The sequence below is a fragment of the Toxorhynchites rutilus genome, chromosome 3 (genome assembly GCF_029784135.1).
Source record: "Toxorhynchites rutilus septentrionalis strain SRP chromosome 3, ASM2978413v1, whole genome shotgun sequence".
Taxonomy (NCBI): domain Eukaryota; kingdom Metazoa; phylum Arthropoda; class Insecta; order Diptera; family Culicidae; genus Toxorhynchites; species Toxorhynchites rutilus.
In genome coordinates, this window is record NC_073746.1 from 305,147,043 (window position 1) to 305,291,221 (window position 144,179).

At 38.4% G+C, this 144,179-nt stretch overlaps 1 long non-coding RNA gene across 1 annotated transcript; it reads right to left on the bottom strand.

Moving 5' to 3' along the window:
- Positions 1 to 52,046: 52,046 nt before the first annotated feature.
- On the bottom strand, positions 52,047 to 114,662 carry LOC129779693 (uncharacterized). Its single transcript, XR_008743741.1, has 4 exons — positions 114,114 to 114,662; positions 76,970 to 77,075; positions 76,671 to 76,821; positions 52,047 to 52,800 (listed from the first exon to the last, which is right to left on the bottom strand). It is a non-coding gene; the product is annotated as an uncharacterized LOC129779693 (long non-coding RNA).
- Between the last annotated feature and the right edge of the window lie 29,517 nt (positions 114,663 to 144,179).

A 144,179-nucleotide genomic window follows, 5' to 3' on the forward strand; every position in this document is an offset into this window, starting at 1 on the left:
GCCCATTACTTATCCCAAGGCATGTCAAGAAAGTTTCCAACCCGAAAAAATCCTTGACCGATCAGGAATTGAACCCAATATCTATGTCAGCATTAGCCTTAAATTTACAAAGGAATTCCCGCTTTACTAGATACCCGACAACGACCTACTAATGCGATCATTTTCGAGACCAGACAGCTGAGCAAACCTAAGCCTAATTCCAGCCGATACTTCAGGCCCTACATCTAACCTAGGGTATAACGCGTCAACCTGAATCTGCAATGAGATCTGCCACAACACAGAAAAATCTTGTTATAATTATCTGTTGAGAAGATGAATTTACAAGTATTCCGGTTGAGCTATCCCTAGCTTCACTCCGGTTCCCACATCAAACACCTCGGAAAGTTTTTACTTTATTCGCGGAAAATTGTGTTTGCTTATGTTCAATCTCATGCTTTTCTATGTTTTTCAACGCGCGCGTACTCAAACTATTGTTTAAATTAAATTCAAGTCTACGACTAATGGAGAAAAAAAATGTCAAATTAAACAAACTTATAACGTACCATCATCATCATAGTCATAAGATAAGAACACAAATATCCGTTATAACTTCGTCATCTTACATACTAACAATGGTTAATATCGATTTTACGCCGGGTTAAAAATCTAAATCATATTTCAAAAACTCTTGACAAATACTACGAAACGTTCGAAGGCTAGTTGCTGTCTTTGCTTCATTGTGTAATGTGTTGTACAGTCGATATCCTTTGTAAAAAACAGGAAGTGGGTTATATCTATGGTATAACCGCAAGGGTGACGTAGGACTATCGTTGATTTAGAGATCATTTGTTTGAAGTTGAATCTAAATCCATCCTGAATGAATGAATAAATAAATATTTGGGTGACTTCAAAAACGAGAGTGTTACTTTGAAGACTCAAGGTTTTATGCATCCAATATTGGATACAAAAAACCTTGTTCTGAAGAATAATCTTCAGAAGCTTTCCTGTTAACTGCACTTGATTGACAAATCACAAAACCAAATGTATGTGGTCGCAGTATTATATGGATAGAAAACATTAAAATAAACTCGCTTGAATGTAATTTCCAATTCTAAGGGGAACTGGCAGATTATTTTTCAGCAACGATCATTTCTTTCCAGGTTTCCTCTCGATAACCAGCAAACGAAAAGAGTTGCGCGCGTGTATGTGTGTGTGTGTGTGGCGGCTGCTTCTATGTCTTCCCGAGGAACCGTATTTCGATGCTGATACTCTCTTGGTCACTTTCTCTTCTCCTTCTGATCGATCGGCTTTTCTGCGCTCCCTCACAGTTAAAACAAACTGATTGCATTTCAGGTCAGGTCAAGCCAGGTAATGAATACCTCGATCCCTCGCCGTTCAGCTCGTTCAGTAACGATGTTGTCTTGTCGATGTCCTCAGGCGTCATGCACAAATTACGTAACGCAAAAATCCGGATTTTGAACCTCCCCCCCCCCTTTCGTAACGCAATTTCCTATCTCTAATAAACAGCTAATTACACTTGATTGAAAAATTACGAAATCAAATGTATTTGGTCGCTGTGTTCGCCATATAATTAGAAAACATTAAAATAAACTCTTTCGCATGGATGTATTCTTCAATTCCCAGGGAACTGGCAGATTATTTTTCAGCAACGATAAGATCTTTCCGGAATTTTCTCGATGCTGTATGGCATCCAAACGAAAATTCTCGTTTCAGTTTGGCCTGCAAAAAACTTTTCTGAACTCTAATCCATCAAATTTGGAGCCCTGAAAAGGGCCGTTGATTATATGCTAAGCTAATATAGCACCCTCTCCTTGGATTCGACGGGCCAGCTGAATGTCCTTGGGCATGATGTGACGCGTTTTACGTGGATAGCACACAAATTTGTATCTTCGAATAAGCCTCCTGCAGCGTCATAACCGCGGAACTTTGGAAGCGCAAGTCGGTTTTGAAGTCCTGAGCAATTCCACGATCCAAAAGCTGCAAAGGTAGCTTGCGGATCAGCAATTCGGTCGACTTCCGATAGCGATGAATTTCACGCAAAGTTCCCGGTCGATAGCGATGTGGCTTCTTCACCTATCCTGCGGCTGGTGCGCTTATCCGAGCTGCTTTCGTGTGACTTACCACTGAAAGACTAACTAGCTATCTGCTTGGTCCCAAACAAACGAGTCGTCACGGTGCGAGAGTAGAGTAAGAAATGAACGAAAGCAAAGGAAGCGTCATTTTATAACCTGTTTTCGAAGCTATCATTAAGTTATTGAAACAATTTTCCGACTCAATAAATAGCAATCATATAACTCTTGGACATTTTATCTTTTGTATGAAATGATTATCACTGTTCCGTTGATCCAAAGCAGAATGAATCACGCTTGAAGAAGGAATGGATTTTATCTTGGAATTTACTCAGCAAAAATAATGCCCTTTCCCAACACTTAAAAACGACAAACGGTAAACAGTTTCATCAAAGTGATTTCTTCGATATGGGGATATATTCACTACATCATGTCATGTATTTCATATTCTTCATAATGAAATCCATATCCATGGCACCTATCGGTATTGAATTATCATCGACACCACGATTTTCGCTAAATGCTCCTTTCAGTTCGGCCTGTAAAAAACTTTTCTGAACTCTAATCCATCAAATTTGGAGCCCTGAAAAGGGCTGTTGATTATATGCTAAGCTAATATAGCACGCTATCCTCGGATACGATGGGCAAGCTGGATGTCCTTGGGCATGATGTGACGCGTTTTGCATGGATAGCACACAAATTGGTATCTTCGAATAAGCCTCCTGCAGCGTCATAACCGCGGAACTTTGGAAGCGCAAGTCGGTTTTGAAGTCCTGAGCAATTCCACGAACCAAATGCTGCAAAGGTAGCTTGCGGATCAGCAATTCGGTCGACTTCTGATAGCAACGAATTTCATGCGAAGTTCCCGGTCGATAGCGATGTGGCTTCTTCACGCTTCCTGCGGCTGGTGCGCTTATCCGAGCTGCTTTCGTGGTGCCTTACCGCCGAAGGACTAACGAGCTGTCTGCTTAGTCCCGATGAAACAAGTCCTCACGGTGCGAAAGTAGAGTAAGAAATGAACGAAAGCAAGGGAAGTGTCATTTTATAAAACATAAAAGAATCGAATGTAATGTAATGTAATGTAATGTAAACCCAACCCTCTTTATTATATAAGCTTACTGTATACTCACGAATATAATAAGGGTGGGATTTAGATTCTATACTTTTATGGTTTATAAAATGACGCTTCATTTGCTTTCGTTCATTTCTTACTCTACTCTCGCACCGTGACGACTCGTTTGTTTGGGACCAAGCAGATAGCTAGTTAGTCTTTCAGTGGTAAGGCACACGAAAGCAGCTCGGATAAGCGCACCAGCCGCAGGATAGGTGAAGAAGCCACATCGCTATCGACCGGGAACTTTGCGTGAAATTCATCGCTATCAGAAGTCGACCGAATTGCTGATCCGCAAGCTACCTTTGCAGCATTTGGTTCGTGGAATTGCTCAGGACTTCAAAACCGACTTGCGCTTCCAAAGTTCCGCGGTTATGACGCTGCAGGAGGCTTATTCGAAGATACCAATTTGTGTGCTATCCATGCAAAACGCGTCACATCATGCCCAAGGACATCCAGCTTGCCCATCGTATCCGAGGAGAGCGTGCTATATTAGCTTAGCATATAATCAACGGCCCTTTTCAGGGCTCCAAATTTGATGGATTAGAGTACAGAAAAGTTTTTTACAGGCCGAACTGAAAGGAGCATTTAGCGAAAATCGTGGTTTCGATAATAATTCGTTACCGATAGGTGCCATGGATATGGATTTCTTATTGAAGAATATGAAATACATGACATGATGTAGTGAATATATCCGAAGAAATCACTTTGGTGAAACTGCATTATAAAATTATTTGTGTACGAATGCCGCAATCGATAGTCGACTCTAATTTGCGCTGGGTAATTTCCTCGGAGGACTCGATTCCTCCTTTGAACATTAATAATCTCTTTCTGGCAAAACGATGTGGTATGAATCACATTATTTGAATGATAGAATGAAGAAGTTTTCTGCCACTTTCCTTCAACCTCCAAACGTATCTTTCTGCCGTTTGTCGTTTTCGCGTTCGCTAATCCTTTCTCACAACACCCATTTCTCGTTTGAGAAATTGTTGAGTAAACATTGTTTGCCAGTGCGCGTAGAGCGGGAATTCCTAAAGATTCATTGCACCTCTAATAAATTACCAAAAGACGTGGTCTTACGTTGATCACACTTGATTGAAAAAATCCAAAACGAAATGTATTTGGTCGCAGCATTATATGAGTAGAAAGCAAATAATCGCTCGAAAATGGCTTGATTTTCGCGATGTGAAACATTTTCCGTTTTTCATGTTATGCATCCAATATTGGATACGAAAATTTCCACTGATGGGGAAAAAAAATATTCAGAAGCTTTCCTGTTAATTGCGATTGATTGAAAAATAACAAAACCAAATGTATTTGGTTGCAGTGTTATATGGATAGAAAACATTAAAATAAACTCTTTCGCATGAATGTATTTTTCAATTCCCAGGGGAACAGATTATTTTTCAGCAACGATGATAGCAACGAGAATTCCGCGCGTGTATGTGTGTGTGTGGCGACTGCTCCGATGTTTCAAGCGGAACCGTGGCATCACTCTCCTCCTGATGGATTCCCTTTTGGCCTTAGGTGCACAAACAGGCTCTTGGTGACACCGTTCATCAGCGTTTTCATGATAAACGAAATTAGCTCCACAACAACAGCGACAACATGCTCCAATCGCTGTTCAATCATAACTGAGTGGGTTTACGAGCGGCGTTCGCTTATATACCGATTGGTGATTTCAATAGCCTGTTTTGAAAGCAATTTTAAGACTATTGAAACAAGTTTTTGGATGAAAAAATAACAAGTATATGACGCGTAGACATTTTATCTTTCAAATGAAGTATTTATCATACCATTTCGTTCAGTTGTTTAAGAGCTATTAACGCTCAAAATCTCGGTCTCCAGCGTAACGCTTTCGTTCTCGAAACTTTGGTTTTACACCCGGTATAGAAATGAGAGACGTAGTCCTACGTCAAAAGTGAGTTTTGGGTACACGACATTCGAAAGTTCATGGTTCTGAGGTCACTTGCTTGTCTTGTGTTATATCGATGCATATCTTTTCCATACGTTATCGCGTTTTGTAGATAATTCGGTGTCATGCCGTTAGTCATCTTATATATGAACGTAAGCGTACAATATTTAATACGCTGTCCCACTGACATCCATTGTAGGCATTCGAGCATAAATCTCCGTGGAGTTAGTTGATCACATCTCAATATCAGGCGCATCGCCTTGTTTTGCACAATTTGCATTCTTTGCATTTGCCTCTTATTTGCGAGAAAAAGCACTGAGGCGCCTTTTTCATTTCCCTCCACGAAACCTTGATCCTTCTTCATTTTTCCGTCTACTCTCCTCTCTCAATCCATCCTCTCCCAAATATTCCTCTATCGCATTACTTCGCCGCGTACTTAACAATGGACCGGTTTGAGTAGACGAGAGGCCGCGTCCATGAATGGGGCGACGTACCGTCGCTCAAAGGGACAGGGTACAATTGTATTCGGTCTGTCAACATTGTTCTCTTTTGTCCGTTGTATGTGGTCTTTCTTTCTGTTAGTGACCGTCTCCGGAAATAGAAGTGCGCGTCGTGTAAAGTAAATGTCTTTGATTTAAATATGTAGATAAATGTTGTTTAGTAATGTTAAGTGTTGTTTGTTTATTAGGTTTCGTTAAATGTTCAAGTTGCTGATAGCTGTGAACATTAAAAACAGGAAGTGGGTTATATCTATGGTATAACCGCAAAGGTGACGTAGGACTATCGTTGATTTAGAGATCATTTGTTTGAAGTTGAATCTGAATTCATTCTGAATGAATGAATATTTGGGGGACTTCGAAAACGAGAGCGTTACGTTGGAGGCACAAGATTTTATGCATCCAATATTGGATACGGAAATATCCTACTGATGGGGAAGAATAATCTTCAGAAGCTTTCCTGCTAATCGCACTTGATTGAAAAATCACAAAACCAAATGTATTTGGTCACAGTGTTACATGGATAGAAAACATTCAAATAAACTCTTTCACATGAATGTATTTTTAAATTCCCAGAGGAACTGGCAGATTATTTTCCGGATTTTTCTCGATGCTGAATGGCATCCAAACGGAAAGAATTCCGCGCGTGTATATGTGTGTGTGTGTGTGTGTGTAGCGGTTGCTTCGAGATCTTCCCGGGGAACCGTTTGTGGCATCACTCTCCTCCTGATGGATTCCCTTCTGGCCGAAGGTGCACAAACAGGCTCTTGGTGACACCGTTCATCCGCGCTTTCATGATAAACGAAGAGCTTCACCACAACAGCGACAACATGCTCCAATCGCTGTTCAATTAGAACTGAGTGGATTTCCGAGCGGCGCTCGCTTATATACCGATTGGTGATTTCAATACCCTGTTTTGAAAGCAATTTTAAGACTATTGAAACAAGTTTTTGGATCAGAAAGTAACTTTCATCCGCTAACTTCACACATAGAGGCGAATGAACTGCAAAGTTTAAAGCCTCATAAAAACTTGCAAGCAACGCAAGTAACTTCACACAAGTCAAAACGTGCGGTCCCGGGCGTAGATTTCTTCCCTTAAAGTGTTAAGTTTATTAGTTATAGCAGTTATAACATACCTTTAAGCGCTCCCGTGGACGAGTGTTTAGCGTCACACCGTCACACACAGATCACACCGGGAGTTCGGGTTCGACTTCTTCCGACTTGCACTGTGATCACGCGTATTCTAGAGCTTGCCAAATAGAATACATTCATGGCATATTATTTGGAACTGAATAACTCGAGAACCAATCAAGCAAATGGAATCAAACTTGGTATATAGAGCTTTTAAAGATCGATAATGTTTCTATGGTGGTTGGACACTCTTTCTCTCTCTCTCTCTAAGGGAGGCTTTGGGTACGAGAAATGTTTCTATGATGGTATGACACCCCTTCCAACAAAACATGACAATTGAAAATTTTGGGAAAACTCTGAAGGAAAATGGCAAAAATTCGAAAAATTCAGTTCGCATGAGTTCTACAATTACATATTGACAAGCGTTGTTAGTCAATTTGATGTTTGCGGTAACGAAATTGATCCTCGTTCGAAAGTGGGAATGGATTTTAATATGATAAAACGCACTCCTTTATCGTCTTCTACCTATATAAATAAAAATGGATCACCAAATGTGTTGATAAGAGCAAAACTCGTGAAAGGATTTGTCCGATTAAGGACTCTGTTGTAGCAGGTTCGGATTTCTTACAATTTTTTCACTAGGTTCGGATAATCGTCTCTTCTCTTTGGAATTAAAATCGACAAACAGGTAAAAAAACAAATAAGGATGTTTTTAATAAATCATTTTCATTTTTCAGGTATTCCGTGTCCGTGTTGAATTTATCTCTCGCCAATCCTTTGATTTCTTTGCGAAATATGGACAGTACATCGCTGGTATGCGTTCTGTTTTCCCGAATGGCACTACATCTTTCTTATTAAGGGTGCCAAATCAGTGAACAGGTCACGTTTTTATGAAATAAAGTTAACGTGAATAACTATTTTTGCCGCGAACGGATTTTGGCGATTTACATACCAAACGAATCGAAAGTTCCCTAAGATTTGTTTGATATGCTATACATTACAATCCCATAGTCTGTATATGGTTTAAATTGATGAAAATTGGAAGCATTCCCATTTCCTCATACTTTTGCTCTGTCCATTTGTGTGCTTTCCCGAACAGAGCTGTCTATAACGAGCAACTTATCGACGAGCAACGAAGGGGAAATCGTAAGATGTAAAGTCTCCGTGAACAAAGGAAAAGAAGAAGAACGAACAGAAATATTTGCCTAGAGTATAAACAGTATCCACAGTATCCACTCGCTGAGGCAAACTACTCATTCTTTGTGTAGACACCGACCGGACAACTAGTGATCCCCGATTTTTGAAATTAATCGTTCATCAGCTAATCGAATAGTTTTCAGCAGTTTGTTATTCGATACGATTAATCGCCCCAAATAATCGATTAATCGATTAATCGTCACACTGAGAGAAATAATTAGTTAGACTAATATTTCTCATTTGCTAGAAAACCATATGGAATCAAAAAACAGGAAGTGGGTTATATCTATGGTATAACCGCAAGGGTGACGTAGGACTATCGTTGATTTAGAGATCATTTGTTTGAAGTTGAATCTGAATTCATTTTGAATGAATGAATATTTGGAGAACTTCGAAAACGAGAGCGTTACGTTGGAGGCACAAGGTTTTATGGATCCAATATTGGATACGGAAATATCCTACTGATGGGAAAGAATAATCTTCAGAAGCTATCCTGTTGATTGCGATTGATTGAAAAATCACAAAACCAAATGTATTTGGTCACAGTGTTACATGGATAGAAAACATTAAAATAAACTCTTTCACATGAATGTAATTTTAAATTCCCAGAGGAACTGGCGGATTATTTTCAGTAACGATTAGATATTTCCACATTTTCCTCGATACTGGAAGCCCACCAGTGGTTAATGCTAACTCGATAACCATCTGTTAATAGCACTTGATTGAAACATATTTGGTCACAGTGTTACATGAATAGAAAACATTCAAATAAACTCTTTAACATGAAGGTATTTTTAAATTCCCGGAGGAACTGGCAGATTATTTTCCGGATCTTTCTCGATGCTGAATGGCATCCAAACGGAAAGAATTCCGCGCGTGTATGTGTGTGTGTGTGTGTGTGTAGCGGCTGCTTCGAGATCTTCCCGAGGAACCGTTTGTGGCATCACTCTCCTCCTGATGGATTCCCTTCTGGCCTAAGGTGCACAAACAGGCTCTTGGTGACACCGTTCATCCGCGCTTTCATGATAAATGATGAGCTTCACCACAACAGCGACAACATGCTCCAATCGCTGTTCAATTATAACTGAGTGGATTTCCGAGCGACGCTCGCTTATATACCGATTGGTGATTTCAATAGCCTGTTTTGAAAGCATATTTAAGACTATTAAAACAAGTTTTTGGATCAGAAAGTAACAAGTATAGAACGCGTAGACATTTTATCTTTCGAATGAAGTGTTTATCATACCATTTCGTTCAGTTGTTTAGGAGCTATTAACACTCAAAATCTCGGTCTCCGGCGTAACGCTTTCGTTTTCGAAACTTTGATTTTACACCCCGGTATAGAAATGAAAGACGTAGTCCTACGTCAAAAAAGTTAATAAGATAAGGTAAAGGGTGTGTCACATCAAATTGCATCACGGAAAAAACGCTGTAGAAATTCGCCCAGTAGACCGATCCTTTTGAAAATTTTAGACAGTAAAATAAAAACTATTAAACAACTTTTGGCATTTTCTTTTTATTCATACTTCGAGCCCAAGCCCGTATGCTCGCACCTTCCTCTTTACCCCGTCCATAAGGTTCTGTACAACGTCAGGTTGTAGTTTTTTTGAACAGAAATCCATTTTCTCTTGAAGTCCGCCTCCGATTTGACAACTTTTGGGTTCTTCCGGAGGGCCTGCTTTATAATCGCCCAATATTTCTCTATTGGGCGAAGCTCCGGCGCGTTGGGCGGGTTCATTTCCTTTGGCACGAAGGTGACCCCGTTGGCTTCGTACCACTCCAACACGTCCTTTGAATAGTGGCACGAAGCGAGATCCGGCCAGAAGATGGTCGGGCCCTCGTGCTGCTTCAATAGTGGTAGTAAGCGCTTCTGTAGGCACTCCTTAAGGTAAACCAGCCCGTTTACCGTGCCGGTCATCACGAAGGGGGCGCTCCGCTTTCCGCAAGAGCAGATCGCTTGCCACACCATGTACTTTTTGGCAAACTTGGATAGTTTCTGCTTGCGAATCTCCTCCGGAACGCTGAATTTGTCCTCTGCGGAGAAGAACAACAGGCCCGGCAGCTGACGAAAGTTCGCTTTGACGTAGGTTTCGTCGTCCATTACCAGGCAATGCGGCTTCGTCAGCATTTCGGTGTACAGCTTCCGGGCTCGCGTCTTCTCCACCATGTTTTGCCTTTCGTCGCGGTTAGGAGCTTTCTGAACCTTGTATGTACGCAGGCCCTCCCGCTGCTTGGTCCGCTGGACGAATTAACTTGACAAATTCAGCTTATTGGCGACATCCCGGACCGAACTTCTCGGATCACGTCTAAACTGCTTAACTACGCGCTTGTGATCGTTTTCACTGACGGAGCATCCATTTTTGCCGTTCTTCACCTTCCGGTCGATGGTTAGGTTCTCGTTCGACGACATTTTTCCAAATTTACGAAAAATTGCCAACGTGATCTATACACTCTTATCTGATTATAAGCGAAAGCTGAACATATACTTTCTAAAAATTAAATTTCTACAGCGTTTTTTCCGTGATGCAATTTGATGTGACACACCCTTTAATTGGAAAAATGAACTGAGGGGGGGGCGCCACGGTGTTAACGCCAGCTGGTCAGATCCGAGCCTCGGCCTTTTCTTTATTACATACAAACGAGGACGCCAGGAGATCGGAAAGGACACGGCAGAAAGAGGCCCTGCGGAAGGGACAACCAGAAACGTCCCTCTCCCCAGCAAGGGACGAAATACCAGGCGATTGGGAAACCTAGATTTCCTCCGACGCACGCAGACATCCGAAGCCCAGTGGAATCAGACGCAAGTACCGTGTGCTGTAACCCCCTCCGAAAAACAAAAATTCAATACCATTACCTTAAGTGTCATTCCCTTCTAACAAACAGCCCTGAATATGAAATTTATTGTCCGTTATTCCGGGCTCACAAAGGTAGCCGTCAGCCCTCGTCCGTTGTCGGTCAAATAGAAGGTTTCACCACAGGTGCTTTGGGAACAATAGTAAGAGAGGCTCCCCACGAGTGACGCGAGTGGCTCTATTTAGGGTAAACGAGAAAAAGTTGGCTCCTGGAAAATTGTGGGCGGCGTGGTTCTGACTGAGTGTTAACGAGCAGCTTATAACGACCCTGAGTAATCCCGAGCAGCGGAAAATTACACGTCCTCGAAGACAATTTGTTGAATAATAAAATTGAATCATGCAGAAAAAAAATTGTTTCACTGTGTTTCTTTATAAACTCCTCAGCCGAACTGTTACGCCTACAGTGATAATCTTATCCACTTGTTTCATTTTCAACGAATTCAAACAGAATTTTCTGTCGACGCTCTGAAATCGCGGGTTTGTTACATAAAAATGTCTCTCAAATGAATATAGTACGGTTTTGGCAGTCCAAAAAAATTGGAGTATTGCCAGTTACTTTTAGATGCTTTCGGTTAGGTAAAATATTGAAACAATATTCCAAGTACAGCGAAAAAAATATTTTTTGTTGATGGCAATATAGTTACCACGGGTGAAACCACTTGGAGCAGAATAGGTTTGTAATTTTACTCATCTATATACATAAAAATCTCGTGCCACGGCGTTTGTTACCGAACTTCTCCAAAACGGCTCGACCGATTTTGATGAGATTATGCACAAAAACAAATCGAAGGGTTGTATCCGATACACGACCGCTTAGGACGTAGGACTACGCAATCTTTTTTTTTTAATTTGTTGGTTTATCATTTCGAATAATATTTGCGAATACGTCGAAATTTCATAAATAACTCTTTAGTAACTAGTTTCGGGGACCCTGAAAAGATTTAATGGCTTGCGTGGTTATGTAGAAACATTTCGAGAAGCAACGATTCTTTCTTGTGTTTGTGAGAACAATACACTAATTGGTCATATGTCGCAATTCGTTTCTTTATATCAATGCACGTATTGCACTGAGTATTTAACGAGAGGCATCTTCAGTGCATCGCCATTCAACAGGCATCAAACACACGTCTAACAGATGCACACAGTTGCAGCGATCAAAATGAAACATCGAGAGAATGACCGTTTTTGAAAAATCGTTTCTCGACTCTCGGTCGAAACCACCAACAAAGCTAGGAGCTTGTTGCATCAGAACAGAGCCGATGCACACGAGAACAAATGCGAATGACAACTAAAAGTATCGAAGGTGTGCTATTCACATGTACAGGAAATAAATAAGAATTTTCCTCAGAGGAGATGCAATACTCATACGCTTGCGACAGCTTACTTACTATGCGAGGGTGAAATTTACTTCGCAAATATTCTCTTTTCGTTATCACCCTTCATTGTTTCTATTCTAGCGGCTGCATAAGTTGCCCGTTATTGACAGCCCTGTTCGAGAAAGCACACAAATGGACAGGACAAATGTATGCGGAAAAGGGAATGCTTCCAATTTTCATCAATTTAAACCATATACAGACTTTGGGATTGTAATGTATAGCACATCAAACAAATCTTCCGAAGTTTCCGATTCGATTGGTATGCAAATTGTTGAAATCCGTTCGCACCAAAAATAGTTATTAATGTTAACTTTATTTCATAAAAACGTGACCTGTTTTCTGATTAAGGGTGCCACTTAATGTAGGAAGTAGCCCTACGTCAAAAACTAGGTCGACATGAGAATAGGATGTAAACCCTATACGATACTGCTAGGGTACCAATTAACATATATTAATACCGATTGGGGCAAAAAACGCGATTTAAGTATTTTCATACACACCTTTCTAGTTTGGGTATCCACAAAATATTCGCCTAAGAAATCGATAGTTTAATTTCCTCAGAAATTCCAGATCTGTCAACCCGTACTCGAGAAAAATTTTGAACGAAAATTGTGTCTGATGATGATTTCATATTATGAATAAAGTTGCACCTAAATTTTGTTGCACCAAATACGAGGAAAGGGCCTGGCCGGGTAAGTGAGAAAAAAGTGCCCCCAAACCAAACCACCAGCTGTATGGCAAATATTGTATAGAATATTAAACATGAAATTTTGGCGGTTTTATCGAACCCATATTTTCTTTCCTGATTAAGGGAACAAAATATATTTTAGGAGCTATGCTCCTCTTTTATTTCGAGATCACTTAAGACTAAATACAAGTTCGTTCTTATGCTAAGGTGAAACCTCGCTCGCGGGGTGGCTGATGTTTATAAACCGCTATCTTCGCTGAGCGCGCATTCTCGGGAACGTATGATATTTATGCTGACCGATCGTCCGCTAGCAAAATCGTTGTTTAGATCGGCTCGCATAATTTTATCGCTACGTCTGGTGCTAACTTATGTGGTTTAACATAGGATCTATAGTGAAAAACGTACTTTTTCGTTTATTGCACGCCATCCTCATAAGCTTCGAGATAAAAATTTGAAAAAAATACTGAATGTGCATCTCACTACGGTGTACCAAGGAAAATTATCAAAAAAAAAAATTCATCAAAAATTTCAATACTCAAAAAAATATTGAAATTTTGAAAAGATTTTTGTTGGGATTTAGTGATTAAGTACTACTCTAATTCATATTTAAATGTATTCATACTGCTTTTCTAGATATGTGTGATTATTTTCACATTTTTTTCAGTGTTGCGCGGCACGAAATTTTTTTTTTGTATTTTCAAAGGGTCTGGCTGGGTAAGGGAGTAAAAAGTGCCTTCAAACCAAATCACCAGCTGTTTGGAAAATATTATATAGGGTACTAAACAAAACATTTTGGCAGTAGTACCATATATTTGAGTCCTAATTTAAATTTAATTTTTTTTTTATTTTGAGATTCAGTACTACTCTAGTTTGTATTCAAATTTTTATATATGTATATTAGGGTGCCAATGAAAATGGTCATCTCGAGTTTCAAAAAGTGGTGAACATTTTTTATAGGGTAATAAAAAATGTTCACCACCTCGAAAAAACCAAAGTATGGTTTAGGGTGATAATAAAAATAGTTATCTGGATTTTTCATTCGGAACTTGCTACGAAATGTTGATTTGAACAATAACATATCCCATTCAAAATATTAGCTTATTCGGACTTCATTTACTCTGGTATCACAAACGTTAAAGTTTGAGTTTTTTGAAAAACGGAAAATCACCGAAAATCGAGGTTTTGAAAAAAAAATTTTGGATGCCAAATGTCTTAAAATTGCATTATTCGTCGAGATTTACAGTTTTTTTTTATCAAAAAAAAAAAAAAGTTTTTTTTGCATTTGGTCGTTTTTTCGTTTTTTTTTAGAAAAAAAAAATTTTTTTGAAGATAACTGTAAATCTCAAACTTGTCATGCAATTTTAAGACTTTTGGCATCAATTTTTTAAAAACCCCGATTTCCGCTGATTTTTCGATTTTCAACAAAAAACAAATTTTAACGTCTACGACACCAGTAAATGAAGTTCGAATGAGCTAATATTTTGCATAGGGTATATTATTGTGCAAATCAACATTTCGTAGCAAGTTCCGAATGAAAAACCGAGATAACTATTTTTATTGGCACCCTAAACCATACTTTTCGTTTCGCTTGCCGAAAAAAAGTCCCAGAGTTTCGATTTTTGACAAAAATTTTTTTTTTCGAGAAGACCCAGATCTCGACGTTTCATGCAATTTTAAGACATTTGGCATCAAAATTTTTTTTTCGAAAACCCCAATTTCCTTTACTCCCCCCTTGGGTGATTTTTCGATTTTCAAAAAACTCAAACTTCGACCGCTTTGCGCCACTCTCCCTTAAGTCCGATTGAGCTGAAATTTGGCATAGGGTGTTTTTTCGAGGTGGTGAACATTTTGTATAGGGTAACTTTTTGAAATTTTAGGGTCGATTTTTTCCCATACATGCATTTGCACCCTAATGTACAGGGTTTTCCAACTTTAAATTCCGAAAGTAAATTGAAATAAAACACACTTAGAATTCGAATTTCGATGAAACTTTTATTTCAAACTATTATGTGTGAAATACAACATCATTCAAATGTCCACCTAGGGCTTCCTCGCACACTTTGATCCGGAACAGGTAATTTTCGATGACTTTTCGGCACTTATGGGGCGGTATCTCGGTCATAACTTCACGAATGTTATCTTTCAAATATTCAAGAGTTTGCGGAGAGTTGGCATAGACACGGTCTTTCGCATAACCCCACAAAAAAAAGTCTAGCGGGTTCAAATCGCATGATCTGGACGGCCAATTGGCATCACCAAAACGCGAAATTATGCGTCCTCATGCGTCCTGCGTTGTGTGGCACGTGGTGCCGTCCTGCTGAAACCACATGTCATCCGTATCCATATCTTCAATTTGTGGCAAAAAAAAATCGGTTAACATGCGGCCATAGCGCTCACCATTCACAGTTGCCGTCTCGCCGTCCTCATTTTCAAAGAAATACGGCCCGATGACTCCACCAGACCATAATGCGCACCAAACAATGACTTTTGGCGGATGCAATGGCCTCTCAACAATCACGTGCGAATTTTCTGAGCCCCATATACGGAAATTTTGGGTGTTCACATAGCCACCGAGCTCTAAATGTGCCTCATCGCTGAAGAAAATTTGATGCGAAAATTCAGCATTTTGCTGCTGTTGTTCGTTCACCCAATCGACGTATGCCCGACGCATTCCATGGTCACCACGCTCTAATGTTTGTACCAGTTGGACTTTATATGGATGTAGGTGCAAGTCCAAATGCAAAATTCGCCACAATGATGTGTTTGACAAGCCCAATTGCTGAGCACGCCGTGGAATCGAAACATTCGGGTCATCCTCCACACTGGCAGCAACAGCAGCAATATTTTCGGCCGAACGCACATAAGGATGATGCACAGGTTTCACAATATCCGCTACGGTTCCAGTTTGTTCGAATTTACGCACTACATTAGCGATTGTGTGCTCTGTAGGCCGTCCATGACGACCAAAATCCGTCCGTAATGCTCGAAAAACATTTGCTGGTTTTTCATCTTTTTTATAGTATAATTTAACAAAATTAACACGTTGTGCGATGCTAAAACGATCCATATTGTAAAATGGCAGACATTCAACTAACGATATGACGCTTTGGTTGACAGCTATGTCAAACGGTTGTCAGCGCAGGGCTGTATACTTTCGGAAGCCCGAAATGGAAAACCCTGTATATGTGTATATGTGATTTTTTTTCAGAATATTTAGAGTGTTTTTCGCGGTACAAAAAAAAATATATATATTTTTAAGCATTTCGAAATTTTGAATAAAAATATTACGCACGATAGAATTTGGATTTTACAAGATATCTTCTAAACTGCTAATCGTCTTTGCTGCAATGTTTCAGGTAAGGCGAATTCGTGCTACACATATCCATATCTTTAGAGATGTGAAGCTATGTATCGATAAACAAGTTTCACACGATACTGGAATTGATAAAAGAACGAAAAGCAATTTTCTTTTCACGCACCGACAGCCTGACACACTTTGCTTCCTTTCACGGGAAGCGTATTATTTTTGGTCCATTGATTACAATTCAATAGATACTCGTTTCGTAGGTGAGATAAACAGGAATAAACCTAATCTCCAGAAGATGGACAAACGATACTTTCGTTGATTCGATGAAAACGAGATACCTGGATAATCTGGTTCGAGAGCAGATGAAGGGAGAGATAACAGGAAATACCATCAGACCATCCATTCAGTGGCGTTCGTAGAAAATGAGCACTTTGCGAATCGATCAATTTCAGTGAAGTGAATTTACTTTGAACAATCGCATTCCACACACGAAATCTTTTCCTCAAAATTAGCATTCGAAAGAATAGTTTGAGTCTGAATGAACACTTTCGTGTAAGTTGTTGGATTTTTTTGACGTAGGACTACGTCTTACATTAAAAGTGCCAAATCAGAAAACAGGTCACGTTTTTATGACATGAAGTTAACATTAATAACTATTTTTGGTGCTCCGTTGCTCCGTTTTAACGATTTGCATACCAATCGAATCGGATTTTTTTAAAGATTTGTTTGATTTGCTATAGATTACAATCCCATAGTCTGTATATGGTTTAAATTGATGTAAATTAGAAGCATTCCCATTTTCCCATCATTTGTTCAGTCCATTTGTGTGCTTTCCCGAACAGTGCTGTCAATAACGGACAATTTATGCAGCCGCTGGAATAGAAACAACTAAGGGGGATAGCGAAAAGAGTATAATCAAAGTAAACTCCACCCTTGCATAGTAAGTAAACTGTGGCTAGCGTATAAGTATTGCATCTCCTCTGAGGAAAATTCTCAAAATCTTTCTGTGACCGAAACAACAAAGGTCGCTTATTCTGCTCGTTTTGTGTTTTATGTTTCCCTTCGAGCTGTGAACGCTAGAGAATATTTCACTTGACGTGCATCTGGCATTGTAATTAACACAACCATCCGAGCAATGGCAAAAAAGCAGGCAAAAAAGAGAAGAGTGTAGCCTATCCCTTCATTCTGACGGTTGTCTGCTTGATCCTTCAGAAATCGCTATTAATCCTTCTTCACTCGACAACATTCGTTCCCTCGATCTTAAACTAAGCCCGATCATAGCTGTGCTCCTATTTAACGTAACTAACATATCCAATTCAACAATAAGAACAAACTGTACTATGTTCCCATCGTTATCACAATTCAGTTTTCTCATGGCTGCATTATCGCGCGCGTGCTCAAACTTATGTAGACTACTTTCTATTTTTTTTTTTTCATTTCTATAAACGTACAAAAAATCCTTCATTATCATTGAAACGAAGGATTTTTTGTACGTTTATAGAAATTGAGACAAACACAATTCTTTAAAAAATAACTTCGTTATTCACAATTTAACCATTTAAATAACATTTTTGATATTTTTTTTACACTGTCGTTGAAAATTCACTTATGTGGTTGCTCTTTTAATGTGCCTAGGCATCGAATTGAAATAAGTTGCACCTTTAAAAAATAGGGAGTTCTGTGACACTCTACTTTAGAAGTTAGGTGTTCGTGCTTGGACTGCATTTCTGGTATTATATCTATGAATATCGTTTCCTCTTTCAATTCGATCACACATGTATCGAGGCAGCAATCCATTTATAATTTTGAAAACGAACACCATGGTTAAATATACAATCCTTTGCTTCACAGATAGCCATAGAAGCGTGTTTAGCATGAAAGCTGAGGAAGTGAATCTATTACAACGCAACATTAAGCGCATTACTTTATTTTGTAAACGTTGTAATCTCAGCATTTGTGTTTCGTTAGCAAGAAAAAGAATAGATGAACAGAAGTCAATGTGTGGCGATATTATTGATTTATATAAATGGATTTTACTCGAAATTGTCAACTCATTTCTTAAACGGCACATGATACCATATTTTTTTGCAATTTTTTTGATGACATTATCTATATGAGACTCAAAAAGCAGTTTGCCATCTATAGTAACACCAAGATACTTTATCTCTCTAACGCGATCAAGTGTCTCACCATTTATCTCTACCAAACACTCGGTGTTATAATATCTCGAAGAAAATACCATGTAATTAATTTTTCCAACATTTAATTTTAAATGCTCATAATTCAACCAAATACTAAGACAATGCAAATCTCCATTTAAGTGCAATGCTGCGGATTCCAATTTTCTAGCTGCTATGAACAGAACTTTATCGTCAGCAAATAAATTTATATCGCAAAAACGTAAGACTCGTTTCATGTCATTTATGTACATTATGAATAAAATAGGCCCCAACACGCTTCCTTGTGGAACACCGAACGTACTAGCTATTGGTTCAGAAATAGAATTAGCAAAAACAGTTTTCTGTAATCGATTACTCAAATAACTTTCAACCCATTTGAATGCCGAAACCTCTAAACCAAAGCGCCGTAGAATCTGTAACAACAAGGGCCTGGATATAGTTTCAAATGCGCGCGTCAGATCCAAAAACACTGCAATGACCGCTTCTTTGTTCTCGATATATTCCTTCCACTTAGCTAACACCAAATTCAAAGCGGTTTCACAGGAATGTGATTCCCGATATCCCGATTGCTCTGGTGCTAGTAATGTGTTATTATTCAAATAATTCACCAGGTGGCCTTTAACGACTAATTCTAGCAGTTTTTCTATAGTGTGCAACATATTGATAGGAAGAAACTCTTAGGATTTAATCGTCCCAGCAATTTTTTGTCTTGGAACCACTAACGATTCCTTCCAAACTTTGGGCACCTGCCCAGTTCTTGATGAATCATTTATCAGGTCCAGCAGGGAATGTCCAATAACATAAAAGCAATCTTGAACAACTTTTGCATTGACGTCACCAATACCAGCCGACTTTTCTAGTGCAAAACAAATTCTTTTAAGGTCCGCAAAAGTTATTGGGTGAAAAAAAATCCAGTTTACATCCACTGGCCGACGGTTGTACTATTTCGTCAGGTTCACTTACCAAATCGATACTTCCATTAATAAGTGAAACACTGTCAACGAAATATGAATTAAACTTATTGGCTATTAGGTTTTCTGATGTTATAACTGAATTCTCGAAAGTTATGGATCGCGGGCAACTGTTTTTAGATTTCATCAAGCTTTTTTAAATTTTCCACAATTGTTTGCTACTATTATTTTTCTGATCGATCTTTCTCTGGATATGATCTTTTCTGGCTTTTTTCAACTATCTCGAATAATTATTGCTAGCAACTGTATAATAACGCCAATCAATAGCACTAATAGTTCTACGAAACTTTTTGTAACGTTTCATTCGCACTAAGTCAAGACAATACCAAAAGCTCGTGTTTTCAGTCACGACCAACTTAAGTTTGACTAGTTTTTTAGTACATGTTCGCAGAGAATCTGTAAGAAAAGATGACCTGGTTTCTAAATCACCCGATCCCGGATAAGAATCCAAGCTTCTAGTTACAAGCGCACATAGAGCCTCCATCGAAGAATTCTTCCAGCACTTTGTCAAAACTCCATCGTTTGTTTCACAGTTAGTATCATGGAAAATCATAAATATTGTTTCGTGATCAGTTATTTTCCGTTCATCAGCGGTAAATGATTGAACTGTGTCGAAATTTGTATAAACATGAGTGTTTTTCTGTACTGGGTAATTAGTGTAGCTTCAAAAACCGTTTGTTTTAATCCGAAATAATTCATTGAGCACTTCAATTGGGAAGAGTTCAGTTCATCAACAAAATTAATATTGAAATCACCAGCGATAATATTAATTCCACTAAAATTTAAAAAATGCTCCAACCAGTTATCTAAAAGCTCAATAAAACGCTGGTCACTAGAACTGGGAGAGTGGTATAATAGTCCGTAATTTCCAATCTGAATGCCTCTCTCGATAACAATATCCAAAGACCAATTGTTATAAAACGCTTCGTTGAACCTAATGTTTAAACATATTGATTCCTGGATATACATGGCAACTCCAGTATGTTTGGAGTGCGACAAGCAAAAAGCAACTCTATAACCCAAAATATACTATTGGTCGAAAGCTTCCGCCTCTACTATATGAGTTTCTGTGAGAAATACCAACGATGGACGTTCGTTACCTACAATCACTTTCATTTCACTGAAGTGTGTAGGCAACCCAGCAATATTGAAATACAGAATATTTGAGTCTTTAATTCGAGCACTTGTCGTGTAGAATGTTGTTTACTACATTTAGAACATTTTTCTTCATTTGGACAATTTTTACTTGTGTGGCCGAGCTCTCCACATTTGAAGCACCTAATAACATTGAATGTTTCTACTACGGGACACCGATCCCTTCCTATGTTGACTTTTTCAGCGCTTATTAAATTTTTGAAAGACTTACTGTCAAATTCAAGCACTACGTTATATTTATTGTACTTGAAGCGTGGATTCTCATAGATAGTAATCACATTAACGTCACCTATCTCGATGTTTTCTTTTTGACTTTTGAACAAGTCTATAAAAACATCAGAGGAATACTGATCAGACATTCCCAAAATTTTCACCTTTTTTTTATCCCATTTATTTTTTGTTAAGGCTCATTAGCAATCTATCTGTAACAGAGCCGAATTTTAATCGTGTACATGTCACATGGTTATCATATCTATAATTAGTACATTACACAGTTGTCATTCGCCAGTATTCCTTCTATACCATTACATATGGTACATTCACACAGTAGCCATTTAGGCGTAAGAGTATTCTTTTTGTTCTTCCATTATCCAGTTGGACCACCGGACAGCGGAGACAGTTGATTGATCATTGTTGAGTTATTTATAGAACAGCAGCCCGATGTGTCTTGCAGAGCAGAGCAGTTGCATGGATTAATCGATCTTATTTCGACCGTGGATCGATCTCCATCGCTGATGATTGTTGCGGGGACGTAGTTATTCTGTAACAACACAAAGATGGTCAATGAGGGCCCTGAGTTTTGAACTCACGATCGATCGCTTACTAAGCGAACGCGCAACCAATGTGGCTACGAAGACCCCCAAAATTTTCACCTTTGGCTTTAATGGTTTCGGGACAACAGCTTTATATTTTTCACCTAATTTGCCGATATTGAATATCGGATTTTATCGAATCACATTTTCTACTGTTGCACACTCTATGATAATCGAGCCTTTTCACCCGTTTCGAAAACTGCGGACATTATGTATTTTTGGATCGAGTTTTTTCTTTATTTGATTTCGGGTACTATCGTTACTTTGAATCAACTCTACTGGTTTAACAACAATAACAGGACCAGCCTTACGTTTTTCTGATATCTTGGGATTTCTCGAAACAACGTTCGCGAAAGATAATGTGTCAGTATTATGAGTTATTTATGAAACTTCGACATATTCGCAGATAATATCCGAAATGATAAACCAACAAATTCAAAAAAAAAAGATTGCACAGTCCTACGTCCTAAGCGGTCGTGTGTCGGATACAACCCCTCGATTTTTTCCTTTTTATTTGAACCATTGAGAGTTCCATTACATGAACCCAGCTATAGGGCGACAACTCTCCAACAAAGAGTGACTCGAGGCAGGAAAACGATACAAATTCGTAATCATCGCTTTCCTTCATTGTAAATAGCTCGCTCATAAGAAACGTCAGATTCAAGAGGATAATGATAGAGGCGAATGAACTGCAAAGTTTAAAGCCTCTTAAAAACAAAGAAAGAAGAAGAAGAGGATAAGAGAGGAAAAATCGCAAATCTTTTTTTTTTTCATTGTGAAGACAAGAAGCCATAACTGAATCATTTGGCCATGACTGGTTACTCTTGGCTTCCCCCGTGTAAAACTACTCAGCTTTGGGAAGACAATTCGGGAAAAGTGTGTGAATTGTGAGGGGAGGAGACAGAAAAAGGGCGGCTTTTTGAACATATGTTCAACAAATTCTTCTGGAAGTGAAAAGATGTGGGAGAGACCTATCTTGAGAGTTTTTTTTATGTCCTCCAACAGTTTTCTTCCGTCAAAAACTTTCACGTTTGGCTCGCTGCGCAAGGCCAAGAGTGAACAAAGGTTAAAATCAATATTCAGTCGGAAACGAGTGCTGAAACCCGTTTGAAGACGCTGCGAGGAAGGCAACGCGGTTTTCCATTCATCGTTCCTTTTTTAAACTTTCCTCGTTCGGCACAATGGATCTGTCGCAATAGATTCTTCGATCAACAGTGCCAACTTCAAGTGGTGGTTTGACGGCAATTAAGCTCATTAGGATTCAGTTACTCATTTTCACAAAAGGCGACGAAATTGCTTCTCCATTGTTCGGCATAATTCGATTACTCCTGCGAAGAAGCCAACGATCCAATCAAGCGTAAAGGGGCTAATTAAGATTTCAATCACGTACATTTGCACGGTTGATTAAGTGCTAAGTGGATGGCCTACTTTTCATCCGATGTGCTTTGTTTCGGAATTATCGAACCGTAAAACTTATTGTATCACACTTAGTGTGGATCATTTCCACCATCTGCTCCGAAGAATCCAATTCTGGGATTCAAAATCACCGAGGTGTATAGAGTCTACATTCCGTCGAAAGGATTATTCGTTCCGTTCCGCTGGAGTATCATCATTCTTCTCGGTTTAAAGTTAATACCAATGCAAGTCAAAATTTATTTGTTGCTTCCTCGAGAGGGTGCAACTTTACGGCTTGCCGTTAAGTTATACTCTCCGAATTGTGGAAATCATTTTGCTCGTGATAGCAAAAATACATAAATTCTCCAGACCACCTGGGGTACAATGCTCGGCAACTATTGAAACAGTTGGAATGGGTTTTGAAGTACGAAAGATGAAAATGAAATACTTTGTTTTCAAATCCATGTTTTCTCGCAGTGTTTCAAAAAGGTGCATCTGTGATATCTTTAAGTGTGACAAGTTTCACAAGTGTTACATCGAAACCGCGCGATTGCACTCGGTTACACTGTTCGAGTTTGTACTCGATACCATCTACTGCTGCGAAGAAATTGCATTAACGCAAACTTTGTCTCCTAATAAAATATGGCGCAAAAGTTTCGCTCGAAGAGCACTAATAAAATGTTCACCACACCACACATAGTTATACATAGTTCAAACACTGCGCTCTCGTGTAACTTTACGATAGTGTCAAGCACTGGTGGCCATGTCCAACACTCCTTTCGAAGAACTTTCCCTACAGCAAGGTCCAACAGTATCAGACAAGTTTTGCTGGATTATGGCACTGTTTCAGGGGATGGTGATTTTAGAGGAAATAGTTTCCAACAACGTGAAGATTGAGCCAGCTGGTTGCCCACCAAAGGATCGGGTGACTTCATCAGGGGCGCCAGCAGCGCTGCTCGGTGAAGATTGAGCTGTCAAATATGCACTTCAGCAGCTGTTTGGTGAGCAAGTTTCACTGAATGTGATTAAGATGGGATTAAATGCATAGGATTCCTTCGGAAATGTGGGTAGCCACAAAATGGATTTGGTAGAATTAATTAACGAGATTGCCAGATTGATTCTACTTGCAGTTTTCGGTGAACGAAACCAGTTGCTTAACCAAAAAATATTCATAACTCATTCGAGTCTGCTGGATAATTAACTTAACATTAGACGATTTTCATGCCAACTCGACTGACGTTGGCAGCACCATCTCAGATAGCAGTGGAACGTTGTGGGTGTAAAGACATGGGTCATTTAAACAACTTTGCATACTTGAAATATTCGAAAAATAATTAGACAACTTTTTGGAAAAGCCAATTTTTTTTTCTTAAATTTTTACAAAAACTTATAACTCAAAAACTATGATACCTACAAAATTCATGTCAAAGGATGAATTGTATTCATTAAAATTCATTTTTCCCAAAAACGTTTTTTTTTAATTCCCAAAAATATATATGTGTATAGCCCTTACTATTTCCAACAAGTCGTCCATACATCGGAAGATGGGCACTTTTACAGGGAAAAAGTTTTTCTAACAACAGCTTTTTTATATTTTCTTTGAAAAAAATACAACTGATCCTAATTTTGTTTAAAGTCAAGATAGCGATATAGTGTATTCAACAAAGTTTTAGATCTTATTAAAATGTGAACTTTTGTCGAAGACGTCAACTTTCTATCTGTTATAGTTTTTGGAATATAAGTCCTTTTTGTATGAAGACTCCTGAAAAAAAATAATGTTTTGCTCGTCCGATGTATGGAAAACTTGTTGGAAATTCTAAGGGCTATTTACATCTATTTTTTTTCATAATTTTAAAAGCATATGCTATCGAGAAAAATGAATTTAAATTTTCAAAATATTTTTTTTTCAATGTATTTTTTTTCCAAAAAAATCTTTGATAATTGATAATCTTTGATAAATTAATGGAAACCTAAGTAATTTCGTACATTTCATTCTCTGATCATCTTTTTGCAGAAGTTATAATTTTTAAATCAAGATTTTTCAACAAAAAGTTGAAAAAATTCAAAATTTAAAAAATACCTACAAAAACAAAAATATCAGACCAACAAAATTTTAGTCAAAGAATGGAAAGTAGGAAATTATTTTGGTTTTCATTAAAAATTATCAAAAAATTTTTGGGAAAAAATTTTCATTGAAAAAAAATATTTCGAAAATTAAAATTCATTTTTCTCCAAAACATATGCTTTCAAAAATCTGAAAGAAATCGATATAAATAGCCCTTAAAATTTCCAACAAGTTTTCCATACATCGGACGATGGGCACATTTACATGGAAAAAGTTTTTCGAACAACAACTTTTTCATGTTTTTCTTTGAAAAAATGCTATTAATGTTCAATTCGTAACATTTTTTTGCATCAATTATCGTATCTTAAATGCTCTGCAAACTTTTCCCTATTTAGAAACATGTCAAACGTGAGAATTTACACACAAAAATGTTACGAGTAAAACATTTTTTTTTCAGGAATCTTCATACAAAAATGACTTATATTCCAAAAACTATAACAGATAGAAAGTTGATGTCTTCGACAAAAGTTTATATATTAACAAGATCTAAAACTTTGTCGAATACACTATATCGCTATCTTGACTTTGAACAAAATTAGGATAACTTACGACTTGTTGGAAACTGTAAGGGCTATTCATATAATATAATAATATTTTTGGAAATTTAAAAAAAAACGTTTTTGAGGAAAATGAATTTTTATTTTTAAAATAACTTTTTGTCAGCGAATTTTTTTCCAAAATTTTTTTGGTAATTTAATGTAAAAATTTAAACAATTTCCTACATTTCATCCTTCGACATAAATTTTGTAGGTATCATAGTTTTTAGGTTATAAATTTTTGTAAAAAATTAAGAACAAAAATTTGGCTTTTTCCAAAAAGCAGTCTAATTATTTTTCGAATATTTCAAGTATGCAAAGTTGCTTAAATGACCCATGTCTTTACACCCACAACGTTTCACTACTACCCGAGATGGTGCTGCCAACTCCTAAGACGAGTTGTCATGAAATTCGTCGTTATCTTAACGTTGTATGCATTTGTTCACGCCCAATTCGAATTTCCTTTCGCCGGAACACAGAAGAAACCCCGTGAAAGCTCATTCTGTTTCATGATTCATTTCCCTAATTACATAAGTAGCAGTAGCAAAAACCGAGAAATCGTATCCTTTCCGGCCGATGAGAGCCCACAATTCGTTCGCTTCGCTGTGCCTTTTTGGCGCGATAATGGAAAAGTTAGACGGAAGAAGTGGCTCACCACCACTAATCCTTTCTGTTTCCCGGTACTGATAAAAAGGTGAACGGAAAAATCTTTACGCCTAATGGAGCTTTGCCAAGAAAAGCCACTTTTTCCAAGGCACGCAGATTTCTACAAATTGTGGGCGGAAAATGGGGCTCACCGAGGCGAAATTGTGGTGGCGTTCGAACGAATGAAAATTAATTAAACAACATTTTTGGAATGGCGGCCACAACGCTGAAAAATGAACGTAATTGTTAGGGACCATTTTTCGCTGTTGAAACCAATTGTCTTGGTTGTTCATTGACTGCTACAAATTGGTAGTGTGGAAGTAATTTGCTAATTATACGCTCTGGTGAATGATTTGATGGACGGTGAATTTAACGCTGGGAGTCTTTCTGTAACAATTGCTTCAGACATCGTTATTTGTTGATCACAAAATGTAAGCTACTGTGCAAATTATTCACTAGTAGAGGGCCAACAAAAGCGAATGTAGCTTGCACTGATTGCGTGTTTATGTTTTATTGCAACATTCCCTCGATTTGGATCACTTTCTTCAGGACGGAAAGCTGTTATTACCTAGTTGATTGCCCGAATGTTTCCCCATAGTGTCATACTGTTTCTTTTGTATTTATTGTCACTCCTTTTATTTCATTGTCTGTGATGAGTCCTGTCACTCGTTGTGCCTGCGTTGTTAGTACTAATTCTCTGAGGAAATAAACATTCAGTTTCGCTTTAGTGATACAACCTTGTGCTAAAGATAGAGAGAAATGACTAATAGAACGACATGGAACATTGACTATCTAACTATAATTCTTTACGGCTTGATCCGTTTGGGATTCTATCACTAGAGAAGGGAACTATTATCTAGATGACTTCATGGGGGACAATGTAAATATTCCACCGTTCGAAATGTTGTGTTTCAATATTCTCCAGATTTTGTGATAGTCTCACCGCTGAATATTTCCGTCCAATGTTGTCTTTTATCTCTAATGGAAATGTAATATCTGAACAAAATACAGTATGGAAACCAATTATATAGCTTTTTGTTTATAGAAAAGTAATCTCTACCGAGAACAATAATGTCTAACAAGTGAAACCAAATTCATTTTTCCAAGGGCAGGATCTGGTGTAGGAGCTTCCGAAGAGACGTTTCTTAATATCTTTTTGGACACAACCGGAGAGCGCAGGACTACACCAAGGGCTGTTAATTTGAATATATTGTTTTATGTTCGAATTTTTCGAATACTAATGTGACTTGTGCGTAAAATAATCTACCCGGAAAATGAATTAATCAGTATCTTTCAGCAAAATTACATCTCCAATGCTCGAGAGCTTCATCCCCAAAAAAAATCCTCAAATTATACTATGAAGCACGTTCAGCAGAACGGCAACAGAAAATCCAAACCAAATCTATTGTGTGGTGGCGGAGGCGACAGCAATCGCAGCGAAATAAATTTTCACCTTCAGTTTTCAACCGCAGAACACTGCTCTCACCGTTGGAAAATATTTTCTTCCACTACGACTTGAAATGCGCTCCATGCGTTTCCATTTCATGCAAACATCTTTGTGATCTAGCAGGAAATAGTCGAGGTATAAGCGATCGAAATCTTCCATTATGTCTCATATGTTCAGTTTCTCGATTTTCATTTCACACCCCATACCCCTCTGTTGAACGTATTCCTACGTTAGGTATTGGTCGAGCTCTGCAAAATCGACAAAAAACTAAGAAAAAACAAAACGAAAAAATTGTAAGGGGTTGTATTTAGGACACGACCGCATTTTGACGTAGAACTACGCAGTTATAATATGCAATTCCATTATCTACCACTTAGAATATTATTTGAAAATGCATCGAAATTTTTTAAATATCTTTTTAGTTTTTTTTATTGTTACTACTTGAGTAGTTATAATTTTCATTTGAAATTCAAACAATTTCAAACTGGTGATATGGATATCGCTACCAGACTGAAGATTTACATATACAGGTCGGACTCGATTATATATAGTCGACCATTTTTTTTTCAACAATTGTTTTCAAATCGTATATATAATCGAATCTCAAGAAAACAATTTTTTCATTAATGTATGAATGTCAAACATTATTAGAGAAATAACTTTTTTGTGATTCGATTATGTATTGGATTTGAAAATTAACGTTGAAAGTGAAATTGCGATTATATATAATCGAGTCCGACCTGTATTAAATATATAATATATTATTATATTACATTTACTATTGAACAGCGCTACCAACACGTACCAGCATTTCTCATTCCCACTCAGATAACGATCACAAACTATAAAAACACTTTTGCTCCTATATTCCGCTTGAGGTGGAATCGAACCCCACAACATGCAACAGTAAGGTTTTCCTACGGGGATTTGAAACCATACTTCCATGAAATATACGTTGTATCGGTCTGCACAACGACAAGCGAGTACAAAAGTACTCAACACCGAAAAATACCCCCGACATGAGTGTATTTGCAAAGCAGATTCCCCCAGACACATTAATTTTGAAGTCCATGTTAGAGAAGCACAGCTCGGTGGGAACAAAAATACCCCCGACTTGCATGTATATTTTCAATGTGGATTTCCACAGGTACATTGATTTTAAAGTCTGTGTTGGGGAAACTGTAAATCGAGCCAATCAAAACTTGGCAGTTAGGGCGTTTAGATAACGTTTAACATTTTACAGTATTTCAATTGTTCATCTCATGAAAAATAACATTTTATTAATTGTGATAGATGGGTAGAAAGATTTCCTATCAATTGATGCAAACATCTTTCCGATCTATCAAGAAATGTTCGAGTTATAAGCATTCGAAATACGGGAAGCGTTAGCACACAAATCGGCAGAACAAATGTATGGGGAAAAAAATTATTCCAGTATTCATGAATTTAAACCGTTTAGAGACCAGCGAATTGTAATGGATGTCATATCAGAATTTCCTATTCGATTGGTATGCAAATCATGAAAATTCATTCAAAGTGAAATTAGTTATTAACGTTAACTTTATTTCATAAAAAAGGTGACCTGTTTTTTGATTTGGCACCCTTTTTATAGTTCGAATCCTACATCCAAATTGTCTACGAACGACTTTTAGAGCTTACTAGGACAAACATTTTGCGATGCAGAATATGTCAGTATCTTAATCCTACTCAAAGTTACTGATGGCTTTTCACCAAAAAACTCATGATTCCATTTTTAGTTCATATAACCGCAAGGTTTACGTAGGACTATCGTTGAATTAGTGATCATTTGTTTGAAGTTGAATCTGAATCCATTCTGAATGAATGAATAAATGAATATTTGGAGGACTTCGAAAACGAGAGTGTTACGTTGAAGGCACATGGTTTTATGCATCTTATATTGGATACGAAAATATTCTACTGATGGGGAAGAATAATCTTCAGAAGCTTTCCTGTTAATTGCACTTGATTGAATAATCACAAAACGGAATGCATTTGATCGCAGTATTATATGAATAGAAAACATTAAAATAAAATCTTTCGCTTGAATGTAATTTTCAATTCCAAGGGGAACTGGCAGATTAAAGGGTGTGTCACATCAAATTGCATCACGGAAAAAACGCTGTAGAAATTCGCCCAGTAGGCCGATCCTTTTGAAAATTTGAGACAATAAAATAAAAACTATAAAACAACTTTTGGCATTTTCTTTTTATTCATGCTTCGAGCCCAAGCCCGTATGCTCGCACCTTCCTCTTTACCCCGTCCATAAGGTTCTGTACAACGTCAGGTTGTAGTTTTTTTTGAACAGAAATCCATTTTCTCTTGAAGTCCGCCTCCGATTTGACAACTTTTGGGTTCTTCCGGAGGGCCTGCTTCATAAACGCCCAATATTTCTCTATTGGGCGAATCTCCGGCGCGTTGGACGGGTTCATTTCCTTTGGCACGAAGGTGACCCCGTTGGCTTCGTACCACTCCAACACGTCCTTTGAATAGTGGCACGAAGCGAGATCCGGCCAGAAGATGGTCGGGCCCTCGTGCTGCTTCAATAGTGGTAGTAAGCGCTTCTGTAGGCACTCCTTAAGGTAAACCAGCCCGTTTACCGTGCCGGTCATCACGAAGGGGGCGCTCCGCTTTCCGCAAGAGCAGATCGTTTGCCACACCATGTACTTTTTGGCAAACTTGGATAGTTTCTGCTTGCGAATCTCCTCCGGAACGCTGAATTTGTCCTCTGCGGAGAAGAACAACAGGCCCGGCAGCTGACGAAAGTCCGCTTTGACGTAGGTTTCGTCGTCCATTACCAGGCAATGCGGCTTCGTCAGCATTTCGGTGCACAGCTTCCGGGCTCGCGTCTTCTCCACCATGTTTTGCCTTTCGTCGCGGTTAGAAGCCTTCTGAACCTTATATGTACGCAGGCCCTCCCGCTGCTTGGTCCGCTGGACGAATGAACTTGACAAATTCAGCTTATTGGCGACATCCCGGACCGAACTTCTCGGATCACGTCTAAACTGCTTAACAACGCGCTTGTGATCTTTTTCACTGACGGAGCATCCATTTTTGCCGTTCTTCACCTTCCGGTCGATGGTTAGGTTCTCGAAGTATCGTTTTAGTACTCTGCTGACCGTGGATTGGACGATTCCCAGCATCTTACCGATGTCCCGATGTGACAACTCCGGATTCTCGAAATGAGTGCACAGGATTAATTCACGACGCTCTTTTTCGTTCGACGACATTTTTCCAAATTTACGAAAAATTGACAGTGAAGCATGGCCAACGTGATCTATACACTCTTATCTGATTATCTGATTATAAGCTGAAGATATAATTCCTGAAAATTAAATTTCTACAGCGTTTTTTCCGTGATGCAATTTGATGTGACACACCCTTTATTTTACAGCAACGAAAACATCTTTCCAGATTCTTCTCGATGCAGGATAACAACCAAACGAAAAGAGTTGCGCGCGTGTATGTGTGTGTTTGGTGGCTGCTCCGATGCCTCAAGCGGAACCGTTTTTCGATGCTGATACTTTCTTGGTCGCATTTTCAGTGGCATCACTCTCTACCCGATGGATTCCCTTCTGGCCTAAGTTGCACAAACAGGCTCTTGGTGACACCGTTCATCAGCGCTTTCATAATGAACGAAGTTAGCTTCACCACAACAGCGACAACATGCTCCAATCACTGTTCAATTATAACTGAGTGGATTTCCGAGCGGCGCTCGCTCATATACCGATTGGTGATTTCAATAGTCTGTTTTGAAAGCAATTTTAAGGCTATTGAAACAAGTTTTTGGATCAAAAAGTAACAAGTATTCAGGACATTCTATCTTTCGAATGAAGTGTTTATCATACCATTCCGTTCAAATGTTTAGAATCTATTAACGCTTAAAGTCTCGGTCTCCGGCGTAACGCTTTTGCTTTCGAAACTTTGATTTTACATCCCGGTATAGAAATGAAAGACGTAGTCCTACGTCAAAAATAATACAGATTTCAAAATCTCACATTATGTAGAGTCAAATATGCTCTTTCAGATGCCATAAACATTATATATGTTTGCCTCAGGAAGGACGACAAACAAATAAAGAGAATATATTTTGGGGAAAGAAATATCTATAATATCTATGAATATCTATAATGTTCGTCTAAGAAAGCTAATAAAGTCTTCTGAAAACAGTTTGCATGTTAAACTTGAAATATGGAAGTATAAAAATGAAAATGAGCGCTCTGTCATGTGTAACAACTTTGTCGAAGACAGTTTTTGTCTAGAAAATAACTGTCGAGCTCTAGATGCTTATTTTCACTTAAATGCGCTTCCTGAACTATTATGCAATGGCGTAGAAGAAACAGCTCGCAAAACAACAGTAACAAATTTAGATAATGATTTCTATGTAACCAAACGTACCGTTTTGTTTTATCGACCAGTTTGGATTGTCCCGTCTTTTTATTAATTTGTAGCGTATTTTGAGAGTGAAGAAAAAAATATTTGTAATAATGCACTGTACTACGATTTATTTAGAAACCAATGCCTTAAATTGCTTCTTACTAGAGATTAGTTAGTGACATTCCGAACATTTGTTCGCATTGTTAAAAAATATTATGTATCTGTCATTAAAGTTTTTGTTAATTTTGATGATTTTATTAAAATACCTCAACATAATAGGAAAGAAGTATCTTTGAATAGTGAGGTGCAAAGTTTTTGACGTAGGATTACGTCTTTCGGGAACATATTGGGGTACAAATTGAAAATCGGAAATCGAGTGCATCGTGAAAATTGCCCAATTTCAAACGCTTATTGCTCAATCATTTCATGATGGATTGATGAACAATTTTTTATATTGGAGAAAATAATATATGTCATGAAACTAACTATCGAACAATTAAAAAATCTCAACCACTATCCGAACGTAAATACCCACTTCTGATTGGTCGAAATGAACGATACATGCGGCGGGTCCCTAACAGAGACATCGAAACCAAGCTGCCTTGGGGAAATTGGCATTGCAAATATTAGGCTGTCAAAAAAGTCCTGCGGTTTTTTTTTTAATTTTCATTTGTTCATAAAATTAGTTACAATCATCTATTTTAAGTCCATACACACACTCTTTACAGATGCACGGGCCGAAGGTTGTGCAGTCCACTGATCATTCAACAAGAGCCAAAGGTTGTACTGCTCATGACAACTCTACATGAACTGATGATTGCGCCGGTTAGTGACCATTCTATCCTGGATTCCTCGAGTCGAGAAAGACGCACCACGCTAGATATGGGGTACAGACTAGGGGGGCGTTGCTGATTAATGGTCAGCTGCATCCCAATAGGAAGTATCCCGTGTCGGGCACATGTACAGAGCATTGGAGACAGCAACATCACAATTACGAAAACACTTGTAATACTAACCTCGAGCCAACCGCGAGTAATCGGTTACATATTACTAACATAGTTATAAGGCAAACATTGTCGAAATATTGAACTCCCGGCCCCGTCAGGTTGACGCCATATGAGCCTTAATAAAAATATATATTTTGGAAAAAAAAAAATCTATTTTAAGTCAAATATGCGCCGTTTTGTTCGATGACTTGTTCCCAACGAGATGTCAACTTCATAATACCCCTGTTATAGAAGCTCGCTTCCTTATTGGCAAAAAACTCGGATAGCCAATTTTCACAGGCCTCTTTTGTGGCTAACTTCTGACTACCTAGCTCGTTCGCCATGGACAAAAACAGGTGGTAGTCACTTGGTGCAAGGTCCGGACTATATGGCGGATGCAAAAGAACCTCCCATCCGAGCTCCCGGAGCTTCTGGCGCGTCACCAAAGAAGTGTGTGGCCTGGCGTTGTCCTGATGGAAGACAATGCGGCCTCTGTTTATCAAAGATGGCCTCTTCCTCATGAGTGCTACCTTCAAGCGGTCCAGTTGTTGGCAGTACAGGTCCGAATTGAGCGTTTGGCCATAGGGAAGCAGCTCATAATAGATTATTCCTTGACAATCCCACCAAACACACAACAGAACCTTCCTGGCCGTTAATGAGGGCTTGGCCACTGTCTGAGCCGCTTCAGCGGGCTTCGACCACGACAGTTTGCGCTTCACGTTGTCGTAAGTGACCCACTTTTCATCGCCAGTCACCATCCGCTTCAAAAACGGGTCGATTTTGTTGCGATTCAGCAGTCATTCACATGCGTCGATACGGTCAAAGATGTTTTTTTGCGTCAACGTGTGTGGCACCCATACATCGAGCTTCTTTGTGAGTCCAAGCTTCTTCAAATGGTTAATAACGGTTTGATGACTTATCCCCAGCTCTTGGGCGATGCTACGGCTGCTACTATGCCGGTCTTTCTCGGCAATTTCAGCGATTTTGTCGCAATTTTCGACGACAGGCCTTCCGGAGCATGGCGCATCTTCGACGACCTCTACACCAGAACGAAAACGTTGGAACCATCCGTTTTGCGGTGGAAATGGAAACTGTATCGGGTCCATAAACTGCACAAATTTTATTGGCAGCTTGAGATGCATTTTTGCCTTTGTCATAGTAGTACTGTAAAATATGTAGGATTTTCTCTTTATTTTGCTCCATATTTGCGACACTATAACTCACGAACAACTTAACCAAACAAAACACTGTCAAGGACTATATTATAGCGCGATAACAAGCTATAGTATGACTCGATACAATGAATACAACTAGAACTACGCGCTTACAATGACACCTCGCGGTAATACCGCAGGACTTTTTTGACAGCCTAATATATACAAGTCGGGGGCATTTTTGTATTGCAAGTAAGGTGACTGATACGATTAATTCTAACAAATATAATTTAAATTTGGAACATTAATGTTGGTTGCTTCGTAAAATTTCATATCAGTGATCGACCGTGTATTGTGAAAAATTTAGCACAAGTGTATGTGTAAAATTGTATATGGTAGCAGTTATGTTAAAAATGACTTGATATATGAAACTATTTATTTCAATTTTCATAAATAAAAACCAAGGTGTGTTCCCGCTCGAGAACGGGTGGTTTGGTTTAAGCTGTCTGTTTGGTTGCGTTCATTTTCTCCCAAGGAAAGTTTATATGGCGAGAAAAGTGAAGAAATATTAGAAAAAGTGATTTCCCATATGCTCTCAATATCGTATTAGGTGTTGTTAGTCCAATTAAAATTCGCATTGGGTTGAATAAACACTCAGAAAGTAACGGACGTTTTCAGGGCCACCAAATCATTATCAAAGAGTTTAACGATGTAATTCTTCAAACATATACAAAATCAACAGATAGCCTAACGGAATCCTACGTGAACTATGCGTTCGTGTCTCGGACACAAGCCTCCTATGACTTTTTGACGTGGGACTACGTCTAACCGGAATATATGGGGGGTAAAATGTAAACCTAAACACAGAACATGTAGGGAAAAATGAAAGATTCCGAATGTTTATAACTCGAACATTTCTCAATCGATCGGAAAGATGTGTGCATCAATTGATAGGAAATATTTCTACGCGCCAATCACAATTAATAAAATATTATTTTTCATTAGATAAACAATTGAATATCTGTAAAATGTCAAGCGCTATCTAAACGCCATAACTGCCAAGTTTTAATTGGCCCGATTTACGATTTCCCCAACACAGGCTTCAAAATCAATGTGGGGATCCGCTTTGCAAACATGCATGCAAGTAGGGGGTATTTTTGTTCCCATCGAACTGTGTTTCCCTAACACGAACTTCGAAATCAATCTGCCTGGAGAATCCTTTTTGCAAATATATGCAAGCTGCAAGTACTTCTGTTCTCGCTTGTTTTCGTGCAGATCGGAATATGTTTCCCCAAAACGTATTTCTAAGCTGAGAAGACTGGGAAAATCGTCATTGCAGATACTAAAGGTGGATGAACTTACAATAATTTCAGAGGGAAATAATCGTTTGACAATTTTTCCGTTCACACATGATATTGAACGTAAAAGGATGGTCATCAAATTAACTTGTAACGAAGAACATATTCTATTAAAATGCATGAATTGATTTTACATCACAACTGTTCAAACTTTTTACTTACAAAGAAAATATCTTGGATTCAATTGAATTCGAAAATTGTTTCATAAAAACGATAATTTAATCAATACAATACAAATGCTTACTAAGACAACGGTAGTCCCACGTTAACCTTGCGATTATATCATAGATATAACCCGCCCATTTTGACGTAGGACTACGTCTAACCGTTCAATATAGGGGCCCATTTCAATAATTCGATGTGAAAAAGTGTTCAGTTTTTGAACGTTAATACCTTTTCAATTAATGAATGGATTTTAATTCAAAATACACACATTAATAGGAAATATCCTCAGCAATTGTTTATATGCTATATATTACGGTTTTTCAGCTCATATAAAGTTGAAATTGATGAAAAATTGGAAGATCGGGAGGAACAGCTATTCATACAAGCAACCACGGGTACGGGAGAAACGTATGGACAAGGGAAAGGTGGAGGACGAGAAAGAGATTATAAATAAATATAGGCGGTCGCTACAACGTCAACTATATGGCTATATAAAGAGAGCGATGGTGGTGCTTTGCCACATCCCTGATCAATAGATACTCTCGATTATTTCTAACGAATAAGCTTGCAGTATACAAACAAATAATATTTCCAGTTATCACATATGCGATGCCCGTTTGGGAGTGCTGTGCTCCAACACACAAATTAAAACTTCAACGCATACAAAACAAAATTCTTCGTATGATTCTAAACTCTCCACCCAGAACGCGAAATTCGGAGATACATCAGCTGGCCGGGATTAAAACCTTGGATGAAATTATCAATAGTAATTGTATGAAATTTGAACAGAGCTGCGCTCTCTCAATACACCGAATAATACAAAATCTGTGTGATTATGCTACCTGACTTTCTACCTGACTTTCTAGACTTTCTAGGGATTAGGGTAGATATATTTATTTCCAGTTAGATAAGTAGTTTAAGTTATATAAGTCTTATAAGTTAGATTTAGATTTTGTTAGATTTTGTTGAATGTTGAAGTTGGGACAATGTAAATAATTTGGGGAGGGTATCTTATAAGTTTGATTTAGGTATAAAAAAAACAAAAAACTAGAAAAGTTTAGGCATGATTTTACAATAGGGATATGAAACAAACGGATAATGTGTATGATGAAAATCTTTACAGAACTTGACATTGCAATTCAAAGATGTAGAACCCTAGGTTGATCACTTGAAATGTAGTATTATATTATAATGTAAACCAAATTAAGAAATAAAAAGAATTCAAGTGAAATAAATAAAAAGTGCTTTGCCACATTCTATCATCGGACGCCAAGCAGGAAAGACACTGAGGAGCGATTGTGAACGCAAAAACGTTAGTGCTTTGTTTTTTTTTATTATGTGTTCAATTTGAGCGACATATGATGGTTTTGCATAACGCCGATACCGCAAGAGGAATAGACAGGAGTTTCTATCGGATGTGGAGCAGGAGAGCCTAATCGCTTATCGAAGTATGTTAAAAGCGCTGGAAGCGTCGTGCCGGGTGAAGGAGAGGCTAATTGCCCTCGATTTGGTGGATTGCTGAAGTTTTTTTTTTGTTTATTTAGCTGTAACATGTTTGTATGTTTGTATGTAACCTGTTTGTCTATAGCGCTGTACCACATTCATAGAAATTTGACCCCCTTCCTGTTGACCGATCTATCTGAAATTTGAAACACACTTTTGTCTCTGCAGTCATAAAACTGCGTATTTCATGATCTTGAACATCCGAGATGGCGGATATACATATTTTCTCAAAACCGCACCAATATGGGTATTAAGTGAAAGACTTAACTAGTCGAACACAGTTATTCATGAGGAATGCAAATCTAAAATGGCTGCCACACCAAAATGGCGATATATATATTTTTTTCCGAATCCCTCATCAATATTGGTATCAAATGAAGGGGTTGACCAGTAGAACACAGTTATTTATGGAAAATGCAAACCCAAAATGGCCGCCATCAGAAATGGGCGTCCGCAGTGACCAAATAACCAACTACTTTTTTAAACGGTTTCATTCAAGTTGACCTGTTTGTATGCCTGTAGGGTTGTCCCACATTAATAGAAATTTTTCACCGTTCCTTGTTACTAATTGATCTGAAATTTGGAACACACCTTTATCTCTGCTTTCAATATAATACCGCGTATTCCATTATCTATAAAATGGCCTTGGTTTAGTCCTACGTCTCTCCGGTTATGTCACCGACATCACCCTCCTGTCTTTTTTTAAAATACGGTTGATATACGAAATACTACGGAATTATTTAATTCAATTCGCTTGTTTACCACCTCGGCTGGAGATGGGGTAGAAAGACCGGTGTCATGACGTCTTGAGATGCTATAATAGATAGCCGGGCGATCATCAGGGCTTCGTAATACCTGCCTTTTATGAAATAAATCAGTGGTTGTGAAACAAAGTGGCTTCAATCGACATTGTGACATTCTTCGCTTAGAACCGGTTCCCGATTCTTAAGCCAATCCGAATGGCACCATCGAAAGGCATAGGAGTTGAGTAACACCTTAGAATGAGAAACGAGTAGTCGTCATTCAGGTGGTCTATGTGCAAATATTTTGTGCTACACTTTGAGTTCCATCTCTACCAAATCATATACATAACTAATAAAATTAAAAGAACTTGATCATACTAGTCGCAAAAAGCATCAAACAACGCGTTTCTTTCGTTTCTCGCGTTTTCATAAATAACTATGAAGATCGCTTCCACCTGAAAAGGTTTTGAACAAGAAGAGCTTTCTGTATTAGGTGGCTGCCAATCCAGGGGAATGCAAGGTACTATATTTACACTCCTCAATAGTTACAGTATACAGATTTTGTACCGTTTAAGCATCTGAAACTAATTCAGTGCATGAAACGATTTGGCCTTTGAAGTTTGTATCGACCAAAAACGTTGTGTGTGACATCAGTAATAGGTGAGACTGCTGACTGCTCGCTAGTTGGAGTGAGACTGAAAATGCGAAATCGCGGATGGCTTATTCATACCCAATAAGTTATAAACGGACTGGGTTAACTTGCAATATCTCCTCTCTCCACAATGTCCGTATGAACGAACACTGCATTTACATTTCTAACGAGCGGTTTTTGCACGCCTGATTTGCAGTAGTACAGAATGAATGTGTGGAAAAATGCGTGAGCTTCCTGTTTTTGTTAATTTTATCCGTTTTCTAGTTGAACTAGTTGATTCAGGTAAAATACAGGACGTACAATGTCTTAAAACTATTTTTTTTAAAACTATATATTACGATACTGCGATGGAGTACATTTAAAAATGGAGGGTAGGTTAAAGAGTTAAAGTACTTTCCTGAATGGCCAGAGATTCAAAGTAGCATTAGTGAAAAAACTTCCTTTTCATATAGTTTACAGGAGTTAAAGTTAATGAGATAAACAAAGTTTAGCAAGTAATCCTTACCAGTTGCAAATCGTTATATGTAAACCATTCCAACATGGAAAACAAATGTTTCGAATATATATAATTCGTGATAGGACACCGATCATATTTTGTGTTTACTAAACGCAATATTTGGACCTACTATTGTCGCGTTCAAACCAAAAACACTGTTATAAATGCCAAACAGAACTCCGATTTGTAATGTGACAAATTTTATACAAAAATTACCAAAAATCATAACCTCCTCTGCAATGTCTCTTCGGCATCTAAAAACTCCTTCGTTGTGGAGAACAAAGCAGGTCGCATGTTCAGTAAATACTTATCTGAGATTCACAAAAAATGTGTTATACCCACCCATGTCCAATTTTAATACGACCGCAAAGGGTTATGTTACAAAGCTATCATTGCAAATGAATCTCTGGAAAATCCGACTAATATCATCATTTATATTTACCAGATCTGGTTGAAGAACTAGATCTGGTAAGTATAAAGAACTGAAATCCCCACCTCGAGACATCCGGTTTCAGCCGAAAGAAGGAATTCGTTGGTGTATTTGTATTAACAAAAATAAGTTTGAATGAGTTAAAAATTATACAATAAACTTGAATGAATGAAAATGAACGAATAGATGTATAACATAAGTACTGACCGTGTGCACCGTGACCTTGTCTTATACTAATTATAAATCCAGGCAGCTTCTTTTTCATGGATATATTATCTTGAGAACACTGAGGGAACACTATTCCTAGCGAAAGTTTTAATAGTTTGCATCGGTTGGAAGTGGATTTGGGAGCTGAAAACGTGATTAATGGCTCTTCCCAATTTGCCCCGAAATCACGTACTGTAGTGGTAATCTTCCAAACTTGGAATATTCTGTGCGGAAGAAAATAGTCGAGTCGAATAGAGAAATCAGGATCCAACGACGATTGTCTACGGTATTGAAAAAGCTGTCAAACACTCCCTCCACAAGTCAGCATCTGATATATTGGCATCATAAATTCATACTGTGGGATTAATATTTGAAAGCATGTCGCCGGTTGTTGGTGATAGTAAACTCGTGAAGGCTCCCCTTATGTGAGGACATGGATTAATTTAGTTTGTGTCAATTTGTGACATTCGTGACAGTTTAGTCGTATAGGCAACTGAGAGCGCTTGGGAAATATAACTGGAATATTTATAATCCATGAATATCAAATTTTGATTTGTTACACCATTGTGTTGGAGGCTAGCCGTGATGATCGAGCTCGATTGGTAAACAAAATTCAATAGTTCATGGGCAGAAAAGGTTGAGATTTACAAGCAAGGAATTCAAAAATATTTTTTGAAGGTACAATTTAAAAATGAAGAAGAGATTAAAACAGCAACGAACTTACAATCAAATATACACTCGACGAAAAAAAAAAGAGAATCAGTGCGCTAAATCGAAATTTCGAAGTGATTCTTGGAACGCTGTACCTTCGTGAAAAATTAACGTATGGGATGTTCATAATTTTGCAGCAATTATGGACTCCGTTCTCTTTTTCGTGCCTACAAGAACAAGGATTCACTGAGCCCAAAGTGATTTGACATATACTACTGGTGAGGTATATTTTTCGTCTCGTACACGAAAATTACTCACACAGATAAAATAGCGTGCAGAATCACGACATTTTGTTCATAAAATCTAACAAATTAATCAATTTTGTTGATCCAAACCCGTTTTCCCGGCTATTTTTTCTCACAAAATTGGACTCCAAGTGTTACCAGGTCAGGATACCTCGGGGTCTTTTTGGAGGTTGAAAAAAAAAAACAAATCAAATCCATCAATGTTTCAATGACGGAGCTATTGTTTATGGGCACTGTCAATAAGGCATACGATGCTGGGTTTTAAGTCAGCCGTATCAGACTGCAGTAAAGAAACGTTGGTAAATCATATTTTCTATTGTGAATATAAAAATAATATATGAAATCGTGTAGAACACATATTTCTACATCAAGTTTAGGGCAGGTGATCGACATATCAAATTCAAGTCAATCACCTTTTTTGAAAAAACACTACACCTGCTGAGAATTCGAATTCTGTTCTCGTTATTATTAATTGTACTAGCTGACCCGGCAAACGTCGTCCCGCTCAAAATTTGTTTTTTGTTATCAATACCTTCAAACATTCACGTTTTCTTACTATGAGCAAGTTCATGGGTCCAATCGCAGAACTGTTCATTAATTGATCTTCTAATCGACCCCGTTGAATTTACCTTTTACTATAAAATTCCTAGTATTTCTACCAAAACTCATCATTATAATATCAGATTATTTCCAGATACAATTCTCGTTCAAGATTTTTCAACCACTTGCAAATAACATGTTTCTCCGTTACATGGGATAAATTTTTTATACAGAAAATATGATAGAATAAAGACAGCCCTAAATCGGACAATTCCTTCATCGAGTTCTGCTCTTATTAACACATTCAGAGATACTTTTTTATTGGTATAGATAGAAGAAGATATAGGAGTGCGTTTCATCACATTAAAATCCATCTCCAGTTTCGAACAAAGATCAATTTCGCTAGTGCAAACATCAAATGGACTTACAGCATTTGTCACTATCAGAGATCGAAATATTCACGATCATATTCAGTCAATCAATCTAGTTTTCGATGAACCGTTTATTGTTGATATTTTCGTCTCTTCCTTTTCACCGAAAACTCTTTTTCAGAGAGAAAGAGATGTGGAAAATCTCTATCTCGGAAGTTCAACGAGAATGCTTTTTCGTCTCTCATTTGGTACTGAAAATATGAAGCGAAAAATCATAGCTAACTTTACGAACGTTAGCCTATTTGGACAGCGTCCAAACGATCTGCATTTGTACAGCGTCTAAATTGTACAAATATTAATCCTTCTCATGTTCACTTCAAGATGAAACCCAATATGGCCGCATATTTTCATGCAATGTTTTCAGCTGTACTGAAGAAGTGAAAAACCAATATCGGCATCAAGGAGTCACTGAAAACGAAACCATTTTTCGGCAATCATAACTCGATGAAAAATAAAAATCGGCATTGAATTTCTCGCGAGAATCGAAGTGAGCGTATAACATTCTCTCGCCTCCTATATTCTCAGCTATTTTTCCCTGTGGGTGAAAACGGATGTTTTTCGTCTCAAATCGGTGAGCATTTCGATCTCTGGTCACTATGTAATTGTAGAACATATGAGAATTTAGTTCTCCGAATTTTCCCTTTTTTCAAAGGATTTTTCCGAAAATTTTCAATTGTCATGTTTGGTTGGAATATTTTTGGTTGAAATATGTGTATTTTGTATTTTTATGGGATCCCCTCTCCATTCCAGAGAAGGAAGGGGTGTCATACCATCATAAAAACTTTTCTCATACCCAAAAATCCTTACATCCCAAATTTGGTTCCATTCGCTTGATTAGTTCTCGAGTTATGCAGAAGTTTGTGTTTGTGTGTCCCCTATAATTTGTGTTTCACCCTAAAACCTTCACATTCCAAATTTGGTATCATTTGCTTGATTAATTTTCGAGTAATGCAGAAATTTGTGTTTCATTCGTATGGAACCAACAAACCACCCCCCCCCATCATAACAAAATCAAAATCAAAGTCTAATATTTTTCAAAAAAAGTCTATCTAATTTGCTTTAATTTTATGTGTCGATCATCTGAATCGGTCCAGTAGAGCAAAAGCTACGAATTTTTGTGTTGGAAAAAAGAGGAAAAAATGATTTTTCGAACCATCGGTTAACGTTGATAAATCATAACTCAAAAACGAAAAAAAAACGCCTCTCTGGTTTCGACATATGTTTTGTGAAAAAACCTCAGCTTTCCAGAAAAAAAATATAAGAAAGCGCCCAGGACGTTTGTCATTTACAATTTTCTTTTCGATACGACATAATAATAATTGGTTTTAATGAAAATTCACCGAGAGATTATGAATGGAGTTTGAAACAATACATCCATTGGATTAAATGTGGATAATCGAATAATTTGTTGAAGTGGTGATGAATCGAAACGACTGATCTAAATGACGATTTCATGATACAACATTCTGTCCAACAGAATGCTGAATTAAGATCAAATCGGTTTCGATTGGTATGTTGAGCTTGCTCTACAAATTCATGCTGTTTACTATAAACATAATTTTTGGTTTGCTATCTGAGCTCCTCATGAAACAGACAAATTAAATCATTTGCTTCATTTTATTGAAAAGGTACGGTAGTTTATCAAACGTTACTTTCTTCATGTGTCCTATCATAAGATGGATATTCTGGTCGCAGGAAATGTTTCCTAGATTTTTTTTCTCTACATCAAAGTTGAATACTAAGAAGTGTTAATTTATCCTGGGAATTTCGGAATGAATATAAACATTCCTGGAACAAGAATTTTATACGTAGTCGAAGTCAGTCTGCAATTTTATACCCACTCTCTTTGGAAGTATAATCTTGTTAAACATCATTATGAAAACTAAGTCGCAAAACGATCAACATCATTCTCTGATTCATCCACGATTTTCCATATTTCTCTTATCATGTGTAGCTTCACTTTTCTCCAACGACCAGTGAGACAGGAGAATCAACCAATTTGGATGCCCATGTTTACCCGTTGTATTCCCTGTGCGGCCAATCTCAGTGAATGGTGTATGTAATTCATATAGCATTTTGATGCTCCATCTCAGCCTTTTGCCTCTTTTCATTCCGTCCCACGCAAAAGTGAACTCCAATTCCAGCAGCTGCTGGCAGCTGAATGAAGGCCAATTGATGCAGCCATAAAGTGAATCTCCCCATTTTTCATGCGTCCTGTATGGATTGCATCGCATCTGAATGGCAATTGCTGTAAACATGATGAATATGTAGCCCACAATTCCTCTCCGAAATGGTTCAGTATAATTTTTCTCGCATTTCATTCTCAAAAGGGCATCTGTTGAGGAGTAAGTTCCATTCCCATTCCCTATATCACCATCCACGAATATATCCATAATATTCACGCATTATTTAACGCCATAAACGGAATGGGAAAAATGTTTCATTTTATCAACAAATTGCGCTGGTTTCCTCCGGACCGAAGAAAAACGACAAAGCAAGACGGATTGTAACATCGCGAATAGGGGTGTTTCTCATGGGGAATACCCTTTCCAACCTGTTGAATATTCGCAACGTATTTGCTGGAATTCCTTACAATGCTTAAGGTTAACGTTAACGCCACAGTTGTTTGTGATTGTTCAATAAAATGGGCGAAATTTTAGAATTACATTTAATTGGTATTTTAAAACTAAACAAATAATAGCACATAACAGGGGGTCTCCGTAGCCACTTGGTTACGCGTTCGCTTACCAAGCGATCGATCGTGAGTTCAAACTCAGGGCCCTCAATTGACCATCTTTGTGTTGTTATAGAATAACAACGTCCACGCAACCATCATCAGCGATGGAAATCGATCCACGGTGGAACAAAGATCGACTCATCCATACCACTGCTCTTTTCTGCAAGAAACATTAACTTAATTTATAGAAACATTAACATATGTACCTAACTCTGGCTAAGCTATCTTTCCAAACAATATTGTGTTTAGAAAAAATAAGTTGAAGTTTATTTTCAATATGAGTATTAACACCACATTCACCCTCAACCGCAGGGAAGATAACCAGACATCGGAACACAAATTGAAGCTACAAACTTCCACAACAAACTTTTCTGTCTCGCTCACGACTAGTCCATCCATTATTTCGTGTACGACTCTCCGTTAAAGTGGATAACACTCAACTGCGTAAAAGTTTTAAACTTTACCTTCACAACGATGCCTTGATGTGAAAGAGCTTATATCATGAGCAATCGAACAAAAAAAATCTACAAAAAAACACTACAAAATGTTATACATGTTTGAGATTAAATATCATTGATGCCAGTTAACCCTTTCGCCGCCCCGTCACCCAGATATGGGTGACACTTTCCTCGTTCAAATTGAATAGGATTTTTAAAAGGAATTTGATAGTATAGGCACCTAAGTGTAACTATAGGATATGTAGAAAAATAATAAAATTATAACCATATCATTATAATGTTTATACTAAAGGGTGTGTCACATCAAATTGCATCACGGAAAAAACGCTGTAGAAATTTAATTTCTAGGAATTATATCTTCAGCTTTCGCTTATAATCAGATAAGAGTGTGTAGATCACGTTGGCCATGCTTCACTGTCAATTTTTCGTAAATTTGGAAAAATGTCGTCGAACGAAAAAGAGCGTCGTGAATTAATCCTGCGCACTCATTTCGAGAATCCGGAGTTGTCACATCGGGACATCGGTAAGATGCTGGGAATCGTCCAATCCACGGTCAGCAGAGTACTAAAACGATACTTCGAGAACCTAACCATCGACCGGAAGGTGAAGAACGGCAAAAATGGATGCTCCGTCAGTGAAAAAGATCACAAGCGCGTAGTTAAGCAGTTTAGACGTGATCCGAGAAGTTCGGTCCGGGATGTCGCCAATAAGCTGAATTTGTCAAGTTCATTCGTCCAGCGGACCAAGCAGCGAGAGGGCCTGCGTACATACAAGGTTCAGAAGGCTCCTAACCGCGACGAAAGGCAAAACTTGGTGGGGAAGACGCGAGCCCGGAAGCTGTACACCGAAATGCTGACGAAGCCGCATTGCCTGGTAATGGAAGACGAAACCTACGTCAAAGCGGACTTTCGTCAGCTGCCGGGCCTGTTGTTCTTCTCCGCAGAGGACAAATTCAGCGTTCCGGAGGAGATTCGCAAGCAGAAACTATCCAAGTTTGCCAAAAAGTACATGGTGTGGCAAGCGATCTGCTCTTGCGGAAAGCGGAGCGCTCCCTTCGTGATGACCGGCACGGTAAACGGGCAGGTTTACCTTAAGAAGTGTCTACAGAAGCGCTTACTACCACTATTGAAGCAGCACGAGGGTCCGACCATCTTCTGGCCGGATCTCGCTTCGTGCCACTATTCAAAGGACGTGTTGGAGTGGTACGAAGCCAACGGGGTCACCTTCGTGCCAAAGGAAATGAACCCGCCCAACGCGCCGGAGCTTCGCCCAATAGAGAAATATTGGGCGATTATGAAGCAGGCCCTCCGGAAGAACCCAAAAGTTGTCAAATCGGAGGCGGACTTCAAGAGAAAATGGATTTCTGTTCAAAAAAAAACTACAACCTGACGTTGTACAGAACCTTATGGACGGGGTAAAGAGGAAGGTGCGAGCATACGGGCTTGGGCTCGAAGTATGAATAAAAAGAAAATGCCAAAAGTTGTTTAATAGTTTTTATTTTACTGTCTAAAATTTTCAAAATAATCGGTCTACTAGGCGAATTTCTACAGCGTTTTTTTCGTGATGCAATTTGATGTACTTTTTATTAATTTATAGCGGGGATGGTATGTACTGCAGCACAACTGAACGAAATGGTATAATAAACATTTCATTCGAAAGATAAAATGTCTACGCGTTCTATACTTGTTACTTTTTGATCCAAAAACTAGTTTCAATAGTCTTAAAATTGCTTTCAAAAATCTATTGAAATCACCAATCGGTATATAAGCGAGGGCCGCCCGGAAATCCACTCAGTTCTAATTGAACAGCGATTGGAGCATGTTGTCGCTGTTGTGGTGAAGCTCTTCGTTTATCATGAAAGCGCGGATGAACGGTGTCACCTGTTTGTGCACCCTAGGCCAGAAGGGAATCCATCAGGAGGAGAGTGATGCCACAAACGGTTCCTCGGGAAGACATCGCTACACACACATACACGCGCGGAATTCTTTCCGTTTAGCTTTCCATTCAGCATCGAGAAAGTTCCGGAAAGATCTAATCATTTCTGGAAAATAATCTGCCAATTCCTCTGGGAATTTAAAAATACATTCATGTGAAAGAGTTTATTTGAATGTTTTCTAACCATATAACACAGCGATCAAATACATTTGATCTTGTAATTTTTCAACCAAGTGTAATTAGCAGGAAAGCTTCTGAAGGTTATTCTTCCTCATCAGTAGGATGTTTCCGTATCCAATATTGTATGCGCCCGCAATCGATTATTGCTCAGTCGCCGAAAGTTCCGAGCTCAGAGAGTTCATTCCCCTCTAGTTTGCCTTCCAAATTGCCATCGTAAACCACGCCTTCTCTCGATTCAATAACTCACAAATAGCATACTTAAGCGATATTCTGGTGGTGAGACGCATTCATTTTTCGTGAGGACATCGACAAGACAACATCGTTGCTGAGGGTGCTGGACGGCGAAGGATCGAGATCTGCCCTGAAACGCAGGCAGTTTGTTTGAACCTGTGAGGGAGCACAGAGAAGCCGATCCTTCAGGAGAAGAGAAGGTGACCATCGAAGCAGCCGCTACACACACACATACACGCACGGAATTCTTTCCGTTTGGATGCCATTCAGCATCGAGAAAGATCCGGAAAATAATCTGCCAGTTCCTCTGGGAATTTAAAAATACATTCATGTGAAAGAGTTTATTTGAATGTTTTCTATCCATGTAACACTGTGACCAAATATGTTTCAATCAAGTGCTATTAACAGATGGTTATCGAATTAGCATTAACCACTGGTGGGCTACCAGTATCGAGGAAAATGTGGAAATATCTAATCGTTACTGAAAATAATCTGCCAGTTCCCCTTGGAATTGAAAATTACATTCAAGCGAAAGAGTTTATTTTAATGTTTTCTATCCATAAAATATCCATATAATACATTTGGGTTTGTGATTCGTCAATCAAGTACAGTTAGCAGGAAAGCTTCTGAAGATTATTCTTCAGAACAAGTTTTTTCGTATCCTATATTGGATGCATAAAACCTTGTGCCTTCAACGTAACGCTCTTGTTTACGAAGTCCCCCAAATATTCATTTATTCATTCATTCAGAATGGATTTAGATTCAACTTCAAACAAATGATCTCTAAATCAACGATAGTTCTACGTCACCCTTGCGGTTATACCATAGATATAACCCACTTCCTGTTTTATTTCATGAATACCAGGTTTTCATTACATAACGGCTGAACACAATAAGCACGATTCTAATCTTAAATAATTTTCGTGCCTGAATTTTTACAGCAGACGGATTTCATGCCAACTCGCCTTAGGAGTTGGCAGAACCATCTCAGATAGCAGTGAAACGTTGTGGAAATTTGTATTAAAAATACCAAATTTTTTATAAAGAAAAAAATCACTTTTCTTGAAAAAGTTTTTTTAAGGGGGTATTCTAGTGTAGAGACACGAATTTCGGACGTTTTTTCGAACTCCGTAAAAATAAAACAAAGAATATTTTTACTATCCATTATATCATTATTCGTTTATCTATCTTTCAACAATAAAACAAAAATAGGACGGAAAAAAAATATTCATAATTAGAATAGTTACATGCTGGTGAAGTGAGGGTGTTCAAAAAAAAGTTGTGCCATGGCGTACACGATTCCAGTCCTTCTGGTTATCTGAAACAAAAAAATCGAACAGATTCTGAATCAGTAAAGATGTCGCTATGGCATGAACCTCGGACAAGTCAAAAACATGGGTTTTAACAAAATGGCGGCCGTTTGAAAACAAAAATGCTGTTTAAAACGTTTTTTTTGCGTTTACCGATTTTTTAAAAATAGTGAAATTAAAAAGTTATAATTTTTTATTGGTTCATGCGATAGAGAGATGTATGCAGATTATTTTCATATAAATTTGACATAAATCGGTTCAGTAGAACTTGAGATATCGTGTACGCCAGTTTGAAAAAACTAGTTTCGAGAAAAACGCGTATGAAGTTCATTGTTATGGCCGTAGCAGGTTAGATACCGCATCACTAACATGGCTCTAGCTCGGTAAATAATGAGAATTTCGAAAAATCCTGTACAGGGTATATTCTTAGATACTTAAACTACAGAAATATGGTAAAAAAAAATTTCGATTTTTTCAGATTTCTAGACTAGAATACCCCCTTAATTCTAAAAAAAATATGTGAATAGTACCTACAATTTCCAACAAGTCATCCATTCATCGGACGATGGGCACTTTTACACAGAAAGCATTTTTCATGTTACTTTGGAAAAAATCATAATCTTAATTTTGTTTAAAGTCAAGATAGCGATATAGTCTATTGGACAATGTTTTAGATCTTATTAAAATATGAACTTTTGTCGAAGACATAAACTTTCTATCTTTTATATTTTCTGGAATACATGGAATTTTGGTATGGAGACTCCCGACATGTTTCTTAATAGAAAAAAAGTTTGCTACATGTTCTGTTCTGCGCCATAATTCATACATATAAAAGTTGCGAACTAAACATTAATACATTTTTTTTTATTTCCTACATTTAATTCTCTAACATTTTGTAGGTCTTATTTTTTTTGTGGCTATTTTCAAAAAGTAGTCCAATTTTTTTTCGAAGATTTCAAGTATGCAAAGTTGCTTAAATGATCAATGCCTTTATACCCAATGGCTAGTCGACTTGGCACAAAATTCGTCAGTAATTCATAGAAAAAACATGATATACCAAACAAAAAAAAAAGCCCTGATTCTACTCATACCTTGCATGCTTCTATTTTATCAAAATAATCTCAGTCATGTATTTTTATTTCGACCTTAGGATGCATAATGGATGGTCTTTTCTAAATTTGGCCAACAATATTTATTCATAACAATGTTTAGTTGAATATATTCTACAAATGAGCCTATATTTTTTCATCTTCTTCGTTTGTTATAAATATTGAGATGTTGATATGAAGAGACCACGGTAGAATCAATTTTCCGGAAAGTAAAAACTTTTTTGTTATAAAAATACATCTCAAAAATCAACAATTGAATCTTTCTGCATTCATAATGCCGAATGTATTAAGCATTGACTTCTGTGTTCAATAAATTAAGTAATTAAATATTTTAAAGGGTGCTACGATCAAAATTTGGTAGACTTAAACTTGACTTGAGGTATGCGTGCTGAATAAAGCCTTCATTTAGATTTTCATATTTGCTCTTCAGTTATGAAAATAGAGTCCAACGAACCGACATTTTGCTCGCATATATATCGGGAAAACCGAACTATCAAAGACACGTCGAGTCAGCGTAATTGTTAAAAACTAGAAGTGGGTTATATCTTCGATATAACCGCAAGGTGAACGTAGAACTAACGTTGACTAAGCAATCAATAAGTAACAAGCATATAAATCTTAGACGTTTCATCTTTCGAATAAAGTGATTATCATTCCACTTCGTTTAGCATCCGTTTAGAATTATTAACGTTCAAAGAGGGAATCGATTACTCCTCGGAAATACCCAGCGCAAATAGTACTCACTCTCCAAGCCCCGATAATTGGAATCATCGTTGATCCGGAGCAGGATTATTAACGCTTGAGAAGGAATGGATTCCTCCTCGGAATTACACAGCGAAAATAAATCCACTTTGATAATTACTAATATCCACTTTGATCATATCAAATACACCGTATAATACCATATCAAATCCATAGTCAATCCGAGTACAATAGTACTCGCTGCTTGCATCTAATTTTCTATGCCAATTTCCGCTGGCTCCATGGTTTTGAAATCTGTGTTAGGGAAACATTCCGATTTGCAGAAACGCATGCGAGTACAAAAGTACCCGCAGCTCACATCTATTATGCAATGCCGCGAACTAAACAAACGAGTACAAAAGTACCCGCTGCTCACACAATGTCGATTTCCTCAGGCTTCATGATTTTGAAGTCTGTGTAAGGGAAACATTCCAATTTGCAGAAACGCAAGCGAGAACAAAAGTAGCCGCAGCTGGAATCTGTTTTGCAATGTTGATTTCCCCCAGGCTCCATTGTTTCCATGTCTGTGTTAGGGAAACATTCCAATTTCCAGATACGCAAGCGAGTACAAAAGTACCCACTGCTTACATCTATTTTGCAATGCCGATTTCCCCTGGCTCCATGGTTTTGAAGTCTGTGTTAGGGAAACATCCATCCATTCCAGCGATCGTAACTCAATCGTTGCGCAATTAGTGGATTTCCGAGCGACACTCGCTTATATACCGATTGGTGTGATTTCAATAGCCTGTTTTGAAAGCACTTTTAAGGCTATTGAAACAAATGTTTGGATCACAATGTAACAAGCATATAACGTGTAGACATTTTATGTTTCGAATAAATTGTTTATCATACTATTTCGTTCAGTTGTTTAGGAGCTATTAACGCTCGAAATCTCGTTATCCGGCGTAACGCTTTCGTTTTCGAAAGTTTGAACTTATACCCCAGTATAGAAATGAAAGACGTAGCCCTACGTCAAAAGTAGCCAAATCCAATGTCAGTAACGTAATAATAGTGCATGATGATGAACGACGAAACCTATGTCTAGACAGATTTCAAACTGTCCAAAAAGGGCAGAAATTTTATACGACAACCGAAAGAGAAAAGGTAGGGAAAGATGTTGTATCTATTGTTGAAACGAAGTTTTTGAAAAAAAATTGACAGTAGAAAAATTGAATGGTATGCTGCTGCATGTGAGTACACTGCGGAGAGAGGGAATATAGCAATCTAAGCTCCGTTAGATGAACAATTTTTCACATGTTCAGAGCGTAAAAACAGAATAGTTGTAATTTTTGCTGACCAGTCTTGCTTCTGCCAGCGTTTGATCAACATTACTTTGGAGGTTCGATAGTGTGTCATGTTGTGAATGAAATCGTGGTACAGTTTTGCTCGCTACTTCAAATCCACGGTTGATTTGCATGCCACCTGGTGAAAAGTGCTTGCGTATTTTTGCATCACAAGCATCTTGAAATAGTAGTAGATTGGAATGGTTACCATGAATGATGACTCAACCATCTTCAACTGTTTCTACAAAACCACTCAAACCATCGATAAATTTTAAGACTACCGAAATTTTTTACTTAATAGTTATTTCTACACAACACAACCTCAAACTAGTTTTTCATAGAACAAATTAATCAATTTACAGTAAAGGGTGTTACGGTCAAACTATTGTTTGACTATATTTTGATCGCAACACTCTTTAGTTTGAAAATAAAATTGTATATTTTCGATAGTTTAGGAATTTACTCACCTTGCATTCAATTTATATTTTCAGTTTTTAGTCAACATCAATCGGTTTTTGAGTTTTTGAGAAAACCCAACGAGATGCTTCAGAGTGGTGGATGAGAAACAGTGTAGAGATAACTTTGACTTTTTTGCGCTTCATGCTTTCTTTCAAGTTTAATCAAATGTATACGAGAATTAATTTTATTCACATGTTTATTTGTTCATCGGTTATATCCTTTCTTGCTTCCGTCCCAAACCTCATTCTATCGCCATTCCTTAGCTTGTGCGGAGGGAAGAAATTACAGCGTTTCATATCAGGCGAATACGGTGGATACGGTTCCATAAAGGTGTTTTTTTTTAAATTTCAGAATCATCATGAAGGCTGTTTATTCGATAGTTCGAGAGCGGAGGCTCTGGTTGGATGGTGCACCGTTTCACTGGGAGAAACGAGCCTTGGACGCTATAACTTGCAAATTTCTCAGCGGAAACACTCTTGAGAATCAGCTTGAGCACAAAGAATAACACTATGCGACAGGTTTACAGCATAAAAACATCCGATGTTCTTTATTTCACGTTGCGACCGGATTCTAAATCGTTTACTTACATATTATGGAGGAAAAACACGTTTGAACACGTTTGGTTTGTATCTTGCATCTGCGTTTGTAAGTCTCTTGCATCTGCTGCGGTTTTGCTTCTCTCTTAGCTCTATTTGTTGCACACTCTTTGACGGATGGAAAAATACTGCCCTGCTTCTCGCTGCTGGTCCACTATGCTCGCTGACAGGAAATCACAAAGGGTGGAGGGGATGAATTTGCGACGCAATATTCCTCTCTTCTCTTCAGGGACTGAACAAAGGCATTACCGTCTTTTGTTTCTTTGCAATTCACTTTCCCTCGATGCAAACATCACATGGCTTTAGACCATAACCTATGGCCATATGGTGTTAGTTCTGCAAAGAAATAAAAAAGAAACATTGAAAAACATCTTCGCATTAGATTTTCTTGAATCTTGACTGCTCATACAACTTCAACTGTAGCGATAGAATTGGTTTTTATAAATCCATTTCATCATTTCGTTTTGTTTCCATTCATTATATTTTTGATGCATTCAGGTTTGTTGAAGGCAATTTTTGAATTTTGTAATGATGAATGAATGATGTGAACAAATAAAGGGTGTGTCACATCAAATTGCATCACGGAAAAAACGCTGTAGAAATTTAATTTTTAGGAATTATATCTTCAGCTTTCGCTTATAATCAGATAAGAGTGTATAGATCACGTTGGCCATGCTTCACTGTCAATTTTTCGTAAATTTGGAAAAAGAGCGTCGTGAATTAATCCTGCGCACTCATTTCGAGAATCCGGAGTTGTCACATCGGGACATCGGTAAGATGCTGGGAATCGTCCAATCCACGGTCAGCAGAGTACTAAAACGATACTTCGAGAACCTAACCATCGACCGGAAGGTGTAGAACGGCAAAAATGGATGCTCCGTCAGTGAAAAAGATCACAAGCGCGTAGTTAGGCAGTTTAGACGTGATCCGAGAAGTTCGGTCCGGGATGTCGCCAATAAGCTGAATTTGTCAAGTTCATTCGTCCAGCGGACCAAGCAGCGGGAGGGCCTGCGTACATACAAGGTTCAGAAGGCTCCTAACCGCGACGAAAGGCAAAACATGGTGGGGAAGACGCGAGCCCGGAAGCTGTACACCGAAATGCTGACGAAGCCGCATTGCTTGGTAATGGACGACGACACCTACGTTAAAGCGGACTTTCGTCAGCTGCCGGGCCTGTTGTTCTTCTCCGCAGAGGACAAATTCAGCGTTCCGGAGGAGATTCGCAAGCAGAAACTATACAAGTTTGCCAAAAAGTACATGGTGTGGCAAACGATCTGCTCTTGCGGAAAGCGGAGCGCCCCCTTCGTGATGACCGGCACGGTAAACGGGCAGGTTTACCTTAAGGAGTGCCTACAGAAGCGCTTACTACCACTATTGAAGCAGCACGAGGGCCCGACCATCTTCTGGCCGGATCTCGCTTCGTGCCACTATTCAAAGGACGTGTTGGAGTGGTACGAAGCCAACGGGGTCACCTTCGTGCCAAAGGAAATGAACCCGCCCAACGCGCCGGAGCTTCGCCCAGTAGAAAAATATTGGGCGATTATGAAGCAGGCCCTCCGGAAGAACCCAAAAGTTGTCAAATCGGAGGCGGACTTCAAGAGAAAATGGATTTCTGTTCAAAAAAAACTACAACCTGACGTTGTACAGAACCTTATGGACGGGGTAAAGAGGAAGGTGCGAGCATACGGGCTTGGGCTCGAAGTATTAATAAAAAGAAAATGCCAAAGGTTGTTTAATAGTTTTTATTTTACTGTCTAAAATTTTCAAAAGGATCGGTCTACTGGGCCAATTTCTACAGAATTTCTGACACACCCTTTATGCCAAAACCATATCAATGGCAGACTAATGTGCACAAACATGGGCACAGCTTTTTGAATATCTAGGAGAACCTGTTACAACATCAGTCTTGCTATTTTGTTTTGTCCCTTTCGCTTTGTCTCGTATTCAATATCAGCCGAAATGAGAGTAAAAAAAGGTTAGTTATTTTAGTCAAAGTTTAATGTATGAAGATTTTAAACAGGTTAGTAAATTTTTGAGTATGAACACTTTTCATTACGAAACATTGATGACGTTTCTTGAAGTGGCTATTGCATTTTTCCGTCAACAGAAGAACATAAGGAAAGACCCAATTTTATTGAATCGAGTATTTCGGAATAACGTGTCCCGGTTTCATCCTCTTTTTTCTTCATCCAATGAATCTTTTTTTTTTTGAGAACAACAACTCGTTAAATGAGTTTTCATCATTCGGAAGGGAAGCATGAGTGGCGCCAGAGCTACCCACTATCAAGATGAAACAAAACAAACGATTTTATAATATTACGTTGCAATACGCAAACGAATAAGAATTGAAATCAGACGTATTGAACGTAGGTGGAAATTCTGTATCCATCCGCCAATAACATTTTTGTTTATTCGAACAGTGGAATGCCACAAGCCAGCATTATCCCTGAATCCTGAATTGCTCCCCAATCTACTGATTCGCTTACCTCCTACAAAGTTACGTTCACCAGCAATACAATCACGGAATAACTCGATGCAATGAAGTCTAAAGGTGATCACAGTTCTTTGGTATCCAGACAAATAGTTTCGATTCCGATACAATAATGGGCTATGAACAAAATGTTTGTTTAGAATGCATTTTGTTGTAGCTATTTTTCAACAGTTTACTTTTTTTAGCCAGTGAAACTCTGTGTTATGTATAGAGAGATGAATAGAATAGCAATGGATGAAAAATTCCGAAATACAGAATACAGCTTGCCCAGAACTTTTAATTTGGAACAATTTTGACATAGGACTATGCCTTTGATTTCAATAAAAGGGGATAACTCTACGAAAAATTTAACGACTCATTAACACACATTACTCAAAATCTTAATTGCGACATATGTTGTGTTGTATACCATTAGACAGGAAATTTATCCAGCAATTTTTTTTGCTTAAGACATGAACAGTGAATGTAGTAAAAAAAGTTAACAATATGACGATTAAATTGGGTATGTTATTTCGATTTTACTAACCACCCGTTTTCCCCCACAACGCAGCGAGCAATCTTTTTGCCGACAATTCGGTGTTAGCTAGTAATGTGATTAGATGCGTATTATGAATTATTCTCGATTTGCCGCTAATAGGCATTTATCAGTTGGCAGAATCAATGGAGGGATGATCTAGGAATGATCTTGAAGATGATATTGGATGGTTTCACTCTATTCTCCCCAAAGATTCGACGAGAGCCTGGCCCAAAAAAGTGAAACATTGATAGAGATTTTATTAGATTGAAGTTTAGGTTGTTGTCCAATCAATTCGTGCCCAATTCACGTTTTATCATGTAGGTCTTGCGACTAACAATTTATGTAATTGTGGATCAGGATGTCATTATATCGAGCTTGTTGTTTGGTTATGTAAAAAATGCAAATAATGAATTTAACTGGCTGCTGATTTAGAAGTTCCAAAAGGTATACTCCGCATATCAGATTATGATAGCTTGAGTAGTCGCGATCTTAATATTATGCTCCCCATACATGTCTTCCTTAACAGTTCGCTTCCTATCCTCGAATACACTTGCCCATCCTCCTTTCCCTTCCCTATACATAAGCAGAACTTAACTACACGAACTTCCCAAGAGAGCACTCATGAGCATAGAATACTCAATATACGTAACCTGGCTATAAAGTTAGTACAACCCCCTACGAACAATGTTCCGTATTACGTGGCAACGAAGGAGAAAATGCTATTTTTATCTATAATGTATTTCTGTAGTCATGGATTTATTCGACTTAGGCCAGTTATGTAGATCTTAACAATTTAGGATTGTATTTAGAAATGATAAATGATGACTCCTTGTCTTCTTTTGCATAATTGAAAAAACAGAAGAAAATGGTAATGGTGTATATTTTTGAACTGAATGTTGTTTCGGATTCTACCACGTTGTCTTATCTAATCCGTATATAGGATACAAGTTCATATAGGAAACGTTTTTTTTTTCAGGGCCTCCATTTGATGTATCAAAAGAGAAAAAATACACATTTTGAATAATAAAAAAAACTCAATTCAAATTTAATTACAACACACAATCACAGTCCTATGTCAAGATCCCGTCCGTGCCCCATCAAGGGTCCCATTTAGCGTGCCTTTGCCGTTGAGGTTTACTTTTCAAGCGGATGTTCGGTTATTGCGATGAAGCCCATTTTCATTTGTGTGGGTCGGTTAACAAACAAAACATGCGCTACTGGGCTGACACCAACCCTCGAGAATTGCATCAAAAGCCTTTGCATTCACCCAAAGTCACAGTGTGGTGTGCAATTTCCTCAGCTGGAATTATTGGGCCCTGGTTTTTTGAGGAAAATGAGGTTACAGTGACTGTGAATTCGGACCGGTATGTAAACATACTACAATTTTTTTTCCCACCTGTCCCCTTGTGATTTTTGACGTAGGACTACGTCTTTCATTTCTATACCGGGGTGTAAAATCAAAGTTTCGAAAACGAAAGCGTTACGCCGGAGACCGAGATTTTAAGCGTTAATAGCTCCTAAACAACTAAACGAAATGGTATGATAAACACTTTATTCGATAGATAAAATGTCTACGCGTTCTATACTTGTTACTTTCTGATCCAAAAACTTGTTTCAATAGTCTTACAATTGCTTTCAAAACAGGCTATTGAAATCACCAATCGGTATATAAGCGAGCGCCGCTCGGAAATCCACTCAGTTCAAATTGAACAGCGATTGGAGCATGTTGTCGCTGTTGTGGTGAAGCTCTTCGTTTATCATGAAAGCGCGGATGAACGGTGTCACCAAGATCCTGTTTGTGCACCTTAGGCCAGAAGGGAATCCATCAGGAGGAGAGTTATGCCACAAACTGTTCCCCGGGAAGATCTCGAAGCAGCCGCTACACACACACACACATACACGCGCGGAATTCTTTCCGTTTGGATGCCATTCAGCATCGAGAAAGATCCGGAAAATAATCTGCCAGTTCCTCTGGGAATTTAAAAATACATTTATGTGAAAGAGTTTATTGGAATGTTTTCTATCCATGTAACACTGACCAAATACATTTGGTTTTGTGATTTTTCAATCAATCGCAATTAACAGAATAGCTTCTGAAGATTATTCTTCCCCATCAGTAGGATATTTCCGTATCCAATATTGTATGCGCCCGCAATCGATTATTGCTCAGTCGCCGAAAGTTCCGAGCTCAGAGAGTTCATTCCCCTCTAGTTTGCCTTCCAAATTGCCATCGTAAACCACGCCTTCTCTCGATTCAATCACGCACAAAAAGCATACTTAAGCGATATTCTGGTGGTGAGACGCATTCATTTTTCGTGAGGACAAGACAACATCGTTGCTGAGGGTGCTGGACGGCGAAGGATCGAGATCTGCCCTGAAACGCAGGCAGTTTGTTTGAACCTGTGAGGGAGCACAGAGAAGCCGATCCTTCAGGAGAAGAGAAGGTGACCATCGAAGCAGCCGCTACACACACACATACACGCACGGAATTCTTTCCGTTTGGATGCCATTCAGCATCGAGAAAGATCCGGAAAATAATCTGCCAGTTCCTCTGGGAATTTAAAAATACATTCATGTGAAAGAGTTTATTTGAATGTTTTCTATCCATGTAACACTGTGACCAAATATGTTTCAATCAAGTGCTATTAACAGATGGTTATCGAATTAGCATTAACCACTGGTGGGCTTCCAGTATCGAGGAAAATGTGGAAATATCTAATCCTTACTGAAAATAATCTGCCAGTTCCTCTGGGAATCTAAAATTACATTCATGTGAAAGAGTTTATTTTAATGTTTTCTATCCATGTAACACTGACCAAATACATTTGGTTTTGTGATTTTTCAATCAATCGCAATTAACAGAATAGCTTCTGAAGATTATTCTTCCCCATCAGTAGAATATTTCCGTATCCAATATTGGATGCATAAAACCTTGTGCATCCAACGTAACACTCTCGTTTTCGAAGTCCCCCAAATATTCATTCATTCAGAATGAATTCAGATTCAACTTCAAACAAATGATCTCTAAATTAACGATAGTCCTACGTCACCCTTGCGGTTCTACCATAGATATAACACACTTCCTGTTTTTTCTATGGGGTTTTTTGAAATCCCGTGTCTATGTGAACCGTCTAAGAACCCTACAAGATTTGAAGACCAACATCCAAGAAGAAATTGCCAACATAACACCTGCTATGCTAACAAGAGATCTAACGCAAAACGTAAACGATCGGTGAGACATCTGGATTTCGTTTTTGAACTAAGAAAATGATGCTAATGTAACCTAAAACTCAAAAAACAAATTACGTATATTTTACTTCCGGACATTCCAAGGTAGTTCTCACATGCAGGAATCGTGCATTTTTCTACTTGTGTTTAATTGTGGTCTCGAATTTTTATGAAATAATGTTAACGTTAATAACTATTTTTGCCGCGAACGGATTTTGGCGATTTACATACTAAACGAATCGGAAATTCCGTAGGATTTGTTTAATATGCCATACATTAGAATCCCCTGGTTAGTAAATGGTTAAAATTCATGAAAACTTTAAGTGTTTCTATTTTTCCCATACATTTGTTCTGTCCATTTGTCCATTTCCCGAACAGAGCTATCAATAACGAGCAACTTATCGACGACCAACGGAGGGGAAATCGTAGGATTTAAAGTCTCCGTGAACAAAGGAAAAGAAGAAGAATGAAGGGGAATACTTGCCTAGAGTATAAACAGTGGATCTCGCTGAGGCAAACTTTCATTCGGCATCGGACTGTTGAGTAATCCAGTTCACTTTGCTTTCGCTGCGCTTCGATCTAAGATTGGACCCCACCAGTGGTAATCCAACTTGGAAATCGTCGTTTGATTTTTCTGTTCGTTCTTCGCGTTATTCGTATCGTGTGTTCTTCTTTCCGCGTCATAAATTGGACGCTTCGCGTAGTGTGCGATGAGCAAGAAGAAAAGGAAGGCAGGCTCGAGCCTTGCAAAAACGAACGCATTGCCAGGGGCAATAACATTACGAGGTAAGCGTCATCTAATGATGCACGCGGTGTTGGTGCAGTGAATAGCGCTCGCACTGAACCGAGCCTTCGCGAATGTGACACCGCACCGAACAACAGCGAAGTAGGCGATTTCGGCGCGTCAGTCGAAAATGTAAACACCCAGGCAGCAACCAAAATCAAGCTCCCCCGCTGCTGGTGAAGGCGGTCACTCTTGGCAAACTCATCAGCGAATTCGCATCGATGGGTGTTACAGCAGAGTACAAGCTGTGTGACATAATTCAGTCTTTTTCCAAGCAGTTAACATTGTTTATTTTCCGTCTTCATAAGGGCTTCGTTGGTGCCTTTGAGAATGCATCAATGCATTAAACTGACGTTATGGCGAAGCAGACGTTAAGGTTGTGCACCAAAAAAATTATTTGGGAATACCAAGCATCTTGAATGTCTTACTAGAATGTTATAAGTTATTTGGGTTCGCGTGCCAGTCGCAAAACTGCCTTCAACTAGGATTGCATTTGCGCTAATGAAGCATTGCTACTGTTTTCGAGTTATTAACAAAAAGAGTTTATTTCTCTTGTTTAGTCATCAAGAAAGTAAATGTTCTGGAATTTTGTATTTGATTAGATTTTGCTTGCCAGTAGCAAAACTTCCTCTGCTGCGCTTCTCTCGAGCATGAGAAAGTAGTGCAACTCTTTTCGAGGCCAGTAATATTAACAGAAGCGTTTCTTTTTAGAATAGCGCAAAATGATGAGAAATGTTTATATTGCTAGTAGTTTCAAGCCACCAATGTATGGCTCTGTATGCATGCTATGGTGAACGCTTGTTTGGCGCTTGGTTTACGCTTAGTTTGTACGAACGATATCTAGAGGTGCGATTCCTTTGAGGTAATACTAAATAACATGTAGCATGATATTTGATACTTGCAAGTGTTGTCATTGTTGTTGTTTCCATGCGGTGGCAAAGATATATTGATGTAGTTATGAGATATGGAATAATGGTGATGCTGCAACATGTATATAATCGACTGTAGCCGAGTCTATGTCAATTTCGAAAAAGACCACCGGAATAGCCTTCGAGGTAAATTTTCAATGCATTGACATGAAATAAATTGCGACATACGATTGTTTTGCGAGGGCAAGAATGAATCATCAATCAATTATCGTCAACTGATTCTACAATGAAAAAATCATTTCAGAGATTATTCTACTAAGCAGTTGTTTCTAAAATTTCACAGCATTATAGAATAATATCCGAAGGTATAAACAAGCGACTTATATAAAATAACAGCGTAGTTCTACGTCAACAATGCGGTCGTATCTTGGACACAACCTCCTATAATTTTTGTTGAACGTATGCTGACGGGTCGTTACGTTGCCGGTGTATGTGAATGTTTTCATATGAATTGCATGGTAGAATAACTGACGTAACGGAACGTGACGGGACGTGAACGTGGATGTTGTATGTGAATCGCACTTAAATCCTACTATTTCCCCTTCGTTGGTCGTCGATAAGTTGCTCGTCATTGACAGCTCTGTTCGATATAAAACAGGAAGTGGGTTACATCTATGGTATTACCGCAAGGGTGACGTAGGACTATCGTTGATTTAGAGATCATTTGTTCGAAGTTGAATCTAAATCCATTCTGAATGAATGAATAAATGAATATTTGGGGGACTTCGAAAACGAGAGCGTTACGTTGGAGGCACAAGGTTTTATGCATCCAATATAGGATACGAAAAACCTTGTTCTGAAGAATAATCTTCAGAAGCTAACCTGCTAACTGTACTTGATTGACAAATCACAAACCCAAATGTAATATATGGATATTTTATGGATAGAAAACATTAAAATAAACTCTTTCGCTTGAATGTAATTTTCAATTCCAAGGGGAACTGGCAGATTATTTTCCAGCAACGATTAGATATTTCCACATTTTCCTCGATACTGGAAGCCCACCAGTGGTTAATACTAACTCGATAACCACCTTTTAATAGTACTTGATTGATAAATATTTGGTCACAGTGTTACATGGATAGAAAACATTCAAATAAACTCTTTCACATGAATATATTTTGAAAATTCCCAAAGGAACTGGCAGATTATTTTCCAGCAATGATTAGATCTTTCCGGAACTTTCTCGATGCTGAATGGCATCCTAACGGAAAGAGTTCTGCGCGTGTATGTGTCGATCCTTCGCCGTCCACCTCCTCCAGCACGTTAGGCAACGATGTTGTCTTGTCGATGTCCTCACGAAAAATGAATGTGTCTCACCACCAGAATATCGCTTAAGTATGCTTTTTGTGTGTGATTGAATCGAGAGAAGGTGTGGTTTACGATGGCAATTTGGAAGGCAAACTAGAGGGGAATGAACTCTCTGAGCTCGGAACTTTCGGCGACTGAGCAATAATCGATTGCGGGCGCATACAATATTGGATATGGAAATATCCTACTGATGGGGAAGAATAATCTTCTGAAGCTATCCTGTTAATTGCGATTGATTGAAAAACCACAAAACCAAATGTATTTGGTCACAGTGTTACATGGATAGAAAACATTCAATTAAACTCTTTCACATGAATATATTTTGAAAATTCCCAAAGGAACTGGCAGATTATTTTCAGTAACGATTAGATATTTCCACATTTTCCTCGATACTGGAAGCCCACCAATGGTTAATGCCAACTCGATAACCACCTGTTAATAACCGCGCGTGTATGTGTGTGTAGCGATGTCTTCCCAGGGAACCGTTTGTGGCATCACTCTCCTCCTGATAGATTCCCTTCTGGCCTAGGGTGCACAAACAGGCTCTTGGTGACACCGTTCATCCGCGCTTTCATGATAAATAAAGAGCTTCACCGCAACAGCGACAACATGCTCCAATCGCTGTTCAATTAGAACTGAGTGGATTTCCGAGCGCCGCTCGCTTATATACCGATTGGTGATTTCAATAGCCTGTTTTGAAAGCAATTTTAAGACTATTGAAACAAGTTTTTGGATCAAAAAGTAACAACTATATAACGCGTAGACATTTTATCTTTCGAATGAAGTGTTTATCATACCATTTCGTTCAGTTGTTTAGGAGCTATTAACGCTCAAAATCTCGGTCTCCGGCGTAACGCTTTCGTTTCCGAAACTTTGATTTTACACCCCGGTATAGAAATGAAAGACGTAGTCCTACGTCAAAAAATAGTTAATGCGGTGACTTTATTTCATAAAAACGTGACCTGTTTTCTGATTTGGCACCCTTAATGAAAGACGTAGTTCTAGGTCAAAAAACAGTTTAAAGTAACAAGTCTGTCAAAAAAAAAAAAAAGTTGTAAATACTACGTATTTCGTATTTTCGCATATAATACAGATATTCCTTTTTATCGTCTGCTCTAATCATATGGCAATCCTAGGCGGATCGGTTGTTAATTGAAAGATCTTCATACATCCATAACCTCTCGTTGAAACACCCTGTATAATTCGTTGAATTCTACCGTACAAGGAATGCTGGAGTGTAGAATGGTAGATCGTAGAGCTTTCTCCTTCATTAGTTGTTGAGTCCGGTGCTCTTTGCTAGTTGAAGCAGACCGAGCACAAACAAAGAATAACTCATTTCATATGCAAACGCGAGGGAGGCATCCCGCTTTTCTCGTTTAACCAGAGCAAAAGGTGAAGGGTTCTGGGCGTAAGCCACAACCACACACATAGAAAAAGTTCGTATCATATCTTTATGGCTTTCATTTGAGCATTACATCGTTTTGACTCCTTCTCAAACGGCCAGATGGATGCGACCGGTAACGAAATCCGGTGACCATCATCATCTTCAGCAATCATTCGCATCTGGCGACAGCAGATAAATACGTGGCAGAAGTTTCTCGGTTGTAACCGACAGTGGTGTCGTTATACTGAACTTTGCATTCTTTTTGGAGCAATCCGATGAACGATAACTTTTTCAAAATTGAATTATTTTCATTCGCTCAATTCAAAATAAACAGAAATTAATTTCCACCGAGCGAAAGCCACATCGACAGGATCCAATTAACAGATTCAATTATCTTTTGGTGATTGGTCACCGGCAGCAGTCCTGTCGGCATCAATGCGGTCAACTGGTGAAGTTTGCTTCTGCATGCTAATTAAGAGGGGACGGGAAAGATTTTGATTGGGTTGGTAAAAACAATCGAAAGGTTTCATTTACCCCCTCAACGGGTAGTTTAATTTGGAAGCTGAGCGGAATCATCATCATGTCGATCGATAGATAAAATAATGCAAGGATTCTGCTGTGTTTGGAAGCGGTCTAATAGAAAAAAACTAGTTGTTTTTGGAAATGAAGCGTGAAATGAGTGCTATGAATTGGAGGGTTACCGAAATGACACACAGATGACGCCACGTACTGACTGTGTTTTCGATAGCTGTTTTAGTCGTTCTATCCATAAACTTCATGTAATGATTGTTGGAATGGTTATTTATTAATTTCAAGGAATGTCGACCTAACATCCAGATATTCATTTCTTCACGACATGGCACGATCTGAAAAAAAAATTCCTCAAAGAAGTGAATAGCTCTAAATTTCTAAAATTTAATTCGATCTAAAATTTCACTCTTCCTAATCGCATCTTTCAAATTTCCACCGAAGCAATCAAAATTATGGCTCTTTGTTTGGTGTTCCATCAATTCCTATCAGCTCATTTAACAACTCTGTTTGTCACCGAAATTCGCCGATTAACTTTCCCAATTTCCCCAACCGGAGAACCTCCGTCCCATCGGAGTAACTGTCATCCTAAAGTTGTATTTGGAACATAATCTTTTCCCCCATTCCTCCGTTTGTAGGACCTAAACCTCAAATTGATTCCATCTTGCAGAACCGTCCAAAACACACCGCTTTGACCTGAGAGTCTTGAACTTATAATCTCCATCCCCTCGGCTGCTGTTTCCGGATCGTAAACGGTAACAGCCTGTATTGAGGGAATGGATTTCGGAGGTTTTCTTCCTGGTGACATTTGCGACTACCATTGGTAAAGCAGTGTGGAGGGAGAATAGATTTGAAAAGTTTGTCAGCCCCCCCCCCCACGAATTTATAAAATCACAGCGGCGAAGAAAATAAGCTATCAATGTTCTTTTGGTTTTTAATCGCCTCTGGGCATGAGATGATTATTACTTTTCCAACTTATCACGCAGGAGGAAGGTCTTGGAAATTTGAAATGACTTTCCCAACATTGGATTTCAATTTACTCGCAGTCTGATTTGATTCACAGTAATTTTCTCCACCCTCAAAAATGAAACATCTTCCGCCTCCATCACTCGACATTGCCGCAAAAACCTGGACCTCTGGCCTTCCGATGAGACGAACCTTGTTTGTTAAATTTTCCCAGAAGATATGACAGTTACAAAAAAATGGATATCATCCGTTCGGATCTGGGTTAGGAACAGCAGGTGGTCAAGCATCTAGAACACAATTTTACACCTGAGTGGGTTCATTCGCAGAACCAGCCTTCGGGTGAAAATTCGTTCTGTTCTGTTCTTGTTTTGGAAGCACCTTAACCCGAGGGTGGAATTCGTTTCTCGGACGGATGGGTTCACTTGCATGAGTGGAACTTTTTCCAGTTTACGGTGATAGAGTCCATGTTTCCGCTTCGTCTCTCGTTATCTTCTTTTCACTCTGGTTACGAAGCAGAGAGAAATGAAGATGAAGAGGGCACACACTGCTTTACCAATATCCTAAAATATCCTATATTCATATGTGAAAGTAAAGTAGAACCGATTTACGACCGAGCGATTGGAAACTTTATCGAGTGGTTGTGGGAATGCTTCGCGCACATGCTGGATTATCTAAAGAAAATTGGGTTTCAATCGGATCACTCGCTAGGTTCGTATGCCACAAACCCATACAATGCTCTTAAGGGGGTATTCTAGTGTAAAGACACGAATTTCGGACGTTTTTTCGAGCTTCGAAAAAAATAAACAAAGAACATTTTTACTATCCATAATATCATTATTTGTTTTCTATTTTTTAACAATAAAACTAAAATTAGACGGAGAAAAACATTCATAATAATAATAGTTACAAGCTGATAAAGTGAGAGGGTTAAAAAAAATTTGGCATGGCGTACAAGATTCCAGCCCTTCTGGTTATCTAAAACAAAAAAAAAAGTCACAGGAGGGTTGTGTCCGAGACAAGACCGCATAATTGACGTAGGATTCCATTAGGTTATCTGTTGATTTTAGATGATTACATCTCTTTGATAATGATTAGGTGGACCTGAAAAGGGCCGTTTTGTTTGGTTGTAGGGTATTGTTTGTTCATTCCACCTTCAATTTGTGGCAAAAAAAAAATCGGTCAACATACGGCCATAGCGCTCACCATTCACAGTTACCGTCTCGCCGTCCTCATTTTCAAATAAATACGGCCCAATGACTCCACCAGACCATAATGCGCACCAAACAGTGACTTTTGGCGGATGCAATGGCCTCTCAACAATCACGTGTGGATTTTCTGAGCCCCATATACGGAAACTTTGGGTGTTCACATAGCCACCGAGCTCGAAATATGCCTCATCGCTGAAGAAAATTTGATGCGAAAATTCAGCATTTTGCTGCTGTTGTTCGTTCACCCAATCGACGTATGCCCGACGCATTCCATGGTCACCACGCTCTAATTTTTGTACCAGTTGGACTTTATATGGATATAGGTGCAATTCCAAATGCAAAATTCGCCACAATGATGTGTTTGACAAGCCCAATTGCTGAGCACGCCGTGGAATCGAAACATTCGGGTCATCCTCCACACTGACAGCAACAGCAGCAATATTTTCGGCCGAACGCACATTACGATGATGCACAGGTTTCACAATATCCGCTACGGATCTAGTTTGTTCGAATTTACGCACAACCTTAGGTATTGTGTGCTCTGTAGGCCGTCCATGACGACCAAAATCCGTCCGTAATGCTCGAAAAACATTTGCCGGTTTTGCATAATTTTTATAGTATAATTTAACAAAATTAACACGTTGTGCGATGCTAAAACGATCCATATTGTAAAATGGCATTCAACTATCGATATGATGCTTTGGTTGACAGCTATGTCAAACGGTTGTCAGCGCAGGGCTGTATACTTTCGGAAGCCCGAAATTGAAAACCATGTATATGTACACCTTATACTATATGTACTATATGTAGTGAGACTCTATGTTGTACGGGAAAGGGTTAACACAACGGCTATCGTATACAATTTTACACCTACCCTTGTGCAAATTTTTTCACAATACACGATCGGACATTGATAGTTTCACGAAGCAACTAACATTAAAGTTCCAAATTCAAATTTTATTTGCTAGAATTATTCGTATCACTCTTCTTACTTGCAATATAAAAATGCCCCCGACTTTCATGTATTTGCAATGCCGATTTCCATCAGGCAGCTTGGTTTTGATGTCTCTGTTTGGGAACACATCTCGGCGGGAGCAAAAGCTCTCCCTACTTTAATGTATTTGCAATGCCGATTTCCCCTAGGCAGCTTGGTTTTGATGTCTCTATTGGGGAACCGCCGCATGTGTCGACCAATCAGATGTGGGTATTTCCGTTAGGATAGGGGTTGAGATTTTTCAATTGTTTGATAGTTAGTTTAATGATATATATTATTTTATTCAATATAAAAAATTGTTATGGAGTGCCGAAATCGATTGACGCAAAAATTTCATCAATCCATCTTGAAATGACTGAGCAATAAGCGTTTAAAATTGGACAATTTTCGCGATGTGCTCGATTCTCGATTTTCAATTTGTACCCCAATATGTTCCCGAAAGACGTAATCCTACGTCAAAACTGCACAGAAGAAGAAGAAGAAAGCTGTCGAGTTTTGAAGAACGATTGGACAACAGTAATACCGGAAATACGTGCATATATTGGGGTTTTATATGTTCGTGGAACTTACAAGGCAAAATAAAAAATAAAACTGGTTTATTTATACTCACAAAAGTAGTTCCATTTTTTAAGATAAATTATGGGACATGTTCATTGAAAATAGTCAGGCTTGTTATCAACCAAAATATAACAGGTTGATGAACAATTATTTCCGTCAGAAGCCATATGTAGGTTTACAAAGTATATGTCTAATCAACGGAAAGAGTTCCTGTGCCAATTAGCAGAAACGCTTTCCGCCGAATACAGAGCTGCAAGACAGAATAATTGCAACCCATTCTAATAAACGAAAAATTTGTGTAATCCAACTTTGCTGCAACAATAAAAATAATAATATATGTGAAAGATGTCAAAAGTATGTTTGCGAAAGATGAACACATAACAAGATTTCCACTTTCCTTTGTAAAAAATGTACAAACAATAATGTTTAATTTCATTCTCAAGTGAATTTTTTTACTTATCTTTACTTAGAACTTATCTTATAACTGTAAATAATATGAAACAATATAGAAAATTTATTTAAAACGAATTTATATTTTTGGCTGCTATTGGGCAATCTAGGTATATACAAAATTTCAGTCTTTCTAGTGTTAATAAGTGTTTCGAGTGGTTTAAGAAGTTTCGCTATTTCCAGGTCCTTCATTTCAAGCTTTTCCAGAATGTCAGACGTAGCTGGTTGTGTGTCCTTTTTCAACTGTTGTGTGCTGTCTTTCCGTGCTTCAAACCTTCTCCTGGCTTCTACATATGATACGTTTTCGTTAACTTTGATTTTGATAATCTGAGATTCTTGATTTATGCGCGGCATTCTCTCATCCTGGTGCTGTGAGATCCGCAGAAATTCACACAGTAAGGGCCAGATGGGTAAGGTTCAGCTTAGCATGATCCATGGAGCAATCTTCACATTAAATTTTACTGTCACAAGAGCGTTCAGTGTGGTTCAGCTTGTGGCACTTGGTACATTGAAGAGGATTGGGGTAGTATGTACGTGTCTCTACTCGAACGTAACCGAATTAAAGATACTCCGGAATGCTGGTACATTGTAGTGTGACCACCATCGTTGTTGTTGGAAGATTATTTTTTTCTGTCCTTCTTACCTTTAAAGGTAAAACGCTTGACCTCAATAGCCCGTTGAGATTTCAGGTCATCACAAGTGGACAAGCAATTTACACTTTCGAACACTGAGAGTTCCATGGAATCCAATTTTGACAGAAGTTCCATCAATTAGATGATGCAACTTATTGATCATATCTATCTGTTTGATCTGCCTCACTTTCAAAATGTATCAAGCTCCTCTCGTCTCTGGACGTGCGTCCTCGATTTCATCAACAGCTTCTGCTATGAATTTTCTAATGATAAATGTATTGTCCGGATGTTTACTCTTCTCATCGGTATGTTTTATCACAAGCACTGACAACTCGCCATTGATAGGATTCATCCATTCATGCTTCGGAGGACCCGCTATCGTGCCATCAACCGTTCTTGCTGGTGTATCATTCCGATGTGTCTAAGTTGTACCGGGATCTGGAGGAAATGGGTGTCCCCCTGATCTGACGTATGCAGGTTTGCCAATAATATTTTTCAAAAAACTGGAAGATTGTTTTTAAAAAACTGGAAGAAAACGGGATCCTGTAAAACCGTTTTATTTTAAGAAGATCTTTGATTTATCTAAAATGATTCTTTCTACCCATTTCAATGCTTGAGAAATAGAATTTCCTTGAATGCCTCGAGTAGTATTTATATGTAGTTCATAAAATAGCGAAATAAATCATTCATTAATCATATCATTCGAGCAAATTAAAATGACGTTTCCCGCCACTCGATCATTACTGTGAAACAATATTTGTGGATCTTTTTTTCTAGAACGAAATACGTTTTAATTAAGATAAAACTTGAAAAATATCTAAATTTTTTCTCTAGGTCCATAAAATCGTTGATTGTAGATCGTTAAAAAAATGACCGCCAATGTAAATTCACAGTTCGAAAAGTTATGAATTTTTGAAAAAAGTCATTTTTGGGATAACGGTAAATTCGAAAAATCATAACTTAAAAACGAAAAAGAACACATCTCTGGTTTTGAGATATTTGATGTAAATGGCTGACTTAAAACATTTATTTCATTCGAGTTCATTCAAAAGATAGAAAATCAGGATCAATGCCTAATACTTGAATGAACATATTTTGGCTGCCGTGCTTCGTTTTTCTCACTTTTCAAAGTTTGTCCATGTTCAATCTGTGCTGTATCAACGATTTGATGAAAACTATTCAAATCGTGCCAATTAGGTATAACTATTGAAACCGGCAATCAATTTTAATATTTCGAAAGAACGTTTCCTGAATTTCCGATACTTTCGTCTTTCAGCTGCGTAGCAAAGATTTCTGCAGAAACATAATCTTTCGTGGGCAAAATAAGGGTTCGGCTAAAAAGGTAAACAAACAAAACCCGAGTCACGATTTTTTTTTATCTGAGAAACATTTGACAGAAATTGCCTGGGGAAAATGGTGCCAGTATTTTTTTCAAGCAAAATGCACTTGGAAAACATATCTGATTGACTCCGTATGACCTAGATTAATACCAATTCTTTGATAAAATATCTATTGTAACAAATACAAACTTCACATTTATTCTTGTTTTCTTCATTTATTCTGTTCGTATATTGTATTTCTACTTTATACTCTCGTTTATTTTTATCTCTCCGGATTGCTCCCTGCGAAACAAGTAGTTTTCATCATAATGTTTCATCAACTTGTTCCTGTTCTTCGTTTCGTTGAGGTTATATTCAGAAAAAGTTCTTTTCTCAGTTTCCACAGGGATAACAAGGGTGAGGGAGGGATAGTATTTATACATTGTTAATTTATTTTATACAAAATGGGTAAAACTGAAGCACACATATAAAAAACTGGAAAATATTTGAAAAAACTGGAAGATTTAAGTATTGAACTGTTTGACTGGATCGAGAGAAAAAAAAAACTGGAAGAATCCAGTTTTAACTGGAAAATTGGCAACGCTGGATGTATGTATGCCAATGTGCAACTATAGAATGAACGTTTCGCTGTTGTTTGGCATCAGTGAGTAATGTTTCGCAATCAATTCGTGATTGACTCAATTTTATTTTTCAGTATTTTTGGTAAATGACCGAGTTGGTGGAAGCAAACAATTTAAATTTCACCTCGATAGCATGCAATGGTTTGACGTGTATTGAACCGAGACCGAGACTAATGCGAGCTCGATTAACACTGAAACTCACGCGGTTCGGTGATTAATGATTAAATGTGACGAACATTGAGCATCACCTTGACAAATCGATTTTGTTTATCTGCCACAGCTTTAGTGCTTCTCTCTGGTACGCACCTCCAGGAAGCCCCGGGAAAATTCGACGAATTATTTTCAATTACCATCGGTAGAGCCAATAAAGGGTGTGTCACATCAAATTTCATCACGGAAAAAACGCTGTAGAAATTCGCCCAGTAGACCGATCCTTTTGAAAATTTTAGACAGTAAAATAAAAATTATTATTAAACAACTTTTGGCATTTTCTTTTTATTCATACTTCGAGCCCAAGCCCGTATGCTCGCACCTTCCTCTTTACCCCGTCCATAAGGTTCTGTACAACGTCAGGTTGTAGTTTTTTTTAACAGAAATCCATTTTCTCTTGAAGTCCGCCTCCGATTTGACAACATTTAGGTTCTTCCGGAGGGCCTGCTTCATAATCGCCCAATATTTCTCTATTGGGCGAAGTTCCGGCGCGTTGGGCGGGTTCATTTCCTTTGGCACGAAGGTGACCCCGTTGGCTTCGTACCACTCCAACACGTCCTTTGAATAGTGGCACGAAGCGAGATCCGGCCAGAAGATGGTCGGGCCCTCGTGCTGCTTCAATAGTGGTAGTAAGCGCTTCTGTAGGCACTCCTTAAGGTAAACCTGCCCGTTTACCGTGCCGGTCATCACGAAGGGGGCGCTCCGCTTTCCGCAAGAGCAGATCGCTTGCCACACCATGTACTTTTTGGCAAACTTGAATAGTTTCTGCTTGCGAATCTCCTCCGGAACGCTGAATTTGTCCTCTGCGGAGAAGAACAACAGGCCCGGCAGCTGACGAAAGTCCGCTTTGACGTAGGTTTCGTCGTCCATTACCAGGCAATGCGGCTTCGTCAGCATTTCGGTGTACAGCTTCCGGGCTCGCGTCTTCCCCACCATGTTTTGCCTTTCGTCGCGGTTAGGAGCCTTCTGAACCTTGTATGTACGCAGGCCCTCCCGCTGCTTGGTCCGCTGGACGAATGAACTTGACAAATTCAGCTTATTGGCGACATCCCGGACCAAACTTCTCGGATCACGTCTAAACTGCTTAACTACGCGCTTGTGATCTTTTTCACTGACGGAGCATCCATTTTTGCCGTTCTTCACCTTCCGGTCGATGGTTAGGTTCTCGAAGTATCGTTTTAGTACTCTGCTGACCGTGGATTGGACGATTCCCAGCATCTTACCGATGTCCCGATGTGACAACTCCGGATTCTCGAAATGAGTGCACAGGATTAATTCACGACGCTCTTTTTCGTTCGACGACATTTTTCCAAATTTACGAAAAATTTACAGTGAAGCATGGCCAACGGGATCTATACACTCTTATCTGATTATAAGCGAAAGCTGAAGATATAATTCCTAAAAATTAAATTGCTACAGCGTTTTTTCCGTGATGCAATTTGATGTGACACACCCTTTACCAGTATTACCGTGTCGAAATGGGAAATGGCTTCCATAATTTATTCTTCCTTCAATTATCGTCGCATAATGGATATCGCCACAAAAAGCGCCATTGTTTATTGGGCGTCTAAAGAAATCGTCGTCGTCAGGCTCTCCATTCACAGCTTGTCAGCTTGTTCCTTCGAAGCGGGGAGCATTCGTTTGTTTGTGACCCACGGAGCGAGTTGTATGGTTGGCACTTTTCCAGCGCACTCTGTTGTGTTGTTTCCCTTCAAATGGAAGATGATTTGCATAATGGTGGTAGTATTATGGCTGCCGAAGGTTCTCTTATTATAATATCCCTCTTGAATAAAGCAATGGTTTAATTGCGTTTGAGAATTTTGCTTGAATATATTTTGGAACGGTCCAATGGGAACTAATACCACATTGACGTGGAACAGCTGCTACTTGTTCCACCGATAAATAAAGAACGCTGTGTTCCCGGCGGGGCGACTGCTACAACCAGGCAAGCTTTAATCGTGGCACAAGATGCTGCCAAATAGATAATAATCATCCAGATCAACTTTTCCACAGCCACCAGCGTTCATTTCAATTTAGTGGCACACGATTCCCGGGGGCTGTTGAGTGTCAGAAAGCAAGAAACAAGGCCGATGAACGAGCGAACGATTATGTTCGGATGGCTCCCTTTCATAGCCCCTGACAGTTCGGATAAAACATGATGAGAAATGATGGATTCTGCTCTAGCGGAGGCGATGGAAAGTGGCAACAATAGAGCCTCTGATCGTTCGAAACGTCGGAGTTTAATGTCTCGATAGGAACAATCTTCCGTTGTTATACCCAAAGTTTTGATTACTTTGAAATGTTCATATTTGTTTTTTGGAAGGAGAAGACAACGCCAACGATTGAAGGCAGTATGTATGAAATAATTCGTTCCATACCATTCCGTACAGCGACGCGTTTGGAGTTAGAGAAAAAAGTGCACATACAAATACACACGCAAACGTCAACGGTCAACGTGGTCGTAAAAGTCATCTTCAACACGCGAACATAAACACCCTTGCACAGGTACGCGCACATGCACACGGATGCATACATAGAGTTAATTTAAAATTCCTGATAGCACAATCGACGCATTCGATTGGTGATGAGCGTCGCTCGATGAGTCAGACTTGTGCGAGCCATTGATGGCAAGCACCAGAGTGAACGTGTTAAATAATCATGACGTGAAAACTGGGTTTATGATCATCCCGATGCTGTTCCAAATAACGGAATGCCGTGTACTGCAGGTAACAGGTAGATTCAATTTTTATAGCTTATGTTGATGAACATACCATAATCAATTAAAATTGACTTCGTAATGTTCCGCAATCTAAAAGAACATTTAAATTATCTTCCATTTAGGTTGAAATATTTTTATTCTGTTTTTGAAGCAATGAAAACGCAAAATGGTGTAAAACGTTAGAATTGAAAGAGTCAGAAAAAAGTCACCACATTATCATATTGTCAGCGTTGCAACACCTTTCATTTGACACTACTGAAAGTTCGGTGGAAAGCCATATTCCTAATAAACAAAGGGGGGTAGGTTCAGGACAAACGATTGCGTTAGGTCCACCATCCCCTCTAAGATGGACTTTTGGAAGAGGAAGGCGGGATCTCAGAGGAAAGTGAGAAGTATTCAGAGCAATAAAAAACATGAAAATATTTTATAACTTGCTAGAATACGCCGAAATTCTCATTTAATACAACTTATTGATTATGTGACGTGACAAAGCTTTGTGGAGACTGTTTTTCGTACATAGCATTTAGTTATGGCACAAAATGCATGCCTAGGTCATGTGGACACGATCGTGGACACGAGTGACTTGACACTGTGACTCGACACTATTTTCACACTATTTCGACACTATTTTATATCGTTGTTCAAAAATGTGCACAAAATACATTAAAGTCATTACCTGAGATGCCAACCTTCCTGATTTTTCAGGATTTCCCAGACTTTTTGGCACGTTCCCTGATATCCTGACAAACACTCAATTTTGCCTGATTTATCGGTTCACTTTTGTAAAAGTTATTAAAATTTGTTGCGTGAGCGTTAAATCTGAAAGACCCTGTATTTTAATTGTTAAACATATGATTTTTTGAAAGAAATCTCCCCCCCCCCCTCTTATAGGGGGGCTGCCAAACAAATGAAACACAAATTTCTGCATTACTCGAGAATTAATCAAGCAAATGAAACCAAATTTGGCAAGTGAAGGTTTTAGGGTGCAATACATGTTCCTACGGTGGTTAGATACTCCTCCCCCCTCTCTTAGGGGAGGCTGCCATACAAATGAAACACAAATTTCTGCATTACTCGAGAATTAATCAAGTGTATGAAACCAAATTTGGCATGTGGAGGTTTTACGATACAATAAATGATTCTATGGTGGTCAGATATTCCTCCCCCTTCTCTTAGGGGGGCTGCCATACAAATGAAACACAAATTTCTGCATTACTCGGTAATTAATCGAGCAAATGAAACCAAATTAGGCATATGGAGGTTTTAGGGTGCAATAAATGTTTGTATGGTGGTTAGACTCTCCATCCCCCCTCTCTAATTTTTAAAATAAAATTCGTTTCACTTTTGTAGAAGTTATTAAAATTGGTTGCGTGAGCGTTTCATCAGAAAGAATCTGCACATCGGATGTATTTTGACGAGGAAAAATATGTGAGAATAGACCTTTAACAAATCTGGGGATTCTCCGGGTGAGTCTGTGTCTTCGCAGATAAATTCGCTCGCTTATGATTTCGCGAGTCATATGTAGTTGTGTAGATGAAGAAAGTTTGCATTCATGGAGCAACCATGAATGGAAAACTTCACAAGGAAATGTATTCCTTGTGAAAATCCAAAAAGTCCAAAAATTTGAAAAATTCATGAATATATTTTTGACGTTGAAGTACAAGTATAAAGTACTTTTCGAAAATATCATTACTTATCGAGTTATAGCCGTTTTAGTGATACGGTATCTAACCTAGTATGGCCTTGACACAAAACTCCTGCTGAACCGATTTATTCCAAATTTCATGTGAATAAATTTTTATGCATCTGCATCTATCGCATGATGCAATAAAAAATATTATCTTTTAATTTTATCCTTTTTGAAAAAAAAAATGTCATAAAAATCGTGCAAAAAAGCTATTTATATTTTCAAATGGCCGCCATTCTGTCATCTTTGTGCGAGGTTTATACGATAGCGAAATATTTAACGATTCAGAATCTATTCGATTTTATTGTTTAGGATATGGAAAATGGAATAACGGGTGTTAAATAAAAAATGAGAATTTTTTCAATACCTTTCAGTAACTCGGATAAAGAGCGTAAAATTTTCTTTTTCGAAGAAAATTGCTCTTTGGGCTCCCTAGAAACAGTAGGCGTGTTTGGTTTTGCTAGTTTGAATTTAGTCAAAGCAAAGATGGCGTCGAAACAGCACGTGCTCCGCGAACGCATTGTACGGTTCTACGAAACACATTTCCAGCAAGGAAAAAAGTTCACGGTAGCACATTTTAAGGAAGAAAATGTACCTCTCACTACGGTATATCGTATCCTGGGTTCCCTGAACGTAGAGCGGAAGGTCGGAAGTGGTCGTCCGGTGACGATAATGACAAAGCAGAGGAAGACATCGTTAAAGAAGCTGTTTGACAACAAGGACGCAACCAGCCTGCGTGACACCGGTCGGAAATATGGCTGCTCCCACGTATTGATCCATCGGACCCTCAAGATGGAAGGAATCGTCTGCAGGAAGAATACGAGGTCGCCGGAGTACACGGAGGAGCAGATTGAGACGGTTAAATCACAGTGTCGGTGGATGACCAAAAAATACCGCGGGACGTCTTTCGTTCTGGACGACGAAAGCTAATTTCCGCTGTCCAAAACGCATATTCCAGGAAATGATAATTACTACTCCAGCGACAAGTCATCCACACCGCCTGAAGTGAAATACAAGTTCAAGCACAAGTTTGAAAAAACGGTTATGTTGTATATCACCAATTCCGACCGGGGCATTTCAAAGCCTTGGTTTAAGCCGAGCGGTCTGGCAATCAACCAACAAATCTATCGAGAAGAGTGCCTCGAGTGCCTGCTGCCGTTCTTGAACGAGCATCACGCGGATGGGAAGTACGTCTTCTGGCCGGACAAGGCGTCTTCCCATTACGCCAAGAAGACGCTGGCGTATCTTGAGAAGAAAAAGGTACCGTTCGTGCCGAAAGATCGTAACCCAACAAACTTGCCCCAGTGCCGCCCAATAGAGGATTCCTTTGGCTCACTCAGTGTATAAAAACAATTGGAGGGCCAAGGACACGAAGCAACTGACTACAAGAACACCCTTTAGGATGTTTAGGAATCCTGTACGCCATGACACAACTTTTTTTTCAACTCTCTCACTTCATCAGCTTGTAACTATTCTAATTTTTTTAATATTTTTTCCACTTTAGTTCTTGTTGCATTGTTAAAATATCAAAACAAATAATGGAATGATGGATGGTAAAAATATTCTTTGTTTTAATAGTTCATAATTCGCAAAAACGCTTAAAAATTGTGCTCCTGCACTAGAATACCCCCTCACGGCAGCACTACTCACCGGCACCAGGAATCGGCGAACCTTGGCCGGGGTGAGCGCTTCGGCCGAGGTCGTGTAGGTGGCAATTTCAACGTGCAGATCTTCGGATAGATGTGCGTTTCGTGCGTCGCCACCGAGTCGTAGTTTCTCTTCCTGCTTTGGTTGTTGTCATCTGTTGTTGCCACGCTCGTGTGGGAGGTGAAAGTAAAGAAAGGACATAAATAACGTGAATCTTGTATAAGATGAGAGGAGACAGACGAAAAACAAGACGGACAATCAAAGGCTGCGAAAACGTCTGTTGCAGGCAGAGGGATACAAACCTTCTTACGCTCCCACATTGAACCCCTGCCAAGAGCTGTCATTTTGAACATCGTTTCCTCCTGGAACCGCCCTTGGGGTCGGGCAGTTAGCCGCGACAAAGCTGAACTGTGGAGTAGAGAAGCGGAAAAAAAGGGCGTAATGGTGGAACGTGATTTGCGTCAGTTTCTAGGTGAGTGGAATGACAATAGGGATATAAACGTCTCCGCGGAATTTATTCTTGGTGGTTTAATATCAGCTCATTTTGCCATATGCACGAATAAAACGCAAACTGACTCATCCTGTTGGATGCGCTCGCTTCAGAGAGCAAATCCGATACTTACACGCTTGTTAAGAGTTTTCGTAAATTGAAGCTAGATGTTGTGATTCATGTGTAGAAGCATCGTTTTTATCCAAATGACTATTTCTTTCGATGCGATATCATGTTAATTTTTAGTTCATTTCTGTTATTGGCTAAAATGAAAATTACTCATAAAATAGGTTTTTGACGTCAGGTCATATTCAACGCAAACAGAAGTGAAACAGCGGTATGCACTGTCAGAATTGTTCTGAATAAGCTTCAAAGAATCATAGTGGAACAATAGGATGCTTCTTCATTCATCGAGCTTGATGACAATTTTCTGCTAATTAAAAAGAAGGACTTTGTTATTGCTGGTACAATATGACGGCATCTCACAGAGGTATTCCGTAAGCGTAAAGTTTGCTACTACTGCGGAAGCAACTGGTGAAACTAGTACAGTGCCGTCTCGGTTTTATCACTGGGCGTTTTTTTTATTCCTCTGATTCTGAGCAACTGTCTCTTTGATTTTTTGGAATGAGATGTACAGCCTGTTTCACAAGTTTGATCCGTGTTATAATCAGTAGTACAGTAATTTATTTCGTCGATTGCTGAAGGTAGCCGGTAATACATTCCTTTGTAACGGAAAATAGGCAAAATAAAAAATTCTCCGGGACATGAATCGAATCGGTGGTGTATTCAAATAAATGTGTGCTTTGACTAATTTTTGACGATATCCAACTTGAATGTTATAGGCCACTTCCATATCAAGAAATTCTTGATCAGAGAACCAGAAATTCGGACATCAAAGATAACATTCTAAAGAAACTAAAAAGTGATTCCCTTGCAAAAAACCGCAAAATTTGTACGTAATTTTGGAGCACTTACGTCGTTCTAGCATAATAGTGCCTCAATTTCAAAATGAGTTTCGGCAATCGTAAGCTTCGAATATTGTTTGTGGCGGAAAGTTTTCAACCAATTATCGGGTAATGGATAGTGCCAAGCAGGTATATAATCTCGATAATCGCAACGATTCTAGTTTACTTTTCAAAATATTTAAAACATTACATTAACTCATTCGGAGAAAAAATGTTGAAGAAATCATTATTGACAAAACCAAAAAAACTTTCATATCGTATTCCTATTCTACTGATACTCTTAAACTGCCATCGATAACAGTTGGAAGAACGTATAATCTTCGATGTTACAAAGATTTATCACATCCGATGTACTACCGAGGTTCTGCTGTTACTGGGTGAATCGGCAACTATTTTGTGAATGGTTCCAAAATCAGTTTGTATCGAAAGCTTGTCAGTTTTTAACGAAAAAAAAAAAAAATAAAATAGGTGGGTTATATCTATGATATAACCGCAAGGTTGACGTGGGACTACCTTAGCTTAGCAATCATTTGTTTGTATTGATTAAATTTTTGATTGAATGAAATTATTTCCGAATTCAATTCAACATTATTGCTTTGTGAGTAAAAAGATTGTGTAATGCCAGTTGAGGTCAATTCATGCATTGTGATAGATTATGTTCTTCGTTGCAAGTAAATTCAATGACAGTCTTTTCACGTTTGGTATGATGACATCTTGGTCTGTCTTAGACATACACATTTCAATCGGAATAAAAATGCCCCCGATTTGCATGTATTTGCAATTCCGAGTTCTCAGACTTGCAATGCCAATTCTCCCACGCTCGATGGGTATGAAGTCTGTGATGGGAAACACATTTGAGTCTGAACAAAAATGCTCCCGACTTACATGTATTTGCAATGCCAATTTCCCCACGCTCCTTGGATTTGAAGTCTGTGTTAGGGAAACAAATTTCAGTCGGAAGAAAAATACACCCGACTTTCATGTGCTTGCAAAGCGGATTCTCACAGGTACATTGATTCGAAGTCCGTGTAAGGGAAACAGGTCGGTTGGAAACAAAAATACCCCCTACTTGCATGTATGTTTGTTAAGCGAATTCCCGCAGGTACGCTGATTTTGAAGTCTGTGTTCGGAAAACCGTAAATTGGGCCAATCAAAACTAGGCAGTTAGAGCGTTTGGATAACGCTTGAAATTTCACAGTTATTCAATTGTTTATCTAATGAAAAATATCATTTTATTAATTGCGATAGAAGCGTGGAAATATTCCGTATCAATTGATGCAAACATCTTTCCGATTCAGTAAGAAATGTTCGAGTTATAAGCATTTGGAATCTTTCATTTTTTCCTGTATGTTCTGTGTTTGGGTTTTCATTTTACCCCCCATATACTCCGGTTAGACGTAGTCCCACGTCAAAAAAAAAAACTACAACCTGAAACCGTTTTTAATATGATGAATAACATTGAGGAGATTAAATTTTCTCTGATATCAGAATAATATACGCTTTTTCTACAAATGATGAATGCAGTATTTATTGCTCAACCAGTGGATCAGGGAATAATCCGAAATATAAAACTAATCTACCGAGAAAAATTAGAATCGTCAGTGTTAAATTCAGAAATACTGAACAAGGCACTAAAGAACGTTTAAAGATGTATTATTTTGGATTTTTTGACTATTCGAGTCTTGGTACCATGTTTATAATTCTATGTCAAACTTGTTTATGATTCTTGCTCCTGAAACTCAAATAAAGGGTGTGTCACATCAAATTGCATCACAGAAAAAACGCTGTAGAAATTTAATTTTTAGGAATTATATCTTCAGTTTTCGCTTAAAATCAGATAAGAATGAATAGATTACGTTGGCCATGCTTCACTGTCAATTTTTCGTAAATTTGGAAAAATTTCGTCGAACGAAAAGAGCGTCGTGAATTAATCCTGCGCACTCATTTCGAGAATCCGGAGTTGTCACATCGGGACATCGGTAAGATGCTGGGAATCGTCCAATCCACGGTCAGCAGAGTACTAAAACGATACTTCGAGAACCTAACCATCGACCGGAAGGTGAAGAACGGCAAAAATGGATGCTCCGTCAGTGAAAAAGATCACAAGCGCGTAGTTAAGCAGTTTAGACGTGATCCGAGAAGTTCGGTCCGATATGTCGCCAATAAGCTGAATTTGTCAAGTTCATTCGTCCAGCGGACCAAGCAGCGGGAGGGCCTGCGTACATACAAGGTTCAGAAGGCTCCTAACCGCGACGAAAGGCAAAACATGGTGGGTAAGACGCGAGCCCGGAAGCTGTACACCGAAATGCTGACGAAGCCGCATTGCCTGGTAATGGACGACGAAACCTACGTCAAAGCGGACTTTCGTCAGCTGCCGGGCCTGTTGTTCTTCTCCGCAGAGGACAAATTCAGCGTTCCGGAGGAGATTCGCAAGCAGAAACTATCCAAGTTTGCCAAAAAGTACATGGTGTGGCAAGCGATCTGCTCTTGCGGAAAGCGGAGCGCCCCCTTCATGATGACCGGCACGGTAAACGGGTAGGTTTACCTTAAGGTGAAGGTGGAAGCTAGCCATTGTAGTAGTATAGGTAAACCCTCGTGTAAAAATGGGGTAATAGTGTTTGTGAGAGAAGAGCAAAGCACACGTAAATAGATCAATTCACTTATCAGACTGTGTGGCGCTTCATTGACACGAGTCTTTGAATACATTTGAAAAAAAAAAAACAAATAACAATTCAATACTAAAGTAAAATGTATGAACGATATGTTCCGATGAACAATTGCTAATATAAATATATATAGAAGGTGCATTTGCATATGATTCTGATAATACGCGAGCGTAACATGAGCAAATTTATAACATATGCGAATTGGGGCTCTTTTGGTATTAACAAGTTCTTCCGCATAGTAACTCGATGTTGATAATTCCTTAATATTTTCCTTCGTTGATCGTATTGTTTTCACATATTCACGTTAGAAAGCCTTAACCCTTCTCTTCGTTGGTCGAGGCATTTAGATTGAATTTAATACTTTTCCGTGTACTGTTTTTGAAAGCATAGGCAGCCTTGGCAGTGTTCCGAGCTCTGCAATACAATTTTCTTACCCAATGTTAAAGTTGCTAAAACTTACATTATAGACCCATTCAACGTAAAAATAATAATTGTATTGATATCAACACAATTTTATTCTATTGATTTTCATGACATGGGACGCTATGACTCCGGAATAACATTTTATTGAGTGGTTTTTATAGCTGTTTCGATGATGTTGTTTGGCATCAGTGTCGAAAAAATAACGATGCTTCCACCAATACAAACAAAACCATCGCAGAAGATTGAAAAACGAAAATTTAACTTTCAGAGCACTTGCTCGAGTTTTCCGACGTTGTTCACTATACAGTGCGACAGCAGATGAAAATTTAATATCTTGTGAGTAATCGATTAGAGTTTGGTTGATATTACTTGATGGGAAGTGTGCGAAAACGATCATTTTCTTCACACTGTTTCGCAAAATTATTGATTTTCGGGCGAGAGGTGAGGGAGGGAGATGAAAGAAATGAGCGCCATTGTGGCAGCCATTTGTGGCTAGCTTCCACCTTCACCTTAAGGAGTGCCTACAGAAGCGCTTACTACCACTATTGAAGCAGCACGAGGGCCCGACCATCTTCTGGCCGGATCTCGCTTCGTGCCACTATTCAAAGGACGTGTTGGAGTGGTACGAAGCCAACGGTGTCACCTTCGTGCCAAAGGAAATGAACCCGCCCAACGCGCCGGAGCTTCACCCAATAGAGAAATATTGGGCGATTATGAAGCAGGCCCTCCGGAAGAACCCAAAAGTAGTCAAATCGGAGGCGGACTTCAAGAGAAAATGGATTTCTGTTCCAAAAAAAACTACAACCTGACGTTGTACAGAACCTTATGGACGAGGTAAAGAGGAAGGTGCGAGCATACGGGCTTGGGCTCGAAGTATGAATAAAAAGAAAATGCCAAAAGTTGTTTAATAGTTTTTATTTTACTGTCTAAAATTTTCAAAAGGATCGGTCTACTGGGCGAATTTCTACAGCGTTTTTTCCGTGATGCAATTTGATGTTACACACCCTTTAGTTGTACAGAAACTAGAAAAAGAAAGAATGTGTCACAGTGTTACATGTTATCATTATTGAGAATGGCCAATCAGAAAGGATTGAAGATATTCATTTTGAGCAAGATGAAGAAGTAGGGGAACCGCGGGTAGGATGGATAGTGGGGGTATGATGGACAGGTGGTTGATTTGTACAGTTGCATTATAAATTTCAAATTTCTGTTGATGGGAACCCCTTCCACTTGCTATTCTACAATATTTAAACCATCCTATTACAATGAATACTAATCAAAAGTGGAATAGGGAAACAAAAACCGAAAATCAAACATGATTCCGCGTGTGAATGTAATTTTTGCGGCTTCGATATTAAGCATTTCGAGTGATTTAATTGCAAAATTGAATTCGCTGATGGTTATATTTCGGTTTGTGAGTTGATAGAGAAGCGATATTAGGTATGTACGGAGAAGTAAATTCATTCGTAAGTGGTAAATTTGAAGTATTGAATGATTGCACTGGAATGTAAAGGGAAGAATACCCCTCAAAGCAATATAAAAACTGCTTTTATACCCACATCGATAAAAAAGTTCTACTTTTCGGCTTGTTTTAATTTCAGTAAAAAACATGAAAATCCACATTTATATAAAACATTTGACAAATTATTTCGAAAACCAGTATATTGAACTGCAAGAAACTGCTTCTAAGTTTTGGAAAACATGAGTTTCAAAGATACAATTGAAGTTTTCCTTAACATGTTCGACTTACCCCCATCTCCCCTAAGAGAATGCATACAGATATCAACTGGAAATAACAAATCTGAAAAAAGGGGAGGTTTATATCTATGATATAACCGCAAAGTTGACGTGCGACCACCGTTGGCTTAAAAATCATTTGTTCTCATTGATTAAATTATTGATTGAATGAAACAATTTTTCAAATTCAATTGAATTCAACATATTTGCTGTGTAAGTAAAGAATTTGAATAAACGCCATGTAATGTAAGGCACTTTGGTTATGATGGATGTGTTAGGGAACATACTTTGATGGAAACAAAAATTCCCCCAACTCGCATGTAGAGGAGATCTGTTTAAAACGCGCCTGCCGGGCAATTTGATCCGCCTGGTTCTCTCGTGAACCAGCAAGAATAGAAATACAATGGTTACAGGCAATCGTGCTAATCAATGATAGAATCATACCATGATGCAAGTTTTACATTTGTAACATGCTTTAAAAAAATAAGAAAAATAATTTTCTTTGGAAGCGACACCATTTCTATAAGGTTTTTGTTGCTTGCTACCGATTCAGATGCGATAACTGTTAGTCATATTTATTTAGTCAAGTTCCCAGTGGATATCTCAGATTGAGAAAACGATAAGATTCATTTCGTTCTCAATTTGATATTTTTCGCATCAGCTTACCATCGGGCAGTACGGCATACCCTCGATAGGGAAAATTTGCTCGCTTTCGGCCGGATAACATTCTCACGAGTGAAATTGCTTGTATGTGCCAGATGATTTTTTCAAATATCTCTGCATGGCACGAATAAATGTCTTCAAATATAATCATAATGAACAAAAATGAGCAAACCATCACGATATTTCTAAATCATGTTCGATAAATCACACAAACAATTGTTTTCACATACTTTGAAATGACCTCAGCATGTTTTCACTAAATTAAATGTCTTCAAAACGAAAACATGTCTTTACATCTGGCATCTATATCATGTGCTCAGAGAATGTAGGAAAAAAAGAGCGCGGACTGGAGAATTAATGCACGAATATTGTGAGAACACGCTCACCGGAGAAACGGTTTCTCCGCTTCGATGGTGGGCATGAAGTGAATAGATTGATGAAATCTCTCATTCATACAAGCTGTTTCTCTGAACTTTATGAATAGTCTCTGAGAGGAACAGCTTATGAGCATATTATACTTCTGTTGGGCCATTTAACACCGTGTGAATGGAAAATATAAAATTTTGGCGCCTTACTTGAGCTTGAGCTTGAGCTTGGATAGACTGTACACTTCGTTGTTGCTCTCCGTGATTGACCTGAATCAACCAAATTGCACAAAGAACACACAGAATGACGCTTGGTACTAGCAAATCATTCTCGTTGTGCAATTTTCGGTGATTCGAGCATTAAATGGTCAATAACGACGCCGGACACGTCCTTACAGTCACCTGGGGAAGGGAAGGAATGTTAGTATGATAATCGCCGCCCGAAGACCAGAAGGGTCGCCTCTATAACATGGTTCCCTAGCGATTGTCATGGGAGGGATAAATGTGAAAGTTCGAGAATCAGGATTCACTGCGGTAAGCGATGTGATTCTATAAACACGAACTCTGGACTAATTGTCGATTGGACGTCCCCAAATTGATATGCTATATTTCTGATTTATCGCGAATAACACTCTGTTATCTCAAAACGCAACGTCGAAGATATCGAAGGGCAGCCTGAAAAGGCAAACCGAGAGAACTCCTCATCAATAATAACAATTATTGATAGTTACAGATCAAATCAAACCGTCTCTATGCGACCCATCCCTGTGTGAATCCCACCCTGTGCGACCCTGGCTATTCGACTTTATTCGCGATGACGGCGGAATAGTGTCGAAATCTGGATACGACATTAGTTTGCATGAGGCCGGCTATTCTCCATCACATTAGTGGGCCCTAAAGTAGTTTTAAATTGCTAAAATTTGCATGAATTTTTTTTCTTGGCGTTATTTACCTACTAGAAGTACGTTATTGTGACTCTAATTTAAGCTATTTTCTATGAATTTTCAGATATTTTTGCCAAAACTTACCATTATAATATAAAATTATAATTAGATACAATTTATGTATGATACTTTTCACTACTTGCAAGAAAAAGTGATTTTCATTTACATAGAGTACTAATCTGTTTGGGATAAATAATTTGCATTCATAATTTTAGTTTCATTTCTTCTGCAACCCCATATTGTCATGCCTACTCCCCCATTCCGTAATACGGAGCTCAATACCGTCAACGCGGATTATTGGTACGTTTAGTTCGTGCAATGTAAGATCAGATTTACCTAAAAAAAATCGCACAAAAAGTGTCACACATATAGGGAACCACACAAAAAAAAATCGCACAAAAACGGATCTACCCGCAAACAGGGCCCATCTAGTGGTAGTGCAACCAGGCCAACGGAATGAGGCAAACAAAATCCACGGTGAATACATATTAAGGCGATATACTCCAGAATAATTTTGTCGATCGTTAACAAACATTGTAAAATATTTATTTGAATACAGTGGATGGAGCGTTATAGGAACATAATAAATTATGTAACTCAACGTATTATGTTTCATTCTACGCACGAAATCAGTTTATTCTAGAAAACAAAATGATTTTTATTTGGTGTGCTCAAATATATGCACCAAGATAGTAATGACGTCATTTATTTTTTCATTCGACCCAGTTGTTTAGTACTGGCAATATATTACCTTATTCTATATACCGTGCCAAAAACTAACCCTTCACCGCGCCACGTAACACGCAGGAAACGACAGAATGAAGAGAAACACACCTGAGGCGCTCAGAAGGGATGGCGTGTGAGTGACTCTGTCGATTCTCTCTCCACCAACTCTCTCCACCACCAAAAACTCAGCTGCAAATACAATCCATTTTGAATCCTATAGAAACCGATAAATGAGGCTCTTTCCTATCGTCCACATTGCCAAAACTAGCTGGGAATGCGTTTGCAGCTAAGTCACTACCAGAAGAGAGAGCCGGCGGAGAGAAAATCGACCACGTCACCCACACTTCCATCCATCTGAAGGCGTCGCATAATAATATGTTAAAAAAATCGTTGAGCAACTTTTATTTTCTCCTTGCAGTGCACAGAGCGAATGTAAAACGAATTACAGAAACCTATACTACTTATACCACTTAGGGGCTGTCCATATACCACGTGGACAACTTTAGGGGGGGTAGGAGTTACGAAAATGTCCACGTTTGTCCACGATGAGGGGGGAGGGGCTTTTGATAATGTCCACGTGGACACGTTAACTATTTTTTAAAGTAAAACATTCAAGTTAATAGTCAAAATTGAATGAGATTTGTTTTGTATTTACACGATTTTTTGAAACTCTTTCCTGAAATGTGTAAAGGGTGTGTCACATCAAATTGCATCACTTTTGAAAATTTTAGACAGTAAAATAAAAACTATTAAACAACTTTTGGCATTTTCTTTTTATTCATACTTCGAGCCCAAGCCCGTATGCTCGCACCTTCCTCTTTACCCCGTCCATAAGGTTCTGTACAACGTCAGGTTGTAGTTTTTTTTGAACAGAAATCCATTTTCTCTTGAAGTCGCCGCCGTCTTGAAGTTCGCCGCCGATTTGACAACTTTTGGGTTCTTCCGGAGGGCCTGCTTCATAATCGCCCAATATTTCTCTATTGGGCGAAGCTTCAGCGCGTTGGGCGGGTTCATTTCCTTTGGCACGAAGGTGACCCCGTTTATGCGGCCAGAAGATGGTCGGGCCCTCGTGCTGCTTCAATAGTGGTAGTAAGCGCTTCTGTAGGCACTCCTTAAGGTAAACCTGCCCGTTTACCGTGCCGGTCATCACGAAGGGGGCGCTCCGCTTTCCGCAAGAGCAGTTCGCTTGCCACACCATGTACTTTTTGGCAAACTTGGATAGTTTCTGCTTGCGAATCTCCTCCGGAACGCTGAATTTGTCCTCTGCGGAGAAGAACAACAGGCCCGGCAGCTGACGAAAGTCCGCTTTGACGTAGGTTTCGTCGTCCATTACCAGGCAATGCGGCTTCGTCAGCATTTCAGTGTACAGCTTCCGGGCTCGCGTCTTCCCCACCATGTTTTGCCTTCCGTCGCGGTTAGGAGCCTTCTGAACCTTGTATGTACGCAGGCCTTCCCGCTGCTTGGTCCGCTGGACGAATGAACTTGACGAATTCAGCTTATTGGCGACATCCCGGACCGAACTTCTCGGATCACTTCTAAACTGCTTAACTACGCGCTTGTGATCTTTTTCACTGACGGAGCATCCATTTTTGCCGTTCTTCACCTTCCGGTCGATGGTTAGGTTCTCGAAGTATCGTTTTAGTACTCTGCTGACCGTGGATTGGACGATTCCCAGCATCTTACCGATGTCCCGATGTGACAACTCCGGACTCTCGAAATGAGTGCGCAGGATTAATTCACGACGCTTTTTTTCGTTCGACGACATTTTTCCAAATTTACGAAAAATTGACAGTGAAGCATGGCCAACGTGATCTGTACACTCTTATCTGAATATAAGCGGAAGCTGAAGATAAGATAATTCCTAAAAATTAAATTTCTACAGCGTTTTTTCCGTGATGCAATTTGATGTGACACACCCTTTATTCTGAAGGTAACGCACATGAACTAGGATCCAGCAATTTATTCCAATCGGTTATAGAGGGCCATTAAATCCGTCAGGATAAAGACACCTAATAACACAAAGAATGTTGTAGTATTAAAAATCACGACTTAAGTGCGGGTTGAATTCAGCTTTTGCTCTTGATGACAAAACTGTTTGGTTTTTTTTTCGAGAACTCTCAAGGATTTCTGAGCGAACGAACAACAAATTCTTCCATGAGTGTACGGGCCGTATCTCTGGAAATCTATTTCTTGCAATGATGTTGCTCTTCATTGATGTCTGGTAATTTTGACGTGGGACTACGTCTAACCGGAATATATGGAGGGTAAAATGAAAACCTAAACACAGAACATGCAGGAAAAAATGAAAGATTTCGAATGCTTATAGCTCGAACATTTCGTACTGGATAGGAGAGATGTTTGTATCACTTGATAGGGAATATTTCTACGCATCTATCGCAACTAACAAAATGTTGTTTTTCATTAGATAAACAATTGAATAACTGTAAAATATTAGGCGTTATCTAAACGCCCTAACTGCCTCGTTTTGATTGGCCCGATTTACGGTTTCCCTAACACAGCCATCAAAACCAAGCAGCCTTGGGGAAATCGGCATTGCAAATACATGAAAGTAGGGGGACTTTTGTTCTCATCGAAAAATGTTCCCTAACACAGACTTTAAAACCAAGCAGCGAAATCGGCATTGCAAATACCCGAAAGAGCCTAGAGGCGAGTGAACTGAAAAGTTTAAACTCTCTTAAAGCCAAAAATAAGAAGAAGAACACACGAAAGTAGGGGGAGCTTTTGTTCCCACCGAAATGTGTTCCCTAATAGAGATTTCTAAACCAAGGTGCCTGGAGAAATCGGTATTTCAAATTCATGCAAGTCGGGGGTATTTTTGTTCCGACTGGAATGTGTTTCCCTAACACAGACTTCAAATCCATGAAGCGTGGGGAAATCGGCATTGCGAATTCATACAAATCGGGGGTATTTTTGTTCCGATTGAAATGTGTTTCCCTAACACAGACTTCAAAACCGAGGTTTCTGGGGAAATCGGCTCTGCAAATAAATGCAAACTGCGAGTACTTTTGTCCTCGCTTGCCTTTGTGCAGAGTGGAATATGTCTGTCCTAACATGATCTTCTAAACTTAGGAACCTGGGAAAATCGTGCAGACACTAGAAGCGAATGAACTTCCCAGTTTCAAGCAAATTCGAGATTCGAGAGGTATGTACACTTTTGGGATGTAAACTTCAGAGGGAAATGTAAAATAGAATAATCGTTTGATAATTTTTTTGTTGTCTTTATTGGAAAGATTTTCAGCCTTAGGCTGGTTCATCAAACGTTTGATAATTCTTCCGTACATATATTTTGTTCTAGTCATCATACCAAACGTAAAAGGTCCGTCAATAAATTTACTTGTAACGAAGAACAATCAATCACAATAAATGAATTGACTTTACACGGCATTTGTTCATATTTTTCACTCACAGAGCAAATATATTGAACTCAATTGAATTTGGAAACTGTTTCATTCAATCAAGAATTTAATCAATACAAACGAATGATTGCTAAGCTAAGGTAGTTCCACGTGAACCTTGCGGTTATATCATAGATATAACCCACTCATTTTTTGTAATAAACTTCTTTTGAGTTGTCTGGAAAGTTCATGCTGCTACTGCTGATTAATTAAAAGAAAAAATTAATCCTTGATGCACATGAATTAGTAGATTCGCTACAGATGTCGAAAATCACCATTCATGAGAAACGAAACATCACGAAAAACATGCATGCAACAATGCATGCACTACATATTAACCCATATTACGGAACCCGATCGGATTTGACATATCGCAATCCGAACGAAATAAACTTTGGCATTCTGCATTTCAAGGTTGCAACATTTGTACAATCCGATAGGATTTGACTCGATCAGATTAACGGGGATAGATACACGAATTTCGGACGTTTCTTCGAACTCCGAAAAAGTAATACAAAGAATATTTTTACCATCCATTATATCACTATTTGTTTATCTATCTTTCAACATTAAAACAAAAATTGAACGGAAAAAATATAAGGTAAGGCTATAATTTTTATCAATAAACATATGGAATAGAAAATGAAAACAAGCTTGAAATGAAATTTAAACGAAAAAAATAGTATTTCTTGATTTTTTCCTCAAAACCGGTGGAATGTCCACGTGGACAACAGGGGGAGGGGTATAAGGAATGTCCACGCTTGTCCACGGAGGGGAAGGGGGGTGTCTAAAATCATGCTTTTTCTGTCCACGTGGTATGTGGACAGCCCCTTATCTTGCAGAACTTATCTCATTCTCTCATTTGCAAACCGATGCGAAATCACGTCGGCGATGAATATGGTACGATGTCGATGGCCCACTGTGCACTGTATATACACATGACTCGAGTGAGAGTACCATGTATAAGGAAGAAAAAACAAACACATTGAAAGCGAGCACTTAATTTAAAATAAATTTTCCATGTAGCTCGGATCATATATTTATATTAGAAACTATATGCAGGTTCGAAAACATAATTGCTTGATTCCACTGAACAGAACCGTTAGTTCACTCGAAAATGCTCTCTTTCTAGCGCAAAAGTACATCAAAAATCCACACAGACCGAAGAAAAGTTAGACAGAGCAACTACACTTTTATCCTGAACCGATGCACAATCCGAAGCAATTTTTCTTTTTGCACGCGTTATATAACCATAAAACTTATATAAAAACGTATATAGCCGACATAATCACAAAATTTCAGCAAAAACAGGAAGTGGGTTATATCTATTGTATAACCGCAAGGGTGACGTAGGACTATCGTTGATTTAGAGATCATTTGTTTGAAGTTGAATCTAAATCCATTCTGAATGAATGAATAAATTAATATTTTGGGGACTTCGAAAACGAGAGCGTTACGTTGGAGGCACAAGGTTTTATGCATCCAATATAGGATACGAAAAACCTTGCTCTGAAGAATAATCTTCAAAAGCTTTCCTGCTAACTGTACTTGATTGACAAATCACAAACCCAAATGTATTATATGGATATTTTATGGATAGAAAACATTAAAATAAACTCTATCGCTTGAATGTAATTTTCAATTCCAAGGGGAACTGGCACATTATTTTCCAGCAACGATTAGATATTTCCACATTTTCCTCGATACTGGAAGCCCACCAGTGGTTAATGCTAATTCGATAACCATCTGTTAATAGCACTTGATTGACACATATTTGGTCACAGTGTTACATGGATAGAAAACATTCAAATAAACTCTTTCACATGAATGTATTTTTAAATTCCCAGAGGAACTGGCAGATTATTTTCCAGCAATGATTAGATCTTTCCGGAACTTTCTCGATGCTGAATGGCATCCAAACGGAAAGAATTCTGCGCGTGTATGTGTCGATCCTTCGCCGTCCACCTCCTCCAGCACGTTTGGCAACGATGTTGTCTTGTCGATGTCCTCACGAAAAATGAATGTGTCTCACCACCAGAATATCGCTTAAGTATGCTTTTTGTGTGTGATTGAATCGAGAGAAGGTGTGGTTTACGATGGCAATTTGGAAGGCAAACTAGAGGGGAATGAACTCTCTGAGCTCGAAACTTTCGGCGACTGAGCAATAATAGATTGCGTACGCATACAATATTGGATACGGAAATATCCTACTGATGGGGAAGAATAATGTTCAGAAGCATTTCTGCTAATTACACTTGGTTGAAAAATTACAAAATCAAATGTATTTGATCGCTGTGTTATATGGTTAGAAAACATTAAAATAAACTCTTTCACATGAATGTATTTTTAAATTCCCAGAGGAACTGGCAGATTATTTTCCAGAAATGATTAGATCTTTCCGGAACATTCTCGATGCTGAATGGCATCCAAACGGAAAGAATTCCGCGCGTGTATATGTGTGTATTGATGTCTTCCCGGGGAACCGTTTGTGGCATCACTCTCCTCCTGATGGATTCCCTTCTGGCCTAGGGTGCACAAACAGGCTCTTGGTGACACCGTTCATCCGCGCTTTCATGATAAACGAAGAGCTTCACCACAACAGCGACAACATGCTCCAATCGCTGTTCAATTAGAATTGAGTGGATTTCCGAGTGGCGCTCGCTTATATACCGATTGGTGATTTCAATAGCCTGTTTTGAAAGCAATTTTAAGACTATTGAAACAAGTTTTTGGATGAAAAAGTAACAAGTATAGAACGCGTAGACATTTTATCTTTCGAATGAAGTGTTTATCATACCATTTCGTTTAGTTGTTTAGGAGCTATTAACGCTCAAAATCTCGGTCTCCGGCGTAACGCTTTCGTTTTCGAAACTTTGATTTTACACCCCGGTATAGAAATGAAAGACGTAGCCCTACGTCAAAACTATTTCGGAATGTTTTAGAAATAGAAGTTCTTCACAGCACCGACGGTCGCTATCACAGTTAAGACCTGAGCAATATAAAATTTGGGTGCCTTACAAAATAAAATTCGTAGCACTTTTGTTATTCAGTATCTAAAATACAGATCGATTACAGATGACTGAGAGTTAACTAATCTACGTACTGACGTAGTTATCTTAAATTTTAAGAGAACGGTCAAGATAAATCCTTTCTCGCTTAGGGGGTGCGTATTACACTATTTCGTGGATTCCCCCTGACACGTTGATTTGGATGGCTGTGTTAGGGGAGACACTTCAATGGGAACAAAAATCCCCTCCCCCATCCCGCATGTATTTGCAAAGCGGACTCCCCTAGGTACTCTGATTTTGATGGCTGTGTTAGGGAAACCGTAAACCGGACCAATCAAAACGAGGCAGATCAGGCGTTTAGATAACGCTTAACAATTCATTGTTGTTCAAATGTTTATCCCATGGAAATAACATTTTACTCATTGTGATAGATGCGTAGAAATATTTCCTATCAATTGATACAAACATCTTTCCGAAAAAGTGTTTCGATTCTACATTTTGGACACTGATTTTTTCATTACAACAAAAAAACATGTTTCGAATATATCACGTTTGCATAATATCACGCGAAAATTTTGACGTAGAACTACGTCTTTCATTGAGGGTGCCAAATCAGAAAACAGGTCACGTTTTTATGAAATAAAGTTAACGTTAATAAATATTTTTGCCGCGGACGGATTTTGGCGATTCACATACTAAACGAAGCGGAAATTCCCTAAGATTTGTTTAATATGCTATACATTAGAATCCCCTGATTTGTGAATGGTTAAAATTCATGAAAACATTAAGCGTTTCTATTTTCCCATACATTTGTTCTGTCCATTTGTGTGCTTTCCCGAACAGAGCTGTCAATAACGAGCAACTTGTCGACGACCAACGGAGGGGAAAACGTAGGATTTACAGTCTCCGTGAACAAAAGAAAAGTAGAAGAATGAAGGGGAATACTCGCCTAGAGTATAAACAGTGGATCTCGCTGAGGCAAACTTTCATTCGGCATCGGACTGTTGAGCAATCCAGTTCACTTTGCTTTCGCTGCGCTTCGATCTAAGATTGGACCCCACCAGTGGTAATCCAACTTGAATATCGTCGTTTGGTTTTTCTGTTCGTTTTTCGCGTTATTCGTAACGTGTGTTTTCCTTTCCGCGTCATAAATTGAACGCTTCGCGTTGTGTGTGATGAGCAAGAAGAAGAGGAAGGCAGGCTCGAGCCCTGCAAAAACTAACACATTGCCAGGGGCAATAAAATTTCGAGGCAAACGTCATCTAATGAACCGTGCCTTCGCGAGTGTGACGCCGCATCGAACAACAGCGAAGTAGGCCATTTCGGAGCGTCGGTTGAAAAAGTAAACGCCGTTACCCAGGCAGCAACCAAAATCAAGCTCCCCCCGCTGGTGGTGAAGGCGGTCGCTCTTGACAAACTCATCAGCGAATTCGCATCGATGAGTGTTACAGCAGAGTACAAGCTGTGTGACATAATTCAGTCTTTTTCCAAGCAGTTAACATTGTTTGTTTTCCGTCATCATAAGGGCTTCGTTGGTGCCTTTGAAAATTAAACTGACGTTATGACGAAGCAGGCGTTAAGGTTGTGCGCCAAAACATTATTTGGGGAATACCAATGATCTTGAATGTCTTACTGGAATGTTATAAGTTTTGCGTGCCAGTCGCAAAACTGCCTTCAACTAGGATTGCATTTGCGCTAATATTGATCATAATGAAGCATTGCTACTGTTTTCGAGGTTTTTTATATTAAAAAAAAGAGTTTATTTCGCTTGTTTAGTCACCAAGAAAGTAAATGTCGTTCGGGAATGTTGTATGTGATTAGGTTTCGCTTGCCAGTAGAAAAACTTCCTTCACTAAGGGTGGCAGCTGCGCTTATCTCGAGCATGAGAAAGTAATTCAACTTTTTTCGAGGCCAGTAAAATAAACAGAATCGTTTCTTTTGAGAAAAACGCAAAATAATTAGAAGTGTTTAAATTCCTAGTAGTTTCAAACCACCAATGCATGGCTCTGTATGCATTCTATGGCGAACGCTTGTTTGGCGCTTGGTATACGATGTACGAACGATGCCTAGAGGTGCGATTCCTTTGAGGCAATACTAAATAACATGTAGCATGATATTTGATACTTGCAAGAGTTGTCATTGTTGTTGCTCCATGCGGTGCCAAAGATATATTGATGTAGTTATGAGATGTGGAACAATGGTGCTGGTGTAACATGTCTATAATCGACTGTAGCCGAGTCTATGTCAATTGCGAAAAAGACCACCGGAATAGCGTTCGAGGTAAATTTTCAATGCATTGACATGAAATAAATTTCGACATACGATCAGCTAGTGTATTGTTTTGCGAGGGCAAGAATGAATCATCAATCAATTATCGTCAACTGATTCTACAATGAAAAAACAATTTCAGAGATTATTCTACTAAGCAGTTGTTTCTAAAATTTCACAGCATTATAGAATAATATCCGATGGTATAAACAAGCGAATTATATAGAATAACAGCGTAGCTCTACGTCAACAATGCGGTCGTATCTTGGACACAACCTCCTATAATTTTGTTTTGAACGTGTTATAATCGAGACGTTACTGTATAATGCGGACATTTTAAGTTCACGCGGTTTTTCTCTGATGTGACAAAATTAATAAAGCGATTGCACCGCGAATGAAAGCCTATTTTTTCGTCATGACTGATTAAAATTGTAGGAATTGTTACAGTGGAAAGGTTTCTACGATGATCCAGTTGCACAAGATTTGAGTTAAGCTAAGCAAAACATTGACGATTAGTTTAAAAATCTGTTCAATTCGACGTAATTTTTTATCATTATCAGTTCTATTCGATGTTATCGTACAAGCCCAACTCATAATTTACTTTGATTCCACTGTTGAACTCCGCTTCAAATGAATACCAGAATAAATTTTGCCTCTGTTGGTTGTTCTTCGATAAAAAAAACACCCTAGACCGTGAGAGGAAATAATAAAAAAAAAACACCTTTGAGGAAAATGGATTGGGGATTATTTGTTACGGATGTTTCTTATTTTTTTTCCTCCCTTGCTGTAGTGACAGAAATTTCGAAGATTGAATTAAATTTAATTTGGGCGCAACCTCCGCAAAAACGACCCTTTGGGGACCGTTTCCCATCAAGGACCTTTCCCCCCCCCCCAACTCCCACTCAGTTATCGATTGGAGAAAAACCATCAACAATAGCAGAAAGGAGAGCAAGGGAATAAAAAGTTATGAAAATCAATTTGTGATCCTCCCACGATGATTGTATTGGCGAGACTGTGAGACAGACAAAAGATGTCACAATGTTCGATGATAAGACCGTTACAAGACATAAGATTTGATTTGGGTTCTCAGTTTTTAAATTAACCTCTTTCACGACCATTGAAGCACATGCCATTCATAGGAGATAGTTCCCCTTTAAATCTCCTTCAATAATTTCATCCAGCAGAAGCTGGACAAGGACAACCTTAATTAAAACAAATGCCCTGCGGTGTATGCCTCCCATGAACCGAACTGGTTCGACGAAACGTTGCTTTCTATTGACGGTGATGCAGTCGCCTCTGGGGGTTTCAGGGAGCGAGGAATAAAATACCATTCATCTATTCACGATGCAACTCGCCAGAAAATGAGTGTGCAGACCGACCAATAACTAAGCTTTCCCACAGCTTGGCTTAAAATTGATATAAATTGATAAAGGCTATTTTATAGTCCACGCACCTCCCAACTGTGTTGTGCTCCCTGGGGTGCTTGACATCTTTCTCTTCGCTGAAACATGCAACATATTTACCACCCAGCCGCAGTGGCAGCCGGAAGAGTAAAAGTAGACGAGGGGCAATGGCACGTGTATTGAATCCAACCATCGAGCGGTGATAAAGAAAATCCTATCCTCTTGATGGCTTTGAGTGAAATAGAATTCCTCGGGGATTACTTGTACCCGAGGCGAACGCTCGCCTCGATAGGGTCGGAAAAGCGTTTAAATATTATTCGAGTTGAACAAATTTCCATCACTCTCTGCATTGGCTTGCAATCGAATCGCTCCCTTCTTCCGTTTACAGTTAGTGGAAATCAGGATACTAGCTTTCTGAAGAACCCATTCACGATAGCAAGTGGAATTCGAAATGGATGAGATTCTCAGCACAAATTCTGTGGTGCATTGGTTGTGGTAATGAATATCCGTCCATTGTCGATTTTTTGTGGGTCATATCATCGACCGCTGCAGACATAACCTAAAACTAATAAAATTTATATTGCGAATTTAACGAGTTTCACATCGTCTGAGAGATCAATCTGCTGAGAATGATGATCAAAACGATTTCAAAGCCACAATTCTCTCGAAGCAAATTGATGTATGGTACAAGTCAATTTTATTGCAACAACAAAACTATTGATTATAGAATTAATAACATCAGAAGAGATATATTGAATCAGTTAGTGATTACCGATAGTAATATGCATTTGCGTTGTAATATGCATTTGCGTTGGAAAGAGAAAAAATGGACCATGGTTCTTTCATCCAACTGGAACGATGGGCAGAAGGATTGTTGCGTCGTAGCTTCCACCGGAATAACTTATTTTATACTGAGCAAATTTGTTCGAATAATTCAATCGTAGGCAGAAGTTAAATCAATTCATATTGCATCGCATTCCGCACATCACTCCTAGTGGCTAGACTTGAGTGTTTTGATGTCAATCAAAATAATCATTTTGACTTGATAGGGTTTTGTTTTTATTGGTAGTTTCATTTTTCAACTCTATTTGAAATTATATGTTGCGTTATTTGACTAACGCGAGGTAAATATTGCAAGTGATATGCGCATACTAAAATATGTAATCCTCAAACGAAACTAAAATGTAATCCGCATTGTTACCGACACCATCATACTGCACAAGTTTGACAGTTGTAGCGTACATCAAAAATAATAAAAATATATTATCTCCCGTAGCAGTATCCGGAGTAATTTTTCACATTAGTTTTGTACCATACCATGAATTTTGGCAAAAAAAAGAATTGTACCAAAAAATAACAAAAACTGGTAATATTATTTTTAACCATACCAGTTAACTTTTTGTTATTTTTTGGTACAATTCTTTTTTTGTTCAAATTTAGGATTTTAGAAAAAATTGGTGGGTTAAATCTATGATATAACCGCAAGGTTGACGTGGGACTACCTTAGCTAAGCAATCGTTTGTTTGTACAGATTAATTTTTTGATTGAATGAAACTATTTCCGAATTCAATTCAATTCAATATATTTGCTTTGTGAGTAAAAATATTGAATAAATTCCATGTAAGGTCAATTCATACATTGTGATAGATTATGTTCTTCGTTATAAGTAAATTTTATGACAGTTCTTTTACGTTTGCGTTTACGTGTTTGGAAAACACTTTTCGGAGTGCAAAAAAAAACATGCGGGAGCAGAAGTTCCCCCGGATTACATGAATCAACAACTTCAACTTCTACTTTTTATACTATAGAGGATTTAAACTTGAAAGTTCATTCGCCTCTAGTGTCTGCACGATTTTCCCAGGTTCCTAAGTTTAGAAGACCGTGTAAAGGAAACATATTCTAATCTGCACAAAGGCAAGCGAGTACAAAAGTATTCGCAGTTTGCATTTATTTGCAAAGCCGATTTCCCCAGACACCTTGGTTTTGAAGTCTGTGTTGAGGAAACACATTTCCGCCGGAACAAAAATGCCCCCTACTTGCATGTATTTGCAATGGCAATTTCCCCACGCTTCATGGATTAGAATTCTGTGTTAGGGAAACACATTTGAGCCAGAATAAAAATGACTCCGACTTACATATTGGGTTGGGGGAAAAGAAATGTCGTATATTGTCAACATATGGCAACACTTAAACATATCTTGTGTTGTACTTATCGCATCGGGTCATACTATACGGCTATTTAAAGACGACAATCTGTGCTACAAGTGTCGTTTTGACAGTGTTGTGATTGTCCTTTTCAGTCTCAAGTTATAGCTCGTCAAAGATGGAGTCCACCAAGCAAGAAATTCGCCATATTTTAAATTTTTACTACCTGCGAGGTAAAACTGCAACGAAGGCGGCCGTTTTACCTCGCATTATGTTTATAAAAGGGGGATAATGAAGTTGCCTTCTAAATGGCAACAAGTTTGCGAACAAAACGGCGCATATTTGACTTAAATTGGATAATTTTAAGTATGTTAAATAAAGCGTCAAATTTCAATCAGAAATACGACATTTCTTTTTCCCCAACCCAATATAATTGTAATGCCAATTTCCCAACGCTCCTTGGATTTAAAGTCTGTGTTAGGGAAGAAAAATACCCCCGACTTTCATGTATTTGCAATGTCGATTTCTCCAACGCTGTTTGGTTTTGATGGCTGTATTGTATAGTTATTCTATTGTTTTTCTAATGAAAAATAACATTTTATTAATTGTGATAAATGCGTAGAAATATTCCCTGTCAATTGATGCAAATATCTTTCCGATCCAGTAAGAAATGTTCGAGTTATGAGCATTCGGAATCTTTCATTTTTTCCTGCATGTTCTGTGTTTAGGTTTTCATTTTACCCCCCATTTAGTCCGGTTAGACGTAGTCCCACGTCAAAAATCCTAGTAGTCATAGCGTTTCTTAAAAAAACGGAATGATTACAGTTAACATATGATTACAATAAGCACATGCATATAATATACATATACATACTATTCTCAACATTGAAGAGTCTACAATAAATCAATTAGTATACCTTACATTATGCTTCCTATCTTTTTGGATCCTTCTCTCAGATGTACACACTTTTATCGCAACTACAGCTTGGTTGAACGCTATATTTTATTTGCGCAGATTTCTAGTTTACGATATACAGGTCGGACTCGATTATCCGGAGTATTGATTTTTCTTTCACTCCGAATAATCGAGTCGTAAAAACACCAATTTTCTCTCGGTAAACGTAATATCATTATGATTCACACTTATTTACTAAACGGTTTTATCTAGGTTGACCCGTTTGTATGTTTGTGACTTTGTAACTTAGTAACTTTGTCTGTAGCGCTGTACCATATTAATACAAATTTAACCCCAACACAGTTATTTATGAAAAATGCAAATCTAAGATGGCGGCCACTACAAAATGGCGGATTACATTCAAATCCAAAATGGCCGCCACCACAAAATGGCACCATATATATATTTTTTTCAAAACCTCATCAATATGGGTATCAAAAGAAAGTTCTCGACTAGTCGAATATATCAGATAATGAAAAATACAATTCCAAGATGGCCGCAGTCCCCAAACAACTAATTACTTTTTAAATGGTTTCAGGTCAAGCTGACTGTTTATATGTATGTTTGAGTGTTTGTAGGGTTGTCCCACATTACCAAAAAATTGACTCCGTTCCTGTCGAATGATTGATCTGAAATTTGGAACATACATTTAATTCTACTGTCATTAAAAAACTACGTATTCCATGATCTTGAAAAATTCAATTTGGCCGTCGTTAAAAAATGGCTGAATGATTTGACTTGGAGAACACGATACATAATAAACAACCTAAATTCAAAAAGGTCACCGCCACTAAATGGTCGAATATGTATTTTTTGCAATCCCCTCAATATCGGTATCAAATGAAATGATTTGACTAATAGAATACAGTACATCATGAAAATATTCCGAAAAAATTAGGTAAGAAATAAACGTTGGATTTCCATTATCAGTCACAGTCAGTTGTTTCATCATATACCCCACGATTCGACTTTAGTCTCATCATTGCCCTAGATTAATGACGGAACGGATGGGATAACTACTAACTGCTACTTGTCTAATTATTTTCTAACTTTTAATACATTAAACCGTTTAACTTAAAAAGATTTTTACTTATTTTATTTTCTAGTTTTCAGTAAGCTATCTGTATCATTGGGTTCTCTACATTAGAACCATTCAAAAAAATTTTTTCAATTTTTATTTCTTACCTAACTTTTTTCGAAATATTTTGATGATATGCTGTATTCCGTTAGTCAAATCATTTCATTTGATACCAATATTGAGGGGATTGCAAGAAATACATAGTCGACCATTTTGTGGCGGCGACCTTGTTGAATTTAAGTTGTTCATAATGTAGTGTATTCTCCAAATCAAGCCATTCAGCCATTTTTTAGCGGCGGCCAAATTGAATTTTTCAAGGTCATGGAAGACGCAGTTATATAATGACAGTAGAATTGAATGTATGTTCCAAATTTCAAATCAATCATTCAACAGGAACGGGGTCAATTTTCTGTTAATGTGGGGCAACCCTGCAAACATACAAACATACATAGAAACAGGTCAAGTAATTAGTTGTTTGGGGACTGCGGCCATCTTGGAATTGGATTTTTCATTATCTGCTATGTCCTACTGGTCAATTCCTTTCGTTTGATACCCATATTGATGGAGTTCTGAGAAAATATGTATTCCATCATTCCGTAGTGACTGCCATCTTGGATTTACATTTTTCATCAATAATTGTATTCTAATAATCATGTCCTTTCATTTGATACTCATATTGATGGGGTTCTGAGAAAATATGTAATCCACTATTTTGTAGCGGCTAGGGATTGTTAACTGGTTTTACCGGTAATACCGGGTCATTTTTCATTAACAAATTACGGGTAATTTTATTATCTATAACCGGTAATTTCGGTAATTTTAATTTTTACACCATAAATAATATTTGCCTTCATGCCGCTTTGAAATATTACTCGAGAATCAAAATAAGATTGAAAATACTAGGAGTAGGTTGTATCTGTTATACAATCGCAAGGTTGACGTAGAACTTCCGTTGCTTAATAATCATTTATTTGAAATTGCATCTCAATCAGTTCTCAATGAATGAATATTTTGAAAAATCTCTGAAAAATCGAAACAAGTGCAAGCATAGAGCTTCTTTCATGCATATTCTGCGTATGTATTCTGAGGTGAAAAATTGTACAAGTCCGTTCTATTCGGTAGCAAAATAGAAACGAGATTAGCCAGAGTGAGCGTAATTCACCCATCGAACAATCATGATAGATTTTGATTTTTGATTTCAATAGTTTATTTTCAAAGCAATTTTTGAGCTGCTGAAACAAACATTTTTGATGTGTATGTAACAAACATCACTCATAGACCTTTCATCTTTCGAATGAAATGTTTGTCATACCGTTTCCCACAACAGGCTTTTTAACTCTTTAACGTTCAAAATAGTTTCTCGATAAAATCTCGCTGCACTGTGTTGGATTCACAAATATGAATAATTGATTGATACTAAGGGAATAAACCGTAAGACAATGTTTTCGACATTCCAGAGGCCCTAGAAATTTCTGCATGGATTCACTTGAAGTGTTCGGTAACGTCGATGTACAGACCAACATGATCCTTTTCTGTGCAAATCCGCGGTCCTACAAGATCTCCGGTGCAGAAATCGATTCCTCTTTAAAAATATGCATCGCAAATTATATTTCTCATTCTCCCACTCCCCTTTTGTATAACTAGGCAAAGCACTATGGGTCACCAATCCCGGTTCCATTTCTCTCATTTCGCAATTCGCTTAGCCGGCAAAGATATAGTAGTGCACGAAAGAGTCGAATAAGATCTCACCGCACTGTGTTGGGTTCACAAATGTGAATATGTATTGTGAACCAGCGTAATAATCGGGTTTCTTTGACATGGTAAAATATTCTCGACCTCATTCCGTTTTGACCGCTATTCAACTCATTGCCATTCATTTAGAATTATTCAAACATCGTTTTTCGCTTGTTCAGGCTTCATACTGATCGATAGCAGAAGAGAAACGGGAATGGTCTGGGAGAGCGCATTGCTTTGGCTGACAGCGAGAATATGCTCTTTCCACAGCGGAATCATGACTAAATGGATTTTCGAGCGGGCACCGGCTTATATACAGCTTTGGTGATTTTTATAGCCTGTTTTCAAAGTAATGTTTAAGCTATTGAAACAAGTTTTTGGATTAATATGTAACAATCATAACTCTTAAACATTTTATCTTTCGAATGCGGTGGTTATCATACCACTCCGTTTAGCCGGCAAAGAGGTATTAACGTTCAAAACCTTGTGCTCCAAGCGCAGTCCTACGTCAAGACACAACTGTCAGTGTTGCGCCGACTCTACGACCTCCGAAATTCTGTTCAAAAATCGAAGCGACGAAGAACTGACAGTGATAATGGAACTGATTGATACTCTCGAACCAGTTCTGATCACTGTTTATTTTCAATTATTTTTTTTACTGGTAATTTTCCGGTTTTACCGGTCATGAAATTTTTGTTACCGAATTACCGGTTATTGAAATTTTGACACGGTAATAAAATCCCTAGTAGCGGCCGCCATCTTGAATTTATATTTCTCATCAATAATTGTATTCTACTTATCAAGCCCTTTCTTTTGATACCCATATTGATGGGGTTTAGAGAAAATATGAAATCCGCCATTTTAAAGCGGCCGCCATTTTGGATTTTCAAGATCATGAAATACGCAGTTTTATAATGACTGCAGAGATATAGGTTTGTTCCGAATTTTAAATCAATCGGTCAACAGGAAGGGGGTTAGATTTCTATTAATGTGGGACAGCGCTACAGACAAAGTTACAAAGTTAATCACGTACATACAAACGGGTCATATGATCGACCACGTCTTGTATACCGAAGAGTTTTTCGGTTTCCCGGATCGAACATTTTTGCTCCACTTCTAACATTCCCTTATGCAACTCCTTCAATGAGAAATTTAATCGTCAACTTTTGACCGTCCGATTTGAAATCATTTTCTGAATGTGCTTTTTATTCCGGACATGGGTTTGTGAAATTCACATTGATTTTTGATTATGTAAATTTTGTTTTTGTTAACAGCTAGGTACTATGTTTGACACTAAACTAAATTGGCACAATAGTAACTATCAGTCACATTAATTCAACATGCAAAAAAAGTCATGGTTTTGGCATGATATTGAATGTAATGAAAAAGTGTCCGGATTCAAAAGCATCACTGTAATCCGTTCAAAATACTTCGTCAGGTTAATTGAAAATATTAAAAAAAACAACAAAAAAATCACAGGAGAGTTGAGTCCCAAACACGACCGCATAGTTGACGTAGGATTCCGTTAGGCTATCTGTTGATTTTGGATGTTTGATGAATTACATCGTTAAACTCTTTGAAAATGATTTGGTGGCTCTGAAAAGGGCCGTTTTGTTTGGTTGTTGGGTATTGTTTGTTCACTCCGCCAGTGTTTACTGAGTAATGATGACAGAAGGATGGTAAACAGTAGTTGGATGGTGCATATAAGTTAATTAAATCCGAAATGGAACGAGATATGATGAAATCCGCCCTCTGTGATCCTAGATGAGATGCCTTCTGGGTTATGTAGTTAGTTAAATGAAATATGAAATAATTACCAATACCGAACACAATTATCGACTTTTCTCATCAGTAAAAACATGTTACTTTAATATAGAAAAAACATATTTGAATAGAAAAAGGTAATTTTCTTTTACAATTTTTACTTTCTGAGAATTTATTCAACTCAATTCGAATTTCAATTGGACTAACAACACTATGTAGAGCATATGGGAAATCATTTTTTCTAATAAAGGGTGTGTCACATCAAATTGCATCACGGATAAAACGCTGTAGAAATTCGCCCAGTAGACCGACCTTTTTGAAAATTTTAGACAGTAAAATAAAAACTATTAAACAACTTTTGGCATTTTCTTTTTATTCATACTTCGAGCCCAAGCCCGTATGCTCGCACCTTCCTCTTTACCCCGTCCATAAGGTTCTGTACAAGGTCAGGTTGTAGTTTTTTTTGAACAGAAATCCATTTTTTCTTGAAGTCCGCCTCCGATTTGACAACTTTTGGGTTCTTCCGGAGGGCCTGCTTCATAATCGCCCAATATTTCTCTATTGGGCGAAGCTCCGGCACGTTGGGCGGGTTCATTTCCTTTGGCACGAAGGTGACCCCGTTGGCTTCGTACCACTCCAACACGTCCTTTGAATAGTGGCACGAAGCGAGATCCGGCCAGAAGATGGTCGGGCCCTCGTGCTGCTTCAATAGTGGCAGTAAGCGCTTCTGTAGGCACTCCTTAAGGTAAACCTGCCCGTTTACCGTGACGGTCATCACGAAGGGGGCGCTCCGCTTTCCGCAAGAGCAGATCGCTTGCCACACCATGTACTTTTTGGCAAACTTGGATAGTTTCTGCTTGCGAATCTCCTCCGGAACGCTGAATTTGTCCTCTGCGGAGAAGAACAACAGGCCCGGCAGCTGACGAAAGTCCGCTTTGACGTAGGTTTCGTCGTCCATTACCAGGCAATGCGGCTTCGTCAGCATTTCGGTGTACAGCTTCCGGGCTTGCGTCTTCCTTGCTTGCGTTAGGAGCCTTCTGAACCTTGTATGTACGCAGGCCCTCCCGCTGCTTGGTCCGCTGGACGAATGAACTTGACAAATTCAGCTTATTGGCGACATCCCGGACCGAACTTCTCGGATCACGTCTAAACTGCTTAACTACGCGCTTGTGATCTTTTTCACTGACGGAGCATCCATTTTTGTCGTTCTTCACCTTCCGGTCGATGGTTAGGTTCTCGAAGTATCGTTTTAGTACTCTGCTGACCGTGGATTGGACGATTCCCAGCATCTTACCGATGTCCCGATGTGACAACTCCGGATTCTCGAAATGAGTGCACAGGATTAATTCACGACGCTTTTTTTCGTTCGACGACTTTTTTCCAAATTTACGAAAAATTGACAGTGAAGCATGGCCAACGTGATCTATACACTCTTATCTGATTATAAGCGAAAGCTGAAGATATAATTCCTAAAAATTAAATTTCTACAGCGTTTTTTCCGGGATGCAATTTGATGTGACACACCCTTTATATTTCTTTACTTCCCTAATTTTTCTCGCCGTATAAACTTTCCTTGGGTGAAAATGAACACAACAAAACAGACAGCTTAAACCAATCGACCCGTTCTCGAGCGGAAACACACCTTGGTTTTTATTTAGGAAAATTGAAATAAATCGTTTCATATATCAAATCATTTTTAACACAACTGCTACCACATACATTTGTACACTTACACTTGTGCTAAATTTTCGATATGATATGAAATATCACGAAGCAACCAACATTAAAGTTCCAAATTTAAATTTGTTTTGCTAGAATTAATCGTATCACTCACCATACTTGCAATATAAAAATGCCCCCGGCTTACATATATTTGCAGTGCTAATTTCCCTCGGGCTCCTTGGTTTTGATATCTCTGTTAAGGAAGGTTAAGTTCGGTAGGAACAAAACCTCCCCCTACTTTCATATATTTGCTATGTCAATTTCCCCGGGCAGCTTGGTTTAGATGTCTCTGTTAGGGAACCGCCACATTTGTCGTCAATTTCAACCAACCGGAAGTGGGTATTTCCGTTAGGATAGTGGTTGATATTTTTCAATTATTCGATAGTTAGTTTCATCACCTATATTATTTTCATCAATATACAAAATTGTTATGGAGTACCGAAATCGATTGACGCAAAAATTTCATCAATCATGAAATGACTGAACAATAAGCGTTTGAAAATGGCCAATTTTCACGATTTGCTCGATTTTCGATTTTCAATTTCTACCCTAATATGTTCCCGAAAGACGTAATCCTACGTCAAAAATTGTCCACATTAATTGTCTGTTCGTATAAAACTTCGTCAATAAAAATCTTCGTCATAAATTTAAAAATAAAACGTTCGACTGTTAATAAAACACAGCTTTCACGTGTGAAATACAGTGCCTCTTAAATTCTGCAAGTGTTGTTGCGCATTTAATATGTCTTGGCATCGAGTTGGTAACATTTATTCCTTTGAAGTACAACGAATTTTGTGAAGCACATGACAAGAAATTAGGTGTTCTTAATTCATTCGCGTTATTCGCGATTCGCTCTTTCAATTATCCTACAATTCCAACCACTCAGTCCACCCACAGCTCATTAGATGCATAGATATCTGGCTTGAGCTCGATGGTAAATTATTGCCACCTAACCACAGCCACCAATCGTACCATTCAACTAAACACACTCACGCCGGTGGACAAACATTGGCTCTGCTATGTGAGAATAGCTATCACTACATAGGATGATATTTTGCATAGCTCAGAAAGGAGCACCCGCAGAGGGTTCGTATATCGCTGGTGGGATTCAACGGGAAATGATTGGCTCGCGAAGCGAACAATCATTCCAATTCGATTATGCCCCTGGTTTTCTCTATCGCCGATGATGGAAGAGACAATGATGGAGATGGCGATAATTATTCCGCTATTTCGGCTTTGTTTGAAAAATGCTGACGATGAGGTTATGGGAGAAGGAATCCACAAATCCGCGGAGTGGAAGCTTCGAAGTCAAATTCCTGTGTTCATCATTCCCAGATTCGGTAATGAGTATGTCGGAGGCAATTTCATTCGATTTCAGTGCAATTGAGAAGAGGTCTCGTCATTTGTGCTGAAATATTTTGGCTCATAGCCGTAACGGAGGATGAATGACAAGATTTGTGAATGGAATCGACGCGACTAGATCATGGAAGGACATTTTCTGCTGGATATAAACTGGTGTCATAATTCAAATTAATTGAATTGCGGATTGAGTGACGAATTATCGAGTTCGAGTGCAAATAACAGTTGATTACAAGCCATTCTCGTAGATCGTTGGAAGCCAGAGTTCACATCAATTCAAGGCGTACAAAATGTAATTATAACCTCTTCGTGTGCTTCACTGCTGGAAACAGAATAGAGAACGTTACACCAACTATAATCTATCGAGGGAAGCGAGGGGGAAAGGGGATCCTAGCGAACATCTATTCTCCATTTATATCAATTTAAACTTTATTGGACCGATGGAGCTTCGTTGTATCCGTCGTAAATACATTTATCTGGGAGGGTTTCATCGAGAATAGATGAATGGAAACTATTTTTCAGTCTGCCTCACACAACACGAGGCATCACAAGGCTTTACTGTTCCGATTGCAGAAAAGAGGTCACAATGAAAAATTCTCTCTTACCCACTCTGAAAAAGGTGACATTTGAGAATTGGCGAATTTTAAAGTATACCAATTCGGTCGCAAACAATTAGTGTAACTGATATTGTTTTGATTGAATCCGTACTATTTCAATCGTGATTTTAGTATTTTGGTATAAACAATATCCAAATAATTGACCCTTCGTTCGTTTTCCAAACAGAACTTTAGTTAAATGACAGATGGAACTTCGTCCGCTTCATTGTACTCCACTCAAGTCACCTCTATTCGACTAAAGCTAGCCGCATCACCGGGAAGCTGGAAGCCTTTTTGGATGAGCACAAAATTATTGAAATTATCCTAATCACATCATGACTTAACATTACTCATTTTGAATTAATATTTTTGAACATGTGGTTGGAGGAGATGAAACAAACAAGAGAGTGTGCTCGTATTCTTATTGCGTTTAATGATTCGACCCGGTCAGGACAACACCATTCTATGATGCCTTGAGTTGCCAACAATCCATATCAACATATACCAAAGGTAGAGAGCGAACGACTGCGATTCCTATGACACAATCTACAGAAGCGGTTTGAGGAAGAATACATTCACTTGCGAAACGCTATCATGAGCAACACCGACACAGCCTTTGTTGTTCCAGTCCAAAACGTTTGCATTGCCATGACAGCACGTATGTTCAAACTTCGTTATATTATTATACGTATTCTGTCCAACATGTCGCTGAATGTATTTGATTGAATGACAAAAGCGAGGATTTCCTTATACATTATACATTTTTATTTTTAGTTTTTTATATATTTTTAGTTTGGTTAGACGACAAAATACGCCCTGAGCAGAAGGATAGTGTGATCCCATCTATTGATGAACTATTCTCCTGTATTCTGAATTCCGATTGAATCCGAATTACCTGAACAGATCGCCATGAACATGAATTTTGTAGGTATCATAGATTTTATGTTAAATTTTTTTGTAAAAATTTAAGAAAAAAAATTGGCTTTTTCCAAAAAGTTTTCTAATTATTTTTCGAATATTTTAAGTATGCAAAGTTGCTTAAATGACCCATGTCTTTACACCCACAACGTTCCACTGCTATCTGAGATGGTGCTGCCAACGGCCCGTCGAGTTGGCATGAAATTCGTCACTTGCGAAACGCTATCATGAGCAACACTTTGTTGTTTCAGTCCAAAGCGTTTCCATTACCATAACAGCACGTATGTTCAAACAAAAGGAATGATGTCTTTGATAAGCTTCGTTAAAATATTATACGTTTTCTGTCCAACATGTTGATGGATGTATTCGGTTGAATGACAAAAGTGAGGATTTCCTTATACGCCCATTTTTAGTTTGGTTAGACGACAAAATACGCCCTGAGCAAAAGGATAGTGTGATCCCATCTATTGATGAACTATTCTCCTGTATTCTGAATTTCGATCGAATCAGAATTACCTGAACGGATCGCCAGTCAAGTTTAATAGAGCTGTGCAAATGTGAGATGAACACGCTTTTAAAACAAAAATTATAAATGAAAATAGGATTCAACCGAAAACAAAAATGAAAATATCTCTAATATCTGTTCCATGCAACAGGTAGCAGGACATGCTCTGAAAGAAATTATGAGCTACCAAATTGGTCGGTACATGAGCGGAACCCAGCATCTATGAATCTATCCGCCCATATTAAAAACGGCAGCGCGTATTTTTGACCAATTGCTGTCCAGCAATTTGAGGAAATTAATAATAATTTTCCTTACTTTATTTTTCCATTCTACGACAAAAATATATCACTTTTTCCACTTTACACTTGGAATTAAAGAGATCAAGCATGTCAGTTACGATAATGAAATAAATTGAATTAAAACTTTTTTGACGTAGAACTACGTCTTTCATTTCTATACTAGGGTGTAAGTTCCAAGTTTCGAGAACGAAAGCGTTATGCTGGAGAACGAGACTTTGAGCATTAATAGCTCCTAAACAACTGAACGGAATGGTATGATAAACACTTCATTCGGAAGATAAAATGTCTACGCGTCATATACTTGTTACTTTTTGATCCAAAAACTCGTTTCAGTAGCCCTAAAATTGTTTTCAAAACAGGTTATTGAAATCACACCAATCGGTATATGAGTGCCGCTCGGAAATCCACTCAGTTATGATTGCGCAACGATTGAGTTATGATCGCTGGAATGGATGGATGTTTCCCTAACACAGACTTCAAAACCATGAAGCCAGGGGAAATCAGCATTGCAAAATATATGCAAGCAGCGAGTACTTTTGTACTCGCTTCCGTATCTGCAAATTGGAATGTTTCCCTAACACTGACTTCAAAACCATGGACCCAGGGAAAATTGGCATAGCAAATTAGATGCGAGCTGCGGGTACTTTTGTACTCGTTTGCGTTTCTGGAAATCGGGATGTTTCCCTAACACAGATTTCAAAATAATGGAGCCTGAGGAAATCGGCATTGCAAAATAGATGCAAAAAGCAAAAGATGCAAAAGCTGCGGATACTTTTGTACTCGTTTGCGTTTCTACAAATCGGAATGCGTTTTTCCTGTACAGATTCAAAAACCAAGAAGTTGGGATAATCGGTATTGCAGATACATTCAAGTCGGCATTACTTTTATATCCACATGCATTTTACACTCCGGAATTCGTTTTACTAACACGGTCTTCGAAAGCGGGTACAAATGCAACGGTTTGGCTCGATTATTCAAGACTACATTGGAAAATATCTCTTCATGTCACCAGCTCACTGAACTTGTACACATACCGTTTGATGATTAGGCAAAATGTTGATATCTATTTGCTGCGATAACTACTACCATAATACATTAATTGTTTTAAATTGGGATTTGTTTGCAATTGAATTCGTAAATAGTTTCATTCATTCACTAGTTAAATCAATAATTTAATCAATACACACAAAAGATAGCTCTGCGCTGCGGCGATATCGTACCCAATGAGAAACACTCGAGGTGAGATTATTGCTAATTGAAGAAATACAATTGATTACTAAGCCAACGGTAGTCCTACATTAACCTTGCGGTTATATCATAGGTATAACCCATCCATATTTTCTGTGTTTTTTGTTTGATTTTTGTCGTCAATCATCGTCTAAAGTGCTCAATTTCTCTGTATGTCAAAAATCCCATCTCCGCATATCCGTTTGATATTCATCAAAGAATGAACCGTCATCACACTCGGGTTCGGAAAGACTAATTTCCCACAGTTCAATGCAATACACGGTCAAACATTCACGTATCTGCCCGATATCCAAGTGAAGAATCTATCCTACATCGATCATAATCGATTATTTTTTTTAGATCGTTAAAACATTTGAACACAATTACAATACATTAGTTATTTTTTCGCGTGGGACTACGTCTAACCGGAATATATGGGGGAAATAAACCGGAAACCTGAACACAGAGCATGCAAGAAAAAATGAAGGATTACGAATGCTTATAACTCGAACATTTCTTACTGGATCGGAAGGATGTTTGCATCAATTGATAGAGAATGTTTCCACGCTTCTATCGCAATTAATAAAATGTTGTTTTTCATTAGATAAACAATTGAATAACTGTAAAATTTTAAGCGTTATCTAAATGCCCTTACAGTCTCGTTTTGATTGGCCCGATTTACGGTTTCCCCAACACAGCCATCAAAACCAAACAGCCTGGGGTAAATCGACATTGCAAATACATGAAGTAGGTGGAATTTCGATCTCGTCGAAAAATGTTTCCTAACACAGACTTAAAAACCATGCAGCGTTGGATAAATCGGCATTGCAAACACATGAATGTAAGGGGAGCATTTGTTCCCACCGAAATGTATTACCTAACAGAGATTTCAAAACCAAGGTGCCTGTAAGAAATCGGCATTGCAAACACATGAAAGAAGGGGAGCATTTGTTTTCACCGAAATATGTTCCCTAACAGTCATTTCAAAACCAAGGTGCCTGGAGGAAATTGCCATTGCAAATTCATGCAAGTCCGGGGCATTTTTGTTCCCACTGAAATGTGTTTCCCCAACACAGATTTCAGAACCAAGGTTTCTGGGGAAATCGGCTTTGCAAATAAATGCAAACTGCGAGTACTTTTGTACTCGCTTGTCTTTGTGTAGACTTGAATATGTTTCCCTAACACGATCTTCTAAACTGAGGAACCTGGAAAAATTGTGCAGACGCTAGATGCGAATGAACTTTCAAGTTTTAAGCAAATTAGCTTCGAGAAGTACATATACTTAAGAGATGCAAACTTCAGAGGGAAACGCAAAATAAAATAATCGGTCGAGAATTCTTCCTAGGCATCCTAAAGGGTGTGTCACATCAAATTACATCACGGAAAAAACGCTGTAGAAATTTAATTTTTAGGAATTATATCTTTCGCTTTCGCGTTGGCCATGCTTCACTGTCAATTTTTCGTAAATTTGGAAAAATGTCGTCGAACGAAAAAGAGCGTCGTGAATTAATCCTGTGCACTCATTTCGAGAATCCGGAGTTGTCACATCGGGACATCGGTAAGATGCTGGGAATCGTCCAATCCACGGTCAGCAGAGTACTAAAACGATACTTCGAGAACCTAACCATCGACCGGAAGGTGAAGAACGGCAAAAATGGATGCTCCGTCAGTGAAAAAGATCACAAGCGCGTAGTTAAGCAGTTTAGACGTGATACGAGAAGTTCGGTCCGGGATGTCGCCAATAAGCTGAATTTGTCTAGTTCATTCGTCCAGCGGACCAAGCAGCGGGAGGGCCTGCGTACATACAAGGTTCAGAAGGCTCCTAACCGCGACGAAAGGCAATGGTGGGGAAGACGCGAGCCCGGAAGCTGTACACCGAAATGCTGACGAAGCCGCATTGCCTGGTAATGGACGACGAAACCTACGTCAAAGCGGACTTTCGTCAGCTGCCGGGCCTGTTGTTCTTCTCCGCAGAGGACAAATTCAGCGTTCCGGAGGAGATTCGCATACAGAAACTATCCAAGTTTGCCAAAAAGTACATGGTGTGGCAAGCGATCTGCTCTTGCGGAAAGCGGAGTGCCACCTTCATGATGACCGGCACGGTAAACGGGCAGGTTTACCTTAAGGAGTGCCTACAGAAGTGCTTACTACCACTATTGAAGCAGCACGAGGGCCCGACCATCTTCTGGCCGGATCTCGCTTCGTGCCACTATTCAAAGGACGTGTTGGAGTGGTACGAAGCCAACGGGGTCACCTTCTTGCCAAAGGAAATGAACCCGCCCAACGCGCCGGAGCTTCGCCCAATAGAGAAATATTGGGCGATTATGAAGCAGGCCCTCCGGAAGAACCCAAAAGTTGTCAAATCAGAGGCGGACTTCAAGAGAAAATGGATTTCTGTTCAAAAAAAACTACAACCTGACCTTGTACAGAACCTTATGGACGGGGTAAAGAGGAAGGTGCGAGCATACGGGCTTGGGCTCGAAGTATGAATAAAAAGAAAATGTCAAAAGTTGTTTAATAGTTTTTATTTTACTGTCTAAAATTTTCAAAAGGATCGGTCTACTGGGCGAATTTCTACAGCATTTTTTCCGTGATGCAATTTGATGTGACACACCCTTTAGGCATTATACCAAACGTAAAAAGACTGCCATTAAATTTACATATTATTTACTTATATCTATCACAATGCATGAATTGTCCTTCCATGGCATTTGTTCATTCTTCTTACTCACAAATCAAATATATTGAATTCAATTCAATTTGAAAATTGTCTCAATCAAACAAGAATTTAATCAATACAAACAAATAATTGCTAAGCTACGGTTCCACGTCAACCTTGCGGTTACATCATAGATATGACCCACCCTTTTTTTTAATTTAACAGCAAAAATATTCACTAGAAATAATTTAAATTGTAGAACACCGTTTGCCGGGTCAGCTAGTGAATTATAATTTTTGTAACATCAGTTATTTTTTTATCATAAATTCACGTTTAAATTATAAAAAAAAATATTTCGAAAATTATAGCTATGTTTATTACATCTAGAAGCGAGAAGCAAGAATGAATATTTGCCTCAAAAGGTAAAAGAACAGAGAAAAACCAATAAAAATGCAAATTTAATGAATACGAAATATCTGTAGCTTATCAATCATTCCCCAAAAATCGCTTAATAAAACTTCAGAAGAACGAACAAGCTCGAAGCAAATCAAATAAAGTGAAATAAAATCCGCGCTGATGCCTTTCGTGTGTGTGCTGGTTTGTCTCTGTACAAACATCGCGGTGTTAGCTTTGGTTTGACTTATATTCACCAACTTTCAACCATGAAACATATGGAGCAGTTCTCCAGAAGGGATCCTTTGGAGCAAGCATTTTGAAGTATATCAACACCGGATGCTTATGGTTGTTAATGCCCTGTAGATGAGTTTCCAATTTGATGATACCTGAGCCGTATCCTCGTTTTCCCAGATCGAGGAAACATTTGAGATGTGAAACACGCGATACGTTTTTAACATAGCCTAAATCGTATCCCACCAACCCACTCACGTCTGGTCATAATTTTCATTGGCCATTTTTCCGTCACATTGCTTCACTTTACGTTCCGCCGTTTGTTAGCACAAGAGTGAACATTACTGTCAATAGCAGTAAATTGTTATTGCGTATCACAAAAAAGCTCATCACAACGATGGACGGTAACGTTTTACCGTGTCGACATTTTCCGATCCATCGGTTTGCATTTTTATAGCACTTCGTGAAGATCCCTTCTCTTCCGGGAGAATGGAACAAGCTGACGCCTGGCGTGTTTGATGACGTGATTTATGGCCTGTCAATAAGTAGCCGAGGATATCATTCATGAAAAATCGTGAAGCCAAAGTTTTCTCGTTCGCAATCTGGGTTGCAAATTATACTGATTTTGGGATGGGTTCAATCTGATTGCGTTTGGTGAATATTCGTAAACAATAAGTTTTATGGACAATCTTGCGAAAGTTTCCCAAAAAGTGAATGAATTGTGCTGAAGCAAAAAGATGCTTACGGTCGAGTTTTCGTGTAAATTAGATTACCATCCACTTACTTCCAATTTATGTAGTTTCGCTCCCCTTTGGCGCCGATGAAATGAATATTTCGGAAATCCACCCAACGGTTCCACTCCTTCGCTTCCACTGGCTATTCCTCCTCATAGTTATGTGTTTTTTGTTAGCCCTCACTGTGTGGTATTTCATGTACCAAACCATAGCTTCTGGCTGTAACAGTCGTTGTCGCTTTTATATTCGCCCGGACCCAGTCTCGGAATGCAGAAGACAATCCTACGCACACAATGACTCTCGGGTGGGAAAGCATACTCATTCACATAGTCGAGGGAATTTTCCTTCCCCCTTATTAGTGACATTCCGACCGGCCGTAACGAACCTTCGATGGATTCACACATATACCAATTTTTCACCACTGAGCTTGGAAATCTTGCATTCGAACCGTACTATTCGGCAACGATACCGGAAGTGCGATGCCTTGAAACACAGTTCTACAAAATGTGCCGATTCCTCGTCGGATCTGTTTCATTTTTCAACGGGGCGATTCCTCGGACTTCACTGTTGTTCCCGGACAGAGTATACAGAACGTTCGGAGGATCGAAATGAACTGATACGCCGTTGTGAGGATGTTGTGGCGAATTGTTGCTCCAGGAGTTTTGGCTACGGTAGTGTATGTGATTCGCGTTTTGGTTCGCAAATGGATGCTGTCGGTGACATAAACAGGGAGAGAGAAAACAGGATAACGACGCTCTCTGGAGAGGAATTTCACCACAAGTATGATTCACTCAGTAGGTGGGGAACACTTTCCAAGGTGTTCACTATGTTGTGAACATTGTGAACAAGTTCATCTATAAAGATTTCTTGATTTTACCACTCGCAGCTATTCGCTTAGCTTCGACACTGTTTACAATCTCTGTTCTTACCAAGATAATTTTTGCGATTGTGATTTGGAAATTTTGTGATGGATGATGTTTTAGCAGAGAAGATGATCATTCTTTGTTTTTCTGATATAATATTATATAACGAAAGCACAACCTGTACAGTTTTTTTTAGAAAAACAGCGTAATTAACTCACTTCCGACTCGTTGGATGTGTCTTTATTTCACAGTTTTGAGTTTTTTGCGATAACGAAAAGCAAACGAAAGTATACAAAATGAAGACAGAATTACATTTTGGAATCACGCATAAATAATTCTGAACCAAACTTTATGTTTTTTTTCTACGCTTCGTGCACGAATTTGAAATATTGAAAAAATAAATCAGATTCGATTGATATCAATGCCTTTATTAACATTGTAAGCAGGGCATTGTAAGATCGACTCTACTCTCAGTAGCTTCGCTTCGACTAGAACTGCTTCGGCGGTCGCCGTCAACAAAAAGTGAATTGCCAATTGACTAGCGTTGAGAGCAAGGATGACTGATGAACTAGTCTAGTCAGTGGTTATTCTAACTGACGTGACTAATGAATACAAATCTGCCTCTTCATTCAACTGATATCAATTCACATTTCTACCCCCCTAGGGACGAAATTGTTACCCGCGTACGCAATCTTATTTTTACGTCCATATAAAGAGGGACAACAACTTGATTTCTGATGCAAAAAAGTAGTTACCCCATTAATGGACGGATTATTGTCTACCCATTGTGAACTCAAAGCAACGAACTAAGACAGTTATCAGGTATGCTATAAAGGTCGTGTTAGCATTAGTAAATAGCGTGCAAAATAGCGCACACACATGAGTAATTTTCGTGTACGATACAAAAAAATTCAGCTCACCTGTAGCATAAGTCAAACCATGTTGAACTCAAGCATCGATGCATGCATATGTGATACATGAGAGAGAGAGGAACGAATTCAATTTTGTTGTTGTTTTTTGACGTAGGACTACGTCTTTCATTTCTATACCGGGGTGTAAAATCAAAGTTTCGAAAACGAAAGCGTTACGCCGGAGACCGAGATTTTGAGCGTTAATAGCTCCTAAAGAACTGAACGAAATGGTATGATAAACACTTCATTCGAAAGATAAAATGTCTACGCGTTCTATACTTGTTACTTTTTCATCCAAAAACTTGTTTCAATAGTCTTAAAATTGCTTTCAAAACAGGCTATTGAAATCACCAATCGGTATATAAGCGAGCGCCGCTCGGAAATCCACTCAGTTCTAATTGAACAGCGATTGGAGCATGTTGTCGCTGTTATGGTGAAGCTCTTCGTTTATCATGAAGGCGCGGATGAACGGTGTCACCAAGAGCCTGTTTGTGCACCCTAGGCCAGAAGGGAATCCATCAGGAGCAGAGTGATGCCACAAACGGTTCCCCGGGAAGACATCGCTACACACACATACACGCGCGGAATTCTTTCCGTTTGGATGCCATTCAGCATCGAGAAAGTTCCGGAAAGATCTAATCATTGCTGGAAAATAATCTGCCAGTTCATCTGGGAATTTAAAAATACATTCATGTGAATGAGTTTAATTGAATGTTTTCTATCCATGTAACACTGTGACCAAATATTGTTCAATCAAGTACTATTAACAGGTGGTTATCGAGTTAGCATTAACCACTGGTGGGCTTCCAGTATCGAGGAAAATGTGGAAATATCTAATCGTTACTGAAAATAATCTGCCAGTTCCACTGGGAATTTAATAATACATTCACGTGAAAGAGTTTATTTGAATGTTTTCTATCCATGTAACACTGTGACCAAATACATTTGGTTATGTGATTTTTCAATCAATCGCAATTAACAGGATAGCTTCTGAAGATTATTCTTCCCCATCAGTAGGATATTTCCGTATCCAATATGGTATGCGCCGCAATCGATTATTGCTCAGTCGCCGAAAGTTCCGAGCTCAGAGAGTTCATTCCCCTCTAGTTTGCCTTCCAAATTGCCATCGTAAACCACACCTTCTCTCGATTCAATCACACACAAAAAGCATACTTAAGCGATATTCTGGTGATGAGACACATTCATTTTTCGTGAGTACATCGACAAGATAACATCGTTGCCTAAAGGCTGATTTAGACGATGCCAGTCAGCGCTCTAGTTGAAGTATCCAGTGAATAGAGAACAGACACTCTGTTCAAGTTAGAGGCCAATTACTTGTTTGATACTGGTAAAAGTAACTTGAACAGAGTGTCTGTTCTCTGTTCACTGGATACTTCAACTAGAGCGCTGACTGGCATCGTCTAAATCAGCCTTAACGTGCTGGAGGAGGTGGACGGCGAAGGATCGACACATACACGCGCATAATTCTTTCCGTTTGGATGCCATTCAGCATCGAGAAAGTTCCGGAAAGATCTAATCTTTTCTGGAAAATAATCTGCCAGTTCCTTTGGGAATTTAAAAATACATTCATGTGAAAGAGTTTATTTGAATGTTTTCTATCCATGTAACACTGTGACCAAATATTTTTCAATCAAGTACTATTAACAGGTGGTTATCGAGTTAGTATTAACCACTGGTGGGCTTCCAGTATCGAGGAAAATGTGGAAATATCTAATCGTTGCTGGAAAATAATCTGCCAGTTCCCCTTGGAATTGAAAATTACATTCAAGTGAAAGAGTTTATTTTAATGTTTTCTATCCATAAAATATCCATATAATACATTTGGGTTTGTGATTTGTCAATCAAGTACAGTTAGCAGGTTAGCTTCTGAAGATTATTCATCAGAACAAGGTTTTTCGTATCCTATATTGGATGCTTAAAACCTTGTGCCTCCAACGTAACGCTCTCGTTTTCGAAGTCCCCAAAATATTCATTTATTCATTCATTCAGAATGGATTTAGATTCAACTTCAAACAAATGATCTCTAAATCAACGATAGTCCTACATCACCCTTGCGGTTATACCATAGATATAACCCACTTCCTGTTTTTGTTTTTGAAGTCACTTCAAAATGCAATGAAGACAATTTAACTGGGAAGAATGAAATGAGATAGTCGAGTTGTAGAGGGGGAAAGCAACCAAACGCCCGACTGACTGTTTAGCCCAGTGATTTTCAACCGGTGGGGAACTCCCCCCTAGTGGGGAATTTGGTCATTAAAAATGATTAGCAAGTTTTTGTGGCAATTATTAGCAAAAAATTGCCACAAAAACTTCATTGGATACGCTAAAATTTGCGCTCCTCGGCAAACATTTCTAAATCTGAAATGTAATGTTCAATTGAACAGCTTCGCAATGTTTGAAAGACTCTCGTCAGTGAATGGTGATGGAACCAACGACGAAACAGTACAAAATACCATAAAAAGGAAATTATACTGCATTTGTCAAGACTTTTTACAACAAGTTAAATTTGAAACATATTTTCATCATATCAAAGATCAAGATCTGGACATGGTTTGAAATCCCTTCCGACTGGCAGTGACGAAAGTTTCGAATCGATTTCAAAACAAACTCATCGATTATCAAATGATCTTGTCCTGATAAGCGGCATACGAGTTACGAGTGTGTGTTTTCTCTTGCGTAGTATTTATGTAAATCTGGATTTTCTATAATGCTCATTTGTGTGGACACCGACTGGACAACATCGTTGCTGGACGAGCTGGACGGCGATGGATCGAGTGCCTTTCTCAAGGCAAGAGGGCGGAGGTGGTAGAGCAGTAGAGTAGAGTAGAGTTTTCAAAGGGCCTTCCTCAAGGCTAGAGACGAATGAACTGCAAAAGTTTAAAGTCTCTATAATACAAAACCTTCCTTCCTTCCTATAATGCTGCTGATGGGAACAAAACACCATAACATAGTGGATATCGAAGATGAGGTGTGCTTTTCTACAACGATTGACAGCTTTTTTTATATCTTTTTTTGTAATCAGATACAAGTATGAAATCAAATTTGTTACGAATATAACTTGAAAACCGTTTGTATTCTTTTACTATTTTAATGATATACTACAGACTATCTTCCGAAATTCTGTTAGGAAGGAAAGCACTGGAATTAATTTTCGTAAAGGGGAGAATGGAGCATAAACAGGTTTTTTTTATTCGTTAGTTTAGAGACTTTCAACCTCCTGGGGTGGTTCGTTTCTGCTGACTATCCTTAGTTGACTATGACTATCCCGAGCCCTGATTAAGTAAGAGAAGAGTTTCACAGAATCACATGTTACGCCAATTCAATGGTTTGTGGAAGACTGAGTCAATGCGTCAGTGATTCTTTATGTATGTCATGGCGTATTAGGCATATCCATTCATATTGGGTTGGGGAAAAAGAAATGTCGTATATTATCAATATATGGCAACACATGAACATATCTTGTGTTGTACTTATCGCATCGGGTCATACTATACGGCTATTTAAAGACGACAATCTGTGCTACAAGTGTCGTTTTGACAGTGTTGTGATTGTCCTTTTCAGTCTCAAGTTATAGCGCGTCAAAGATGGAGTCCACCAAGCAAGAAATTCGCCGTATTTTACGTTTTTACTACCTACGAGGTAAAACTGCAACGAAGGCGGCCGAAAAAATTCGTGTAATTTATGGACCCGATGGCCAGACCCTCAACTCGGTTCTCTACTGTGAGCAGCTTGACCTTTTGAAGCAGGCGATTGACGAGAAACGGCCAGAAATGATCAACAGGAATGGTGTTGTTTTCCACCAGCACAACGCTTGGCCTCACGCTTGGACGAATTTATTTACGTTGTTTAATGCCAGATGGCACTTCGTCCTCTTCATCGAATTTCACCCTACACATACGCAAGTAACCTCAATTCGACTAAAACGAGGAATATCGCCGGCGAGCTGGAAGCCTTTTTGGATGAGCACAATGAATTATTGAAATCATTCTAATCACACCCATGCTCGGAATGCAAAATAACAGTCACGCTATTGTCGTCAATCCTGATAAAAAACCAATGGAAGAGCACGTGTGTAGATCCAATGCGCCACAGTTACTTTAATTATTAGGAACATCATTACTCATTTTGAATTAATATTTTAATATTATGTAGTTGGAGGAGACGAAAAAAACAAAAGAGTGCCCTCGATGGATTCTTATGTGTGTTGTTTGATGAATTGGCGCAGTCAGGACAACGTCATTCTAGGATGTCTTGAGCTGTGTCAATAATCCATGGTCAACATATTCGCAAAGGTAGAGAGCGATCGACTGCGATTCCTATGAGACAATCAACAGAAGCGGTTCAAGGAATGATAGCGAGACGCTATAACGCTGAGTAACACCTACAAAGCCTTTGTTCAAACGACAGCACGTGTGTTCAAACAAAAGAAATGCAGTCTTTAATGGGCTCTATTACAAAATTACACGACATGTTGCTCGATGTATACCAACTTTTCATGCACAAAATTACAGAAAAAAAACCTCTGCACACTCAGCAAACACTCCAACGTTTAGATGCCCATACAAAAAAATCAAAATTTGTCGTGCAAATGTGGTAGGGGTTATTGTTTCACCGGCAACGAACACACACTTGATGGCAAGCATATCGTAAAAGGAATTTACCGTCTGGTGTCGTGATATAATTTGGCTTTGCATTCCTCATGAATAACTGTGTTCTACTAGTCAAGTCCTTCATTTGCTACCCATATTGATGGGGTTTAGAGAAAATATGTAATCCTCAATTATGATCATGGTTTGTCCGATGCACTGATGTTGGTTTGTCCAAATGATTACTATAGCAGCCGCTTGGTGCGCTGCAGTTTGTTTATATAAAAAATAAATAAAAAAGGTTTAAAAAAAGGTCACCAGAAAAAACAGCAAGATGCCAGCAATACAGCTGAAGCCGGCACAGGATATCAATCTTTTATCCTCTTTGAATCATTGCCAATAACTACCATTAGGCACATCGTTCCATTCCTCCTTCCGTATTGGCAGGATGCGGAAGCAAAGAAGTGGTTTTATTTCCAGCCTGGAGCGTTATGTCGACAGTGCGAGAAATGGAGACGGTGAAACAAAGAAAAAAATCGGAATATAATGCTGAAGATGTTTCCATAAACGGGCGTAAATCTACTTTAAGATGAGCTCTTGAGTTGGTTTCAGGAATACTTAATATTTTTGGCTTCTCTTACTGTCATTTCATATTTCATATTAAGTTCACAAACAATCTGCAATGGTGAAAAATGTTCAGTAACGTTTTTTCTATTTTCTACAGCTGTCAGTTCCCATAGAAACAAATTAAATGTACCTTGATGTTGTCACGCAAATGAAGTAAAGGTTAATCCTGAAACAGAGGAGGGAACAAGTATGAAAACTAAATGATGTGGAAAATAAAGGTACTTTCGTATGTTTTTCCGGAAAAAACATTGTTTGTTGATCATTTTGGGATAAAGGTATTCTAAGAAAGGATGCGATTAAGCTAAGATAACTTGAGCAAAGTTGGTAAACGGAATATGCTGGATGAATATGCCACGTCTGGAATAAAGGAAACGAGGAAATATATCCCTAATTCCTCCGAATCCTTATCGGAATCCGGATGCTTAAGCGCTTACGAATATAACTTCAACTACTGAAAAGTATTGATATATCACAGCATTAAAAATTAGCGTTCCTATGGAATTAGAAGGCCTTCATCTATGTTATGAATCACAGAACTCCACAAAATCATGTTATATTTGTTCAAAATTTGAAATTTCTTTCATTGATTTTAAATCCAGACACTTTTTTAACCATGCTTTGAAATTCGGACACGTGTTTTCTTTGCAATTCTTTGAGAGAAATTATTTATTAATTATTGTAGAGCTTATTTACGGGTGCGTCGTAAGTAGTGGGACTAAATGGAAACGGGTTTGGTACGAAAGTTTTTTATTAATTCAATTATTTATTTTTTCACAATTTATTTTTTCGCAAGATGACCACTACAAGATGGCATCATTTATATATGTATATTTTCAGAATCCTATCAATATGGGTATCAAATGAAAGGGCTTGATTGGTAGAATACAGTAACTATGAAAAATGTAAATCCAAAATGGCAGCCGCTACAAAATGGCGGATTACACATTCTCTCAGAACCCCATTAATATGGGAATCAGACTGAAGGGCTTGACTAGCAGAACATAGTTATCGATGAAAAATGTAAAAGTAGATGGCGGCCGCTACAAAATAGTGGATTACATATTTTCTGTAAACCCCATCAATATGGGTATTAAATGAAAGGTATTGACTAGTAGACAGATATTGAAATGAAAAATAGAAATCCAAAATGACCATCACTACAAGATGGCGCCATATTTACCTCATCAATATGGATATCAAATGAAAGAGCTTGACTAGTAGAATACAGTTATTGATGGAAAATATAAATCCAAGATGGCGGCCACTACAAAATGGCGGATTACATATTTTCTTAAAACCCCATCAATATGGGTATCAAACGAAAGAGATTAACTAATAGAACACGGTTATTCATGAAAAATACAAATCAAAAATTTTGAAGAAATTGATGAATGGTTTTTTTTTTGAAGAGAAATATACTAATAATACAGATAATGTACTAAAAACTTACTAAAAAAAGTGTTTTTTAAAATAATTAAAAAAAACACTTTTTAATTTCAACGGTTTCATTATGATTAAACATAATAACAGTACAAATGATGTACTTAAAGCAAGAAAATAATTAGACGAGTAGCAGTTAGTAATTATCACACCCCTTTCTTCATTAATCTAGGGCATTGATGAGACTAAAATAAAATCGTTGGGCATGTAATAAAACAACTAACTGTAGGTAATGGAAATCTGACGTGGCCCATTTTGGATTTGCATTTTTCATAAATAACTGTGTTCTAATAGTCAAGCCACTCCATTTGATACACATTTTGATGCAATTTTGAAAACAAATATATGGCACCATTTTGTGGTGGCGGTCATTTTGGATTTGCATTTTTCATCAATAATTGTATCCTACTAATCAAGCCATTTCGTTTGATACCCATATTGATGGGGTTTAGAGAAAATATAAAATCCGCCATTTCATAGCGGCCTCCATTTTGGGGTTTCAAGATTATGAAATACGCAGTTTTATAATGACTGCAGAGATAAAGGTGTGTTCCAAATTTTACCCAGTTTTGCGGTTTCCCGGATCGAAACTCTTTGCTCCACACTCCGTACTCCATACTAAGGCTTCTAACATGCCCTTATGCAACTCCTTCAATGAGAGATTTAATCGTTAACTTTCGACCGCCTGGATTTAAAATCATTTTCTGAATGTGCTTTTTTCCGGATATGGGTTTGTGAAATTCACATTTTCGATTTTTAACATTTTTTTTTGTTAACAGCTAGGTACCATGTTCGACATTTCATGCCAAACCGAGAGAGTTTTCCTCTTTTCTCCAAAAATGATTGTTGATTTTTCGGAACATCCTAAAATGGAAATGAGTACTCTAATAAAAAAAATAATATTTTTCGATACGGAACGAAGATCATGGAACAAAAATATAAATTTCTAAGTCTTGCAAAAATCACTCTAAGCGAAATTTTTGGCCTTCAAATTTAGTCCGCATCAATCATATCAGCGTTATCCGCATCCGTCTCGGTGTTGTCATTAATCAGAATCAAGTGAGTCAATGATTGCGAAGCTGGACTGCCAGACCAGTCCAGAGGCGAAAAGCATCGGAAGGAAGCATGAAGATGAATGTACAGCTATTTTTCTCCCTCACAAATGAAAAAAAAGCAACGAAAAACTTCTGTACACAGGGAAGATTGTGTTTATGTTGGAGTGGGGAAGCGAGATATAGGAACTGCAACCGACGAAACAGATTGAATATAATGCTTCCATTTATCCGCCAACTTTATGACGCTGTTTTGTTTTAGTGGCTTCGGGAAGTTTTTTGGTTGTTGCTGGAATCATGAAGGAAACTTTTTCGTCCAACCTGTAAAAGGCCCACTATGGAAGCAACGAGAAAAGTTATTCCATTTGGGTATGCTAAGAGAAATTTCAAATTATGGAGTATTGTTTTTTTTTTGCCATCCACTATTCTATATATGAACAACGAAATTGAAAAGAAACGTGATACAAGTTTTTGATTTCGTTCTTAAAAGTCGTTTCCAGACAGGTGAACATAATGTTTGTTTTTTTTGCCATTCTATAATATTGAATTAATACTGGAAACTCATTTTTCAGGATATTTCTGTACTTTACTGTAATTGTAATTGTCGGCCTCTGAACTATAACCGGTTGGAAACTGAAAGCAAAACGCAAAAAAAAAATCCTCACCCAGACAACACTTCCTGTTAGAGCAAGGTTTAATTACATCCTGATTGCATCGGATATACCCATGCGGAAGCGATGTACATCCCCTTCGTTACTTCAATCGATTTTTTTTTCAGCTGGAAAAAGGCCAACGGTGCGGGAATCTACCTCCGCTCGACTACGTGAAAATAGCAACCTGTATTTCATTTACTTCTAAACACGGTCTGATGAAATTTTTCCCTACTCTAATACGGTTCACTTCGGCTTGCTAAATTAAAATTTTCACCCATCACTCGCGAATGATGAAAAGAGTAGACTTTCCGGAATTTCCTACCGATTGAGGCGGTAGTAGGGAGTGGGAAACGAGAAAAAAAATAGATTGAAAAGTAATTAGAGCGAAATTGGATTTTCGTGGAATGGACCTCGGCTCACGTAAATTAGGAGAGGTCTTCATCAGAGGACCCGATTTAGATTAATTTCGTGTTGCTTCATACCATGTAACGATAATTTTTCATAGTTTGTTTAACCCTCGATACACTACTAGGTTCTAGCATGAAAATTGACATTACAGACGCTACACAAATAACCGTTGCTCTGTTTATTAAAGCTTGATGATAAAAATCAACGGATTGCATTACCCGTGACGTAACGAGGGAACTGGGTTCGTGTTAATTTTGGTACATTTGTTTTTGTGCTGTCATTGCTCCTATTTCGCATAACTTCTCATCTTCAATTTGAATCACCGACAACGGAAATGACAGAAAGCAGTGAATTAAAACAAACCATAAGCAATTTGTTTAGCGTGGGTGGGTCCTCTTTTTCGCGGCTTAAAACGTTCGCCCATCGCTGGGAAACTTAAATTCTGTACAGATGTTTTACGTTGGAAAATATAAAAAATGTCGCTTTCGTTTTCTATGGCTTTGTTTGTTTGTGGTTGATTCTAGGACAACATTTTTGTTGGGCCATTAGCCCACATAAGACAAAGTTTTCTGAAATTTGTTAGAAAATAACGAACACGAATATGGACCTAATAGTGGGGTTTAATTAGTCGAGTTGGGATGGAGTGCGCTGTGAATTTTCTTTGGTTTTCGGTTTTTAAAATAACTTCGAGAAGAATATCTATACTAAGTAAACCACCAAAAAATCTACGTCAACCTTGCGGTTATATCATAGGTATAGCCTATCCCGAGTTTTTTTTTTTTGAAGCGCTTTCCATCAGATTCATTAATGTTACATTTTCTGAAAGGTATGAATTCTCCACAGATCCAAAATTCAGACAATTGGAGAAAGCGATTCTCATCGGGAAAGGTGAAGCGCAGAATAATCTGTATGTGCTGACAAAAAGTTTATTGTTAACAGCGAGTTCTTCACTTGAGTTAACTAAGTAAATCTGCTAAAACTAAAATTCGATTGCTGTCGATGGGTAGAATGCTATATTTTTATGTAAATTCGACCACCGAAATAGCAATGAAACGGTACCTCTGAATAATTTGTTTTCTATCAGAGCGGACAGACACTCATCGTTCCATTTTCATCGTCATTCCCGTATTGCATCCTTCCGTTGCAATCGACGGAACGGACAAGAGGACAAGTAGGACAAATATGAATAATTCAGATAATCAAGGGTGACTGTGATGAAGCGGAACTCGGTACACAAAATTTCCATGTTCTTTAGCGCAAGAAGCGATATTTCGATGGGAGTTTGTCAGCCGGTCCACGCCGAATGCATTGACCCTTCAATCTGCTGCGGAAGACACCGTTGTCATTGTCGGAGCAATCACACGTGGGACCATGTTCTCGAATGGAACTCCCAAAAGCGTACGGAATCTCGGTAGCAATGTGTCAAAGCTAGTCCCACGGGGTAAACTTTCCCCTCACAACTGCTCGTTAATCTGAATCTAGCCAATTAAGTAAGGCTTGTTTCTACGTGAATGATGACCACTCGCTTTTACGACGTTGGAAGCAATAACAATTTCACCGACAGTTATTTTCTTTCCCTCTCCCAAAAGGCAACTCCGGAAATCACAAGAGGGGTAGTTCCGGAATACATAATTCATCACAATTGGGATGGTGCTTCTCGACCCGAAGGAACACTCGATCCAACAGCGTGACGTTGGAAAGGTTATCACGAAATGACGAAAGTTTTTTTTTCTCTTGACTTGTAGCATGCAAGAAGCTATCAACCAAATCTCCTAAAGATAGTAAATGTACTCGGGAAGATGTAGAAGCTAGGGAATCCGAAATCTGCCTCGAACACTTTCACATAATTACATTAGGTGTTGAGATTTCGTTCAACCACGTGCGCGCCAAGTAGGTCAACGACAAACGTGATTAATGTTGGATTGCTATCAGTCCAGTTGTGTTGTGTAAGTGATGGTGATTCGGGATTCAAAAGATAATTCAGAAAAAAAAACCGTCATTTACTATATCGTACTCGATTAAATACAGACACGATATATGATTCGATTATATACAATATAGAATATACAGTTTTGTTTTGACGTACGACTTAGTCTTACATAAAGGGTGCCAAATCAGAAAATAGGTCACGTATATGTATATGGTTTAAATTGATGAAATTGATGAAAATTGGAAGCATTCCCATTTCCCCATACATCTGTTCTGCCCATTTGTTTGCTTCCCCGAACAGAGCTGTCAATAGCGTTAGAATAGAAACAACGAAGGGAGATAGCGAAAAGAGAATATTTGCGAAGTAAACTCCACCCTTGCATAGTGAGTAAGCTGTCGCTAGCGTATAAGTATTGCATCCCTTCTGAGGAAAATTACCAGAATCTTGCCCGAAACAACAAAGGTCGCTTATTCGGCTCGGTTTGTGTTGTATGTTTCCCCTCGAGCTGTGAACGCTAGCGAATATTTCACTTTCAGTGCATCTGGCATTGCAATCAACACAACCATCCGAGCCATGGCAAAGCAGGCGAAAAACTAGAAGAGTGCAAATGATTATAGGTCGCTTCTAGCCGTCAGTGTTTGGCTTTAAGTGTGTTGTTTGTTTCCGTTGCGCGATACTCAGAACTTGTTCATTTCCTGTACATGTGAATAGAACACCTTCGATACTTTTAGTTGCCATTCGTATTTGCTCAATGTGACGCGAAATGGAAAAACGCACTTTTCTATATCGAAGTCTGTATGTTTTGTATTTTCTGTATTTTACGTAATAGTGAAACACAAGACTAATTATTAAAACTAAAATTCTCATTCTTATATAATTATAGGCGATGTCGCTACTCGGAAAAAGAAGCTCAATGTCATAAACTCGAATAACGCGAATCGGAATAAATAGATAATAAATGAAGGAAAGAGTAAGCATTATACCAGGGAGCAAGAGTGCTTTGTTTATAGACTATTATGACAGTTCTCATTTACAATTAACAAAACTTTGGCAGGGATCTCAGTATATTTATTGCAGATAATATTCTGATGAAACAACCAAAAATCAGAAAAAACCAGGATCGTTCCAGTAAAATCAGGCGAAATAGAGTGTTTTTCAGGATATCAGGGAACGTGCCAAAAAGTCCGTGGAATCCTGAAAAATCAGAAAGGTTGCCATCTCTCCCCCATCTATACGTTCTACTTTTTGGTCTGTTTTAATTTCAGTAAAAAGTCATTGAAAAACATTTTTTTTGTAAAACACTTGGGCGATTATTTCGAGAAATAGCTCGATGTCACCCCATACAACGTGCAAAAATTAAATGCAACTTTACTGCACGATACACGAGAAGTTTGTTAAATCAACGAAAAAAAACCATAAAATCACGACCGAAGAACTTTCATTTACTGACAATCAAAATGCTTGCTTTCTTCATGTTACCGTTTCCCTCCACCTGTTATATTTTACCAAAGTTTTTTTTACGTTAGGTACATACGGTTCAACAATAAAAGGAGATGACAATATAAAAAATCCAAGTTGAGCCGTACTTTTCGAGATAAAGGGTGGTCCAAATCACCCCGTATGACCAAATTACCCAAACTTACCTTACATTGAATTGAAAGATACTACTTTCTAGTTGTGGAAAACATGAGCTTCCAAAGATACAATCGAAGTTCTTCTTAACATGTCCGTCTTACCCCACTTCCTCTAGATATTGTATTTCTCATTGTTCTAAGTTTACTGTCATCATATTGATCCATTCATAATTTGGACTTTCTCCAGAATATTGCCTTTTCCTGGGCATTTTAAAGATGAACAGTACTCAACACAGAGATACTTTATTTCTGCTACGCGCGAGGGACTAATTTGACACAGGTGCGCTGAACTAGAGCATTCAAAAAAGCGGACAAATCAAGCTCATATTTTCGACTGGACAAACCAACATAGATCGCCCTACCTTCGAATTGTGAAATTTGTGCAATACGTGCAATACTCTAATTTTTTTTTATTTTAATCTAGAACCGTCAAAGGAAAAAGTTCTTCTGTGCATGGTACCATGGCCATTTTTTTTATGTTCATCAATCAAACGTTCGAAAAGATGTTTCTGTTCCACAACAACAAAATAGTTGAAACAGGCCTAAGACTGTTTTTTTTATCCCATTTATTTATTTAAGGCTCATTAGCATTTTAGCTGTAACAGAGCCGAATTTTAATCGTGTACATGTCACATGGTTATCATATCTATAATTAGCACATTACACAGTTGCCATTCGCCAGTATTCCTTCTATACCATTACATATGGTACATTCACACAGTAGTCATTTAGGCGTAAGAGTATTCTTTCTGTTCTTCCATTATCCAGTTGGACCACCGGACAGCGGAGACAGTTGTATGATCATTGTTGAGTTATTTATAGAACAGTAGCCCGATGTGTCTGGCAGAGCAGAGCGCAGTTGTATGGATGAATCGATCTTTTTTCGACCGTGGATCGATCTCCATCGCTGATGATTGTTGCGTGGACGTAGCTATTCTGTAACAACACAAAGATGGTCAATGAGAGCCCTGGGTTTTGAACTCACGATCGATCGCTTACTAAGCGAACGCGCAACCAATGTGGCTACGGAGACCCCCTAGGCCTAAGACTGTTCAAATGGGTTATTTACTTCAATGAAAGTCGTTTTGTGATGAAAACACACTTTTCAAGATTTGAGAGTTTCCTGTATAATTTGGGATTCAAAAATACAGGAAAGCAGAAAAAATCGCTGCTTCAGTTTTCTCAAATAATGAATTGTAATGTTTTCGAGACATTTTCATTTGTTAGTGACACGGGTCCGATGAACTAGGTTCTTGGGAAAAAGATTTGCAATAGCTACGAGAAACCATATCAGTTGCTGACTAAATACAGTACTTTGTTATCGTTTACATTCTGTTGATCTTTTGTTCAGGTAACAATAACGTACACACTTACACTTACAGCTGGTTATATGTCTCTAAAAGTAGGGAAGGTGAGGGAAAACGGACATGTTAAGAAGAACTTCAATTATATCTTTCGAAACTCATGGTTCTCCGAACCTTCATGCAGTTCAAGTTAAAGTTTTTGCAATTCAATATAATGTTTTTGAAATTATTCGGAATCATAAATGTTTTACAAAGAAGTGTTTTTCAATGTTTCTTTCACTGAAAACAGTCCGAAAAGCATAATTTTTTCCGCGATGATTACCCGCATGGACATATAGTGGGGGGAATATGGACAGTTCTGTTATATTTACGTTTGTATATCTTCGAAATTTCCAGAAAGTATGGGAGCAGGTTTGAGAACTTATGAAAACTAACGACAAGATTAGTAAAACTTGACAATTTATAATTTCTCGATATGTAGTGTCTAGAACGGCCAGCGATAAGCTAAGTAATCCGAATGAGCGCTGGCGGCGTCAAGCGAATATTTTCTTACGAATCGTGCGGACGGCATGTTAGAAAAAAGTTCTGCAAACTAAAAAGATTAGGAAATAAAATCGTCAACGTGAACTGTATTCCTCGATAGAGCTTCTCTTTATCTAGTTCTAGGCAGTGTGTTGCCACATTTAAATCTGTGCCAGGGGGGTTCAAAAATCTTACTCATCTGTAACTTTTCTTTCCAAAAATCTGTACCATCGAAAATATTCGCTGTAGAGAAATAATTTATTAGCATTCAAAAAATTCTCATTTATTTACCACAAATACTATATTTACATTTGCAAGTCATTCGTGTGTTTGATGATGCTTATACAAGATGTTTTGACGTAGGATTACGTCTTTCATGAACATATTGGGGTACAAATTAAAAATCGAAAATCGAGCACATCGTGAAAATTGTCCAATTTCAAACGCTTATTGCTCAGTCATTTCATGATGGATTAATGAAATTTTTGCGTCAATCGATTTCGGCACTCCATAACAATTTTTTATATTGAAGAAAATAATATATGTCATGAAACTAACTATCGAACAATTGAAAAATCTCAACCCATATCCTAACGAAAATACCCACTTCTGATAGGTCGAAATTGACGACACATGCGACGGGTCCCTAACAGAGACATCAAAACCAAGCTGCCTGGGGGAAATCGGCATTGCAAATACATGAAAGTAAGGGGAGCTTTTGTTCTTACCGAAATGTATTCCCTAACAGAGACATCTAAACCAAGCTGCCTGAGGGAAATTGGCATTGCAGATACATGAAAATAGGGGGAACTTTTGTTCCTACCGAAATGTATTCCCTAACAGAGACTTCAAAACCAAAGTTCCCGGGGGAAATCGGCATTGCAAATATATGCAAGTTGGGGGCATTTTTATATTGCAAGTAAGGTGAGTGATACGATTAATTCTAGCAAATAAAATTTAAATTTGGAACTTTAATGTTGGTTACTTCGTGAAATTTCATATCAATAAGCCAAGTGTAAGTGTAAAATTGTAAATGGTAGCAGTTGTGTTAAAAATGACTTGATATATGAAACGGTTTATTTCAATTTTCATAAATAAAAACCAAGGTGTGTTCCCGCTCGAGAACGGGTCGTTTGGTTTGAGCTGTTTGTTTTGCTGTGTTCTTTTTCACCCAAGGAAAGCTAGAAAACTCGGAAAAGTGAAGATATATTAGAAAAAGTGATTTCCCATATGCTCTACATATAGTATTAGGTGTTGTTGGTCCAATTAAAGTTCGCATTGGGTTGAATAAACACTCAGAAAGTAAAAATTATAAAAGAAAATTACCTTTTCCATTTCAAATATGTTTTCTCTATATTAAAGTGACATGTTTTTACTGATGAGAAAAATTGATAATTGTGTTTGGTATTGGTAATTATCTTATATTACATTGGTGAGTTTTTTTCCTTTTTTTCATCCATACATAACACAGGAAGCATCTCGTCTAGGATCACAGAGGGCAGTTTTCATCATATCTCGTTCCACTTCGGTATCTTTTATCTGATACGCACCATCCATTGACTGTTTACCATCCTTCTGTCATCATCACCCGGTAAACACTGATGGAATGAACAAACAATACCCAACAACCAAACAAAACGGCCCTTTTCAGGACCACCAAATCATTATCAAAGAATTTAACGTAATTCTTCAAACATATCCAAAATCTATAGATAGCCAACGGAATCCTACGTCAAATATGCGGTCGTGTCTCGGACACAACCCTCCTGTGACTTTTTTTAATCTAGATTGCATATTATAATTTTTTTTTTAATTTTCGAGCTGCCACTACGATGTTTGACCAAATCCTTTGATCTCAAAATAGTGTTCATCGTATCGTTACTGACCCGATTTCAAATCTATTTTTTGTTCTGATTATATTCAGAAAAAAATCGCTCGACAGTTGTCAAGGAGTGAGGCTTAGTGAGAACGTTACAAACAAGGCATCGAAGCGCCGAAAAGGCGAGTGAACCGTCAATTCTTTTTAGGCATCCAATTTTTGTCCACCAACACTGCACATGCTCGTTTACTGAAATTGTGGTTTCCCTACGAAGTAATTTTATCTTTGGGCTACAGAATTAATTCTCCACATCTTGTACATGCCCATTGTAGGGTTCTGGAAACGCTGGAAACGTTAATGCTAGTCAAATTGGAAATGTTTCTGGGATTTAACATTGCCGTAGACTTGAGCGTCGAAACTAGAGTGCGTGCGACTTGGCACAGAGGCCGTGCCGTGCCAAACAAAAATGGCACAGAAATGGCGTGCCATGGCACGGGACATGGCACAGTGGACATCCATACTTTAAGGGGTGACCTTCGGAAAAATCGATTTTTTTGCATTTTCCTAATTTGTAGCCATGGATCAGACCCAATCGAAGCAGGACCAGATGTCGATAGTTTAGATAGTTCAATAAATATTTTAAATAGTTTAGACAGTTCAATAAATGAATTCAATTTTGCATTTTTGGGAAGCTTATGTCCTCAGAAATGTTGTCCTGAAAGAATTGTTCAATATTTGATTTCGTTGGGAAGTTACAGCCGTAAGTATGAGGTCACCTCAAGGGATATATTAGGTATTACCGTGCGAATTTTTGAACTTGTTTTTCTCTAAACCATGTTTTTTCAGCTGGTGTTATCGATATCTCAGGATCTACTCCACCGATTTGGCTGAGTTTTTTGTATCAGCATGTGAAAATGAATGATCTAAATCCTTACATAGCCGTATTATTATCTCATATTTTCGATTTTTTATGAGCTTCTAAACTGCGATTTGTCATGAAAAATAACTCATTTTTAGCAAAAATGGTCGCTATTTTGGCAATTTTCGGAATTTTTAAAAACCCCTATGTAATGCTTTAGGTATTGTCCTAAAGTTTCAAAATATTCATCGTTCTGCGTCACCCCGTTGCTTCAGAACCGAAATCACCAGTAAGGTATCCAGCTGTCAACAGCGTAATAATCATTATTTGTAAACTCGAAAAATGATAAATACATCTACAAATATAACTTTAATAATAACCAAAATACCCAAACACTTGACTTTATTCCTAACATCTGGAAAAAAAAATCATGAAAAATAATAATTTTTCGACCTTCCAGACAGGGGTCCCTTCTCAATACCTTTTGTACAATATTTTCCCTTCAGAACAATTGTCTTTTTTAATTTCTTTTTCTTCTTTGTTCGTTTTTTAGATACACCCAGTGTTACGGGAGAATGTTGCTGACTGGCGGACTCGGTGAATAGAAAAGGTTTCTTTCCGACACTGTATGCTCCGACCGACCACTTATGCGAAAACTTTCCTCCACTTCGGATCAAAAAAGAAAGACGAATTTCAACTGCGCACTTCACTCGTTGATGGGTTTTATTCGAATGAACTTTTTGTGGTAATTGTCCAAGGTTATTTATGACAGTAATCATTTCCGTTCGATGTTTTTGTGTGACGTTTGCGTTTTATGTGCGTTTCATAAAAGGTAAGTAAATAGAGGTAAGTATAATTCGTGAGTTATTTGTGTATGATTTCTTTTTCGTGTTTAATTAATTGTTCATTTTTTATTTTCAGGATCTGGAGCTGTTCTCAACACCCAGGTTTTTTTTACGCGGAGGATACGTACCTCGTAAAAACACCGCGTTAATTGGAAAATCCGCGTAAAAAAACCGCGTTAAACGGTTAAACAGCGTTAATTTGGTTGATACAAGTAATCATGTTTATTTTGCCTTGTTTCTGCGTTTGTGGCCGTTGTTTATTCGTGCGAGGTGTATCTTCCACAACGAAACTTGTTACCACAATGGGTGAAAGAATGTCCAAGTTTTTTGCAATTGGTGCAATGGTAAACCCGCGGTACAAACAGGTGCACCGAAGAAAAAACATTTTCTACTTTCAGGTAGTTTGGGAGAACAGAACCGGCGAAAGTCACCCGAAAAGAGGGTGAGGGCTTATAAACAGTTTTATTGTCTTCCAAAGATGCTGAATGCAGTTGTCTAACATCCAGAACCTTCACAAGCTCTCCAATAATCGAATTTTTCAAACAACCCGTGTATCTTGTCGCCAGATCGAATTTAGAAAACTCCCTCCGCGCCCGAGGAAGACAGCACAAAGTGTCGGAGAGAGATGTGTTGGCTCGGTTGGACCTTGATTACATGTCCCAAATACAGGGAAACTTCGATATAAAGTACCCTGATTATAACGTGCCTTCGATTTAACGTCACTGGATATAACGTACATTTTACCTCGAACATGTTTTAGGATCGAAATACAGATAATTTATTGTTCTTTCAGAAAAAAATATTTAAAAAATTATTCTTTTACACTTGGAAAATGTGTACGTCAACATTTTCAAAGTGTAAAGGAATATTTTTTTTTAATATTTTGAAAGAACAATAAATTATATGTATTTTGATACTAAAACATGTTTCGTACCATTAACCAATCCCGAAATACAACTTGTTTTGTGATTCCGGATTCTAAATGAATCAAGCTTTAATCAACAGTACGAAGGAAAACATCATGAGAAAGGCTAGCTTCGTCTTTTTGTTGAATTTATTCATTAACCTTACCCAAACCGCAACACAATAAAGTATTACAAGGTACATTTCTGAGTTCTTTATTATGCTTCGATATAACATACAATTCGATACAACGTACAATTTTGAAAGTGAAATGTACATTATATCGCAGTTACCCTGTATATGTTTTCCTTAAAACTCTCGATCTTCGTGTGTAATTGTTCCTATATCCTTATACCCTTCTTCTCTTCCAGTGCGAGTAATTGGCCCCCTTGCTATAAACATCAAAATGAGTTGGAATGTAAATATACAATAGACAGACGAATAGATTTAAGAATTGAGTGTGTTCTCAACATTGTAACAATTCCCTTATATCCCATCCTTTTCCTCAAAAAATATGTCACCCTTCTAATCTCGAGTCTCGAGTTTTAAACTTCCTGCCAGCGAGTATTCTCTTCAGGTCTGCGAACAGAAAATAGTCGCTGGGGGCCAGATTTGAAGAATACGGTGGATGCGGTAGCAATTCGAAGCCCAATTAATGCAATTACACACGAAATTCTGATTTTTCCATTTTTTTCACAATGACAAAAGTTGCTCACCCTCAATGTTGTAACTCAAGAACCAATCGATCGATTGCTGTCAAATTTTGACGCGTATCCATTTGACGAATTTACGTTTGATTTACACCCAGATGGCGCAGCGAGTAAAATGAGGATGTTTTGTTTTTTTGGTATGGAATTCGTTCAAATTTTTGAGAAAAATCAGAATTTATCTTCAGATTTCCCGGTTTCATGTATTCTTCCCACGCTGAAAAGGTTAGAAAATCATCAGTTTACAATGTGCTATGTATATTACGAGGAATGACTTGTTATAAGTATTGTAACTTTAATTTTTTTCAATTAAGTAAACGATGAACAGGGTGTTTTGCGCTAAAAATACTGCAAATCCTTCTCGTATCGGCCCCTACATAATCAATGATATCAGCCAATTTGATATGATATCGATTTCATTGCAATTATCCATAGTATCAATAACCGGTATGCATTATCAAACTTAAAATTTTCGAAGATTATCTATGACTTTGGTCAAATCGCTTGTTGAAACCATCGGCAATATACGAAACAATAATTTTCTAACCATATATTGACGACATTTAGTGGCTGAAATGAATCTCATCAAAAATAAAATTAATAGTTGCGACCGAATCGCGCTTTTCAGTGCGTAAAATAAACATACACCCTCACCTTTGTGGTTCTGAGCTCTAATGTAGATGTCGCATGAGCTGATTCAGCTTTACGTAAATTCGTCAATTGAAAGATGATGTTTTGTGATAGTCAAGTAGATTTTTGCAAGAGGCGCCATCTAGACGTCAACCTTATAATCTTTTCAGCCGAACTGTTACTAATGATAGAGTTAGGAAAATTGTTTTATAATAACTCCGTCATTGTTGAAATTCGACCATATGCGCAGGAGGATTTTTTCAATAATTCAATTAATTCAAACTTCAGGTTTTTTCAGAGTCTCAGTTGCACGCGAAGTGTGTGAACGAGCGTTGTCGTGTTGCAATATTATTGGCTCCAGGTTACCTCTATAAAAAAAATTCGATGTCGGAGGTGTTCCAGTGTCTGTATATACTGTATATTCGACTTTCACTTGATACTCATATTGATGGGGTTTTAAAAAAATATATTTGTGTCGGCATTTTGTGGTGGCGGTCATTTTGAAATTGCATTTATCATAAATAACTGCTAGTCAAGCCCTTTCATTTTATACTCATATTGATGGTGTTTTGAAAAAAATATATGCCTTTTTTGTGATGGCGGCCATTTTGGATTTGCATCTTTTTATATAAAAATGGATTTCTGTCTGTCTGATTCTTATGGACTCAGAAACTACTGAACCGATCAACATGAAAATTGGTATGTGAGGGTTGTTGGGGCCGGGGAAGGTTTTCGTGATAGTTTGAGACCCCTCCCCCCTCTCTAAGGGGGAGCTGCCATACAAATTAAACACAAATTTCTACATTACTCGGGAATTAATCAAGCAAATGAAACCAAATTAGGCATATTGAGGTTATAGGGTGCAATAAATATTTCCATGGTAGTTAGACTCTTCAACCCCCTCTCTAAGGGGGAGCTGCCATACAAATTAAACACAAATTTCTACATTACTCAGGAATTAATCAAGCAAATGAAACCAAATTAGGCATATTGAGGTTATAGGGTGCAATAAATATTTCCATGGTGGTTAGACTCTTCAACCCCCTCTCTAAGGAGGGGCTGCCATACAAATGAAACACAAATTTCTGCATTACTCAAGAATTAATCAAGCAAATGAAACCAAATATGGCATATTGAGGTTTTAGGGTGCAATGAATGTGTCTATGGTGGTTATATTCTTCACCCTCCTCTCTAAGGGGAGCTGCCATTCAAATGAAACACAAATTTCTGCATTACTCGAGAATTATTCAAGCAAACGAAACCAATTTGGCATGTGGAGGTTTTAGGATGCAATAAATATTTCTATGGTGGCTCCCGCTCTCTGGGTGGGCTGGGCTGTCATACAAATGAAACACAAATTTCTGTATAACTCGAAAACTAATCAAGCAAATGGAGCCACATTTGGCATGTGAAGGTTTTATGGGGCACGAAACGTTTCAATGGTGAATACACTCCTCACTCTCTCTAAAGGGGGTTGCAATACAAACGAAATACAAACTTCTGCATAACTCGAGAACTAATCAAGCACAATTTGGGATGTGAGGGTTTTTGAGGTATAAGAAATGTTTCTATGATGGTATGACACCCCTTCCTCCCTTTGGAATGGAGAGGGGATCCCATAAAATATTACACATATTTCAACCAAAAATATTTCAACCAAACATGACAATTAAAAATTTTCGGAAAACTCTGAAGAAAAAAGGAAAAATTCGGAAAATTAAATTCCCATATGTTCTACAGTTACATAGTGACAAGTGCTGTTAGTCCATTAGATGTTTGCGCTAGCGAAATTGATCTTTGTTCGAAACTGGAAATGGATTTTAATGTGATGAATCGCACTCCTATATCTTCTCCTATCTATACAAAAAAAAGGATCGCCGGATGTGTTGATAAAAGCAGAATTCGAGGAAGGAATTGTCCGATTTAGGGCTGTCTTTATTCTTTTATATTTTCTGTATAAAACATTTATTCCATGTAACGGAGAAGCATATTATTTGCAACTGGCTGAAAAATCTTGAACGAGAATTGTGTTTGAAAATAATCTGATATTATAATGATGAGTTTTGTTAGAAGTACTAGGAATTTCATAGTAAAAGGTAAATTCAACGGGGTCGAATAGAAAATCAATCAATGAACAGTTCTGCGATTTGACCCATTAACTTGCTCATAGTAACAAATAACAATGATAACAAAAAACAAAATTTGGACGAAGTTTGCCGGGTCAGCTAGTTTTCTATAAATAACTTTGTTCTTTTAATCGAGCCCTTTCATGTGATAGCCATATTGATGGGGTTTCGAAAAAAATATAAATATATGGCGCCATTTTGTGGTGGCGGTCATTTTGGATTTGCTTTCTTCATTAATAACTGTGTTCTACTAGTCAAGCCCTTTCATTTCATAACCATATTGATGGGGTTTTGAGAAAATATGCAGTCCGCCATTTTTTGGGTTCTCAAGGCAATGGAATACGCTTTATAATGATTATATAAGCGTATGATAGCAGAGATAAAGTTCTGTTGACAAAAAGGGGGTGAAATTTCTATTATTAAATTCGTCGCCTAGCGCGGTTTGGATGTTTTTCTTGTGGGGTCCAAATAGTCTGTCGGTACGCTAGTAATCAGAGAAATAAACGGGAAACAATAATTATTTTTACTTTTGAAAAACCAGCACTGAATCGATCCTCTGCATACAGACGTACAAACAGGGCAAGCAACAGAACCGTTTAGTAGAAATATGGATTTGAATCTGTGCACTGAAACATGCCGTTCGTAGTAAGTGTACCAAATGTGCCATTTGTGCCATTTGGACCATTTGTGCCAGTCGTGCCATTTTCGCCATTTGTACCAAACGTGCCAGCTGTGCCAGCTGTACCATTTGTGCCATCTGTGCCATCTGTGCCAACCGTGCCAAGTGTACCATGGCACAGCTCTGTGCCGTACCAAATGGTACAGAATTTTGTCGTGCCATGGTACGTGCCGTGCCAATGGCACACGCATATTAGTTGAATCATCAAAATCGAATCTTCCTCTTATTTGTTTGATCAGCTCCACGAAAAAAAAACTGCGACAAATATACTACGTAATCATCTGCCTTTCACTGTCCATTGTTCTGATAAAGGGTGTGTCACATCAAATTGCATCACGGAAAAAACGCTATAGAAATTCGCCCAGTAGACCGATCCTTTTGAAAATTTTAGACAGTAAAATAAAAACTATTAAACAACTTTTGGCATTTTCTTTTTATTCATACTTCGAGCCCAAGCCCGTATGCTCGCACCTTCCTCTTTACCCCGTCCATAAGGTTCTGTACAACGTCAGGTTGTAGTTTTTTTTGAACAGAAATCCATATTCTCTTGAAGTCCGCCTCCGATTTGACAACTTTTGGGTTCTTCCGGTGGGCCTGCTTCATAATCGCCCAATATTTCTCTATTGGGCGAAGCTCCGGCGCGTTGGGCGGGTTCATGTCCTTTGGCACGAAGGTGACCCCGTTGGCTTCGTACCACTCCAACACGTCCTTTGAATAGTGGCACGAAGCGAGATCCGGCCAGAAGATGGTCGGGCCCTCGTGCAGCTTCAATAGTGGTAGTAAGCGCTTCTGTAGGCACTCCTTAAGGTAAACCTGCCCGTTTACCGTGCCGGTCATCACGAAGGGGGCGCTCCGCTTTCCGCAAGAGCAGATCGCTTGCTACACCATGTACTTTTTGGCAAACTTGGATAGTTTCTGCTTGCGAATCTCCTCCGGAACGCTGAATTTGTCCTCTGCGGAGAAGAACAACAGGCCCGGCAGCTGACGAAAGTCCGCTTTGACGTAGGTTTCGTCGTCCATTACCAGGCAATGCGGCTTCGTCAGCATTTCGGTGTACAGCTTCCGGGCTCGCGTCTTCCCCACCATGTTTTGCCTTTCGTCGCGGTTAGGAGCCTTCTGAACCTTGTATGTACACAGGCCCTCCCGCTGCTTGGTCCGCTGGACGAATGAACTTGACAAATTCAGCTTATTGGCGACATCCCGGACCGAACTTCTCGGATCACGTCTAAACTGCTTAACTACGCGCTTGTGATCTTTTTCACTGACGGAGCATCCATTTTGCCGTTCTTCACCTTCCAGTCGATGGTTAGGTTCTCGAAGTATCGTTTTAGTACTCTGCTGACCGTGGATTGGACGATTCCCAGCATCATACCGATGTCCCGATGTGACAACTCCGGATTCTCGAAATGAGTGCACAGGATTAATTCACGACGCTCTTTTTCGTTCGACGACATTTTTCCAAATTTACGAAAAAATGACAGTGAAGCATGGCCAACGTGATCTATACACTCTTATCTGATTATAAGCGAAGGCTGAATATATAATTCCTAAAAATTAAATTTCTACAGCGTTTTTCCGTGATGCAATTTGATGTGACACACCCTTTAATTTCTTCTTCTACTATTCCAACCTAAAATTCTTATCGTTTTTCAAATGATGTTCTTATTCAAAAGCATTGAACATTGAAACAACGTTAGATTCCTCGCAGATATGAGTGATATAAGAAATCTTTCAGCTCTTCATGTAGCATCGTGAATTCAGGTTTTTCAGCCTGGAACAAACGATTCAATCTGGTGATCTGAAGCAAAACATACGTCGCACCGTCCGACGCGAATCCTTTCAGACGATCCTTGTAAGGAATTTCGTCTTTATGAAACTGATCAATCTTTGCATTGTAGATGCTTCTAAGATCAGCAGCACCAAGCGATACTGCGGCGTAAAAGTCGTCATGTACCTCAATGTTGTTTTGTTCAAATGTAAGAAATTTCACAAATGGAAAAATCTGAAAAAAAATAAGATGAGGATGTAAAATATAGGTAAGAAGTACTTAGTCAGACACAACATCGTAGACTCTCACCTGAAATGCCTCTACTGCAGTATATATTTGTAGTCCGCACATAGAGCACGAATGATCCAGTACATTTTCGGAATCATTGCCACCAAGTGGCTTTCCGCTCTTACATCCATGTACATTCTGCAGCGCAACATAGCCATGATCAACGCACTTTCCGTAATCGCGTAGTTCATATAAAATTTAAGTAGATATGGTTTTCGTTCACACGCTTGCTGCCGAATGTGAATGAAATCCACGATACTACACGCGGAATGTTATTACCCACTGGATTTACATTACGAGTTGGGGGCACTTTATCTTCACACGAGAAGCTCCTCGCGGAGCCACACTAAATTACCTCGGTGAACCGTATTTTATCATATGGGGGTGAAAAGCCTTTTGAGGTTTTATGTTATTGAGTCTCGAACTCTTCCTTAATTTTTAAACATAAAATTGAATACGAATGGGAGCATTCAACTGATGCACCTGAATGCTAATCTCTTCTTCATAACAGTATTCCAGGAAAATTTTAATTACCTGTGTAATTATCTGTGTGGTACACATTCCTCGCAAAAGTCATCAAATTTTCTACTTCATTAGAAACGGCTTACGTCAAGCACTCTGTCCGGTGAAAGTGACCAACGTCATTAAAATTTCATCTTCAGCCGGTTGAACATCACGCTTGTGTGATAAATAATTCTATATTGAAAAGTCAACCAGAAAACACAATCTTGCGCGTACAATATTCAACAAATGGCACCAGTTCTGCGTGCAGGGTTAGCCGGATATCGAATGTCCACTCACCAACGCAATTTCATCGTCCATCCGGTAGGAAACTAGTCCACTGTATGTTGAATCATTATTTTAATTGCCACATGGCAATGCAGCGTGTATCAGTTTGTGTTTATACCCAGAGAAATCGAGATGGCAACAGCAAATGGGTCACACAAAAATAATGACTCCGAGAATAATGGATATTTTCGAAATAACAAATATTTGTAATTTGTTCACCCGAGCTGGTTTATGCTGTTCCGGGATTTTACATTGTTGTTTTCATTGCGTTGATTTAAAAGGCTCCGTGTCTATACGGGACGTTGGCAATTTATACCAGCAAAAAAATATTTACATGCCAGCAAAAAAGTATTTACATGTTGCAATGAAAGTAAATTCTCAACTCATCGCGATCATGACTTCAATGTGTTCTATCCACGTTTGGACGAAATTTTTGTGCTTCATTTAAATTTTAAACTGCTTCCTATACACATAAACTTTCTCGAAATTCCCAATTTCCCAGTATTCGATTTTATATATACAGCGCGGACTCGATTATATACAGTTTTTGATTTCTTTTCACTGTATATAATCGAATCCTGTATATAATCTAGTCAAACAAAAATTTTTGTAATCTTTTTTGCATGTGTTTTTGTTTTTTTTAAATATAAAAGAGGAATTTGATTTTTTTTATCCCCTTTGCACATTGCGGATTGCTCACGAGTTTTCTCGCGTTTCACGTTCCGTCTGTTGCGGATGGATCACGAAATAACCCGTTTTTTCCACACTTGAAGGTTAAATCCTTGGTATGCCAAGAATCTAACAAGACCTACCGATGGCTCGACTTCGTCTCGTCCACACCGAAGGAAACGATCCCATTCGTGGAACCCGAACAAATGAAGCGTTCAAGTTTGCCCCAAAACGTGCGGTCCTTAATGCGCTAAAGTTAGAAAACACCTTTCTCACATGAAAAAAATAATTTTATCCAGATTCTCTCAGTAGGTGTGATAGACGATCATATTTGATGAAAAAAATCCTTCTATGCATATGGTCGAATATCAACAATGACAGCGTTATAGAACTTCTTTTCTATTTCGGACTCTGTTGCCTCAAACTGGCTCTACATTAAAAAGTACGCTACTTAAGTAATAAGTGAGAACATCCAGTACAGAATGTAGTAGTAAATCATCTAAATAAGTGGATTTCAATAACATTTTGGAAGTGAAAAACTTAAAAGTTAATAATTTTTGATGTGCTATTATTAGTTTTATCCTTAAAAATTATATTAAACTAGATTGTTTCTATCAAATAAATTGAAGTTCTCTGAGTGCTCTACAATTTGTTCTTTGACACCTAACTTCTATCTTTCTTAATTTGGCTGCAATATCGATATAAACATTTCCTGGTAAAAATTCAAGCAAAATCATCAAAAATCACCATTTTTACCCCACTGTACATATAATAGCCACTCATGTTTCACCTTAATGTTGAAATGTTACATTTCTTCTTGAAATAAGTTATATTTGAAATATAAAAAAAAAAATTTTCAAACTATATCTAATCGAGTCCAAAATTGTATACAGGCACATTTTTTTGTGCGGAGGATAGGGACCGCACAAAAAAGTCGCATAAAAAATCGTGCAAAACTTCACCAGCAGCTTTAAAAAAACGTGTTCGGTACACATTTTGAAAAAAAAAAAACTTTTTTTGGTCGGGAGAAATTGAAAGCATAAAACAATTTTCCCCCAAGAAAACAACTCAAATCCACGTCATTCACCGTTCAAATTTCTTTTGTTTCCCTGCTTTGCGATGGGACGGTTTGCCTTTTCGGTTGCGCGTGTCTGTTTTGTGTTTTTAGTTGCATGTCGAAACGTGTTGCTGTTAGAAATCATATCATGCAAAAACTTAGAAAAACTTAGAGTATTTGATGGGAGGAGGAAAATGATTTCAGAAGTGGACAATTGAGACGCAAATATGCTTTTTTCGCACTGAAATGCATATAGACCATCGAAAAACACTAAATGGACGATAACATCGTCAAATATGCTTTATTTCATATACCGCACCAAAAAAATCGCACAAGAACAAAAAACCACACCAAAAAAAATCGCACAAAAAAAAATCGCACAAAAAAAACCGCACAAAAACAGGTTTTACTGTATGATCGAATCACATATAATCGAGTTCGACCTGTATATATCGGGGATGTCGGGGAAGGTTCTTATGATAGTTCGAGACCCCCCCCCCTTCTCTAAGTGGTGGGGAGGGGCTGCCATACAAATGAAACACAATTTTACTCGAGAATTAATCAAGCAAATGTAACCAAATTAGGCATACGGAGATTTTAGGGTGCAATAAATGATTCTACGGTTGTTAGATACTCCTCCCCCCTCTCTCAGGGGACCAAATTTGGCATGTGGAAGTTTTAGGGTGCAATAAATGTTTCTATGATGGTTAGACTCTACACCCCCTCTCTAAAGAAACACAAATTTCTGCATTACTCGACAGTTAAGGGGGTCCCATTATAGTAAAAGGTAGATTCAATAGGGTCGAATAGAAGATCAATCAATGAACAGTTCTGCGATTGGACCCATGTACTTGCTCATAGTAAGAAAACGTGAATGTTTGAAGGTATTGATAACAAAACACAAATTTTGGGCGGGACGAAGTTTGCCGGGTCAGCTAGTCATATATATTTAAGTAATGTTAACAGGAATGAGTACAATCCTACTTGGTAGATTATCCGGAAGAAGGTCTCTTTAATAATAGCGAA